This window comes from Falco peregrinus, chromosome 5, assembly GCF_023634155.1.
Source record: "Falco peregrinus isolate bFalPer1 chromosome 5, bFalPer1.pri, whole genome shotgun sequence".
NCBI lineage: Eukaryota > Metazoa > Chordata > Aves > Falconiformes > Falconidae > Falco > Falco peregrinus.
Genome location: NC_073725.1, coordinates 8,869,954 through 9,014,132, shown reverse-complemented (window position 1 = coordinate 9,014,132; position 144,179 = coordinate 8,869,954). Strand labels below are relative to the sequence as shown.

Here is a 144,179-nt window from a genome sequence, read left to right as displayed (position 1 = left end):
TGAGATGCAGATTAGTTGAGAACCTGATCTTCTGCATGATCCTATACGATCTACTTGCCAGACCTCAGCTAAAAAGGTAATGGGAGTCAATCCTACCCTACATTCTCCTAACCTGCCAGTCATACAGACACGCAACCCTGCTAAACTGAAATTAAAAAAAAAAGTCAATGATGACACCAGAATATTTTGAACAAAAGCTCAGACTTGCATTTGTTCTCTCTTTTTCCTGCATTTAAAATTTGTGTTTTGCTTCAAGTATGGGAAATGTAGTAAAAGCAGTTAAATACATGATGTTAGGCTTAATTTGTGAACTGTTTGAGAAAAATCAGAATCTGTCCCACCCATTAGTGAAACGAAAGTTGTACAGGCAGAATTCCAGCACTTTTGAATAATTGAATCTAGATTTGTTCATTACAGTAACCTTCAGGGAAGTATAATGCAGATCCAAAAGCTGTAATAGGGACAGAAATGTGAATCTGACAGATATTCTCGTAATTTTTCAATGCTAAGTTGCATATTGCTTACAGACATTAAGTATATGCTCCTTATATCTCCTTACGCAGAAAGTCATTAGCTTTACCTCACGTTACATGTAAACTGGAGAAAGTGACAAATACTTCAGTGGTTTTGCATATGTGAGGGCAACAGCTGGGCTGGAAGACTCCTCTGCCATCTGCAGGTACACAGTTCCGAAGGGGCAATGACTTGCCAACAAACTGACTCAGTTACCTATACCCACCAACTATCGGTCACACTTAGCTATTGTAGGACAGATTTCTCCTCTGCTGAGCCTACCTTCACCTTCTGCCCAGTCCTTTGGCCTGTTGCCTGTACTAACGATATTTATGTTGGGGTGGGGAAGGGGATTTCTGTTTTCCTGTATGCTTGCAACAAACATTTAAAATCCTCTTGTCAACTTCTAGTTCATCTTACTTACTATGTTTCTAAAAGTTTGGCACTAAATTGGATGGAAAAAATAGTTTCCAGGTACAAATATTTGGATCTCTTGCTGTATTACACCTTAACTGAATGACTGCATATCTTAAACCCCCTCTACCTTGACTCCTTTCCACATTTTTCTTCAGGATGAAATCAGCCCTCTGAAATTCCCTTTGATGTGGGAGATGGATGGTGGGGGAAGAGAAGAACCGATACCACATCTCTTGCTTTTCTAGTCCATCATTAGGATGGAAAGAGAGATTTGAGAAATGGCTATGCCTATGCCCTCTGTGGACAGCTAAAGCAGACCTGTGAAAACGACAAAATACCATCCTACACTTGTAAGCAAGCACTGTAACATTTAGGGGTAAACTTGGTCTTTTGGTAAATTCAGCAGACTATGCAATATTCCCCAACCAGAAAGCTGCCTGAGTTTCTGCACTTTGAAACTATTGCATAATAGAAATGACAGAGCGATCAAAATGCAAACATTTTTTTGCTGGGTATGGCTTTCTATTATTTATAGATTCATGTCCCTTTTGGGAAATGCCATCCTAAAATTAAACTTAATTTTAGTCTCCAAAATTAGGCGAGTCCTATGACTCAGTGGAGGAGAGAATGTTACACATGCACACTTCTAAATGGGGCGGGCAGTTTAGTCTATTAGAATTCATTAGAGACTGAGTCATGATCGTGAAACTGAATTTACTTAGGACAATAACCTTCAAGTGAAAATAAGTATGACAGCGAGCCAGTTCTCATTTCAACAAGAAGTCAGGCAGCCTCCAAGCTTTCTTAACTGCGGTAATCCCTTCAAGTTCCTGCCTGGCAGGATTTAGGCTGCCTCCTCCACTTTCATATATAAGAACTTTACCACATATGATACCTGCAAAAAAATGTCACATGAAATTGGTATTTGGCCGCCTGGAGTGTTTAGTCTGTATAACATCATTATCAAGACACTAAGAATTCATTTCCAATCTAGTTAAGGAGTAAAATTAGAAAGGAACTACATACAAAAATAACATGAATAAGTGGAAACAGCTGAAGTAATTCCCTCTGCACAGAGCAAATAAAGTCTAATAATAATTTATTAAAACAGAATGTTGAACGTCAGTTGAAGATCTAAGGCTAAAGTTAAATATTGGGAGTACTATTTCAAGAATAAGAAACCTTGAGTACATTGCTCTTGATCACAGATTATTGACTGTTGCTGAAATAAAAAACAGCTCTTAAAGAATCAAATCATCTGTCAACAGCTTCTCAGCTTGGCAGGAGACAGCAGCACCCCACTACGCGAGGACATGGTTGGAGTACTTCTCACGGGCCAAGCACAATAGAGTCTGACTCTTTCTCAGTTCTGACTTTGGAAAGTACAAGGGGGAAAGGATAACTTTAATGGCAGAGGATTTCCATCATTTGGGGTTCTGTTATGGGGTCACAGAAGTACCGATGCTGAAGACAGGTTAGCTCAGTTTCAAACTTTGATAGCGACTGTGGAATAGCAAGAACTGGCTTTTCATTCTTTCCTGGCTGACTGGCTGATCAGCGTGCAGTATTCATGTACACTCAGGTGGTTCCAAATTTAATTTTGTCCCTAACGTACATAATTAACAATTAATACTGATGCTTCACAATTCATTTAAGCATACAGCAGTCCTGTTTTTCACAGTGGCAGTTGTGTTCCAACTCAATTGGGACCCTCCCTAAATCTATCCTCTAATAGCTTGCTTAATTTTATTTTTGTATTCCACAGTCCTTGATAACAGCAAACTAATTTCTGCAACTCTGTTTGATGAAAATGTGCTGATGAAACTCATATTTCACTTCATTGACTGTAATGAGCTATTTCATCAAACTGTCCATGGGACACTATTATAGAGAAAATGATAAATTTACTAATTTATTCACTAGAAATTCCATTGGAAAATTTAAAAGGAAAAGAAAAGAGCCATGAAGTGAGTTACATTAGACTTCCACCAAATGATATGTCAGGGTCTACATGGAACAAAAGCACTGACTACTGCTACACTTAATGGAGTGTAAACATTAAGTATGTGTTGATTAATCACTAGGTTGGCTGAAACTCTGCAAAACGGAAACATGCACCATGATGCAGGTTTTCCCTTGTAAATATTTTCAAGCCTCACCTACTCATCCCATGTGGTGCTGCTATCATTAGAAATCAGAGCTTTATTTACACACCTCCTCCCTGTCTGAGACCTCTCACCCGTATTAGGCATGCAGATTTGCATAAATTCAGCAGCTGACAAACCAAGCTCTTGTGGCAAAGAGACGATTCTCCAAAGATCATTCTTCTGAAGATTATTTGTATTTACCTCCTTTAAAAAGGAGGTATCTGCAACTACACTGTTGTGTAGGATGAAACAGTATTTTGGGAGAACAGTAGGGAGTATGTAATTAGACCGTTCATCTCATGTTAATATTAGACCTGAAAATAGAGACTATCACACAGGCTGCCTGGCTTGTTTTAATTAGATGTCCTCCACCTGCTATTACAGTTATGATCCATGTATTTGATTGCTCTGCCACAGACCATCCTGAAATGCAGGCATCAGCCTGGAGAGCATAGCAAGGGGAAAACCACAAAATCAACTAGGGACAATTAGTGACATTCTTCCTTGCTTCCCATTTTGTACCTGTGCAGGGGCTTTCTTCACGTGTACTCAAACCTGTAGCACGCTCCACCTGCAATACAACTTCCTGCACTTATTTATTGTGGAAAGGGATTTTGTAGGAAGTTAAAAATTTTGAGGTTTTTTAATACACACAATTTTAATTAGCTTCAGAAAAGTCTAAAAGCAATAACAAATTTGGAAATAAAATAATATTTCATATAATGGAAGATTAATTTATTGAACCTTTCTGATCCATATAGTTTAGGGAAAGCCATTTTACACAGGGAAGCGTGGTGGAGGGGTTTTTTTGTTTGGTTTTTTAGATCTACTTAACTAAGATTGTCATTGTCAGAAACTGCTTTCTTTGCTAGTCTGGTCTGCTTGAAGGGGGTGATGTCTGGAAGACTAAAATCCAAACCAGATGACTGCATAAAGAGCCCAGATAACTATTTGCACTGCATACCTTGTATTTGCTTAAGGATGCACCGTTCACACATAAACAGAAAACTACCACAGGGAGACAGCAAGAGGGCTTGTCTTTCTCCTCAGAACTGAACATCTTAAGACACCCCACTCCTTGCTCAAAGCTGGCGACAACTTGCTGAAGGTAGTGACTGAGGAGCAATCACCTTGCTGCTGCACAAGGGATGTCTTCTTAGGGTATGTGACACAGAAAAACTGTTCAGGTCACAGTTTCAATCAAACCACTAAGCAATCCAATGATATAATAATGATGGAAGTAACTGGCAATCTGTAAACTATACACTCAGGGTCAGTATCAGGGATACAAGACGTAAATCACAATATTAAAGGTTTCCAAAACATTAATAAATACCTGTAAATTTCTAAGCACACAATAATTAATCCCAAGAGTTACCCCCCTCCCCACATTCAGAGTTACGCACACACACCACCCTCTCACAGGACTAGAGGGAAACGAGCCCTCACTACTCTCTTCTGGGAGCGCAAATTCCCCTACTCACAGCCACATCTTGCTGGAAATGTGGGTGCTCTTGCTTTGTGTGTACCCATGCTGCCCTCTACAATGCCCATGGGGCCGAGAAAGCACCCCAAAAGTTCACATACACAGGTCCTTACTTTTTGCACTGTCCTGTGAGTGCAGCGGCCAGAATGCTTTGATGGGGAGGATGCTCTGTTAGGTCTAGACAGGATCGTCATGCCAGCGGGGTTGACTTGTAGAAGTATCAAAATAAGTTTTGACTGCTGCTCTGTTCCCATTTCTCTCTCCCCTCCTGTCACAATTTTACATGCTGCTTTCATACTTCATGCTCACTCCTCCATTTATTTCAAAAGTTTCTTGGTTAGAGGGAGGGCCATGTGGGTACCCTAATGAGGTTATACCAACAGGTCCAAGTGGGGTGAGAGGAAGCATTTATCAGCTTGGAGCAATTTCCACCCTCATGCGCCTAAACGGCATTTAATCAGATAGAGCTCACAGTCTGTCACTGCAAAGTCTGAAGCCAGCTCACCAATGATGGTACCTGACCAAGAAGATGGTACCTTACCAAGAAATGCCTGCTGGGTTGCACGCTCCCTGCTTGGGCTGGGCCTCTAGGGAAGTACCGTTTAGTCTCCCACTCTGGCTCCAGCTTTAATTAGTCCTCAAATTGCCATAACATTTAGACACACGAATGATCAGCACCTTGTTGTGCTAAGGCAGCTAATCCTTCGGAATATAACCTCCACAGATCCTCTACAAGTACAAACTTTGCTTTAAAAGTAGGTAAACATTCAGGAATGGAAGCTGCTCTCTTTTCATGAGAGCAAGTATGCCACTCTCTTAATTAAGATACATAATTATATAAGTCCTGAGCCCATCAAGTGCCATCAGTCTTCCTAAGAGATTTCTGTGTAATAGGCCAATTAGCAGTCCCTAGACCCCTACCCTGGAATTTGAAAACAGTGAGATGATCCAAGTAAGACTGATTTTGATGCTATTAGTAAAACAGACCACACACGGATCTTCATGTACAATCATCAGTAACCACTATGCTGATGATACTTCTACAGTATCTGTCTGAGGAGGCAAGTTCAGTTTTAATAGGCTTTCCACAAAGCAAAATGAGATTAATTAAACTGTTCCTGGTAAATCTGCAGTCTCCAGAATGCCACTGTGTGGCTAACGGCTTTGTTCCAGTCCCATTTTAGTATTTTTTTCTTTTTTATGGATTGATGTAGCAACCATCTATAAACATGAATACAGTCCTGGCATAACTGGGGGCGGGGGGGGGGCGGGGTGCGCGGAACCAACCCAACAGTTTCCTCTGTCATATAAAGGAATGCCTTCAGCTTAGGCCAGATTTTCTGAAAGCAGTTTGCCTGCAGAGCATGGAGGCAACTAGAAGAAAAAAGTGGCCTCCGAAAGTCACTTTTTGTCTCCATACTGTAGCAGGGGAGCAGAAGACACAAACTAAGGGAGACATTAAAGACACTTTTCTCCTCTTCACCAAAGATGTGAGTCTGGAGGCTGTTACTATAAAATGCTACTGTAGTGGGTTTTTTTCCCTAGTGGAGCCACAGTCCTAATAACAGTAAACAGAGTAGGAACACAGCAGAAAGATCATCACTCCAGCTCTATACAATCAATATTAAATATTTTATCAAGTCTATTAAAATGGATAGTGGTGCAAGTCTTCGAGGGAAACAAGAGCAAAAGTAATTTAACAGAAAAGACTTGTAAAATAGTTTTCAGAACCCGACTCTGTAAGCAGTTGTAACCAAGCACCAGAGACAGCAGACTAGCCAAGTCTTTCCTCTTTCCCAGTCTCCTTACACATTCCAACTCACGTTCAGCCTTACAACAAGATCAGTACCACCTACCCATACCGATATGAAATCACCTACTTATCACAGACTATGCTCTGCCCACAGTCCCTCAAGCACTGACCATGGGCATTACCACGATGTCTCTAACTTGCGTCCCATTTCTTACAGCAGCAACGAGAGCGATCCCAGAATCGCTGGGCTCCATTGTGGAGCAATGGACTAATATAAGTAAAAACCGAGCAAAGAAAAGCTCACATTAAAAAATAAACTACCCAGATAGTCAATCAGCCATCTAAAACGTATATTTACCATATTTAAAAGAGCATAAGACACTTGAAATCAAAGGGCTACACAGAGGCATACAGAACTGCAGAATTCCTTACAAATCTCATGATTAAAACTACCTGCAGATTTGTAATTGCCAAGCAGTAGCCAGCGGAACTGAAACAGCCATGCCTTGTCTGAAGTCCCCTAATACCATACTGAATAAATACAGAGCGTACTGATGAAAGAAGTGACCAGCCAGAATAGAATGGTGTTTACGGATCACCAGAGTACAGTTTGAGCCCAGGGAAATTACGAGCATTCAATTTATATTGAAATACCTTGTTTCACATCAACTAGAACATAATTTACACAGCACAGATATTATTTCAAGTAACGAGTCATCACTAAACACATTCTTCCTATGAGGTGAGGAATTATACAGACACTAAGATTTGCCTATTTCTTGAAGCATGTGACTCAGCTGGAATTTCAAATTTAAGCTCCAGTGTCTAACATCATGTCAAAAAGCTCCGAGCCAGCAACCTTGAGAATAAAACAAACATGCTTATACACTGATTCAATTGCACTCTTGCTTTGAGCTGGCACAAAGCATTCATTGGGTAGTTAAGACAAAGTTTGCTAGCCTAACCAAGCAGGCTACTTCATTAGCTCAGAAGAAACTCTTGTTGACATGGCAGTCCATGTGGCAGTACATCTTATTTTGGTCCTGTTTGCATAGATAGCTTCAAAACACTCGTTACAGTGCTTACAAGCCAACTATAAACCACATGTTTGGTATCTGTTTGGAAAACACGAACAAATCAAGTTTTAAGAACGTTCCTAATAATGACAGGTTTTCTTTCAGAACAGAGAAGGAAATACTGTTTTGGACATCTGAGTCATATTAACCACTTCAACAACATCTAGAGCTCAGAAAGAATACAAATTGACAGCATCTAATAAAATGCACAATTTCTTTGGCAATTTCTGTCTTCCCAATATAACCTTAACAACGCGTGAGTTTCTATCTGGATTCAGGTGACACTTCACTGGTACAGAAGGCAATTTCTTGCACTCTACCATTATTTGGTGTTGGACACTTAACAGCCTGGCTAATCTAAAGTGCATTAATGAGGTACTAAAATGTTTTAAAGAATAAAGTAGGTGTTAAAATTTCTTTGATACACTGTATTCATTTAAAGCCAATTCATTTAAAACATACAGGTCTTCTTGATAGGCATATAAAAAGGTTTGTTATATAGAGATTTTTCTCATTATTCAGTTTCAAAGTTCATTTACCTTTAATTCATATATTAATTCAAGCAGGCTTCACTGTTCTCAGAAAAGGAAAAAAACACACCATTTCATATACTTTGGCACATTTATAGTGGATTAGGAGAGAAAAAGACAGGATATAGAAGAAAAATCTATAACCAAAACAAACAATATACTTTACCTACATTACTCATTTCCCATTTCTATCCTGTAACAACGATATAGCTAAGAGCAGAATCCAGAAGGTTGCAGAAGAGAGAGCTTCCACTTCATTCAGGGGCAAGGTGAACTCTCATAACTGGCCCTAACTATTCCAGAGATAATTGTTTCAGCAGGCAGTGAACAGTTTTCAATGAATCTGTTCACTAATTGAAATTCAAGGAGACTTTTTGCAGTGTAAACAAGCAAGAGTTTTGCTTTATTTCCAAGGAAAAGGTATGAAACTGAATTAACTGCTCTTAAAGAAGAAAGGACAGAACTAAGCAAGGCTCTGAATACTTATCAGGTAAAGAAAGGAAGAAGCAGCAGGGAACAGCAAGCAACAAAAATTGTCTGACTTACAACTAGTTGCCTTTGCCTCACCCAGAAAAAATACTATGAAAAGTTGGGGAAGTTTTCTGGACTGGATCCTTAAGTTTAGATGCTTAGAGTCGCAAGTAGCATCACACAATTTCTTTTTTTTTTTTTCAGACCTAATGGGCTCCACTTAAGTCACCTCCAGAGCTTTGCTTGCCCCACTGTTGTAAGCACTCTCTTCTAAAACCTGGCTGTAACAATAGTTAGAAGCCTTCTTTAGGTCTACTTATCCCTGTGGTCAGATTTTACTCATTTGCCTTTTACATCCAAGTTAGCACCTACCATTCTTTTTCCTTTTTTTTTTTTCTCCTCCGTGGTGTAGCTGGACTCAGAAGCTTAGTCTCCACCTCTTGTTTTACTGAACTAAAACACCAGGTTCTCAGAGAAACAGAATTCATTATCTTGGCAACAGCTGACCACAAACAATATAACAGCATCAAGGTGGTATTACAGCTGAGGCAATTAGCCCTGCTGAGAAACACTGCTCATTAGCCCAGGAATTCAGTTCACATACCTATGCTGCCTGAGACAGGCTCTGATCATTGGCAAAGTAGGCAGTTACTAAGAGCTGCAAAACAGGCCTCACCCTCTACCTGCATTGTTTATGCCGAGCATCTGGAATACCAAGCTGACTACTTTTTCTGAGGGAAATGTTGGGACACATAAACTATTGCTTGAGCCACCAACTTAAATTAGCATGGCTGTTCTTCTGCCTTTCCCTCCTCTAGCTGGCATTTCTGTAGCAAAAGCAAGTCAGCTTTATGCTCAGCCTTTCAGTGACAAAATAAACTCCATCTATGATGATGAGACAATTTAAGCTTAGCACTGATGCTGCCTTTGGGATTAGGATCACTCTGCACACTGCTGCAATAGACTATTTTGTTCTGGCTGTTTCTGAGATCTGCCACCATGTCCCTAGTTTCCTTTTGTATGACATACTTTCCATAGAGCATGCCAAGAATCTGATTTGACTAACTGATCCACCAGGAAAATCATCACATCCCTGCAAAACTGTATAAAGGACAGAATAGGAACAGACATGAAAGTCAGATAAACCAAGATGCTTTTTAGATTTTGAGGTACTGATGTATTGGACTGTGTAATGTTTCGAGGTAGAGTTGCATGACTGAATTCTGTTCAGAAATGAAACTCTACTTGCTTTACTTTTACTAGTTGTAATCTTCTGTTTGTAGCTTATGTGTTGGGACAAGAGGCAAAAAAGGACATGAGAACTGGTTAGATTTTCACCATTGTTACTTTTTTTGGCAGGCATTGTTGGAAGGTTTTTTTCCCGCATTATAACTGTTGCTTTGAGAAGAGATAGACAAATAATGATCCCCATAACCATGGCATAAATCTTTTTTGTTAGGCTATGTTTTGCCATTAGCATTTGGCCTTCTTAGGCAATTACAGTTCATCAAGCCCAAAAAGTATTTGTCAGTCTATTAAATTTCCACTGGAATCCTCCATTATTGCTCATTTGAGTGTGCAGCCCAAGCTTCTTTGGGATCCAGCTGCTAGTGACCACTGTCATTAAGGAGGAATTCCAACTGCTGCTCAGCCCTCCCCTTCATCAGTGACTCCTAACTTTCTCATGCAAAACCTATCAAGCCAAAAATGTCTGTGACTCCTCTCAGCCCAGCGCTGAATTATTTTGGAAAGCATGAGTAAAATCAGTTCAGTCACTTGAGTTAAGCCAGCATGAACAATAAACTGTGCTTTCACCATATGTTCTGATTGAAATTTTCAAGCATGGAAATCTTAAAAATGGCTAATTCTCCACACGTCAGTCCAGGTTGTTTTATAGATCCTCACAGAGGAAGGAAAAATTATTCACGGCTAATGAAAAATAGTTCAGTAATTGTAAACTTATGAGCATTTAAAGTCACAATTTGTTTAAGTTTTCCCTGAAATACAGGATGAGTTAATGCTGCTTGAGTTTAGAGCTAATCAATTACCAGTAATGCTCCTTTCTGAGCTCTGTTTTAGTGTACAATTCAAGTGTGGATGTATCACATTTTTTAAGTACTTTTTCCTACAAAAAATACAATAAATAGCACTGGTGCATTAATGGATCGAGATCTATGATTCTAAGACATACCCAGAAATACATTCTTCCTGCAGTATCAACTCTACCTTATTCAACACATTCAGTACTTACACACACTTCCCTGCACTGTGAGAATCTCAGCGTAGTATTTTTTCTATTATTTATACGGTTGTCTTGCATACAATATACAGAAAGAATACAATGGCTAAAACAACAAAATTATGTTACTGATCATGTACGAGGGATAGGGATAGCCCCCATCTTAATGGGGAGGGAAGAAGGAGGGTTGTGTAGTCAACAGGACTGTATTACCTCCAAGTCAGGGTACACCAAGCTTGTGAGTCACTGATTATGGAGAAAAGAGGAAGAAGCTTTGAGCCTTTGGATCCCTCCTCAGTAAACTAGCATTTGCTCATACAATGCAGGAGCCAAAAATTCCTTGGGACCACAGAATCAAGTGGAAGGAGACAAATCCAGCTTTAAGAGCTTTCATCTTCAAAGATAATTGAGGGCACGGGAAAGTAAGATGAAGTGGATCATTAAAAGTGTGACAGTGCCTGCCCTCTTGGATATATTTTATTTGAAGGCTGGGGAGGTAAAGTCAGGAGTTATGGCAGGTGTAGGGTCGAAACAGTCAAATAAGTATAAAAAACAAAGTAGGGTAAAAATAAAAGAGCTATGGTGTAAAGCACATGAGAAGATTAGAAGACCTACAATCCTTTAAGGAAATATCACTGCTTAAAATGCAAACCAGTGGACAGTATTGAGCTAAAAACCACTTTTCTCTCCCAGTTTCCTAACTGATGTCTCTGCTAAAAGCTTGATCCATCTAGAATTAAAAGGAGTAAAAATTTCATTAAAATGAAAAAAAAAAAAAAATCTCAGAATTCGGTATTTTCACCTGACCTATTTTTCACATCATTACTAGCAAGCTACAGCTTTATGTCAGAAAGGTAAGAGTCAATAGTGTTCTCATTAAGAGTAACTAGTGTTCTTATAATTGTTTGAAACACTTTATTTGCTATAGCAGCAAGGTCAAAGGCTTGCAGAAGTAAATTAATTGTAGCAGTGTTTGTCCCAGTTGAAAACACCTGAGGACTGGCGGTCAGTGTCACTAGCCTAATACGGCAACCAATGATATGAAAGGTAATGATCTTGCCAGAGAAATCACTTTTAAAGATGAAGACTTAAAAAAAACCAAACCGAAACCAAAAACCCCCACCACCCTAAAATAATATTTTAGCATAAGTAATAATATTTAAATAACTGTTACGTTACTGTGGAATTGGCATCTTGAGATCAGTACCTCCAAAGGTGCATTACCGTCTACATTTACTCCTTTATATTTCCTTTGTTTACTGGAGTTGCATGTATTCAAATGCATGAAATACCCGAGTGTTTCACAGCTCCATGTTTACATTTCATGCAATGCTCAGTGATCTTTGCACGTAGGCCTGTTCACAGGTCTACTGAATCTGACCACAGCACAGGCTTTCTCCCCCAAATAGTGTCCAAAAGCTTTTGCAATAGTTTGTGTGGTCGTTGATCTTGGTCATCAGTTGAGTCTGTACGCTACAGAGCTAACACCTTGTTGTTAAGTCATGAAATGTTTCTCAATGAGAAAATGCTTGCTGCCTTAGGCTATGTTTCAGACAATTTAAAGTCAGATCTAGTATTAGGTTTTTATGATGTTATGTTTTTACTCTTTTTCTGAAAGTTCTTAACACCAATAAAAGTAATTTTAACCATTTTGATATTTTTGCATAGGTTTGCAGTCAACATGTCAAGTAACTACTTCTTGTGAAAATCAATACCAAAACAATTTTTCATCTTGTTAATACTGTGAACAGATGCCAGTAATGGTGAATTCTTCTACCTCTAGCAGAGCAGACATTACTGGACAGAAGATCCATCTGCTACATAAGGAACTAGGGGTAGGACACCTGACATATATATTCCCCATGGGACTTGGTTTAGCAGGGATTCTCTGATTTGCACAGGATTTTGCACCAATGTGCAGCAGCTGTGTCTTTTCAAATTAAGTGTTTTTCTTATGGCCCTATTATTCTCTCAGTAATTATTTAGTGGCTAGGAAAGGCAGAAAAGAGCAGGACCCAATTCCCCTTTACCTTAGGGGATGAAAACTTAATTTGCCAGGAAAACCTAACCCTACAGGCCTAACTCTAACCTAAGAGTCTAACCCTAACTCTAAGAGGCCTAGCCCTAACCGTAACCCTAACCCTAATCACTTGGTTATAACTTAAACCCTTAAGAGTGTAGATGCTCTACACTCCTTTTGGTGTGGTTGTGCCACTGCACAGGCGAAGACAACAAGGATTCCACGAGAGGCAGTGTTTCAGCAAAACTCTGTTAAAGTTTCTGCCTTAGTTTGCCCAGTCAATTAGCCAGACTGGCAGTTCCCATACTGAGAATAAAGTTACTTTTTTAAATCACCTTTACTTCCCCACTGTGGCTTTTACAGGCTTGCAACCAGCAGGCTTCCAGAACGGGTAAAAGCTGGCTGCACACTGCTGCATTGGTGCATCACCCAGCAGCGTGTGGATCCCAGCACTGGAGTAAGGACATAGGCATCATGTGGCACCCATGCCTGGCAACCTGGTCTGTCAAACGTCATGGAATGTGACAGGACTCTTTTAACTGAAATGTAATTCATGAATCTAAATCAGGATTTTAATTAGTGGAGGTATAAATACTGGGGAAATATCTAGATCCTCACTCAACATGTGAGGGTATGGTATTCTAAATATCCTCACTGAAGTGTCTTTTCACAAGTGTAAAGATGAAAATAGAAGACAAACATAGGCCCCTGAAGATCTTCAGTTAATGTACATTTCCAATTATTATCCCTTCAGTTAATTCAATCCTTAAATCCTACGACTACAACTCAGTGCCGAATATATGAAGCAGTGCTGCCATCTTACAAATACATGCGCACATCCTGAGAACAGAACATATACTGTGCACCCAGATACCTTATATTTTGTGAATAACTTGTGTTTAACATTAAACTTCCTTGTGTTTCTGATGCAGTTGCCTACTTGCAAATGCAATGTCATGTATTTTTATCTTGTGCAAGACTATGCTTCCATGAGCAACTATAATCTAATTAAAGTCATTAATGTTTATGCCCAAGGGAAACATTCAGTTATTTGTAGGCATCTCAGTTTTTCCCGTCTTCCGATCCTTGTTGTAATTTATGCTTTATTGAGCACTTCTAAATATCCACAAGTTATTTCACTGTCACCCCAAAGCAGTGCCACCCTGTAGCTTAAGGCACTGTTTTCAGTGCTTCTATTTAGAGTTAAATTGAGTAAAAATGAGTAATATATCTAAGTTTCAGAACTGGAGCTACAGCTTTTGAAGCCAGATTTTACAAAGTTTTCCCTTACACAAAAGGATATTTAAGATTTTCATACTATAAATCATGCCTTAATCAGAGTTCAGAACTCCCTATGTCTTTCAAATGCAAGCAGCTATCTAGGTGTGCCTGAAAGAACACACCAGCGATTTCAAAACCTAGAGCACTACTATAAGGCTCTGTAAAAATTGTTTTGGAGCTACAAAGAGCACACAACGAAGTATCAGTGAGGCAAAGATTTTAAGATAGCGTTGGAAAATTTCCTGTTATTTATCAATTATATAGCAAATCTTTCCATCACTAAATTAATAATATTTCATAAAGCACTAAGGTTTTCTTTTCAAAGTTCTGCTAAGACTTGATTCATAGACATTAAAGCCAGTATAAAGGATCCCACTGATTTAAGCAAGCCCTGAAGCAAACTTCTGTCTCTCTTAGAGCCAGTACACCCAGGCCACGAGGCAAAAGGAAGAAAGGTGCCATATTACCGAAGGGTGTCTCTAATAGCTTCCCAGGTTAGGATCTTTCCTACTTGGAACTGAGAATGTTCGGGTGCAAGGTGAAACAGCCAGCGAAAGAGCACATGATTTCATTTCAAGCAATCTAACTCAATTACTGCAGAGGGTGTGGGAAGTGATCTGTGAGTATCATTGTTGTCAGCCTGAGGGAGGATCATTGCTGATGGCCTGTGACAAGCAAAACATTTTCCCAGCTGTGTCTATACTAGTCTATCACCAAAAATGTTCCCCATCCCTGCAGAGAACAAGGTATTTCGACTACAGCTATGAAAGAACTATTTTCTCATCCAATGTAATTCCAGATTTCAAACATTTATTACTCCATTTCACATGTTGGTGTGAAACCTTGAAGGTTTTCACAAAGAGAAAGCATGCTTTCCCTGGCACTCCCAGATCAGGTTCAACACATTGCACAACCTGACTAAGCCTTTTTCTAACCTATCATGAGCACCAGGCTGTCTTGGGGTGGGTTTTATTCTCTGTCGCTGGAGATGTTACATTTATACACTATCTATAAACCTCAAACACTTTACTGCAGCCAGGACCTGATCCCAGTAGAGTTTGTGAACTTGATTGTTGTGGTTTGGGACTACATCTATTTGTCCAACTTTATCTTTCTTCAGCATGGGGTCAAGATAGCTGTCCCAAACTAAGCTAAAGATACTTCAGTTTGACAAATACTCATTTTATGACAGAAGTAATTTCAGTAAAATATTTCCAACCAGTGGCAGTAACGCTTCTTTTGGAACAGGTTCTAAATAGCAATCATCATGGCCACCCTGACCTTATCTGAAACCCGCTCAGAACAGATTGAATTAACATGACTAGAAAGCTAGAATACAGGCTGACATGGCCTGTATGCTCCACAGACTTTTTTGTTTTGTTTTTTTTTAAGCTAAAGTGCTCTTTAGTAGCGGTCTGATGCTCATATAGTACAGTCCCATGATCAGGGCAGCACTTAGTTGTGCCATTAACATGAAATGAGTTGGACTTAAGCAGATACTGTTAAATACAAGTTGTCCTAAGTGTGGATTAAGAAACCATTGTTCCTTGCAAATTATTCTTAATATACATAGAATTAAGAAACATAAGCAGATGTTCTGTGGGGCTTTAGCCTCGATAGCATAAATATAACTTTATTTGCAATGTTTTTAGAGCTGGCTTAAGCATATATACAGAAATAGCCTTCTTTCTACATACTGTCCCATTCACCATCCTAGGAAAAAAAGAAAAGCTCAAGTATTATTTTTTTTTGTATTTTCAAACTAGGAACATGTCAAGCAATTTTGAATAGCTGAATTGCTTGTATTACTCAGCAGAAGTGCTCATTACAATTAAGCATGCAAACCCCATATATTTTAGGTTCTTTCAGCATACCTTGTTTAGTGTGCATGTCAGGACACCATAAGTTTAAACATTATGCTGAGAAGGTTTAATTATCTGCTGCTTCTATCACGTATCTTCAGCCCACACTTTACTGTCCAAGCTATTAACTGAAAATTTGGACTACAACTACAGATGAAAATGGATTTATTTGATTAATGTGTGTATACAAGTGTGGGTTCTCTTGTGAACTATTCAAGTGTTGATTTTAATTGAGCTACAGCTGGTGCTGACTGTTTTCAGAGAGTAGGGATTTACTGACTGATTGACTGTCTCTCTCTTTTAACTTGGATGAAGATGCGTTCAGTAAGAAGTGAAATTTCCTGATGATACAAAACCACAGGGAGAATAGTAAAAAAGAGAAGAGCAATAAACTGACTAGAAATAAGAGCATATAAAATCAAGCAGCTTATACAAAGGGAAGAAAACTGGGCATACCAGTTAGAAAATGCATTAAATCAGGGCTCTTATTTGTAAATCTCCAATTCAAGTGGGGGGGGGGGGGGGGGGGGCAGGGAACACACACACACACAAAAAACCCCAAAAACAAAACCAAACAACAAATAAGAGCTATTATTCCAATGACAATGAAAATCTCCTTTGGAGAGGCAGAATAAATTAAATTAATGAACTTTTAAAACCCTTCAGCTGGTAACTTCTCTCCCTTGTTGCCAGAGTTAGATACAGCTGTGCAAATGGTATCACACAGGGAAAGCAGAGAATTGTAGAAAGAAAGAAATTAAAAATTTGTCTTCCCTGCTTATGCAGGTCAAACATCCTGTGTGACCTGATGTAAGTACTGCTTATCCTAAGAAAAAGGGGTGAAACCAAATGCAAATTTCCAGGGTGCCAACAAAAGTATAAAAAAGCAATAAAGCTATCGAGTTAAAAACAACTGAAAAAAAAAACCTCCCAAACCCCCACAGCCTTCATTAGCTGGAAAAACACTGCAAAACTTAACCTTTTTGATCATTTTGGCTGGAAAATCATCCAGAAATGGGCCACCACAAGTGCTCTTTCCAGCTATACTGGGTATGCAAAACCAAAGCTCCGTGTTCATCCTGCCCCTATGCCATCTTCCAGCATTAACAGAGCCCATCCTGCCCTTCAAGAGGTGGAAAAGTCACTTCTGTATTTCAGGTATTTTCTTCTGTTTGACCTTTGTTCTTTTTCACCAGTAATTTCATTGCTGTCTGTCCATAAACTGTGTTCTGTTCTTTACATGCAGGTTTAATATACTCTTCTTTATATTTCTTTTTTTTTTTTTTCCTTTTGCAGGGGAATAATACTGTATTTTTTAATTTTACATAAGATGTAAGTCTTGTTGCTGCACACAGTTATAAATTAAGATGTTCTCGAAATATGGTTTGTTTTCATGATGTGTGTTTTCATTCATTGGAAAATAATGGGTTCTATGCAGAAATAATTGAGGACATGTATTTATTTAGAAGGTCTTGATAGTTCTGAATAATGTCCCTAATATGATTTTGTATGTAAAATCTAGGAAGCTGTAACATCAGAATTTCCTGTTCTTTTTCACGCTAGGATAGGAACAAATACAAGAAGACTCTGTGCTGGGTTTCCCAGTATCTCAAGGGCTTGAAAATCTCAACTGTCATCTGACTCAATGGGTCATGGAAGGAGATGCACTTCTAAATATAAATGAGAGAGCTGTGAATGAAGACATACAATGTGTGGGACTGTGATGCCATTATGTTGCTGTGAAGTTTGTCTTACTTGGTTTTTAAAGCACAGACCCCTCTACCTGGCTAATCTTAAGCTCCACTCCCCCAGTGTTGTGGCTTCTCTCCTGCTCTATAACCCTGGTTGCCAGATGTATCTGGCAACAGCTGGCTGATAGCGACAACCAGCTTCTTCTGGCACATGGGGTCACTAACAAGGAAAGAGCCATGTGCTCAATATGTTATGAAATAAAATATGAGGCTGGAGCAAAAATGACAGAGTCTATTCTCAGTAAATGAGATCTGACAAGTCTAAAGAATATATTGAAAGTGTAAGACTTTATTCATATGCTAGTCAGAACAACTCAGAAGTATCTATCCTTATCCATCTGTCTTGAAGGAATTCAATGCAAACACTAAATAATGAGAAGAAAAAAAGAAAAAACACAAACCCGCCAGAAAATACACACACTCCCAGTAGTAGCCTCTGATCACCAAGTATCACAATGGCAGACAGTGCTCTAAATTCCCCCAAGTTCTTTGTTACAGTGTGCACGGTAAATACAACATGGAATAAGAATGAGTAAGTGCTTCTACTGTTGACACATCTTTAAATAGTCCCCCATGCATATGGCTAGAAAAACTGTGAGTAAAAGTTGCTGTGAGTTCTCTATACTCACAGAGTATAGAGAAGGTATTTACAGTTTGGTACTCTCCCCTTTTTTCCCTCTAAGAATGATCTATTCTCTGCACCAGAAATAAATCAGGTGCCCTTCTGGATTTTATGAAGAATATTTAAGAGAGAGATAAAAAAATGGTATAAATTTAAAATATTAGCAGTAAAATAAAAGAGTAGTGTGTAAACTATTAATAAGCTTAGCATTGACATGTTGATGTGGCACTTAGGGACTTGGTTTAATGGCAGACTTGGTAGTATTTGGTTTATGATTGGACTTGACAATCTTAATGGTCTTTTCCAACCCAAATGATTCTATGATTAACAACCTGAGTTCCTTTAAATTGTACCAAGAGTGACAGCTATCACTTCAGCTTCGCAGGCTGACATGTACATTACCAAATATACCTATACTGTATTCCCATTTTATCCCAGCAAAAGCAGATAGGCTTTGCTTCAGCCAGCAAGTCCTTTACTTCTCCTGTGCTGAAGTAATTAAAAGCAAAGCTATAAACCTTCTAATTCCTCCAAGGACTTATTGAAATCCCACAATTATTTTTTTTTATTGTCGTTCTTCAACATACTATTTCTAAATCCTGACTTTGAGACCTTTTCCACAAGCCACTCCTACAGCATATTCCATTTGCAGAGTAATCTGGCTCCACCAAGTGACGACGGCTGTGATTGCTACTCTATACCTGGACGTAAGATAACACAAAGGGGTACTAAATATTAAACTAATTTGGTAACATTGGGATTTTGTTAGAGAGCTTTGAAATCCAGCAATTCATACATTTTAAATACACTTAATACATTTTGTTGTAGTGTAGACGGTAAGTGAAAACACTGAAGCATTTTAAGGAATTTATTTGACCCACTTCTGGCTGATGCTGAAATTTTGTCTAACAAAAGTACCCATACTATTAGTAATTCAACCAATAATACAGATTGGGATAATTGTAGTAGGGTAGAAAGGAGGCAGGAGAGCAAATTATCTCCCTCAAATTCATTGCACAGCTTCCAGATGCAAGTAAGTAACTAGAGAAAGTCTGCTGAACTATGAGGAATGTGTGTGAATGAATTTATTATGCAGTCTTATTAATATAAGGTCGGAAAGAACAAGCTTTGGAAAGCTCAGACTGAAGCGGATTAAAATCACAAGTGTAATGAAGGCTATTCTAAGATGTTTTCAGCAATACTGTTTTTGAATGACAGCATATTCTGAAAGTTTTTTAAAGCACTCCGGAGTGAGGAGGCTGAAGGCCTGGGAGATACCAGGCAAAGCCAGACAGTGAAACTGAGATTGCTTTGGATGCTTCCTGCATCAGCTTCATGAACCCACTCGAAGATCCTGGGCTTAGCTTTTGCAACCTCACAGGGGCATGAAAAAGTAGATCTGCTGAAACTTGAAACTACCATGAGGTAGTTGGTGTGTTTTAAATATCATTGTTAGCTGTAAATTTTACCATAAACAGTAGGATTTCCTTTATCATCATTATTACTTGCAGTTTTTTTATTTTTGCTGAGGAAGACTATGGAAAGGCTGAGCAAGCTGCTCAGAGTTCTACTTCAATTATTAGCAGAGAAACCAATAAGATGGGTCAGCAGCTATTGGAAAGTACCGTAAACCCATGCACACAGAGATCCACACGGGCAATTCACATGGGGAATACAGACTATCAGAAATTGTTAATGTCTTTGGCATTATAGCTCTCTGCCATTTTCCCTAGCAACAGAGGAGCATATGGGCTATACAATAACACAGACAGGTATTTGTTTTACTTGCATGTTCTCAGTTACATGTTCTGTTCCTTTGAAAAGACTGGATGAGGAGGAAGCCCGCTCAAGGCAATGGGAGTTAACTCAGTATGCTCAAGGGAGAGAAAGTCAGAGGGACCACAAGAAGGAATAAACAGGAGATTCACAACGAAGAACAACTTGGCTCCAGAAAGACTGGGAAGAACTTCCTGAACAGGACTACACAGAAACTGTGGGCACTCAGCAGATGAAATCCAGGGATCTGTCTGCAAAGTGATGGTGGGCAAGAAGAGAAGAGTGCATAAACCTTATTTCTGTTCTGTCACCTCAAGTTTGCCTTAAGTTTTCTTTATATGAGAAAGCAGAAATGCAACTTTTTATTTAAATTGTGAGTTCTTTTTAGTTTAGAAAGTTTTCAGTCTTTTGGGGGAGCTCATTATAAGATGAAAGCCTGAGGCATTTCCACCATCAAAGCTGTCCTCCACTCTGCATCTTGTCACAGGAGGGAACAGACAACCTTGCAGACCAATAGAAGCTGCTAGTGTCCTAGATCCTGGTGTTATTCCGAGGAAGGGCAGGGAGTTATGAATAAAATAACAGGGAAAATCACCTTTGGATCTGAACTGATTCCTTTTGAAGAACATCTTGAGGTGCCTCTTAAAGCCAGATTTTTTTGCTTAGACTCTGCCACCTTGTGCTAATCTGTCACTGTACATAAATAAATAATAAAAGGACTAACTCTTACTCTCCTTGCTGAAGATTTAAGGGGAAAAAACATCTTGGTATTTTCCCAAATTTAGACCAGGATTCTGTCCTTAGCATTCTGGGACTTTATTCCTTTGGAGTTACAGACTCTGTATGATTTAGGGACTTAAATGTCAGTTACTGGGAGATGCAGTTTTTGGAATCTTGAACAAGTAGTGTCAGTGTTACGGTATCTGTTATCAAATACTAGCAATACCAAATTCCACTGGCCCATAAGGCAGTGTATCCACCCCAAACTGCAAACTGACTGTTCAGCAAATAGCAGCTTAATCAGGGAGCAGAAAGGAAGGGAATGGGTAGGTAGAATACAATACAAATAAAAAGAAGAAAGTGTAGATCCTGGTAAAATCTGTGCTGAAGGCTGCACTGAAGGAAAAAAATACTCAGTCGAAATGTTTGGGCAGTAAGCTGGTAATTTTGCATTCAAGTTTTCAGGACAAAAAAAAAAACCAGCCAAAGTGGGTTTTTTATGAGGCTACAAAGAAGCTACAAGAAGCCAGTACTAAGGCAGAAACACCACCTTTAGCAAAAGGATTATTGCAAATGCAGACTTCCTCACAACCTCCTCACTACTAAGTACTTTCTGGTTGACTAAAAAGACCATAGACTAAGACCTGAGCCTCTTTACCATCAAATAATGCACAGCCTGATAAATTAAATAAAAATAACAGAATTAAAATGAGTTGGCAACTGGGTAGGATGTGGTTGTTCAGCCTACAGGCAACCAGGTAAAATATGATGTGCACTTTGAGCTTCTATTTTTACGCGTAGCAGTACCTTTCTCCTATTTCTAGGACTTCTGTTTCTGCATCTATTTTAGCAAAAAAAGACCCACGTTAACTATCATTTCTTAGCTGGCCTAAGTTGACAGAGAGAGAGAGAGTGTGTGTCTTTTTATTTCCTTTTCTGATTGGGGCAGCAGCCAGCATACCTGATGGAGGTGAGACAGTATCTGTAGGAATGAGACTACGAAAGCCAGAAATAGTAGTTTTATCTAAATGTACATAACAGGGACCTAGACAGACTCTCCTCTGACAGTCTGCATCTAGTCGTTCCAAAACAAAAATGGTAGGAGAGATGTGTAGGAAGGTGACTGAATATTGAGTGGGCTCAGTGCCTGCAATTTCATTTCCTTTACATCATAGGCACAGAAAGCTGTCACTTGAGCAACTCCGTTTAGATTTCTGCTTAGTTCTTGGTAAACAATTACTTCAATCTAATTTATCTCATTAAATTTCTATAAAACTGTGTTGTTCTACGGTATTTTTGAAATTTTTCTATTAGGTCTTCTCCCAACTTGTTTACATCAAAAATTGTTTGCTTAACTACAGTAAAAACTTTCTGGGAACATATTGATTAAATTAAAATTTGTGATGTAACAGCTTGATTACTTCTTCCGGTGATATTCAAGCATTTTGCAATGATTTTATCACAATAAATGCCATGCTCTAATGCTACTGATTCAAAAATTAATATTGAAGGAAATTTGGTCACAGTATCTCTTTTTTCAAATGTTCTTAAATTTTTAAATACTTGAATCACACGAGATTAACTAAAAGTCATGGAACATCCATTAAAACACAACCTCTTTCAACATACTGTTTCTGTGCTTCTTTCTTAATATAATCTCTAGTTCTTAACATACCTATTGTATCTGCATTAAAAAAAAAAAAAAAACAATATTGGTATCTTTTTATTCTGATTTCTCCAATAAAACCAAGGGAAAGTATTCTGAAAGGACAGAAAACCAGATGAAATTGTCGGAACAAAAAGCTTAACACTGGACAATATAATATAGCTGCAAAATAAGATAACAAAATGATAAAAGGTAGCAAGATACAGGGAAGCATAAGTAAAGTGTGAAGATAACAGAGCTCGAATTCTGCCACTGTTCAGCTCTTCTGTCAGTCAAATATCTTGTCATGTTTGAAGTTCACATCAGCAGCAGTTGAGTTGCCTTTCCGTATATCTTTACCACTGCCAAGACACAGCTTTCGCTTGTGACAGATTTGCTTCAACGGTTCAAATAAACATCAGAATGTTAGTGGCAGGCTAAGCTATAGAAACAAAACAACCCCAACACTTATAAGCCACTGTAATGACAAATGTTATAATGTCCTTTTGGCCATTCTTTTGGCCATCCGTTTATTACTTTTGTTGCCTCTAACTGCCAGTCTTTCAAGTCCCTCACTTCTTACAAAGAAAGAGCAGCCTTAGCGTGAGCTGAGCTGACGTTATCAACAGAAGCACCAAATGATGGTTGAGGTGTATTGTGTTGTTATAGCACTGACCACTCTGGTTTTTTGCCTCAGTTTTCTGTCTGGTATTACCCACAGCATTTCCCACAAAGTAATAAAATGACCCTGCTTATTTTAATGAGGAGCATTCCTAGAGCAGAACCAAACAGACTACTACTGGGTAATGATGTTTGCCGCTTTGTATATCCTTGGCCATAAATTATACCCTATCTTCTCTCCATTGTTCTCTGTGGTAGACTGAAGCCACTAAAAAGTGCTTGCGCAGGACCTGTTGTGAGAGAACAAAGCATCAATCTATATCTATGTCTTCTACCTAAGAACAATGATTAGCTCTTTGAAAGTCATTCATCCGTGACCCAAACCTCTGAGAGCTGACTGCAGCAATACAACCCCAGCAGGAAGGAAAATTGCTTTTCCACACTTGATTAAAACCCTCCTTAACAAAATATTCTGATCTTGGAGCAGAGCTGGTTGTCTAGATGTTTTTTACCTGCCCAATGCCAGCATGCGCTAGCCAATATGCACGCAGAATGCTGCTATTGATTTCTTCTGTCTTCTATCCTTCATCATATTTTACCAGCGGCTGTATCAGACAGTAAGGATTGTACAGTACATAATGCTACAAGGCCTCAAATAAGTACTTGTATTTAATGTGTACATACAGAGCAGTCATGTTTTAAAAAGTAAAAGAGATCAGTTCTGCTCCCAGGTTTGCCCATATAAACCAAGACCCTCTCCACTGACACCACAATACCTATAGAGAGAAGGTGTATAAGAGGAGGAAGCTGGTGGCACGCTTCTCATCAAGATCCAGAGTTTCTGCACATATCATCATATGGTTAATATTCTCCTCTCAGGTTATGACAGGTGTATTAGCATTTTTAAAAGTTACACTAAGATATGCCCTTGTACCCATGAATTAGTTCCTTTCCATTATGTCAGATAGTATCATTATCATCAACATCCACTATGCAGGTAAGAGAGCACATTTTTGCCTTTGCCTCTTTATGCTACTGTTCTACTAGCGTGTCTCTCAGCTATTTATTAATCAGGTAAAAATGTGTAGTAATTATTGGAAAGCCACATATTTATACAAACACTATAAGGAAAAAACCAGTTTTGACAGTAAATGTTTGATCCAACAGTTAAACAAACCTTAAAGCTTTTTTTTTAGTAAAATTTTAAAAAGTTTACTTGCTCAAACCTACCGGGAAACCCAGAACCAGTGAGAAGTCTCACTTCAGTAATGTGAGACAGAGGTTGGTATGAGATTTGGAGGTAGAAAATTTGAGAGGGAGGAGGTTGCTTTTGACTGCAAGCTCTGTAACTGCTGCATATTGGAGAAAGTCAGGGTTCTGGTCAACTGACAGATTGTATAATGAAATTAGAATGCATACTCAATGGATACATTGAGAAAATGTTAAACATTGATACACACTTTATTGACTCATGATTCCTCTTTTGCTCATTATGCTTACGTAGTTTCAAGACTTCAGGTTGGTACTTATTGTAATCATGCCGGGGATTAAGACACCCTTCTGGGATTTGTGAGATTCCCTGGCACTGAAAGATTCTGTGGCAACTCGGACATGTACATGTCATAGTACCGACAGTAAATCATGTCTGTAGTGAAAGGGACAGCTGTATCTGCTCCATACAGTAATCATTGCATACATTTTCCTCTCTGAAATCTCTCTTACGAACACATCAAGACACTTATTAATCTTTCACCTCCTCACTTACATTAAACTGATCAATAATTGAAAGTATTTTAGAATAAAAATGTACATCAAAAAGGCACTGATACAATAAATGTAGGTATGCTGATTTATATCTTATTAAATTTAGCTTAATGAAACACATGCTATCTCATGCTTTGGTTAACATGTTTGTTTTCCTCTTACGTGTGCTGTTTTAAGTAGAACAAAGTATCTTTGAGAAAGAAAAAAGTAAAAATTGTAATTAGAAAGTGGTTAAGGATAACTCAGAAAAGAGAATACACTACTAGTAACACATTCCAAAACAGAAGTGGCCAGAACTTACAGGTCTACTCTGATAAATTCTTCTGATATGTGAAAGAAATAGCACATATGCGCATGCATAAAAAATAATGACACTTAGATGACAACTACAATTCTTTTTAACCTTGCTGAAGGAGAAATATCAATTGTCTGGGTGTCAAAATCTTTTCAGCTTATTATTTCTACAGGTTTTTCAACTAAACTTGGTCAAGTTAGTACAAGATTTTTTTGCTCAGATAAGCCCGTCCAAGCTTCTTAAAAAAATGTTTCCTGCTTTTCTGTTTTCAGGGAAGCAGTGGCTGTATCAGCATCCCAGTCCCCACAGCTCTCACGTACCAAATATTCTTAAACTCCTGACATGACACTTCCAAGCTGATAATAGTTACACACGTCCTACTCAAAACTGATTAGAACTGAACGGCCTTCTGGTGGTCAAGGAGAAAAGCACTGCAAGGCAGCATGAGTGTGCAAGTCACAAGAAATGAGAACAAAGCTGACTCAGCAAGCCATAGGACCATAACTGCTCTTCCCCAAAGTTAATGGAAAGCATGACAGTCCTATGTGCCACTAACCACTCTCCCCCGCTAAAGGAAGGAAATACTGGTAGTGCATAAGAGCCACTTCTAAGGATGTCCTCTATCAGAGAACACTTTGCAGTATTAATTAATTTGGTATTACACTTAATAATATATTGTATATACCTCTCCTTTTGTCTTCACAAGTACTGCATTGCATACATTGTAGTTTCCACCTCTGTATCTTTTTTTTGATAGAGGTAGTGAAATAGGAGTCAAAACTACCACCCTACCCTAACCTAACTGAGCTACCCTGATGGCTAAAACTGGTTGATACGTACATCATCACTGTGGTTGCCTGATGAAGGGCTGGACATGGGGCAGCTGAAAAGATAGGTGGGATATTCAAGTTGGGTATCTGCAGGCAGGTTATTGTCATGTGAAAAAGGGGGGGGTGGTGGTGGTGGTGTGGTGTGGTGTGTGTGTGTAATCCTCTCAACCCCAGGTGTTTGATCTGCCTATTAGTGCCTCAGGAAAGCCGAGACCCTGGTGCCCAACCAGTTTGTCAGCGTCCCGTTACCGGGATCCTTTACTGAACAGTCCCACTGGATCAGAGGGCAATTTGACTGCCTTGTTCAGGGTCATTCAGACCCTCAGCGGGTCTTCCCACTTTGTTCAAATGTGTTATCCACTGCCAGCAACTGTTAGCGCCCGCAAAGGACTCAACACTAACAGTTTACAGAACAACACTCTTTATTATAAAATCATGATGAGTTAAGATTCGTGATTGCTAGTGATAGGGACTGTCTGCAAAAACAAGCTTGAAATGATACACTATCAAACTATATACAATCAAAACCTTAATTACTAATGACAGTTAGAATGAGTTAGTTATTTAGCACGCATAAGTCAAAATTTTTACCCAAAAGGCATCCCTATGGGGGAGAAGACAGGTTCAGCCCATTGACTGATCCCAGAAGTTACGATGGAATCTTCCCCTCTCTTCTCCCTTCATCTGTCCACTTTTTATACATCATAGTATATTGCATATTCATTCATCATACACAGGATTGGTTACAAGTTTCTTGCTTCTAATGCAAATTAGAAAAAATAGTATGCATCCTCAGATAGCACTACTGAAGTTCTCTGCTAACTACGCATGCTCCTCAAGCGGCGTTTTGCCCTCTTTCAGGGGAGCTATTGGAGTCAGAGGTCGTGACCTCCCCCTACCACTATTATCTTTGTCCTATTTTCAACTAATTTTCTGTTGATGTCAGTGGACTGCAACACCTTATCATCCTGTTTCCTCTCGGAGCCAGAACTTTACTCACTTGAAGGGTTCTTTCCGCGTTAACTTAGATAATGGTGTTCTTTTCACTGTCTGTTCTCATGCTCCCCAAGGCCGACTCCCTTAATTAGAAGTCCCTTCATTAATAACAACTTTAGAATAAGTCACATTGACCTAGCTTCGTGTAGACAACAATTCCCCCTGCCCTGGACTTATTTTGGTCCAGGACTAGTCCATTTCCATCACATTTAGGTGGAGCTTGAGTGACTCTAGTCACACATATTGTTGTTGCTAACTGGTCTTGTGTGCCCAGCGATGTGTAGTACTACCTTGGAGGCAGGCAACTTTGGGAGGTAGGTGTGCGTTAGTATTACAACAAGATTATTTCATCTGGGGAAAGTCATTTCACCACAATGGTTGGCTCAGCCACAGATATCTCATGGATTCTTCACGTGACAGCTGGTATGCAGCTTATCAGCTGTGTGGTACCATCAAGTTCCCATTCCTGCAGGGAGCACGACAGAGCATGGCCGCAGGGTCTCCACACCACTCCATCCTCCGTCACTCCTATCAACATGTGCTGAGTTGGCAGGATGTGTTGCTTAGGGAACTGTGGTGATGTAGATTCTGTGCATGCCAACCATCCTGAAGGCGATAGCTGTATTTTACCCTAAAAAGCTTTCCGTAATATTACACTTCTATTAGGACCCAATTTTTCTCTAATTCCTTCCCCGCCCCCCCAGCTGATTTTCCCACAATTATCCAGCTGCCTGCATCAAGAGCATGCCATCAGTCACCACACCATGGCTGCTCTTCTGTCCTCTACTGGTGATCACCAAAAATGAGTGAAAAAGGAGATACAGTGAGTCTAATCTGTCCTTATAAAGCCATACAAATTGATCCTCTTTGAAACCAATAAAAGTTTTAAAAATATTTTCCAACAAGAACTGAATTATCAATACCTCTCATAAGCATCCACTAAAAAAGTTAAAATACCATTTATTTGAATGTTTTGATATTGTTAGCCATAAAAGTAACAAATTAAAATTCCATAGGGTATTTCACATCTGATTGCTTGCTTAGTTGGGAAGAAGAGCTTTCTAACTTTAAGCCCTTTATATAGACCACTAACAGAATGTGCTGGACATCAGCATCTTACACCACACTCAGACTTGAACTCTGGCAAGAAGCATCTAGAATGTTCCCAGAATCACAGCTCTGGTTCCTATAATTTGCTGTAATTATACGAAGCAACTCTTTCTTTGTAATATGTCAGTAAACGTAAGATGAGAGAAAATCTTTTAATACTCCAAATCCAGTCACAGTAGCAGCTGTTTAGCCACCTGAGTACACCCGCTAGAAATGAACTAATAATGTAGACTACCTCTGGCATCAATCACAGCATCAGTCTTCATAGAGGAAAATGTGAAATTGCTTACAGCAAAGAGTCAGTCGAGCTAGAAAAATTCACTGCTAGGAACCCCACACTATAAATAAATAAAATAATACAGAGGGTGTAACCTGCAAATAACCTAATAGAAATACAACTGTCTTGAGATGACAATAACGCAGAAACAAGCACACTTTGGTAACAGTGAAAATGCGATTATCAGGATATAGAAATTCAGCATTAAAAAACAAGAGATAAACTGCAGAAAGATCCCCAAGTGTTTCTGAAAGAGGTGTAACAAAATTCACGGGTAACATTAAATACAATAGAAAGAAGATGAAGAGAGGATTTTTTTAATCTTGATATAGGTATACTCAGGGAAAAAAAATAAATAAGAGTAGCACTTAGAAAGCAATGAGGAAAAAATTATTTGTCAATCAAAGCACGGTTCATTTAATCACAATCGTGTATTTGTGTCAAACGAATGACAAATGGCTAAAAGACCTTACTAGCATTGCTGGAAACTACCAATTGCTACTTGGCCAAGTGCAAAACACCTGCTAACTTTAAGCCAGAAAAAGTTTGTAAAGAAAGGAATTACCGTCAGTTAGCATAGCTGGTGCTTAGCTGAAAAGAAGAAAAAAAAAATCCAAAAAACAAACGAACACCCCATCATCAAGGCCCCAGAAGTTGAATTCAATGAGCTAATTTCATTTAATGTTTAGAAAGAGTTGTTTGCAAGGGTCCAGATGAGGCTGTTAGCTGCTGTTGAGTGGAGAAGTGTGCCCAATTATTGCTTGTAAAACAGTGAGAGGCCAGTAGGAAGTGGATGCAAGGTTAATTGTACAGTATCAGAAAACTGGTATTTCTACTGGGTGTGTGATTTTTAATACCCAGTACTTCTTTCTTTTTCTTTTTTTTTTTTTTTCTTCCTTTTCCCCCAGGCCTGCAGGGTTTTTTGTTCTGTTTTGGGAGAGTTGTTTGGGAGCTAGAAGGATGGGTTGATAGGTGTTCGGTAGACTCAGCAAGCAGACAGAAAGAAGCCAAAAGATGTAAAGAGAAACTATAAATTGTGTTGCTCTGGTTTTGTGTGACAATACTGAGTAAGAGGGTCTAATGTGTTTAATTTGCTCAATAATTTTTCATGTCGAATCCTAAAGAAATTGTCATTCTTTTTGACATGACCTCATGTTTCAAAAGGGGATCCTCACACTGCTCATTTATCAGATAGAAGAACACCTTTTATTCTGCTGTTAAAATCACTTAACTGATTTTTTTCTTCTCCCATCATAAAGCAGTGTTTAATCAGTGTTCAGCACTCCATCTTCGATATGCATAAATATCAGCATTTATTAATCAGTTACAGTTGTTAAAAAAATTGTATCATTAAAGAAAGCACCCGTGGGATGGTAGGGAGGGAGGTGAACAGTGGCCTCAAGCCTGGCACTCCCTGGAGGAGGCTTCCCTCACGGCCTAGCTTCCCTCACAGCCGGGCTTCCCTCACGGCCATGCACGGCTTCCATCAAGGCCAGGCTTCCCTCACAGCCAGCCTTCCCTCACGGCCAGGCTTCCATCATGACCGGGCTTCCCTCACAGCCCGGCTTCCCTCATGGCCAGGCTTCCCTCACTGCCGGCCTTTCCTCATGGCCAGGCTTTCCTCATGGCCAAGCTTCCTTCACAGCCAGCCTTCCCTCATGGCCTGGCTTCCATCACAGCTGGGCTTCCCACACGGACAGGCTTCCCTCATGGCCATCCTTCCCTCACGGCCGGGCTTCCCTCACAGCCAGGCTTCCCTCATGCCCATCCTTCCCTCACGGCCATCCTTCCCTCACAGCCAGGCTTCCCTCACAGCCGGATTTCCCTCATGCCCATCCTTCCCTCATGACCGGGCTTCCCTCACAGCCGGGCATGGCTTCCCTCACAGCCAGCCTTCCCTCAAGGCCAGACATGGCTTCCCTCACAGCCAGGCTACCCTCACAGCCCGGCTTCCCTCATGGCCATCCTTCCCTCGCAGCTCAGCTTCCCTCACAGCCAGCCTTTCCTCACGGCCAGGTTTCCATCACAGCCAGGCTTCCCTCACAGCCGGGCTTCCCACATGGACAGGATTCCCTCATGGCCAGCCTTCTCTCACAGCCAGGCCTCCCTCATGGCCAAGCTTCCCTCGTAGCAGGGCTTCCCTCACACCAGGCTGCGGGCCTACCCTCAGCCACATTCATCCTATGCTTTGTGGCCTGGCTGTGCGTATACCTCACGGCTCGGCAGCTGCCACCATCTTATTGATAGGGTTTTGGAACAGTTTCTTTCATAAAATAGGCTTAACTCTGCAACTTTTTTAGTATTTTAATTTCAAGCTGCAATAGCAGGAGTTAGGAGCACTCCACCAGAAACACAGCCCAGAGTGGGAAAGGCTCATCTCACTACTGGTGCAATAAGCGATTACTATTAAGTATCTAAGTTAAGTGGGTTTTATCTCCTTTTTTTTTTTTTTTAAGTAAACAGCTGTCATTCTGCCTCTTATGTCTTTGCGCTACAGCAGTTGAGGCAGTGCAGGTGAACACAGGACCGGGGGCCTGGGCTGCCCTGGCAGGGACCATCGGGCGCCTCAGCCCTGAGCCCGATTTCAGCCAGAGGCCAGGTCTGGTGTGAGAGGGTAGCCCCAGGGCAGCCCACGGAACCCACGACACCCACCGCAACCGGCCCGAAGCGAGCGCGGCTCCGCGGCGGCCGCCCCTATTCATCCAGGGCGCAGGCGGGCGGGGCGGGGCGGGGCGGGGCGGGGCGGGGCGGGGCCTGCGGTGCCGCGCGAAAAGGCGAGACCAGGCGCGATGCCCGGATTAGCACGGCAGCCATGTGGTGACGTCACGGCCGGTCCAACCAATGGGAGGGCGAGGCGGTGGTTTTTGAACGTCAGGGGGCGGTGCCAACTGCCGGTTGTGTGTGCGGACGGCCTGCTGCGCTCGGCCCCCGGGGCGGCCGGCGGGTGCTGCCGCCGCCGTCGGACCCAGCCGCGCCGCGCCCTGCGGGGGCCGCCAGGTAAGAGCCGCTGCTGCTGGGCTAGCGGCTGCTGGGCTAGCGGTTGTTGGGGCTGCGTTGCCTCCGCCCGGGGCTCGGGTAGCCGCGGCTGCGCGTGTGAGGCGCCCGGCGGCGCACCCGCCTTTCTGAGGAGGTAGAGCTGGTGGGTCGGTGGGGGTGCCGTGAGGGCCTCCCCTCGGGGCTAGAGGAGCGGCAGGCCTGCTGCCGGCGCCTCGGGGACACTGCTCTCCCTCGCTGCCCGTTGTACCGGCCCATGCGAGTGTTTGGAGTCTTGGGCCCGATCTTCAAGGCGGGCACCGCTTTGCAGTTCAGGTAATCGGCGACGGTGACAGCAGCCACGTGACAAAAATTGTTTTGAAAATGGCCGTAGCTGTGTATTTGTGTTTTGCTTTTCATTTCTGTGAGTCTGTTTTATGTGTGTATATGCAGCTTAAAAATACCGTAAGCTTTACTCTTGCTTTTCTGTTCCTTCCCTTTTGGCGTTGTGGAGTGTTGAGCAACACCAGCTTACCGAGTTACTTGCCATTTATATTTCCAAAGGTAGGAGATGGCAGAATACTTGAAAAAAACCTTCGAAGACAGCCTGACTGAAATAAAAGAACGAATGAAAGAGAAAAGAAATCAGAAATGGATAAAGTTGGGTAAAACTAGCCAGATCTCCACCGTAAAGTGCAAAGTAACAAGTAAGATACTTAAAATATTTTAATAGCTTTCATAACTTTTTTCTTTAAATCAAGTTGAAATACTGTTCTGTTGCAGCCAACAGCTCCAAGCAAATGAAGAGCATCCAAGCAAACAACAGAGCTCTAGCGCAGGCTTTGCAAGAAGAAAAGCTCAAACTGAGGGATGCCCAGGCTACCATTTTTCATTTACAGAAAGACTATTGTGATCTGCAGTTCCAGATGCTTGATTTGCAAAGAAATCTTAGGCACAAGCAAGCACAAGGACTTGTTGAGGTATTGCTAATAGTTTTATGATTTAGTGATGGTGAACATCAGAATCTGTACCAATCCACTGATCTTTATGATCTTCAAAGCTTCATTAAAAATTAACTCAATATGTAAACCAAATTTTTTCATATTTACACCTTATTTGGTAATTAAGTAATATTTTTTTCTGGCTACTCTTTCTTCTTTAAAATCTATCTTTTGTGAATTTTTTAACTTTTTATCACAGATGAGGGTACCCATCACAGCTATCTTCCAGATGTAGTCATCTCAATACCAGTAAGGTATTGGTAGCTAAAACTAGAGTATGATAATGTGTTATTTTCCTTTTGTCCATTAGAATCGACTGTTGGCCTTGAATGAGGTAATTTCAAGTGTTTCTCCGGATTTACTGGGCTCAGTTGATCACCTTGGTCCAGCAAATAATTTGTGTTCTGTAAGTATAGTGAGTAGCCTTTTCCTCTGGAGGGGCAGGACTTCTGTTGATTCTTCCCCTTACTCCTTCTGCCACATATGTGAATAGTTTTTGAGATTTGAGCCTTAGTTTGGAGGTATAACTAGTCCCAAAGCTCCCAGTATGACATGAGGCCCACACTGTTAGGGTGTCCAACAGGTTGTTAGTAGGACTGAGGCTCTGCTATGAGGTGGTAGGTAGGGGTACCCTGATTTTCTATAGTTTTGTGTCTTGTGCCCTGTACCATCCTCACAGTTCCTTCTCAGTCCACTGTCTGTATGATTGGGCTGGTGATGAATGTGCAGGAGCTGAGTATGTGAGATCTCACAGCACTTTGTGTTAGCCAGCCAGAAAGAAAAAGAGTAAAGGGCCTCTTAGGCCCTTCTGTGGGTAACTTGTCTAAAATTTGTATATGGTGCAAGCTTGTTTCAGCTATTTAGTCACAGTAAGATTTATTTTGTTGACAGAATCAGAGTGTGCCTTCTTCAGTTCTTGAACATAGTTCCAGTGTTGCAGGACAAATACATTCAGTGTAAGTATCTTTTATTAATACCTAATTAGATTTGAAAATTCTGTTACAGTAAGCTTAATTTTCTGACTGGAAAAAGGGAAGAAATCTAGTGTAATAAAGTAGTTGATTGTTATAATTTGCTATTCAGTAAATCCTACCTTTGGTATTTTCTGTAGAGGACCTCTACAGTGTGCTGATGGAGATGATCAAGCACTTTCAAGTGGGATGGAGGCTGGTAGTGATAGAAATGAGCTGGCTCATTCCCTGTCAGAGATCTGTGAGGAATCTGATAATGCCACTTCCTTAATCACAATAGTTCCAGGCAAAGGTAACTAAACCAAAAAGTATCAGACATTGCTCTACTCTGAATGGGGCGGGGGGGGGGGGGGGGGCGGGGGGAAATGTGTGAGTGTAAGTTTAAAATATAATTAGTCCTTTTGAAGTAACTGTCAAGTGATCTTCCACTCACTGTCTTAAAGGTTAGATATTAATGTTGGGAAACTTTTTGAATGAAGATGCCTAGCAAAATGAGATAGGAATTTGAAAATGCTTTGTCTTCTATATACCTGCAATCTAGTTTCATTACCTAGCGAACAATGCAACAGAATAAAGTTAACTTTAGTCATCCATTATCATTTATGAAATCAATAATTGTTAACAAAGCAAAATGCTCAGAAAAATAAATGATCTGTTGATAACCTTTCCAAACAGAACAGTTTAGAGGAAGATACTAACGTATTGTATTGGGTCTAGCCATCCCTCATAGCAGCCCTCCTAGGGTTGGTAGCTAGAAAGGTGTTGATGACCCACCAGTGTTTTGAGCTGCTGTTGAGCAGTGCATGGACAGCATCAAGGCTTTCTCTCCAACCTCCCACCCAGCAGGCTCTGCAGGCAGGCAAGATCTTGGGAGGGGACATAACAAAGACAGCTGACCCAAATCGACCACTGGGATATTCCATACCATATGATGTCTGCTCAGATATAAAAGCTAAAAGAAAGGAGGAGGGCAAGGGGGTGTTCGTTATTTATACCACTTGTCTTCCGGAGCAACCACTTAGTGTACTGAAGCCCTGCTTCCCGGGAAGTGGCTGAATGTCACCTGCTGATGGGAAGTAGAGAATACTGTATTTTGGGGTTCTTTGCTTCTGTGTATGCAGCTTTTGCTCTTGGTTTCATTAAACTGCCTTTATCTTGCCCACGAGAGGTTTTTTTAATCTGATTTTATCCCCCACCCTGTTCTGCTGAGGAGGGGAGTAATAGAGTAGCTTGGTGGGCACCTGGCATCCAGCTAAAGTCAACCCACCAAAAGTATACTTACTGATTTCTGTCTGGAAGCTTTGTTAAACAGAGCTTACCTTGATTGCCAAATAGTGGCTTATACAAATCTGTGGAGAAAATTCTAATAGTCTTAATTTTTGACAGGCTCATAACTTGCACAAAACCATAATAGGTTGTTACTATTTAGCTTTAATACTATTTTCTCTTCAATTACAAGGACAAACATCTCACTTTCAACTGGACAACATAAGGTCAGAGCTGGAAAATGTTACTTCAAGTGCAGAGGGTAAATTCAGTGATGTGTTACCAAAAAGTGTGTCTACCAGACGTCGCTATTCAAAGATGAGAAATTATGATGAACTTTGCACCAGTGTCTTGGACTATTCAGAAGCACCTGGTTCAACAACAGGGCATTCTAAACAGGATGAAATTAGACTTGAAGGTCTAGAGAGGTGTAATGTAGAAAACACAAATTTGGATATTTCTCAGCTGAATGAAAACAATGTGGGCTCAGAGCTGGTGTTGAGGCGGACAAATTCTGAAACTGCACAGTTCAACTTTAACAATAATTCTGATCTTAAACATTCTCTGTGTAAAAGCAGAGAAGGCTCTCAAGTAAGGAAAAAGAAGCATCAGAAGGGAAAACCGGAATGGCCTATAAAGATTTCCAGACAAAGACCAAAAAAAGGACAGGATAAAGAGGCTTCCAAAGAAAAGCTGGATTTCTTGGGCGGCACCAGTGATGCTTATGACTTTAATTTTGAAGAGAGTGTCCATGTTACACCTTTTCGACAAAATAAGGTGAATGACACAGACACTGATGTGGATGACAAAGAAGACTTATCTGAAACTAATACCACTGAGTTGAGTGATGTTGAAGACGATTCAAATGATAGCCTTTATGAGCCTTACAAGAGTAAATCGAAAAAAAGGAAGAGTTCAGTGGACAAAGATACATCACCAGTCCATACTAGGCCAAGGTCTAAAAGACTTTTGGCACAGCATGAGCAGAAACTCCATAATGAAAAAGAGACTGAAAGCAATAAATTAAGTGACAAGTCTATGGGTAAGTGTAGAAAGTGTTCTGTAATTGCTATTGTTTCCTTGAGAGAAAACATTAAGGGAATTTTTTTTTCTTTAATAACTACAACAATGTTATACAAAAAATCTAGACTCATTCCTCTCTGCCTTTTTCCTAATGGAAACTGGAATTAAGATATGTTTTGTTTAAGAAATTGTTTGACAATTAATACTGTATTTTAGATATGTTCAATGGCTTATTAAAGCAAAGAACAAGATTATAAATGGAGAAGTGGAATAACAAATCACACTTTGCCTGACACTGCTTGGTGTTAATTTATTTTTCCAAACTAAACTCCTGAGTATTTGTTGATCCTCTTACTTATTAAGTGGAAGGTTGAAGAAAATGGTTATAGCTGAGAGTTACTTCACATCTAGTACATTCATTGACACTCTCTTTCAAGCTACTCTGCCTGAATTGTCTTAAGTGTATCTAATTTCTTCCCAGGGCAGCCTTCTGAGCCGTCTCGTGGTCATCTTTCTGATGTTACCAATACCACTTTGTTGCTCCCCAGCACTGGGAACACAACTACTCACCCAGAAGGTGAACAACCACGATCTCCAAAACGCAAGCGAAGCTGTACTCTTGCTGTGAACTATAAAGAACCAAGTATTGCAGCGTAGGTGTCTCACATTGTGGTTTGATATATCAAAGTTAATGACACTCCATCAAATGAAGGGTTTGAGAGGATTATTTAAATACCGGAAATAAGTTCTTAACAAAACATTCTAAGAGAGGTCTAACGTTAGTAATACAAAATAGTCCATGTGAAATTGAACTTCCTAGCTGAAAGTTAAAACTTCAAGTGACATGAGCAAAACTTAATTTTGTGGTTTTTGTCTTTTTTTTTTATAGGAAACTCAGGAGAGGAGATCCATTTACAGATATAAATTTCCTGAATTCTCCAATTTTCAAGCAGAAAAAAGATAATAAATGCCGTTCTCTTAAGAAAAAATGTCTGTTGAAATACAATGAGAAATTTGTTGGTTGTCATTGAGCTTTCCAGTCATGATAGCAAAACCATGCTTCCTTCAAGAAAAATCTTTAATCCAGCAAATCTTTGTTGTGTTATAATTGTATAATATATAATAATTTCTGTGTCTAATATTAAGTTTATCTCCTTTAAGGGATTTAGACTTTAATCCCATGGCTTGTTTTTAATGATACACAAGACATGAGACTACTTCTATAACTAAGGTGATTCCATTTGACCTCTTGAGAGGAAGCATCCCTCTATCGTAGGTCTGTGAGATTATCAGAAATATCTGATGGAAAAGAGGGTGAATGTAATTCTATGACTTACACACCCTGCGTGCAGTGACACCCTGCGTGCAGTGGTTGGCAAAGGTGAACATAAGGCACTTTAGACCAAATATTTCTGCGGGGTTTTTTTAATAACCAAGTTTGTACATATCTTGTTTATGTAATGGTTGTAGTTTCACATTGAAGCTCAAAATAAAACATCTTGGTGTTTAATAACAGCTTGGCTAGTGTTCTTTTTGTGTAGTTTTGGTATTTGCTTCAATGGTAGGCATGCTGCAAGCCAGCATACTCCTTCCCCATCTTACGCAGCATAAGCGTTGTTTAGAAGCTAGATTACCATTTGTAATTTGATTACACAGCTGGAGCTCTCAAAAGTACCAGTTTTGGGTTGGTTAGTACTGCTATGAATGCAAGTTAATCAACCACGCAGAAAGAAAGCAAGTTTATCTGTGAAAGTAGGTGAAGGGTGCTCTGCTTTTGGTGGAGTGTAAACTAAACTGCTATTATGGAACTTCATAATAATTTTGGCCCTGCTTTGCCAAGTACCTCTACCATCTGAACTGGTACTGTTGGCACCACAATAGGCAGTGGGCTGGAAGAACAGTTACAAACTGTCCAGCAGGAATTCAAGGTCATGGAGTATTCTAACTTTTCTTTGCTTGAGAAACATTTAAGAAGTATTATACATGAATACAAAGAGGAAAGCTACACTCAATTAGGAAAGTACAAAAATAGGTTCTTAATTTGTCAGGCAATCTTGCAAGTCTCACCTGTTCTGTATCACCAGGTGTATCTCTCTGTAATAAAAATGTATAGTGTTAATTACACTTTACTAGTAACTTCCTACATGACTCAACAGTAATAAAAGCTGCAGCTACTGAGCGTATGCAAGGATTTGCTCACAACACAGGCTTTGGATGTTGGAACTGACACTTAACCTTCCATTTGTATCCTAAAATTCTAGCTCTGGGCATTAACATCTTCACTCTGACACCCTTTCCTACTATAGGAACTTAAGAATGACTTGACTTCAGGTTTGCTGCTTTTTCAGCAAACAAAACTGTAACAGCTGTTTATCAGGGACAGAAGAACAATGGGACAGCAGAGTGGCCCAAGGCAGGCATGGTGGGTCTGGGGGTTTTTTGGACTGAGTAAGCTTGAAGAATTGCTGCAGTTCCATCACAGCTGCAGGAAGGAGTCTGAATCTAGCTCACCTAATCTGGTGTTCTTAGAAGTGTCCAGAAAAACAGCTAAGCCTCTTTTGACCAGTATTTGCTGCCCTCTGAACAGTGCACGTGACTATTGTGGCACAGGACTAAATCTTAGTGGGTGGAAGGGAAAAACAAAAAAATGTCTTCATACTCTAATTGTCTGTCAGGAGTGGACAGGTGCAGGGTTCATAGTATGCAAAGTACTGCATGAGTGACATGGTGAGAGTAGCTCAGCATGGACTGTAGCCTGCCCCTATGTGTATCGTGACTTGTGAATAAGGGAGTCAAGTCGACAAAAATGAGAAAACAGTATGAATGTGCTTTGCAGTATAAACCCAAAACTTTTGAACAGCTAAGGCAAAGAATTGTTTGAGATGCTGAGGAGACAGGAGTAACAGAACTGTAGCTCAGTACAGAGCTGGCAGTGCTACTTCAAACAGTCACAGCTTTCCATGCTGAAAGCTCAGCTCAGCTTAGCACACCATGCTCCTGGTGAACTTAAAGGTTTTTTGCGTGTTTTCTAGTGTACCTGGAAGATGCATTGACTGCACGCTTGTAGACTCGCTGTGCTCAGCTGTGAAATTGCTTCAGTGTGTAATTTGCAGTGCAAGAACTAATTAATGAAAAGAGACCAAAACAAGTAGGGTTTTGTACATATATAATTTAAAACTATTCTGTACCAGTACAATATATTAATTTTACAAATGTAAAGTTCATCAGCTGTTAAAGCATTTGCAAAACCACATATCCTACCGTACTTTATTGCACAGTATCTATGAAAATATTAATTCTTAAATTAGAAAACAAATGTTTCAATATAGAAGAGACAATCTGATTGAAAGACAATAAGAAAATCTACTCTGAAAATAACAAAATTTCACAGGATACCAAGCTTAACAGGTGCATCTGTAGGCCCAATCTACAAAACTGGACTATAGCATCCCATTATCCCATTATAGTACTGGCTATTAAAAAAAAAAATACTCACTGTACCTTTGTTATAGAACCAAATGCAGGTCAGACTAATCTCATACAAAACACTATGGTAAGTCTAGTGTTAACATTTTGAATACCTTGTGTACCACATTTACTACTTCCAGGGAGTTCCTGACATCTACTTGCTGAATTGAGTTGTGTTTTAACATTGCACAGGAATTTTGCAGGAATATATTCTTTGACACAGCACAGGACTGGGTTTTTTTCAGTCTTAGAGCTATTGAATTTTACCAGTGTTACATCTGTGAATATAAAACACCAAGAAAGAAAGTTAAATTTTTTTCACAAAAGCAATTATAATTTACAGTTACAAACTCTAGAAAATGTCAAGTGACAACTTTTTGGCCTGTACTGATCTCCATTAGGAAGTTGTGTACCTCTTAGATGTAGTGTAAGCAGCAAAATATATGTATTATATATATAAATGCTCAATTTGAAGATATACTAACGTGAGTTGTAAAATGTTAATATGTTCCTGGGTCTAAATAATCACAGTTAATAAGCACTTAGAATAAAGCTTGGTAGAAAATCCAGTTTACCACAGAGCCAAGTATATAAGCTAGAAGCTGTCATATGTTGACTTCTTTGTTGTATAATAGTTTTATCTCTGCTGAATAATCTAAAGAATTTATCAGTGAAGAGTAGTAAATAGGGTGGATCATGAAGTGCATCAAAACCTTAACTCTACTAAGCCAATTGAAATTGTCTAGTATATGCGAATCAAATTCTCTGAAGTTATTTTGGGTACTTATGTCCTGCATAAGCCAAGTCACTATGACATTACACATCTAGACAGGTATTTATTCTTTTTTTAAAATAGTGGTTATGAGATTACAATTTGTAGGTAAAGCATTTATCAAAACCCAAAATGAATAGAAAAACTTGCATCTATCAAAGATTACAGGCAGTCCTTTTTCAGAACTGGCTGCTCTTCTCTCACAGCTTCTCAACCAGCTGAGTGTTTCTTTTAAAAAATAATATCTTATAAAAAGATTCTACAAAGAAACAAGTGTTTCAGACCCCTCCCCCCACTTGTTGTTTTCCCTTACTATTTGCTTTTTTACTGGAAAAAAAAATAATAAAACTTTATCAAATAGGTACTGCATTAGGTAAGCTATAACATCTGTTGTTTGGGAATTTTCTTCGTATTCCCAAACATGTGCAATTTCCCACATGTTTTGTGGGGTTTCTGAGGCTGTAGCTGATAAACTTAGTATGAGCATACGGTATTGGGCACAGAAAAGAAATTTTCTGTAATTAAATACATTATAAAGCATTTTAATAAAATAATTTTTGTAACTTCAGTATAGTACATGTTTGCAAAACTAAAAGGGTTTTTAAAAGTGCTAAGTATTAAACACAAGTTTCTTGAAACCTTAAAGTCCCAAAACTCAGATATACAACGGCTTCCCCTGCCCATAAAGTAGGCACACTATTTGGTTGCAAAAAAGACAGTGTCACTTGTCAATTAATCCAGCTTCTTTAATTTTTGTGTAGAAGAATTTCTCCAGTATATTGGCACATTTGTAGTATTCACTCTCGGGGGGGTTGTACTCTCTGCAATTTGTAAAGACTCGCTGCAAGTCTGCCATGAATAATTTCTTAGACACGTAGTACCTATTCTTGAGTCGCTCACTCATTGTTTTGAGATCTGTATAGAAGAAAAATAGATTAACAGCGTTTGATTCAAATACTTTCTATATGCAATATCCCTTTAGACTGATTTGCCATTTAACACAAACTGGCAAAGCTAGGATTTGGAATTCCTAATTGCCTTCATCTAAGGCATGGTCCCTCTTCTAGCTCCAACAGCAGCTGAGCCCCTGGAACTAAGCAGTATTTCACTGTACGAATGATTTTGTGTAGAGTCTGGGTTTTTTTTCTTTAAAAGATTAAAGCATCATTGTTTTGTGTTCTCATATGTCTCTGAGCTTTCAGTGGGTATTAGATGTCCGTAACTAACTGCTCTGTGAGGCAAAGCTGTTGCCAACTCTTCTCGAGGAGGCCTTAGGAGTGTAACAGCAAAGAGTTCAAACATCACAAAACATGTATGTTAACCTAAAATCCTTGCTTCTGTGTGAACACAGCAGAGAAGAAATATCTGTCTGTACTACAAGCAGTACTTGCAGCTTTGAAAAAAGATTTAAGTTTGTTCCATGCTTTACATATATTTTAATTACATCTTCAGAGTTTATAGTTATGTATCCCTTTGTAAGAGTCATGTAAGAACAAATCTCTCCTTTGAATGCATCATACAAAACCTTTACTTACAGAACATTCTTTAAGAAATGTGTTCTTTTCTACTAAAACCAGTCATCCACAAAATACACAAACCATCTCAGTGCTCACACAATTGCTTTCCCAGTAATCCTTATCAGGCATTTAAAAATATTGTCTACATTAAAGCGTTCTAGGAGTAAGTACAGGAATAGAAGTAGTGGGAGCTGTGCTGCATGTCTTGGCTTTTCTCACCTCAGATGCTCTAACAACTGTTTTTCCAGCAATGCTTGAGCCAGGCTTCAGCAGCACCTTTGTGAAACTAACAGAAACAGCTGAAATGGAGCAGACTTACTGCCCAGAAGCATTGCAAGGAAAGCTGAGATCAAAGACCTCCAATGCAAAGGAATTAAACCTTGAAACTTAAGATGTAAAAATACAGATGTGGGTATTTTCGGTTTGGTTTGGTTTGAATGTTTTTGTTTGTTTGGGGTTTTTTTTGGGGTGGTGGTGGTTTGTTGTAAGGGAGATTTGACTTTGGTAAAGCAGAGGAAAACCCTGCCAAATTGACCTGAGGGAATTATTTAAGAAATTTTTGATAGATGCCCTCAAATACCTCATCCAATGATATATAACTTGCCATTCACTAGCGTTGCACAATATTTTGCAAAAGCAAAAAAAAAAAATATTTTGCAAAAAAAAAATATTTTGCAAAAGCAAAATTCAGCTCCCATTAAGTCTGAAACATAGGTACCTACATCTAAACTAGATATCCATAGTCTGATAGTACCGAACTGAGAAGGCTGTTCAGCTCACTCTAAATCAAACACTGCCTTGGTTGGTCAGTTAAATTATTCCTTTCTAACTACAGTGAAAGTTTGGCTCCATCTGTCACTCAGCCATACAGATTTTGTATTGCAGATGAAAAGGAAAAAAGTGCAAAACTATTTCTGGAAAATAAGTGGCTGAAAGAGCACTTAAAACAGGGGGGGAAAGTGTTTATAAATGAGAGCTGACCTTAGGAGATAGTAAAAAAACCCTACAGCTATATCTCTCAAATATTGTACAATTTAGTCTGTATGCAAACATAAAGACAAATGAGTATCTTGTATGTGATAGCATAAGAAAATACAATGCTGTTTCTTTTTAATTGAAATTATGTCTGAGCAATTTTTGTACAGTATCAGCATGCTGGCGGTGAGAGCAGAAAAACCCCAGAAGCTGATCATAAATCAAAACGTGATTAAGTTGTGCTGGGTTCCTTAGCTGAAAAAAACAAGCAAAACTAAACCAAAGTCTTCAGCTTAACCCTAAAATGAGAGCTGCTTCCCCTCACTCCAACGTAATACATCTGAACAAGGAAGGGATAGACAACATTCCTACTTCAGGTTTGCCAGCCCCGGCAGTAAGTTCTTTGCAACCACTCTTCAGATTAAACAACCACCTAGACCTAGCCTCTGCTCAGAAAAGCAGACAGAAAACTGTCATGGGACGGTGTCAAGATTCTTTTTCTTTATTGCTAGAAAATACATTTGTGTCAGGGATACAGGAAGCCAGCTGCTGTTTTATAAAGTGCACATGTATTTGCCATTTGGAAATCGTAAGTTGAATATTGAAAAATCATTATACCAAACTGGTATACACAGCCTAGGACCCTATGTGAAGCAACATGAACAAACACTTTAATTCTCTGAGAAATTTCTCTGAGAAGTATTAATAGTAGCCTGCAATGAACTTGTATTTCATTCTCTAATAACGTTAAAAGCTACATGGAGGTGAACATTGCATAAACAATGCAGGAGTAGCAGGATTCTGTTTTAAATATGCTGCAATACAAATCAACACAAGCATCTGCTTAGAACAGCACTGAATCACCATTGATATTCTATGACCCAGCAGTCAAAAGCAAAGAAAAATGTTATTAGCAGTTGTGTACTTCCCTTTGCAAGTAATCCTGCATAAACAATAGCTGCATGATTTAAAAATTTTAAAAAATAAGTAAATAAACCACCTTGGACAACTCTGGCAGATCTAAAACACAAACGCAAAAGTTATCTTACAATCAGTTGCATGAAGCATTTTCCTAAATTTAAACTGGAACAAACTGTTAAGACTTCACTAGGAAACCCTGGTACGTTTGGTAAAGGTTTTCTCTGTGTGATTTGGAAAGGGTAAATCTGTATTTCAAAGCAACTGAAATGCTCAGGTGTTCCTGAAAGTTTGCCCTGAGATTTTTCTGACATACCGGTAGGATCTGCAATGACCAGTTATCACACACAAGAAACATATTCATACAACTCACATAAACCAGCTCAGTCCTGAAAGTTTCTACCTGACTGCACTGTTTTAAGAGCTTGCTAGGGCTCTCTAGGGCATACTAAGATTTCACATGTATACATTACAGATGCTTCACAAATGTCACAAAGCAGTCATAAATTTCAAACGACAGCATCGTACATTTTGGTACTTCAGAGCTGCAAGCTGTTCAGCTGCAAGTAATATGTATCTTTTAACATAAAACAATCGGATTACAATTTATCTGCTATGTCTCCAGCTATAAAGATTTTTAAACTCTATACTTAAAAAATGTTAATGGCATTACCCATGGGAAACCTTATAACTTCATAATATCCAGGAGCTTCTGTTCTCTTCACAGGTTCCATGAAGGGCCAAGCGCTTTGATGGCTCTTTGGTAAAGAAAAAAGTAAGGTATCTAATATGGAAACTCTATATTGGAAATCATTTAAAAATCGTTACAGAAGGTAAACTAGAACTAGCACTCACCTTCACTTGCTGCAGGATGGTTTTTAATGTGCTGTAAAGTTGATCTGGATCCTTGGGCTCCTTACTTGAAAGAAAGTATGAATACATGAAGATTAGCTTGAATCCCTTATCTTCATTCCTATGATGAGCATCCTAACCTAAAAAGAACTCCAAAGTTTCAAGCATTTTATGGAAGAAATAAAATGGGAAAACAGACACCCCGCAAAGGAAAAAAAAAATCCAACCAAACCCACTTAAGTACTCATCCCTTGCAGATTATTTATCTATTTGCCAATGGATTTAAAGAAATATCAAATGACGTTGTTTAAAGACTTTTCTCAAAGGAATCTCCAAACCGCTTCAACGTTTTACTTTGTGCAGCACTTACCCTCTTTCTTTTCCACTCGGTTTCCAGCCAGTCTCTCCTGTACACCAACAACATGAGAGGAAAGATTACATGGGAACTACAGTAGGTCAAAACATTGAGTTATCGCAGCTCTAAAAAGATAAGCCATTTCAGCACTGCTGCAGTAAAATGGATTTGTTTTAATACAAGTTACTCCTAAGGAAAATCTAGCCTACAGCCCCATTCAATTTCCTAAGACCTCTTCTTCCAGACTGCTGAAAAGATTCTAAAATACTCCTACATTAAACACTTCAGTAATTCAGCGCATATGTTACCACAACCTCTGTAAAGAACAACGATGTCAAAGTTATCCAGTTTGATTCCCTAGAGTCAGAGAATAAAGTGCGGAAAAGCACAGCTGAAAAAAATCCCCCAAAAGACGATACTTAAATATTCTAATTCTGGTTTGTCCTGTAAGTCCGTGTGTAGCATAGAACTCATGCTAGTAGAGAGTGCAGTGCATACCAGTGGAGTCAGAGGGAAACTGCTGACTACACTGTGACACAAATCACAGGGGGATCACATAATAAAATTACACACATGTACATAAAAGAGGATCAGCCTGGGATGCCTTGGGGAAGTCTTGAAGACAGCAGTTGTAAGGGAAACATAACAATCTTAATAGAAATCAAATCAGCAGACCAAAACGATTCCATTTTAATCAAAAAGAAATACGTGGCTACATTAGTATTTCTAGTCTTGGACCCTTCTTGGGCTGTTCTGCTTCTGTTATACATTAAAAGAGGTTGATACATACTAATTCCAGGAATGCTTTCTATAGGAATCTGCCGTACTCCGTCTTTGAAGCAAGAAAGGCCAGGATAAACTTTCCGTATCTGAGCTTGTTTCCTTTCTATGAGCTTTTTAATGATCTGTAATAAAGCAGCAGAGTAAACAAAAAATAACTGATTTGCTCAAAAGTAACTCAAAGGATTAATGCAGAACTGTGATGAACAGAAACGCTCTTGCTTCCTAACCCGATGGTCCTTCTAGACCCACCGAAGCTGGTAACAGAGGTGGGCTACCTGGACGAAGACTGGTTCTGCAGATGAGGCTACCAAGTCTCTCAGCTGCCTATTTAGGCACAAATCTGGAAGAAACTGAGTCATTGCTTGCCGTATTGATCACAAGCTGCACAGCTCCTGGGAAGGTGGCAGCAGAGGTAGGGAAGGAGATTTCCTGGAAGCAGGTTTGGGAACTGGCTCCGATTCTAACAGTTGGTGCTTCTGAACTGCTTCATCCTAGCTGGTCAGAAATTTCAAGGCACATACTGAATGCACCTATTTCAATGTACATACGTGTCCGTATTCCAAAATTTTAGAAATACCTGTTCACTTCGAAGTCTCCATACAACTATAGGAGTTTCTTAGATATCAGTCAGAGGTACTTTTACTGAAGATTTTCTCTTGAGGAAGTCAGAATGATGCCGCTCTTTGGAACCAAAATTCTGTTCTGCTTGTAAATGCCAGGAAAGGCTTTTCCAGTTCTGGGGTACACTCTGTTCTGCTTTGCAATCTCATTACCTCAATTCTAAGTAATTTGCTTTGGTGCTCTTGGTACACGCTTAGACACTTCCCTAAGCTTTGTGTGTCCTGAATATGTCACTTTCAAAATGGCTTGCTTCATAAGTGGGAGTAAAGAAACGCACAGCCATTCAGAACACCATAGTTTGAGAGACTGTTTTCTTTGGAAATAATGAAGATGGATGTATTTTTAATTTTTGAGGAGCTTCACTCCCCCACACATTGTCTTTTCTCTCGAAGAATAGGAAAAGAAAAAAAATCAGACTTCCAATAGAGGTTACAAATGTTAAGAGAAATGTAGTATACCACAGCACCATGGCCAGATTCCAGCATAACGTCAAAATACTTTCAAACTAATTACTAAATCCACTTTAAACCCCTTCTTACAATTTAGGAACTAGTGGCTGGCTCTTCCTTCTTCAGATGAGCTGTTCATTCAGTAACACTGATTACTAACGAGTCAGCAGGTCACAAAGCTTTGCCTAAAGGGATTTTTCTTATTTTTTAGAACGACTGTAAATAAGCTACACACCAGGTAGTGCAAACTCACAAATGGTGGTTCTGTGACCAGCACCCAAGGGTCGGGTGACATGGTCTTAGCAGCCATAGGCATATGCTCCGACTCTTTAAATAAAAGCTGAGATCCCATTAAAAGCTTCACTTCTAAAGGGAGAAGACTATAAAATTCTGATGTCTAGTACTGGCCCATACCAGCAGCAAACCAAATCAGTACCTAATCTATAGCATCAATGTTCAAAATTCCACTTACGTCCAGGTATCATCTTCATTGCTTTTGATTTGAGCTGACAAGCAAACATTCTTCATAAAGCTGCAGACTGTGAGGGCCATTTCTAAATTTCCTTGGAACAGGGAGAACAAAAACCCCGATCCATGTTTTGAGTGTCAAACAGGCAATCCTAAGATGCACTTCCAAAGGTGTATATATTTATTCTTTAAGAAAATACAACAGCAACAAGCTCTCTTTCTAATAATGGTAGACGTGAGATGGCTGGAGGACCAATGCACTTGAGTGTTTCCAAGCGCTTTGAAACAATATGGACATCCCACCAAATCAGAGAGTGAAGAATGCAAAATAACGTAAACAAAAATTGTAAACTAAATGTATAGCACTCAGATATTGTCTTTCTTTCTGCAGTCACGGGCCACATAGTTATATTGGAATGAAAATAATTGTTCCATAAAGGAGCATTTTAACACAATAAAAAGTCATGAGATTTGACCAACCTTGAAAGAACCAATTATCCTTGTAACTTGTATGTCTTTAAAAACACACAAAGGTATTTAAACACAACTTGAAATGTCTTAATTCTTTGACTAATGAACTATGCTATCATATGGAATATAATTTATGTATTTCTATCATAAATTTACCTTTAATTTATTATGGACTAAACAAAGAACATCCCACTTGAACTCTGCTATTATATGGAATATAGTTTATATATTTCTATTATAAATTTATATTTAATTTATTATGGACTAAAGAAAGAACATCCCACTTAAGCTCTAAAAAGGCACAGCCTGGAATTTAAGACAGCCCACCCTTGACTGGTATATTAAAACAGTGGCAGAAAAAGTAATCCTCTTTCTTTCAAGTAGAATACAGGGCACGCAGTACAAACACTCCATTCAAAAGTCACTCTAAAGTACACTACTGTCATAGAGGGGGGGAAAAAAATGACAAAGCTGCAGAACAAATCAATCTCACAAGATTTTGCTTAGTATCATCTATGACAAAATTTAGCTATGAAATACTCCTCAAAATACCAGTACTTTTCAACACTTCTGTTATCATAAAGTTAGTAAGGTAGAAATTAATGTTTCAGCTGCAAAATTATAGCACTGGGACCTCAATGAAAGAATTATTCTACCTAATAGAAGTACATATTCCAATATTTTAAGCACCAAAGCAAAGACCAAAGCTAGCCTGGCACTGACTGAATTTTGTCTAAACATCTGAATACATCATAATAATCAGTGTTTCATTTCAGCCTTTACCTCTTTTTGCTTTTTAATGATGACAGAAAATTCCGTGTAGGGGATCCTTGGATTTAATTCACATCCCATTAATGTGGCACCCTCATAATCCTTGATGTAGCCAACATACTTTGCTTTTGGTACTTTAATATCTTTGGAGAAACCCTGAAGAAGAAAAAAACTCAAGTTGTCATGATGCCATTTTCCTTTTACATTTGTTTTAACTGAGAGGCTATGATGATTTAGAACTAAATTCATTATAATGTTAAAATACAGACAATACAACAGGACGAGTTACAGACCATGGTTAATAGTGTTGCAAACACCTTCTCATGGGAGTCACTTGATACAAGAATAGTTAATTGCTTATATGCATAGGAAAGCAAGGGAGATAGGGAGATTAAGAGATGGTCAAAAAAGATTTTCACTGTGTATAAATTTCCTGGATTTTTCAAAATATTTGCTATTTTAATATTAAAGGATGCTAGTCTTGTAGTCATCAGTCAACCAAAATTGCTCTGAAGTCAATGAAATACAGTAATTTTATAACAAGAAAACATAATATTTTTTTCCAAAGTTATACCACAGTCTTCATACAGTTCAAAAGTTAACTGAAAAACAAACCCACAAAAGAATTAGCCAAGACAATAAAAAGCAGCATAGGACTCTCCCTTTTGGCTGCATGTTATTCTTCTGTTACAGAGGTTACAGCCTCAGTAAAATGCAGAAACCAAACCAGGACTTCTGCCTCAATTTACCATCAGTGGCTTCAGACTTACACGGAGACTGGGCACCTTCAAACTGGGGAAGGGACATTTCAGACACAAAAAGGGTCTGTCTGCACAGCCGCATCACAAGCCCCGCTTTTATTCATTTTGAATGTGTGAAGAGCAAATTGTATCAGTTTTATATACAAAGTCACAGAACAGCTGCAGTTGGGAATAGACTTAAGGAGGTCACCTAGCCCACTCCCTGCTCAGAGCAGGTCTCATCAGGTCTGGTTGCTCAAGGCCATGTCCAGTCTTGAAGACTGCCAAGGACAGATTCCACAACCTCTCTGGGCAACATTTTCCAGTATTTCACCACCCTTAGGACAGGAAGAAAAAAAAAAAAAACCAACTTCTATCTAGTTGCAATTTCTCACGATCCAATTTCTGTCGCCTGTAGTCCTATTGCTGTACATGTCTGAGAATAGTCTGACTCCATCTTCACTCTGCCATCTGACCAGATAGTTGATACCTGTTTAATCTACCAAATCTATTTTGACAGATTAGACATCACAATCCTTCCTGAACTTGAACCTCACGCTTCAAATCAGGAGGAGCTGTGAGCACAGGTCAGGTAATTTCGAGTCTGCCACAGGTATGTCTGGGCTTTTCTTACACCTCTTACAGAATCAGTGAATGCAGCGAATGAATGAAGCAGCAGCCAACCCATATTCGACTGGTTTTTACATTTGCTAGGCCGCACACCTATATTCAGGTGATTCCATCGAAGTAAAATGCATTATAAGCTAATACCATTACACAAGATGAACACAGAGCACATTTGTAGATAAAAAATACACACATAAAATTGCACTATGCATTTTATCCAACTACTTTGTCAGATCTAGCTTTTTAGTTCATCACTGCTAGGTGTTAACTTCTTGCATCAAGGAACTTCTTACATTGACTTACTTGTTTTTTGAAGTAGCCGATAGCGTATTCATCTGCGTACGTGAGAAAGTTGAGAATGTTGTGTTTGATGTGGTACTCCTTCAGATGGTTCATTAGGTGAGTCCCATAACCCTGTGTGAAACATACGAGGAGAAAGCCGTTGCAAAGCCTTTGGGGACTGCACACATTAGAAACTGTGGACTAAGGGTTATTACAGACTGTTTTTCAAAATGCAGCCTTTCCTCTAGATCCTGTTTTAAAGATTTTCTCCTAACTATACTTGGTGAAGCAGCCTCAAGATAAAACCATTTTCAGCCTTGTAAGGCTATCTTTGTGGCCCAACAGGGAACACAAAATACCACATTTTCTTGTGTCTGATTCACTTTTAATCTAAAGGAGACCAAAACCTAGACTCTGTAGGGGTAAAAGCATGGCTCTACAGAGGTACATTGTCCTGGAAGCTGTAATTGAAGGTGCAGACGTTATTTTTTTCCTTTTAAGTTAGATATCAACTATTAATGGTCACATATTTCACCAATAGCAAAACTACGTATATTTTAATAATAGAGCACCCTTTCTTAGCCGTATCACTTGGAAACTTCAAAAAAGGAGGAACACCATTCTGAGATGCGTCCCCTGTTTCACTGTGTTCTGTGCACCTGTAGCAGAAACAGCCTTTGCCTCAAAGATTTTTTCATCTGAATTTATCACAGGGCCTAAGAGGGTATAGTGAAACAGTTATTACCATAATAAGCAGCAGAAAATTATTGAGTCCACAATCAAATAAATAGCTATGCCTTCTGACTGCCCACAGGAATAATTTTCATTTTCATTCAACCCCAAAGTAAACAAAAAGTTCCATTTATTCACAAGTAAGCTATAGTCTTCCTCTTCTGCCGTGAGATGAAAAAATGTGAAACAGACAGGAAAGCCCATAATAATGTGTTGCTTCTGCATACATTCCAATTCTAACATCATGGAGACTAACTGGACACTTACAGAAATACATACGGAATCGTTCTGGGTACTTTGTTCTTGAAAACTGGGGAAATTTTCACTTATGTACATAAGCCAGAAAAATAAATCAGAAAATACATACTTTTGATTCAAGTCACAATTTAATAGCCCCAAACATGGAAATAGCCAGATAAAAGCAAGTTAGGTAAGTGCTGAAGCTTAATACAAAAAATGTAGAAGTGACACGTTTTCTTTAAAGTCCTGCTAATCTAGGTATAACATTTGTGCCCTTCCTTTCCAGCTAGTGTTTGGCGCATCTGGCATTCGGACCTCATATTTGAAATTGAGACCCCTCATATGTGTAAAAATAAGTACTTCTGAATTTGAGGAGGCTCTTAAAGCTGTATGTTCACTTGTTCAAGTGGCACACATCAGGCACAGCATCAAATACACAGAAGTGGTTTGACAACTGGCAACATGTTAAGTGGTATAGCATTTCTTCACACTCAGAAGCGCTCAAGATAATGAAGAGACTTTCTAATTGCAAATCTGAGTTCTCAAATTCTTTGAAGAGGACAAAAACTCTGAGCTGAAATTTTTAATGAAAAATATTTTCCTTAAAAGAAGACTAGCAGTACACTAACTAGCCAAGCTCCTCACTTCCCTTCTCATCAGCAGGGAGAAAGGGACAGCATTTGAAAGACTGCCTTTATTTACACCTGAAACACTGCAACTCATCCCAGTAATTCTCAAGAACCTAATCTCTGACAAAAAGCGTCAGCTTTGTGTCTGAAAGAAATTCCAGCAATTATGATGGCAATTACTTCAATCATTTTTTGCTAACCTATTATTTTTATAATCTTCACAGGATTCATTCATTCTCACAAACACTTGCCAAAAGTCTAACAATCCTAAAAGGAAACTAAGCCATGTACAGTAAAATCTAAAAGAATTTTGTAACATGGGATCAAACTATCTCAAAACCAAGCCAACTTTTAGATATCACATATAAAGGAAAGCAGTACCCATATTTCTTAATCCAGCCACAATCTCAATTAAAATAGGAATTTATTTTTCCCAAGAGTAGGCAGTTCATCCATGTGTGAACATTTCTTTTTTTCTCAGTTACCTGCTGGTAGGGGTCACCTTACTCAGACAGGAACATGGGAAGGTAAATTTTCAGACAGAGTCAACTGATTCAGCAAGGCACCCAGAGGGTAGCAGAATAAATTGTGCATTATGTGTGCATATGCAGCCTCGAAGGCTCTCTGATTGGTCAGATTTATTTGCTCTGTTATATTCTGAAAGGTTATTCCTGGAGAATCACAACACACCTTTGGCAGCCTAACTTTGGCAGTGTAGTGCAGTAGGTTGTTTTAGTGGAATTAAAACACCCCTTTTATCAACTAGTCAAGCTTAGAATAGATATAACTTAAGCATATTCCATTATTTTTTGCATTTGCTAAAATGCCTTAGATACTTTTATGACAGACCACTGCTAAGTGTAAGGCAACGTTCCTCTAACACCAGCGCTGAATAAAATCAAATATATTCCAAGTACAAACAGCTGTCACAGGCTTTCAATCCTGCTCTGTTATCCTTCCACACCCAGAGGTCTTCCCTTCAACACAAGGCACACAATTTCTGCATGCTCAACTGCTACGAACTCTGAATTAACCCACCCCTCGGCTCTTGCAGTTTCAACTGAAAAACATGAAGCTACAGCACCATCTATAGGCAAAATCCCCAAAGTCACAGTTAGATCTACCAATAGTCCCAGGGAAAGCAGAAGGGATCTCCTGTATTCGTAGTGATCTATATTTTTTCAACGCAGCTGCTAATTCTCAACACTCGGAGAACATTTTGTGAAATTAACTCAAAAATAGAGTGTATAGAATAGACCATGCGCTTATTTTGAGATGCAAAACTATATCTAATTTATAGATAGATATTTGATTGTAGTCATGTAACCATGACGAAGTGATTGAACACAAATTACAGTCACACACAAGCAATACTTGTTTCAAGTCAACCACGAGGTGTTACACTACACAGAGAGGCAACTGCTGGAGACAGAGGAGTGAACAGTCCAAGAATGGGAGACTACTGGCCCCTGTTGTTGTATTGAGAAAGATTTTATTTCTTTAACTAACTACAAGTAATCCTACTATTACGCTGACAATTCTAAATCTGCACATTTGTTTAGGTTTTGTGTATTATATTCTGAATCACTGTATCTTTCAAACTCTATTTTTGTTTGGCAACTCCGCAATATATTCAATGTGGCTAACAAAATTAGGAGCATGTGCAGCAGAAAATGGGACTCAAGTACATTTAATAAACTCTAGTTGAGCATTATTTTTACCTTGACTTGCTCATTGGAAGTCACAGCACAGAAAACAATCTCCGTAAATCCTTGGGAGGGGAACATGCGGAAGCAGATACCACCAATAACACGACCATCTTTTATTAATGCAAGGGTCTTGTGTTTCCTGAGTAGACAAAAACAACAGTCACTTTAATTCAAGCACATAGTACATCAAATGCCGTTACCTACCTTTTTTCAGAAACTTGACTCGCTTTTTTCCACAATGCTAATGCAATTGTATATGCTTATATCTATAGAAGAGTTGCTATTCTAACACCATGCTTTGAATTTACCGTAAAATTAATCACTCACGCAGCGAGGTCCTGGCCTCACCAAGTACTCCTAGATACTAGGGTAATGCCCAATAAATAAAGAGTTGTATTGCTTTCATTGAGTCTATTGCTGACAGTTATGCCATTGCACAGTTCTCAGGATGATTTTACCCTGACTACATTATAGAGATTAATGGAGTTACAGGACAGTAAGTCCTCTCTAACGGATTCCTGTTTCCTTGCATGCACTCTCTACAGCTAAGCTACCAGTTTCAAATGCAGCTGATGATGCAAGAAATGATATTTGTTATTTCTAATGACCCTCTCTTAGAGGAATCAAGACCAGAATAAGTATCTATTTCTGTTGCTCTTACACTGACTGCCAGGAAACCGTAACAAGGTGCAATCTGAACTCCTGTGTCAAGGACTAAAATTTTAGTGTAAACCTCAAGGTCTGGAAAGATTGACACTGCACCCATTTTCTAGATTATTCAATACATGGTATCGTATAAATACAGTAAATTTACAGAAGACATCATTTTTGGGGGAAAGGTTAGTGCGAAAAGTAAGCCCTCGCCATAAACAGTGGTCTGAAGAGTAGTTATGTTTTATGTGCTACCATTGAAGGAGATTTTATACATTTTATATATTCTTCTTTTTCTTGTACTTATTTTAGTGCTTTTTGTTTGTGGAACGACAGCACAAATGCAGTAGTTTGAGCTTTTAATTTTGTTTACTCATGTCTGAATTGTTTAAGTAACAAGATTCAGTAAGGATGGCCGTTTCGGAAATAAGAACATTAAAGGCGATAGTAAGTAAGGTAATAACTGAAAAAAAAGAGATTTGGGAAGAGAACTGTCAGACTCCAGTATCTCACATTTGATGCAGGTTTGGGGGTACCCACTGTTTAGCACGGGTCTCCAGTGTGTGTGTCCCTGGAGACTCACAGCAGACGCTGGGGTACCCTGAGCTGCCCAGGCGATGTGCTTCGCTCCCTTCGGGTCAATGTTTGCCTCAGGCACACAGAGGAGGGCATTTCCTAGCTGTTGCAATAGCCGTACCTCCTCCTCAAGCACAGACTGTTCTCCAGACACATATCTATGCTGAAGAGCACTTAACTACCAGCAGTTCCTCTCAACCTGCTAGAAGAGTCTTTCCCAGTAGGAAGTATGGGGGAAAGCCATGACTCAGCACCACTGCTTCAGAAATTTGCTTTGCTATCTGGTTATGAGGGAAGGTGGCTTTCTCAGCCAGTAGCCTCTGCTTGAGACCATAATGCTGCTCCGGCTCCTAAACTCAGACAGGATCCCGGCGCTGGCTCTCTCTCCCAGCTGAGCACCTCTTACCCCCACACAGGAGAGGTAGAAGAGAGTGGGCTGGTGCTGGCCCTCACCAGACAAGTGCTGTTCCTCCCTGAACAACCCAGGGGAAGGCCCCAGGATCAGTCTCTTGGGCCCACAGACCGAGCCCCCGTCCAACAGCCCCCAGCACTGGGCTGCTTGTGCTTCAGGGCTGGCACAGCCCCAGCAGCAGCAGTGTTTGCTGGCACCGAGAGAATATGGCTGAGGGAGTGCCAGTGAGCCTAAACGCAGAGGGAATGGTTCCAGAAATGTTTTCCTAACCGCTGCAGCTATAATATAACACTGGGCACAAAGACAGGCACTGATATCGCTGGTGGTGGAGACAGGTTCTTCCACAAACCAGGCTGCACAGTTGGCTGCGATCAGCTCAGTCTGAGCTCCTCAAGGTCTCTGTTGGCACAAAGCAACGAGCCTGCCCCCTCCACTGCGAAATGCTGCAGTCAGTGCAGTAAAACCCTAGCCCAGGGGTCCTCACATTTTTTAACCAGGGGGCCGGCGCGCGGATGCAGTGGCAGGCAGTCATCTGCGGCTGCTTGGTTTCCCCCTCAACCCCCGGCGGGGGCGGGCGGGGGGGTTCTGTAAATACCGGGGGCCGGATTGAGGACCCTGGGGGGCCGTATCCAGCCCGCGGGCTGTAGTTTGAGGACCCCTGCCCTAGGTTGTTATCGGGGACAGATTGTTCAGAGGCAGAAATTTTGGGAGAACACACCGTTGAAAGGAAGCAGACCCTGTGAGAAACGCAATGCTGGAAAAGTGGACACCGCTGAGGAGAACCTCCCTTCATGCTTGAGCAGCTGAGGCACAATTCAGTCAGGACACTGGGCTAGGTGGAGGACCACATGCAAACTGTGGATGCTGCTACAACCAGTGTGTCTCTTTTCAAGTGCCTGCAGTGTAAAGCTGCACCCAAAGCAAGCCAAGAAGCTTGCACTGATCAAGAGAAAAGCAACGTGCTTGGGTGGATGAGGAGTGATTTCTCCCATGCTGACTTAAACATTGCTGTTTATACAAACATAGAATTGTTTAGGTTGAAAAGACCTTTAAGACCATGAAGTCCAACCACTAACCTAGCATTGCCAAGTCTGCCATGAAACCACATCCTGAAGTGCCACATCTACATGCCTTTCAAATACCTCCAGGGATGGAGACTCAACCACTTCCCTGGGCAGCCTGTTCCAATCCTTGGCAACCCTTTTGGTGAAGAAATTTTTCCTAATATCCAAGCTAAGCCTCACCCTGGCACAACTTGAGGCCATCTCCTCTTGTCCTATCTCTTGTTACTCAGGAGAAGAAAGTGACCCCCACCTGCCTACAACCTCCTTTCAGGTAGTTGTAGAGAGCAATAAGGTCCCCCCTGAGCCTCCTTTTCTTCAGGCTAAACAACCCCAGTTCCCTCAGCTGCTCTTCATAAGACTTGTTCTCTGGACCCTTCACCAGCTCCACTGCCCTTCTCTGGATGCGCTCCAGCACCTCAAAGTCTTGTAGGGAAAGGTCCAAAGCTGAACACTGTTCTTCATAAATCACACAAGTTCTTCTCATCAAAAAACTTCAGTCTGCTGCCATTTGGTGCAAGATCTCCACAGATGATGGAGCAGCCTGCAACTTAGTATGGGCCTGGAAACCACTAATAAGCGTTAGAACTGAAAGTCAGAAAGTAATTATGACATTAAAAAGTACAAGATAGGTAGAAGCCTTCCCCACAGGCCCACGTCCCTGTATCGGGTTTGTGTGGCAAGGTTTTGGTAGCAGGGGGGCTACAGGAGTGGCTTCTGTGAGAAGATGCCAGAAGCTTCCCCTATGTCCAACAAAGCCAAGGCCACCCAGCTCCAAGACGGACCCACTGCTGGCCAAGGCTGAGCCCATCAGTGATGGTGGTAGCACCTCAAGAAGGGGTCTGGGGGAGAAGGGGGGGACTGCAGACTGGAGCAGGGCAGGGTGTGGGGACCCTTCCCCTGAGGGGGAAGGAGCGGCAGGGACAGCGTGTGATGGACTGACCCCAGCCCCCTGCATTGCTCAGGGGTAGGAGGGAGAGAAACTGGGGAGTGAAGTTGAGTCCAGGAAGACAGCAGGAGTAGGGGAAAGGTGTTTTACGATTTATTTTTTATTTTCTCATTGTCCTACTCTGGTTTGATTGGTAATAAAATCATTTCCCCAAGTCAAGTCAGTTTGGCCCATGACGGTACTCGGTGAGCGATCTCTCCCTGCCCTTATATCTTGACCCATGAGCCTTTCGCTGTATTTTCTCTCTTCCGTCCAGCTGAGGGGGGGGAATCGTAGAGTGGCTTTGGTGGGCACTTGGTGTCCAGCCAGGGTCAACCCACCACAGTCCCACAACAAGAAGTCACTTGTCATTAATACAGCCACCGAGATAGTATTTGGGTAGAATCCAATTAGATTACCCAGGAGTGAGTGGGAGCCTGAAAAGATGGGAAAAGGTTAGCACAGGCAGAGCCGTCCTCCACGCCACCTCTGCTGGTCCCTTCCTACATTGCTCTGGCAACCAGCACCACCCTCTTCGTCTCACCCCCTAAACCCCTCTCCAGCAGTACTCACGGATCAAAGACCAAGCGTGTGATGTACTCCTTCGGCATTCGAGGCAGCTGATGGGAGAACACATTCTGCAAACCAACCAGCCACATCATGATCTTCTTGTTGGGCTTCTGGTTCAGCGAGTTGCCAACTACGTGGAACTCGATCACCCCCCTGCGCTCCTCCAGCCTCGCCGCCTCGTCCCGGGCCGAGTGCGCCGAGAGGAAGTTGGTCTGCACCACACAAAAGAGGAACAAAGTCACGTTTTCGAGATTTCACATCCTCTGATGGAACAGCCTTAAACACACATCCCTCTTTTTTCCAAGCCATCTTTTTTACAAAAATAGAGCTACCAATGATTAACTTTTTTAGCAGAAGTGACACCATCAAATAAGCTGGATGGAAGTCTATACTATAGCATACAAAGGCTTATTCAAACTTCTTTTCAGAAAGATTCGGTAACAACAGCGATGGCTATGACTCAAGAAGTTTCAAACTCTCGAGGGACACACTCATCCAGTTGAAGCCTATGCCCCTAAGTCTTCATATTTTCTTTAGTCCTGCCAGCTTGGACAAAAGCAGTGGATTCGCCTACACATACTGCAAATCACGTATTTTAATGGTGGTACAGGCAAAGCTGTATTTTTTTTCATTTTAGTAGTGTTTTCCACTATCTATGCCACTATTATAAAGGCCTAAAAAGAACATTTTAATGCCTACTGATTTTGCTGTTATGTATCTAGGAATGCATCCATATATTTGAAAGGAGATTAATTTTTTCAATACAGACGATTTATTTAACTTTTTTTTCCAGATCACTTTACAATGCCAAAACATCTCTGCATGCACATACTGTTTACTTTTTAGAGCAAAGTTTGGCTGCTGTGTTTCTAGTCACTGCCAGCCCCAACAGCCAGACTGGCACAGCATTTGTAATACGCAGAGCCATCAGTCACAGTATATAGTCTGAGTAAGAAATGTAGGTGGGGTTCCAAATCTTCAGCAGTCTCTAGCTAAACCTTGGCAAACAAGAGCTGCTGGCAAAACACAGCCTGGCGAAGGAAACAGAAGGACGAAAAGCCAGCCAAAAAAGAAAAAGAAAAAAAACCCCGAAACTGTGCAATTCTGTACATGGCATAATTCTGCAATTCTGTTTGTTTTTCTCTTCCAGCAGAAAAAAAGAGCAACTGTGGAAGATGGAGCAAATAACTGTTTAGATCAGCCCTTCTGCACTAACAGAGGTTTTAACTTTGGATCTTTCATTCTGCTGCAATACTTGAACCCCATTTACCTTAAGAACTACATCTATGATTAATAATAAAAAGCATACTCTGGAACTGTTGTGTAACAGAAGTACCTTGCAAAATAACCTGGAATCCACTTTTTTTACTATCACTAGTTTCCAATTCTCTTTGCAAACAGTACACAATGCATAAAAAAAAAAAAATCAGAACTATTCACGTTAATGATGCATTTCATCAGCATTTTTTTCTCACCTAATCATACTCTTCAAACGTCTCTATTTTTCTTATTGACAGCATAGCAAGTTTTGTGGACTCGTAGCTTACAATACTCTGTCCATGTGGAATATTTACTAAAATCACACCATTTACAAACAGACCATTGCAACACCAGGTTTATATATTTCTTACCTCTGGCCCAAGCATTGCTGCAGGATCTGTAATTGTTGACATTACTTCATTGATTAACTCAATAGGAATATCTCCTACAATCCTTGGTCTTTTGGAATCCTCCAGAGAATAGGGTTCATTATTTTTTCTCTTTTCCCCTATAAAACAAAACCAGGACAAATTAGAAACAATGAAATTGTTACAGACTTACATTATGAAGTCTAGGACTTATGCTATATTCTCTAGTTTGTATGTCAAGTTTTGGGTGTTTTTTTTTAATTCCCTATAGAAAAGGAGAAAGAGAAGTATTGTTCAGATTTCATTTATTTATCACTGCTGTAATTCTGTCTTTGCCCTGGGATATTAGCATGAAGCAGGATTAATATACTTCTCTTTCTCCTATGCGTTTGCAAATTCACAGTGAAACTATTCGCTTTTCCTTTTTGATTCAACATTTTCTGCAGTGAACCTCCGTGCTGCTTTCTTGGAAGGTCAGTGCTCAATACAAAAATTATAGTGAATACTTCTAGGTAACATGAAATCCCATTTCGGATTCACTGGAATTAAGTATCCATTATAGAATTATTTCACCCTTTTTGTAAGCTAAGCAGCACATACAGTCAGATGTCATACATATTTGACTTAGAAAAATCCATTGTATTGGGTTTGCGTGGCAAGGTTTTGGTAGAAGGGGGGCTACAGGGGTAGCTTCTGTGAGAAGACGCCCGAAGCTTCCCCTGTGTCCAGCGGAGCCAGTGCCAGCTGGCTCCAAGATGGACCTGCCACTGGCCAAGGCTGAGCCCAACAGTGATGGTGGTAGCACCTCTGGGATAGCACATTAAGAAGGTAAAAAAAAAAAAATCAAAACAAAACAAAAAAACAAAAACCCTGCGCAAGCAGAAGGGAGGAGTGAGAATATGTACAACAACCCTGCAGACACCCAGGTCAGTACAGAAGGAGGACAGGAGGTGCTCCAGGCACTAGAGCAGAGATCCCCCTGCAGCCCCTGGTGAAGACCACGGTGAGGCAGGCTGTCCCCCTGCAGCCCATGGAGCTCCATGGTGGAGCAGGTACCCACCTGCAGCCCGTGGAGGAGCCCACACTGGAGCAGGTGGGTGCCCGAAGGAATATGGTGACCCATATGAAGCCCATGATAGAGCAGGTTTTCTGGTAGGACTTGTGGACCTTTGGGGGACCCACACTGGAGTAGTCTGTTCCTGAAGGACTGCACCCTGTGGAAGGGACCCGTGCTGGAACAGTTCATGAAGAACTGCAGCCCATGGGAAGGACTCACGTTGGAGTCCTTCCCCTTTCTGTAAATCCAGGTACGCAAAACCCTTTCCAAATGCTCGCTAAGCCCTTCACAGATAAAAAAGTACATTGAATTTCCATGCATGATATTACTCACGCATTTAGTCATTCCATTCTTAATCAGTTTATTATTGTTTCTTCTAACTGCCTGAAATAGGAGACTTACAATTTCATTAATTCTCTTAGAACCCCTTTAAAAACTGGTTCTGCATCTGTGGTGCTTCAATTCTGTAGTGCCAAGGGCAATCCCAATGATGACTCAGCTGCACAAAATGATTAGTTCATCAATTCCATATTTCTTTTCAAACTCTCACAAAAGATAATTTATTTAGTGACTACTTACTACTCATTTTGTTGATCTGTAATTAAAAAAAAGTATCTTCGACTCATTCCCACTTTGAAGACCATTTCCCAACCTGTCCCTCAAAGAAAGCTGAAGTTTACGAGCTGCCTTAAGTTCCTCTGTAGTGAACACTGAGGCTAAGAATTCATTTAGCTTTTTCTTCTTTCTTGAGGACTCACTTTACATAAGCTCACGATCATGTGTCTGACCTACAAATTTTCTTGACAGGCTCATTAATCCTGAGGTGTTTGGGAAAGGAATTATTTTTGAGAATTTATGCATTTGACAACTACTTTTCCCCAAAAACTTTTTTTTTTTTTAACCTGACCTTATTCAGGTTTTAAATTTAAACCTGGTTGGTGTGTTTGTGCTTTTCTTTATTGCTCAACTGTATGCAAGTTCAGCACCTTAAAAGATTTTTTTAAAAAATATGCAATGGCCTCTTGTACTCTGTCTTCATTTAAATGAAACATTTTTTCATGGCTCATAATATATGTGCTCCAAGTAAAGTATTTTGCAACACCCTCTGACACCAGCAGACCTTTCCCCTTTTTAACTTCATTCAAACATTTTTTTTTCCAAATACAGTTGCCATTTATGCTAGTTAAACATCACCATAGTAGGGAAAAAAGTATAAGCATGCATGTCATTTAGCAAAAACACATCAAGTTCACTACTGCAGAGTGAAGGCAATGATCATCGTACACCACAACTACTGATAACATTAACAGAAGCTGAAAAGCAAGCCTCCCTCTCTGTTACCTAGGTTTGGGTCAAGGGCAGAAGAAATTTTGCAAGCAGGACTCATACTCCCACTGTTGGGTTGCTCCAGAGACGAAGGACTTGCACTGTATGAAACAGATCTTGCCACAGGAGGAGGACTGATAACTGCAAAGGCATAAAAGAGAAACAAAAATATCAGGACACAGAACCCTGAAGGACTGTCACAATGATGGACCCAACATCACACCCACCACCTGACAAGTACCAGCTAATGGGCAACAGAGCAGTGCCACCAGTTCACAAGCAGAGGCATGAAAGCTTTATCTCAACATATTTTTCTAAACTTCTACCTAACGAGGCACTGTATTACTGCTGGATGACAGAGGCTGCAAATAGCAGGCTTTATTATTCTGCAGTGCTGAGCACAAGCTAAGAAAACCAACTTCCTTCACATACCTGCCAAGCCTGCTGGTGTTTAGCTTCATGAAAAGGCTTTTTTTGGGGTCTATTGAAAAGCAAAATCTCATCACTCAGCTTCAGCCATCCACTTTAACAGTGTTCAAAGGCTGGTTGGACAAATCAAATGCAATAAAGGGAGAAGCTGTTGCACCAGCCAAGAGCATGAAACTATTATTCTAAAAGGCCACAGACTAACATCTCCCTCTTGAATATTAAAAAAAACCCACCAACATTCATCCCAAATCATCCAGGTTTCATTTGTGTGAAGACTTTTGGCAGGTGAGCAGGGAGTTGAGGTGAAAGCTTGTAGTCTGGACACCTGCAGTCTTTCTCTTTACATGCCTTTATCCCGGTGTAATCACCAGCAACAGCTCTTTTGTACCACATTCATACCAAGAACCCAGTGCTGAAGAGGTAGACATTAAAATGAAGTACTGCAGAAATGTACATGATAGAATGAACACTGAGAGCAACACAACTTTAGAGCTGCAACGAACTTGTGCCAAAGGTATAACTCACCAGCTCACGGTGCAGACCAGGAACGCCTCACAAAAAAAGTATGTATCTGTCACAGTGGAATTTCTCTGCTACTCTAGGAAAATCATTACCAGATAAAGGGCTGACATGATGGTTTTGTCAACTGATAATCACAATTGTTTCAAATAAGGATTTGTTAAAAAATACTGAATTAAATAGCTGAAAATTGAAGTCAACCCCTGAGAAACAGTTTTGAACAGGAAGGAGGAGGAGAAGGGGAAAGTGGAAGAAAATCATCAGTGTCTCCGTGCAATTTTAGGGATGACTTAGATCAGTACCCTAACTGAGGAGAAGTGAATAAAGCTGCAGAAAGCTGATGAAGCACATGAATAAGAAATAAAGCAAGGAAAAGCTAAAAAAAGCCAACAAAATCAAAGGCATGTGTAAAGGCAATGGAACATCCGATGTAGAAGGTTCTTGCTTTCCTATGCTAGGCCCCTACATCCCTGCTGCTAAGGAGATGGAGGACAGGCATGGGTTTACATGTGAGGGGACCACTGTCCAGCAGGTGACCCACTGCAGCCATTTACCCACTGACCATTCTCTCTGCCCACAATGGGTGCACTCAAGTGGCTTGAGTACTCAGACGATTTGCCTCAGCCTGCTCCATTGGTACCTCCAATTAGACGGATTTCATCACCAAAATGGGATCTTTATATGAGGAAGCAACAGAGAGTCAGACACCTGACACCCTACTCGAGGCAGACTGATTTCAGTACAGGCTGCTATGTATAAAGCCGCATTTCTATGTCTCATTCCTTAGAATTCATGACTCGCACAGGTTCATCTCTAAGTTCAGGTGCTCTCTAACCCATCACTAAATGCAAATTACCTGTCTGGATTCCCAGCTGGCCAGTTCGGGAACTAGACAACATGAAATCCTGATCCCAAATGGGAGAATTCTGGCTGTACACTTCTTCTTCCAGCATCGACAGAAACCTAGGCACAAAACCAGGTGAAATTTTAACTTAATAGGATCGCTCAAAACAGGTTATTTTTCAGATTAAGCATTTGCAACTTGTTTTAATTTGAAAATATTTACTGATTCAGTAGGAAAATGCTGTTGGCAATTTCCTTTAAAAAAAAACAAAACACAGTAGAGTGGGTTTACCTATGAAATTTTATCTCTGATTATAAGCAGTATCTTATTTGAAAATGCAGAAACAGTTACAAACTACTTTTACAGAACAAACCTCTGCACTAGTAAGAAAGCTGAGTTGACAGATGCCAAGGTACTCATGTTATACAATGACAAATGAAAAAATATGTCTATTTTGATCAACCAGTGTTTTGCAGATGCACTTGCTTTCTGCCTCTTACAGATTTACAAAATCCCAGTGTTAATTATTAACAACACACTTAGGAAGATATTTTCATTCCTTGAAGTGTCCTACTGTAACACTGAACTGCATGTTTGTGCTTGCCTAACAACATTTTTAATCTTACTTTGGTACACTCACAGAAACAGCATGATTTTAAACCTCTCTTGCTAGTATCAGATATGAAAGAAATTCCACAAATCAGACTATCCAGCACGCTTGCCTTCACAGGGGTAATACATCAATTCCCTCTTAGAAGCAAGATAGCTGCTTATCCGATGTTGCACAAAAGCTGTTTTCAGACCAGAAGTTGACACAGCACATTTTTACCCTCTGGAGTCATCTGTATGTATAGAAACCAGCCAGCTGAAACCAACAGGACTGTTGAGTAAGACTTTCTTGCACAGGATAAGGATTTTCAGGATTAAGTCCTACTCTTGTATTTTATATATAGGGCATTTATAGCTAAGCACAGCACTGTGTAGTGTTTGCTGCTATCTACACAGCTGATAACAGCTATAACATTTGTGACAGCTACTTGCCCACCTGTGATGGAGCAGAAGCACAAATTAAACTTCAGCCAAGGCTACTTGGCTACATCTACAGGCAGCACAGAGGCTCTGTGTTCAGACCCCGTGCAACTGTTTGCTAGGTACCTACAGACATAACCTGTGGGTGCTGCCTTTGCCCAGGAAGGAGCAGCTGGAGCAGCCGGGAGCCCTGCACTGATGCCAGGCACCGTCCGTGCTCTGAGCCGCAGCTCCTCTGCAGCGTTCACCCTGTGTAACACCAGCAGAGAGACAAATGCTTCAGACAAGCACAGCCCATAAAAGATTTAAAGGTTTTTCATATTTCCCACAGATCATCAGCAAACAGTGCTTGTCTGTCTTTTTTTTTTCCCCAGCAGAATATTAAAAGGAACTTCAGCGAATAATAATGCTTTTCAAATTACTTATTGAGGCTGTAAAAAGCAGGGGAATCAGGGGGGCATATGCACACCTCCTTCCCCCCCACACCTGCTCCTCGTATCAACGCGGTGTTAAATCCTTTTTTTATACCTCTTTCAAGGCCAGATCATGATCCTATTCCCAGATATACACAAACATTCCTGTACCCATAACAGTCTACCCCAGAGAGAGTTTAAATTCTTCAGAGTGGTAAAAGGCACTATTAATAATAGTAGGAGGGACAAATCCTGGCTCTACCCAACTTTGGAAAGCTCTTGTTTTTCATTCCCCTGAGCACTAACCCAACCCTAGCCCCAGGCAGTGGCTTGCATACCAAAAGTGCCACCAGCTCTCTTGTAGGTTCTGTGTTGTTTGAAGGGACAGACTTTTAAAATACGGGTTAGAGAGCCAAGCCACCCTGACAAAATAAAAGATATTTTTGAAGTGATACACTATTTTAATGGGAAGCAAGTAAGATGAATAAAGCTTTTTATAAAGCAAAGCCCTAGGACAATGCAAAGCAAGTGGTTGTGTACATACAATACATTAGTTCAAGCTATGCCAGAAAAGAAAGCTGTAGTATCTACTTGTTGCTGAATAAAAGGAGAAATTCTTTTAAGCTACAGGTAATTTTTCCATTTCCATGCCAAAGTGGCATACTACTAGTTAACCCTGAATGCAGGCACGTTGTGACCCCTTACTTGGGAAAATGGGTGAGGATTAGTGTTCGTTTCTCCTGAGGAAGCTTGTCTTTTTCTTGCCTGGCCTGCTCCAGCAGTTGCCGTCTCATTACAGTAAAAACAGAGCGAAGCAATGTCCTACCGAAAACCTGTGTGGTTTCATACCGAGGTAGACTGTCACAGAACTGAGGGACATTGCAATAACAAAGCCATCTGTAAAGGGAAAAAAAGCCAGATAATTATCACCATCTAACATTTGAATTAATGCAATAAACCCACTACCCACATCATTTATAACACGGCTGAGCCTATATGACCATATAAATCAGTTCCACATCAAGTCTGGACAGAGTTAAGCAGCATTTATATTGCTCAGTTTTTTAAAGAAATGACAGCCAAGTACTTTTAAGTCTCCATATATTCTTTTTCTCTGCAGTCTAGTTTCCACAAAGCACTCTTGTTCCAGACAATAATCATTGATCACATAAAATTAATGTTGATGTCAGGGATTCTCACCACAGCTCATTCATTCAGCCACCCAGGTCTCCTGTGTGCGGCTCCAAAGACCCTTTCTAGCCTGGGCCATTTTCCCCTCTTTAAACTTCTACATTTCCCCACATAGACACAAAAGGGGTAACACATGTAACTAGCTCCATCCCAATCTGACTGGGCTCCCATCCTGGTCTCCCACCAGCTGGCTTCTTCCCATTACACCCTGACTTGATACTCTTTCATTTAGCAGTAACTCCCTCCATAAAGAATTCCACATTAAAGTGTGCATGTGATAATGCAGCATGTTGTGTTCCTCTCCTTGGAAAAGGGATCATGGTACTGAAGAGGTAAATCAGACATACACTGACCGTGTAGGTCACAACACCTGTTAAATTTACAAACATGATTTGGGTATCTGTGTGTAAGTGAACAATCAATGGTATGTGCAGATTTAGCAGAATCAGACAACAACCGTTTATGTTATGAAAGCTCCAACAACGAAAATATTGTGCACTGGATGCAAACAGACTGTGCTGGATCCTGCATAGATTTTCTCATCCAGATCCAAAGTACAGCCTGTCTCAAAATGCTCTCCCAAACTCTTGTGTCTCAATCCTTGCAAACGCAAGAGATGCAAAAGAGTTGTGAGATACAGTTGCTCGCAGAGCCCTACTCCCCATTCTTGGCTGATAAGGCACACCTTTCAAAATACAAGGATGCCTGCGAAACTGATACAGTTTCACTCCAATCATCTGGTTTTCAAATTGAATTGGTGACTGCAAGAAGCCAGGAGGTGCACAGCAGCTTCCTCAGCATCCCAAGCAGTGCCTTGAACACCACCAGGGAGGGGTGAAGCTCACAATGACAGATGAGATTGGATGGCGAGAGGCAGCGCTCTGGGTCAGAGGGAACCTTAGGGACTGCGGCCAGGAAGGTTTGAGAAACCACAAGTGACAAAATGATTAACAACAAAAGTCACCAACCAGAGCCGATGCTAGCTATTGATTCCTAATAAAAGCTGACTCCAACCAACCCTGGCCGACATCTGTATCACTAACAAATGGAGGTCAAAGACCCACCAAACATGGTCTTAGGAACCCCAAGGATTATCAATAACTGTCCTTTACAACAGGTAGAGTTATCTGAGGTGACAGGTCATCTGAGAGCATCCCAGTCGGACACAGACACAGCGCAGTCTGCAGTCATCAGCCACAGTCTCAGCTCACACCAGGGTTTGCTGTTCTCCTTCATGGAACTGAGATTTGCTAGAGAAAAGGCCACCAGGAAAGTGAGCAGAAGGCGATGCTCATCCTCAGCCAGGAAAAGTGTCCCTGGCAGGTCCTGGGAACAGGCTGCTGACAAGGGACCTTAGCTAACTGCTGCCTGTGCTCACAGACGGCATGTTAACTGTTGCCTGCACTGGCAGGAACCTTAACTGCTGTCGTCGTGCTAACTGAAAAAGGCGCTGCACTATTGTTACGAGAAAAGCAAAATCAAAAAAGACACAGCTTTTTGTCCTAGCTCTTCTTCCCCCAGTCACTGATTTATTCCTTTGAATTGTGACAACATATTAAAACGTCACAACAAGAACTATCATTTTAAGGAACCTAATAATATCTATTCCCCATTTAGCTTTTTAGCACTTACAAAATTATTTTGATTTTTCAAATCTTCCATGATTTGGTTTCAAACTGTGATGCTTTACAATGCTTATTTTCATTCTTTTTTTTTTTTAAGTTGAATAACAAATTACCTAAATTTTTAGTACATGAAATAAGGATCTTAGATGATGCTCAAATCTTAAGACTGAGAGCAACTTTGCAAACACAGGACTCGCAAAAGCATTGTTAGATACAGATATTTTCCTGTTCTTCACTGATAAAGCACACCTCTCAAGACACAAGGACGCATGTGAAACTCTTGACATAGCATCACTAAAATCCTCAGGTCCTCACATAAACTCCACGACTGCAAAAATTCCCATGGTGGTGCACCTCTGGTGTACAGTTCCTGCTGTATTCCTGAAGAGTGTACATGCCATATTGGCAAGCAAGACTTGTAACAAGCAAAAGCAGCATTACCTGGTATAATTCACTTTATACCCCGCAATATCATCATTAGGTGATCTTAGTCTTCGCTGAGAAGGTGTCTCCAGGTGCCAGTAGTTAATGCGGTTCAGAAACATTTTTGCCAGTTCCACTATCGTTTGCCTTTCCTTTGAGGGTAAGTGGCTAAATTTGTACTGCACGAAATTATTCACACCCTTAAAACAGAAGAAAATTATGTTTAATTATTTAGCCATAATTTTTGTAGGAGCGTCCTCAAACATTCCTCACTTTACATTTATTAACCCTGAACTTGCATTACACAGGAAAGAAAACAAATACCGGAGACCATAAACTCCTGCCTCAGCTACTCATGTAGTGCCACAAGCTGCATCCCCTGTACACAGCAGCAGGTACATCCAGATGTTTTTATTCTATTCACTTCCATCAGCTGACTTCAAGGGAGAGAAGGAAAATTCTCTTTCCTTGCTTCTCAAAGTAAAACATTTTGTCAGGGAACAGAGGAAGATCCAGTAAGTTTTCTTCTATATGCTCACATATGCACAATTTTGCTGGTAACCATGCTGCATGATTTATTTCCTCTGTAAATCAAGTATCACCTATAAACCTCTGCAGCTACTTTGCAACAGTAGAGCCGGGCTTGTGGACTTCTAGTTAAGTTTGCATTGACACATCATATTATTTCTTCAAGAAGTGCCAGTATTTCACAAGTATATCCCCTCATTGCACTTCATACACTGTCCACTTCAAAAAAAAAAACACAATCAATGATAGTTAAAATGTGTGACTAAAAGTGCTGCAACATATATATGTATTATAAATCAATTATAATAGGGCTGATCAGCAAATAATTTTGTGTGATTGAGCTGTTGAACAGCTAAAACCAGAATTTTAAATATTGATTTATTTTAAGGGAAAATTATTTCAAAATAAACTGTATAAAGAATTACCCTTTCATCTCTATGCTTCCCTTTCTTAACGAAATTGAACTGTATGAAGAACATGACAAAAGAGTATACTGCACAAAACCTTTTTATAAAGTATATTTTAAGGACTAGGAGTGTGTGGAGATTACAAACACTTATTCTTTGTTTATATTCAAACCAAAGGAGAACTTAAGGTGAAGACTTCCCAGAAACTCAGCAATAAAGTGTTTTGATTTTCCTAAATTACCAGTGAGAGTCACAAGGAAATAATTACTACACATGACAGTCTTCACATTTAAAATACTCTTTGTAACAATAGAGCACCCATTCATCTACCGATGGCAAAACACTGAGCTCCTGTTTCAGTGAGGTATGTGAGCCCCTGCAGTGTCTCACTGGAGCTAATGGGTCCGCTTGCGTGCCAAAAGTGCATTCTCAGGAGCTTACTTAACCAAAATCTGAATTTGTCATATGTTCTTTATCCACTGAGTTAGAAAAGCCTCTGTTATTCTTTGGGTTTGGCTTTTGTTTTTGTTGTGTAACCTTTGAAAGAGAAGCCTATGATCTCACTGAATTGGATTGTAACATTTTCATTGATTTACAGAAGACAAGTGTCATTTTGATACCGGATTTCAAAACTTCAACAGCATTTTTTCATCACTTGAAACAAAGAAATATTAGAACTGCCACACATAAAACTAGTATTTTAAGTTCATTTCCTAAAACCACAAAAAAGTTGGTTTCATTAAAGCATAAGATGAATGATGAGGAAAGTCAAATAATGTAACTATTGTACCAACACTAAAGGAGAAGCAGCAGCAGCAGCAGCCTCCTCCCGTCCTCTGCTTTGTCCCAAGTAACACATAGAAACGATCTGCAAACTGCCTCAAGTGCCACGTTTTCAAAACCAGCATCTATCTACATTTACAACAACAAAAACCCAAACCACCAAAACCCAGAACAAACAAACAAAATCCAAAGAACCCCACCAAATCAAAAAAAAAACCAGCACAGGAACCAAACCCACATTTTGACTGTTTACCTGTTCAATGCTAGGTTTCTCAAATGGGGGACTTTCCAAAGATCCTTCTACTACAGGTTTTCCCATCTGTAAAATGCACTTCCTCAAAAGCTGTTGAGAATATACAATTTTTTTCAAAATTAGCGTATTTGCATACATAGAGTCAATGGAAGTCACAGGTGCGCAACACACTGCAGTGCTGAAAAATCTCCTGGCTATATACCTGCTTGCTTCATCATCTAAATTTATAGCTACTAAACTTCACTGTGAATTCATCTTCTTTGAAATGCATGTAAGAGGCTTCTCTGAACGAATGTAGGCAGCAAAGTTAGCATTTATGTCAACTGCGTTTCCCTGACGTGCAAGTGAAGAGGGGAAGCCCTGCAGGCTGTGCAGTTTATAGATGGGACTCACGGTCAGCTCCTCAATCATCTGGATGACTTTTGGAGTAAGATGTGGTACATCGCAAGTCCCAGAAATTCCAGCCCACAGTTAGTCACTAGAGCATCACACTCAAGAAAAAGTCTCACCAAATAAAGTCAATACATGCGTGAAAGGCACTGAAATTGGCTATGTGAGAGAGAGTGAAGATACTACACAAGCTCAGCTTACTTTGAACAGGTAGAAATAAACTTGCTTGGTGTCTGCATCTTCCTCTTTGTGGACACAGGTGAACAGATACTCCACATCCAATACAATCCCAAGGAGCCTATTCATTTCTTCTTCAGACACGTTCTCCAGGTGAGAAACATGAGCAGCTAAATGAAATAGAAATCCAAACCTGTACAAAGCCTACTGAGAGAACCAATACCACAAATATTCCCCAGGATAACTCAAACTGAGCCATAATGGTAAAGGCACTGATCCTGTTACAACACATCTTATCAGAGGTAACTGAAATATGTGTCACATCGGAGCAATTTGTAAAGGTCGCCCAGTGCTGGTAATTCCCACCGCAGAGGAACAACAGCTGGTTGGAATCACGGCATCTGTTAACACTTAAAACAGACCACACGAGTCCTGTTTGTATTAATACATGTTGCAATATATAAATAACTACACACATTTTTGTCCCAAGAGGTATGCTTTTGAGACAAGGTTTCTTCACTAAAGAAAATAAATCTGTAATACCTATAAATTAGCTAATCCATGTGTTGATGCAAGTAGCTTCTTATCCTGTGAAGAGTTAAGTAATTTTTTAAAAAAATCAGCTCCACTAATAGGTTTTTTGTTTTAAACTGGATGTTACTGGCTAAGTTTCTTACTTCCATATTATGTAAGGTCAAGCTACGCTTTGCGCATGTTGTATTAACAAAGCTTTTGCAGATTGTACATGCTCATTTGTTCAGAAGTTTACAGAAAAGCATCTTTCATCATATCATAATTTCCAAGTGACAAACTCCCTTTTATCATCTCCGAAGGTAAATACAGTTCCACATCTGTAATTTTAAAAAACCTGAGGTTTGCCGGCATGAAGCAGGACATTCCTTTCAAGCTGGTTTGAATAAGTGGCCCGAGGAAGAGAGAATGCAATTTAAAACACAAAGTCAATTCCCAGAAAGAAGATACTTGCATTACAAAAAGCAATGATCTTCACTGACTCCAGACCATTGCATACGGTATGCATATCCTTTCCTCCGAAAGGACAAGAAAATATCCTTTAAAAGAAAAGGAGAATGATATAAGAGGTTGGGCCTATTTGTTTTTCTAAGCTTTAATTATTTTTACCAATATTTACTTCTTAGATTAATAATTATGTTATCTTAGATATGCGAGTGCGATTAGGACTGTTAAGAAATTTTCAACATCAGTCTGATTCCTTACTGGGGGAAGAAGTGAGGAGAAATAACACTTGACTTGAAAATTATCATATTTATTGGCCACTCAGCAAAGATGGTTTGTTTTGTTTTGTGAAGTTGTCTGACACCTGCTAAAACATTTAAATTCAATAAATTCATGCAGCTTCAAGTAAAAAGGGTGCCACAGCTCAGAACATTAAAAAAGGTAACAGCAATCATTTCCACTTAAATGAACATTTATAATACACTATCTTAAGTTCCAAACATATGCTCATAAATGAAAGGGGGATGCCCACCATGAGCTTTCTTTAAGGACAAATATTCAGCATTCTGGCCAGAATAAAACAATTTAATTTCTGTCCTTGAGCTAGATACGAAGGTTTAATATTCCCAGCTGTCTGTTCTGATCTTGTAAAATAAACGCCCTCCTAGATGAGCACTGCACTAGAAACTGATAACTTACTAAAGAAACCTTGGACTCAACTAACAAATCAATAAAACATCAGCATAAGAAGCCATTTCCACACAGTTTCCAGAACAATACTGCAAGTTACCTTGACTACTTAGTGGCCCTACTTAAACATTTTATTAAACTAGAGAATTATTACCCACACAGTCAGTCTAAAAGTAACATAAATGTATTACCAGCATGTATTTGCCACTGGTTACCATTTACTGTAGTTACAAATATACATCAGCCCAACAAAATATCTTTCTTCAGATGTTCACAGCCCATTCCCTAATTCTTGTGGCCATTAGTAAACCTTGTATTAGCATCAAAGCTTTAGTACACTGACAACAAATACTGCCTTACTCTTTGACTAGAGTTACACAGTCCCATTCATCTGCATTGCCTCACTGGTACACCCTCCTTCAGCTGCTGTTATGCTTGCAAAAAAAAATATTTAAAAAATAAATTAAGAAAAGCAAATTAAACCCCCACAACTATAGGCTGCTACAGCATGCAGAAAATGAAAGTAAGCAGAAAGAGCAAGGCCAACGCAATGGTATGATGACCTGAAAGAAAGCAAATTAACTACTTTAGTTGTGCAACTTCAATAAGCCAGTACTTGACTGCATGAATTAAAAGCAGTGAGAAAATAGACTGTGGACACATTTCTCAGTCTATCTCAAAATCAGCATGTACACAGAAACACTGATAACGTATACAGGACAGGCAAACCAAGAAATACCCAAACACGCTACATGAAGGTGCATAGCAGGAACTGAAGACAGTGTTGGGGAAAAAAAGGCAGACTTAGTGTGTATATAGTGTACTAACACATCAATTAACTAGTTTTAAAAGTGACTCAAGACTGAAAATCTTTACCAACATGAAAATGCACCCTGTAACACAGGAGAAACCAATAAAATATAAAACAGAAAAGAGCCTCTGACTAGATAACATCTGGTATTGAGGCTGGTGGAGAATGAATTCTCCCAGCACACAATTCAGTCTCCACTTCACAGTGTCACGGTAGTGACCCAATACATTGCCCAAATAAAAGAAACATTCATTAAAAACCCAGCACTGAGCCAAGCTTTGGGCCTGAGCCACAAACAGAATATAAGCTGTAGGTAAGCAGACAGAAATAACCCCAATATGGTAATACGCACCACCAGAAAGATTGATGTACCAAAAACTGCACTGGCTTGAAAATCGAACCATACCCCCAAAAAGAGATGTCTCCTAGACTAACGTCTAGGATTACCTTTGAAGAAAATAATAAATAAATTTAGAAAAGGCAACAAACCCCAATATCCTACGTTTTACATCACATGTGGCTGTAACCAGTACAGGAATTTCTATGTATCGCTCTTTCAATAGCTCTTTGAGGAAGAAAAAATGCAGCACAGATAATCTGAAGCCTACATACCTTGTGGTTGGTCTGGTTTTAAAGGCATTCAGCAGGAACACGCTAATTTAGAGGAGATGAATAGTAAAATTATCTTGGAAAACACTGCTGACAGACATATTTTGCCAGTAGTATAAGGAAGCACACAACAACTCACTTCAGTTATTTCAAATAAAACGTCATCCTCATTAGCTGCAGTCAGAAGAATAAGAAACCTTACCTTTTCTAGAAACAGCAATAAATAAAAATAAAGTTTGTTCCAAAAGGTACATTTCACTGGTACTGGTTTTACAGTACTGGTTTTCCCTGTCTCCCTAGCTAATGAGCTATTTAAGAATTTTTAATAGACTAGAAACAGCCTCAGCCTTTAGAAGAGCTCAGGTTTTGTACAAAATACATAGCATCCACAAATTCTGCTGAAGAACTGAGAATTGACTTAAAAATAAATAAATAAATAAACAAATAAATAAATAAAAACTTTCTTCAAAGGCCAGGAATGAAAGGGGCGGGTAACACAAGCTACCCTAACTGCATAACCAAAAGCAGCACAGAGAAGATGCATGATGAAAAGTGGAAACTAAGTTGGCTAAAGCGACCAAACTTCCTGTGATACTATGCATTTGTTAATCTTCTCTTGCAAGCAAACTCAAGAGATCTGGGATATCAAGAAATGAAAGAAATCTGCTGAGAAGCCCAGATATAGATCAAATGTAACGACAGCATAACAAGAAAAAAGAGCAGAAACAGAAAGAAATCCCAATGGAAAAAAAAAGTTTTCCACACAAAGTACAATATTATTTTTTAAAAGTAAAAAATAAATGACCCATTGTGAAGATTTTAGATTTCCTCTCTCTTATGTCACTGTCCTAAGTTTTAGCCATCCACAAAAATTAAATAGCAACTGCCTCTTATGTATTATTTCTGAACCTTATTTTAGCTCAATTTTTATGCAATATTCACTAATATATACAGAAAGAGCCATCAGCTTTAATTTTGGATAAGCCCAAATTCTTAAAAAAAAAAAAAAATGGATTCACCACTCTTTTTCAAGCTATGAGGGTAACAAGCCATTATTTAATATTAGTCTGAAAAAAAGACAAGCCAAACCAAAATGCCACAACAGTATTTGACAGTGGATTTTGAGCAGTTGCTTCCAAGCTACACAACCCGCCTGCACAGTTACTTAAGACAACGCTAAGATGTAGAAGCCCAGTATTATTTTCTGTGACGTGGAAGAGGCGCAGTTCTTTTTGTAGGTAAGAGTACCTGCTTTGGCAATGTTCAAGAATATTTCATAGTTTATTCTATAGTAAGAAAATGCAATACAGCCTACAGGAGATAATTATTCCCGTTGTAACTAAGGCAGCTTACAGGTAAAACAATGTGAGGTTAATGCATGTTACGCAAAGTATTAAAATAGTTCTGGGTAGCTTAAAAGTGCTTTTGCATTTTAACAGCTTAGAGTGTCTGGGTTGTTAGAAGTACCTTAGTTCAATTTCTTCAAAACTCATTTTTAGGATATTTCTGACAGATTTTAACCAATGTTATTGACATTTATGGCCAATCGTAACCCCCTTTTCTAGGTCTTGGCATGGCATCCTGGCTTGGGTCTCGCAAGAGCGGGGATGGCTGGGTACGGGCACGTGGAGCGGAGGGAAAGGCAGGATCTTACCCAGTGTGTGGCTGCAGCTGCGGCAAGGCTCGGCAAGGCTGACCGCTGCCTGCTGCAGCTCTGCCCGCGGCGGCGTGGGAGGCGGGTTGGGGTTCTTCCAGCCATTGCATTTACAGGACTCCTCAGCCTGAAATCAAAGCAATGGGATATCGATCAACACCGTAAAACGTAGGAATGTGATGAAACTGCATTATTTCAAAAGCAATATAAAGTAGCATTATTAATGAGTTGGGGGTTTTTTGGTTCGTTTGGCTGTTTGAGGCAGGGAGGTGGGGGGGGGTGTCAGGATGTTTTGTTGTTGTGGCTTTGGGGTTTTTTACTTTTTTTATCTACCACTTTATTTTCTAGAAATAACCAGATGTAAAACAGTACCCCAGAGCGATTAACACAGCTCTGGTAAGCAGACCGCGATTGGAAAAATACATACACAAACTCTGCCTAATTCCTTTACAGAAAGCCCCGCTCCAGTGAAAGAAGTATTCAAACATTTACTGGTAATATCAGCATGTACAGATCTTGCCACCGAGATCGTTTTAATGATTTAAACGCAAACAGGTTATCTATCAGGCAGCACGTTTATCACTGCCTTTTCAGCTATACCAGCAACAAGAAATCAGGCAACTAAAACCAAGCCCGTGACAATCCAAGCAGGGTTCACTAAATACTGAAATGAGGGAACAATGACCGCACTCCTGGAGAACGCTGCCTACAGCAAGGCTCGGCCACAAAACCGACGGATGCCCAAGACAGGGACACCACCAATGCAACCTGCTGCTTACCCTAGAAAGCTTATTTACACTCACTCAGAGTGCAGCTGAAACGAGTGACCGTGGAGGGAGAGGTTGTCACCTTGGTAAATGTGCCTCAACCATTCAGAAGTTCAAAGTACCCATTCTAGTTACCTAAAGAGCAGTGGTATAGGAGGGGATTTTCCTCTGCATATCCAAAAGATCTTAGTTATTTTGATGGTAAAGTACTTCTAACATCATTTGTACTCCTATTTGAAGATCTAATTGGAAGGAAAGCATGCTATTCTGCTGTTCAGAGATATCTGTGCACTGCGCCATTATAAGATACTCATGAATTTGCACTGCCAAGACCTCGGTGAGGAAAGTATGCCAACTGCTGCATAATATTTATGACTGAAACAACCTTAGTAGGAAAAACTGTGATGTCAATATATCCAGCACTAATGTGTCATTTTTCAGAACTGATTCTGAACACGTTTAATGCAATCTATTTCAGGAACCTATTTCATTTTCCTTTTATGTTTCCAAATCCCACCTTAACCTAAGATAGAAGCACCCAGGAGAAGCAGAAAGGACTGCAACTTGACAGCTCTTAAGACTGACAGCTTTGTAGATTGATGGTAAATTGTTCTTCCGAACTAATTTCAATATTCAGCAACCTGAGCATCCAGAAAACTGCTGCTTGCAGTTTGCTGAGCACCACATGATGGTTTTACCATCTCCAATGTTTAAGTAGCTATCCAGCTGGGCTCCTGGCCCCAGGTACCATGGCCTCTGCCTGTGCCCAGGGTGGTCTGGCAGGTACCAAGGGCTGTGAGTGGAATTTTCAGCAGCCAGAGCCACCAGGACGACTCAGAAATCCACCTGCAAGTGCCCAGCAAAACCACTTACACGTATTTCCCCTGGAAAGGGGACAATGTGCATCACCTGAACCCCCTGGCTCTCCAAACCCACTGTGTGGGTGCAGACTGCCTGCTACCCCACCTATTTATAATGTGGCATCACAGAGGTTTCAGTATGAAATGGGGGGAGATTAAAACAATATTTTTTAAAAGTCTCATAAAATGCAATCTGGATGGACTTTGGTAAATGTTATGTTATTTTTCTATTACGTTTTCTATGAGTAATATGATTGGTAGAGAAGTGAAGAAGGCCCAAAGTTATTTTAGAGCAGAAATCACCTCTCACAGTTTCACAAGCATTGAGCCAGTTTTACTTTTGTTTGTTATCCAGACCTACAAGACCTCTTCAAGTTTAATGGCTAGACGGAGAGATCAATGACTGAGTGATACCTGCAAAGCAAGGATTGCCCTGGTGCCAGGACTTTGGACATCTGTGAGATGATGTGAAACCCCACTTGCAATTAGCGTCTTGAGTTAGACAAAACCAATGCCAGATAAGCTATCCACATTTGCTTTGTGGGAGAGGCAACATTGCCACGAAAATTTCTGCAGTTAAGGCAAGGATAGAGAAACTACCACAGGAAAAGCTGCCAGAAAATGAGATTATTGCCAAAGAACATTCAAGAGACAATCATAAAGAAGTTCTAAAAAAACCAAAACATATTGATTGAATATTATTTTAGGGAAGTAAGATTTGATCCTTCTCGTGCAGCTGTCCAGACAAATGCTCAGCAGTGTAAATCACTGACATAATATCATGCTTATTATTAACTGCCTTAAATCATACTGCATTGAAACATGTCCAAAAAAATCCCCCTCAAACTAGGCACATTCTGAGGTATTTTTTTTTCCTACAAGTGGAAGCAGTATTTCACAGAAGCTCACCACACAGTGTTTACTATCAAGCCTAAAAACTATAAACAGTGAGTAACTACACAAACTTTAGTGTCACACAATAATTAACAGCCAAGATGCAAACAAACAGATGTACGAATCGTGATAACAGCTCAGTTAAACTGCCAAAAATAAATATCAACCCACCCACAGACAAATGAAAACAGCATGTTCAACGGCAGATTTCTTCTGCCCTCGGTAGTATTTCCTCACCACATCTTTTTGAAGCAGCTGTTATTTTGTAGTGTTCAAATTATTCCAGAGACCTGTCTCAAACAGCTACTAGGGTGGGGGTTTTTTGTTAATCTAAGAAACACCAGAATCAGCATAAATGTTCTGTTAACCAAGGGGAAACACAACCCAAAAAGGTCCTCTTTAAAACCAAGCTTTCATTGTAAATGTTGACAGTGCAAGTATTTTGCAGTGAATACGCAATGTGCATTCCTCAGTGGCTTAAACTGCTGAGTTGTTTTAAGTCTTCTACAGCGTTTTGTTCATTCAATCCTTTCTCTGACTATCTTCAGCTTTTTTCTTTTTCTCTTTTTTTAAATGTCACTCATCTGCTTTTCATTAGAAAATAACGTATGACTTCACCTCTGCAAAAATTTAATTTAAGATCAAAACAGTTTCGAGGGGAGGAAGGAAAAGAACCATTTGAACTAGTACATCCAGTCCTTGGAGCCCCGTTTTCTGGGACATCTGCAGAGTTTTGATAAAGCCACTGGAGAAAGATGGAGACTTCTGCCTTACTGAAGCCGGCAAAGAAATGATTGTCATCTTTGCAGGCCTGGGGATGCACCTACCTTCATTGGCGCTTTTTAATAAAATCGGATGAGTGCAATATAATAAAACACAACAATTGCACACCGTTGTCTGCCCCCTATCCCCACCCAAAAAAAAAAAAAAAAAACCACCAAAAACACACCACCAAAACAAAACAAAAGAGTGGGGAAATTATGTACATCCTGCACTGTACAATATAATTTCAATCATTTCTTTGATCCTTTCCATGTTAGGTGGAGTGTTACACTGTGGGAAATCAAACTGTCTGGTAGCTCTGGGCAGTGAAAACTGCAACTCTGGACAAACTAAAGTTACCGTTTCCTTTAAAATACTGAATATATGGATAGCAGGTCAAAAATGGAACTGAAAAAACATACAGCACATTTTAACACATGTTGTTAGTTTTTTTATTTAAAAAGGAAGCACCTCAAAGTTAAAATGTTGCACATCTCTGCCCTTGTTAAGTGGGTTTCAGATGTCTAAATAAATAACATGTCTAAATAAATAAATAAGCAAGAAAAAATGTTACAGTAACTTACGAACCAAAACATTCCTCTCCCTTTCGGATACTGAAAGGAGCCTAGGTGTGCTGGGCTTTCTTTCCAACTCAAAATCGTACAGGTTGCCCTGTTTGGTAACTGAGATGCAAAGCAGACTCAACAGATTATATATACACAACATTACAGATCCTTCTATTTCCAGCAAGTATAATTACTCTAGAAAAAATATTCTTCCTCCCAACATAAAAGCTGTGTAAAATACCCTATAATTTTTTTCCTGCAAGCAATAATCTCAAACTGAGGCTTTTAACAAAGAAAATCACACAAACTATAACAAATACATTGATTAATTTAAAATACGTATTTTTCCTACTCATATGTCCAGTACCCAGCAACCAGACAGCTAGACACTGCTTGGAGAGCCACTCACACGTACCAGGAAATTAGCTGAGCCATTTACCTTTAACAATAAAAATAATCCATTCAAGTGTTCAGCTCTAAGCATATGTTCTTCATTTACTGATCAATCCAAGTATTTTATACTCTGTATTTTCCTGTTTCACTTACAGAAGAGATGTAGGCTACCACAGAAAGCTTTTACTAATAACAGGGGCCTGATTCCCACCTTGTAAAGTTAATGGTAGCTCCCCCATTTAATTTAAAGGAAGATGCTTTAATTGGGCCTGTAAGACACTGTAAAACACATTCACCCCACTATGAAAATGATCATAAGAAAGACATTTGATGTCTTGGATGTCTCCTGTACACTTCTGTAGGAAACAACATCAATACGTTCCCAGCTGAGCTTGAAGGAGCTGCGCTCGCACTACACAGAGCCCAGCAGTAACACGGCCACGTCTGCCTCGCGTCAGGGGAAAAAAAAGTATTTCATTACAGAAACGGTGGTACATATTTACCCTATGAGCTCTTTTTTATATCTAGGAGCAGGAAAACTCCACAGAGGTCACTCTAGGATGAGAGGTGGGAAGAAGTGCCACTACCATGGGTCAGCAGCTGGTCTAGAGCCTGGGACCCCGATTTTACTTCAACCCGTGCCGCTCGCTCACCTGCCGCAGGGCCTCGGCCAACTCCTCACCATAAGCCTGCTCACTCTCTGTCCATTTTGTTTATCTAAAGCACAAAGTCTTTCTTCAAGGAGGTATCATGCCCTGCTACTTGCCAAAATGCCTCAGGTTACGTGGTTCTAATTATACTTATAAGCATCCGGGCATTACTCTAAGATACCTATCATGAGAAACAACCAATTTTACAGAAAACTTAGTGTACTAAAATAGTACATATTTCAAGTTGTTTATAAGGAAAACTCCCAGTGAGACTAGAAAGAGAGTTGTATTTTTGCACACTGTAAACCAACAGGGGAAAAAAAAGCCAAGGAGACTTCCTCCTACATCTTCATTAAATGTATTTATGTGTCTAAGTCACACAGTGCTGCTTTTATATAAAATGCTGCAAGCTCTCATGCCTAATGCTCAGTTTCACACTAGACAAAACCAAAACGATATATGCAGCCATTCATATCTGCACAGATATAGAAAGTCCCAAATACAAAATCCCTCACAGCATACAGCACTACTGCGCACTTCCAAAAGTCATGAAAACTGTGCCAACTCCTAATACATATCTTAGGATTCAGAACACACTTTCTTACACACACACACACAAACCTGGGCATTTAAGAAGGTTGGGATTTTTTACACAGAAGATGCTGTTCTTTCCCTTCCACCCCAACCTTTTCTCACAGGGGAAAAGGCCAAGCAGAGCAGCTCAACAGCTACAACTCTCCCGTCCCAATTATTTATCAGGAAAAAGAAACAAACCCCACACTTCCCTAGCCTGGCCAGCAGCTCCCTAAACTTCGCTCTCATTCTGTTCAGAATATGTGCACACTGAAGATGTCTTTGCCAGCAGTCTCTGTCAGAGTTTCCCGTGAAGAACAGGGATTGCTGAAGAAGGACCATGAGGTCCCTCCTGGGGACTGAGCACCCTACCCCAGAACAGCCCCTTCCACCCTTTTCTGCTCACCATTTCTGCCATCACCAGTGAGACTCACCCTCTGCACGGCCACTAACCTCTCCAGATTCTTGTATTGCTGCTCTTCATCCCTAGCAAAAACACACTCCCTGCCTCTGCTACTCCCAGCACCTCTGAGGTTAAGTTCCTAACAAATCCCGCGCGCTGAATTTTGCGATTAATTTTACATGGGAGAAGGTAACCGACACTTAAGGATGCCATGACTTATTTTCTGCACTAACTTGTACAGGCCTATGTAGATTTACACAAGATTCACATATGGCCACTACTTGAATTAACACAGATGTCCCCTTCAGAGATGGCGTGAGTTTTCACCTTCTTTCACTCTTCTGCACTCATACACAGAAATGCAAAATAAATGGAAGAGAAATTGCAACCCAAAGTAAGAAAAAATTGGAGGCTACATTCTGCACTGCTACGGTTTCTGGTAAACCACTAAAGTTACAAGCCAAGCGGTGTCGTTTTGGAGCACCTGCCAGTTGTTCAGGAAGAAAAATAATACCTTCTTCCACCCTGTTCCATCCTTCCCCTTTTATCCCACAGGAGAAGCGACTTGCTTAGTTTACAAGGAGCTTCCCGTCTGCCTACTGGCTTCTGTTTCGAGACCTGTAGGAAAGCTGCCTGCCACTGAATTACTGAAGAGAAGTGAAATACCAAAGGAAGGGTTTGCATTTTAACCTGAACACAGAGCAGTGTTTAGTGCTGTGGCTGTGCCTAGATCCTGGCGGGAAAAAGAGGCCCCCCCAGCGACGGGTCCCACTCCTTCCATCGCGGGAGCGCCAATGGGGCATGCACCCGGGGCTCCTCACACAGGAGGGACAGCAAGGACAGCCCAGCAGGGCACCGGCAGTGCAAGCTGGCGCCTCATTGTACCCCAGCACTGCAGCCCCCCTCCTCTCCCAAACGGCACCCACCTCCGATCCAGCAAAGCACCTGTGGCAGCGCACAGGTGGGGCTGGCGAGTCCCTGAGAAAGCAACGGGTTTAGGAGGAGGTGAGGCTGCCTGCGCATCTTCACAGCACAGCTACTACCTGTGCAGGGCGAAGCACCTCAGGAGAAGGCTTCTGCCCTCACAAAAGATCACATGGACATACATCAGGGGGATTAAAAAAAAACCCACAAAAAAAACCCACCACACACCACAGGGAAGGAAAAAAAAAAAAAAGCAACTCACACACACGCTCCTAACAGCCTGTGAAAGCCTTACCCATCCCACAACCACTTCATGTATCAGCAGGTCCTGGTAACATTAAAATATGGGGGTGCAAAGGAGATTTAGCACCGGGGGAGCTTCAAACCACGCCACCCAGCCTGCCAGCAGGGCCGCACGTTTCAAGCACGCTAGCTGCTCTTTCAACTTACTGACACTGGTGTAACCTTGCAGTGTACCACGTACGCACCAAAGCCGAAGTGGAGGTGCCTGCATATTTGGAAACAGCTAAGAAACTGAAAAACGTGTGTCTTCCCTCACACGCCAGCATTGCCCCGTGGCTTCAGCGTACAGTTAAAGCTCCTCACACTACCAGAGAGTACTGCGGGGCCATACTGTGATGCTTCCTCACATAGTTTGGCCTTTCCCTTAGCATTTGCCCTTTTGAGGCTCCAGAGTAAGGGAACAGGGAAAATAAGATGCACATTTCTGACAGACTGCTATTTTCAAGGCTGAAAGCGTTACTGGAGGATTTAGCATCAGCACGGCCAGCGTGAACACGGCAGCCCCGCCGTGCACCCAGGGTGGCCCCGCTGCGCCGCAACGCACAGACGGTGCCAGCTGTCACGGGCCCGAGGCACCGCGTTCGTCTGCGGCGAACAGGCGAGTCCGGCCGCTCCCACCAAGAAGAAAACGGCGGGCGGCGGGGCCGTGCTTGCGGAGCGAAGCGCAGGGCGGCTCTCCCGGGCGGAGGGGCGAGCGCCGAAGAGGAGACCCCCGAGGTGCAGGCGCGCCGGTCCGGCCCGGCGCTACGTGACCGCTGGGGACGCAACTTTCGCGAGCCCGGAGGCCGCGCCCCTCCGCCGCCCAGCTGAAGGGGGGCAGCGGTACCAGCTGGGGGCAGCGGCTTTTGCGGCGTCAACAGCTCGGCGCTGCGAGTCCGCCCGGCAGCGCCGGACCCCGAGCGGGGAGCGCTGCCCCGGGCCGTGCTGCGGCCCTCCGGCTGTCCCCGCTCCCTGCCGGCGTGTTTACGCGGTGGGCAGCTGCGGCAGCGCCGCTAACCCAGCGCTCACGGCCGGCACCGGGAGCCGCCCCGCCCGCCGCCGCCGCCTTCCCGCGGAAGGACGAACGGACGGACGGACAGACGGACGCCGGGGACCGGCACCTCCGCTGCCGCCCGGCGCGGGCAGGAGGCGGGCACTGCCCCCGCGGTCCCGTCCCTGGCGCGCTTGGCGTTTATTTGTGCGACCGACGACCGGAAAGCCGCGGGGGGAGCAGGATGCACCGGCACCGCCGGAGCCGCCACTTCCGCGGGGAGCGCCGGGCTGCAGCCGGGTCACCTCCCCCGCTCGGCGCGGCCCTTCCCCGCCGCCTCCCTCCCTCCCGTCAATCCCCACCCTCCGTGGGCGGGTGGGCGCCCGCGGCCGGGCGGCCAGGTACCTTGCAAGCGGAGTAGACGCCCAGCTTCTCCAGCTTCTTGGCCCGCGGCGCGGCGCGCAGTTGCGCCTTCTTCCCGGCGGTGCGCGCCGAGCCGGGCCCCCCGGGGCTCTCGGCGGCGCTGCGGGCCGGCCCCCCGGCGGCCACCCCCCCGGCGGCCGGGGAGCCCTGCTGCGGCCCGCCGCCGCCCGCCGCCCCGGCCCCGCCGCCGCCAGGCTCCGCCATGCCCGCGGCGCGGCGGCAGCCGCCCGTCCGGCCGGCCGGCGCGGTGCGGTGCGCCCGGCCCTAGACCCTCCCCTTCGCCGCGCCGCCGCCGGCTGCTCCCCGGGGGGGCGGGAGGAGGGACCCGCCGCTCCGCGGGCGGCTCCTGCCCCGCCGGGAGGGGAGCGGCACCCGCCTCCCGCCGCTGCCGTACCGCGGGGGGCGCGCCCGCGTCCCTGCGCGGGGGTGCGCGGGGGCGGGCGGCGCTCTGCGCCCCCGCGGAAGGGGCGGCGGCGGCATCGGCTGCGTGCGGGAGGCGCCGCGGAGCCACCCCGGCCCTCCGGGAGGCGGCGGGGGACGTCGCCCGAGGAAGCGGCGACGTCGCCGGCTGCGCTCACGGCGCGGGGCCCGGGCCGGCGGCGGCAGCGCGGAGCGGCCACGCTCCCTCACCGCGCAGAGCGCCGCTACTTTGTGTGTGGCCGAACCACCGCGCTCCCACACTGCGCGCTCTGCGGCCGCGGTTGGAGGGTTCGTCTCTTCCCCGAGATGGTTTCTCATTCAATATATAAACACCAGCCAGTTTTAAATACAGGGGAATTCGAAAACTCCGCTCAGCTCCTCGTGTCGTGGTCTTGGGGTTGCTGCCGCTTTTTTTTGTTGTTGTTGTTTTGGGTTTTTTTTTCCCCTCGTCCGGGAACAAGCGTCGACATCAGGTCAACTTAAGTCTTAAAGAGATTACCTTTTAATTGAATGCTAAATTCAATCCCGCCACAGAAACTGCTCTCTGTGCACAGAAGCAAGCGCTTCGCTTTTCAGGCGGTTATGCTCCGTTGCACGTATGTAAACCCGTGGTTGAGCAGCGAGAAACCACAAATGGCAATTCTGCAGCGGGGCACCGCGGTTGGAAGGGTTGGGACGGAGCCTGGGCGTTTGGGTGGGACCTGCGGCTCTTTGATGTGCAAACCTGAAGCAGCAACATTGGCTTGGAAGGGAACCCCAGCGCAGAAAGGGCTCTTGCAGGCGCAGGGCCTTGCCACCTTGCATGGGGCAAGCGAGGGGGACTCCAGACTCTTGCAAAGTTAGGAGGAGGGGTGGGGGTGGGGGTGCGTGGACGGGGACAGTCTCACTGTGGTGCCCCCTCTTCCCTCACCTTCTCAGCTGCTGGCGGTATTTTCAGGCATATGGTTATACGACGCGTTGGTGTATTCATTGAATGATAGGAAAAAAGAACGGAATAGAACGCGGGAGTATTTTCATGGAAAAGGGGGTGGCGGTTTGTCGGGTTTTAAAATCGACGGGGGGGTCATGGGCGGGGGGAGGGGTGTCCCGGCCTCCGCCGCCGGCTCGGCGGGGCTGTGGTCGCCCGGCCCCGGGAGCGGGCTCAGGGCTTCCCCGCGGCGGTGACAGCGACCCGTAAGATGGCTGCTGCCGTCCCCGCTGCTTTAAGACGGACTGTTAAGGTGGAGGAGCCGCTGCCCTCGGCGGCGGCTGCCCCAAGCTTCGCAGCAAATCAAAGCGGAGGGGGAAAAAAAACCAACCCATTTTTCTCTTTAAATTGAACAATGATTTTTTTTTTTTTTAGAGTATTTTTGAAGTGTCTGAATCGTGTTTTAAAACAACAAATAGCCGCTGTCTGATAAGAGCCACACAAGAAGCTTTTCGCATGCATTTTTTTATGCCCGTTAAGTTTCTACTTTGCTCTGGGACTTGAAAACGAAACTGGTATTGCTTACTTTCACTTTCAGCTTTCCCACTGCTCTTCCTCGGTAGCAAATGTTACAAGCAAAGAGCGCGTCTGGAACGACATACTGGCTCCTATGGACTACTTAACGTCCATGGCTGAACGCAGACTCCTAGTTTTTTCTGGGAGTGGATGTAGCCTTCACATCCCCCAATACATTTTTTCTTTCTTTTCTTCTTCTTTTTTTTTTTTTTTTTTTTTTTTTTTTTTTCCAAATCACCAACTTCTTGAAACGGGAAGCTAATGATATTTAACCCAGAATTAAGTCTGCACGCCTGCATATAAATGAATTACGAGTTTCAGTTCTGAAAATACGTTTACTGTTTTCACACAGGTGAGTAACTCCACCGACGTTTATTGAGGCCACTCAGTGTGCGCTGATGTCTGAAGCTGCACCGGTGGGTGTTCACAGCATCCCAGCCCAGGCAAACCACCTTACTCTTTCACCTTATTCTTCAAGGTCCTTAAAAACCAGGAAAGTTTTTACTTCCTTTACAGTAAAAATAAAAGATGAAAGTTGTTACGAAGCAGATACTGACTTTGGTTAAATGCCCAAATATTTGTTTACATGTCATGGTGTGCTTTTGAGGGTCTAATGGGAAAAACAGGGCTGTAATACATTCAGTAAGGCACTGGTTAGGGTCAAAGCAAAACCCACTGTTACTGCAGTTCCTTCTTGAATCCCTAAGAGCATGGCTGTCTTACAATACTGTATCTCTTGTTTTTCTTTTTCACCTTGCTGCTCACTAGATAACCAGAACAGTAAGCCTACCAACCTGTGGCTACGGATACAGTTACTATAGTAACATTTATAAACACTAATTTCACGACACATGCAGAACTGCTGCCAGCTAGGAGCAGCTTAGAAAGAAATCACTTTTTAGCTGCAAACAGGTAAGTCTTCTTTTTTCCCCTCAACTTTAAGCTTGATTTAAATAATTGCTCTCATTCTAACTCTGTGCAAATACATTGTTTAAAAAAACCAAACTTGACTTTGTCTTAAATTGCTGCAGTGACGGGTAAAATACTACGTTCACAATTTTGACAAGAATAAGGAATGAAAAGATCATTTTCTGGCTGGAAACATGGGACTATGATGGGTTGTGTTGACTTGTAGTGGTTCCAGTAAGGGTAATTGGGCCATGACAGGTTACACTACGGTAGGAAAAACCAAAAAATTTATGCTTTGTCATATGAGTGTATGCATATCATTCTCAATTTTGTATATCCAAGATGGCTTTTTCTGTTGACTGCATTTACAAGCAAGCACACGTTAATTTTCCAATTGTAATGCATGCATAACTCTGAGCACAAGAGAATCACTCTGGTGCTTATTTTTCATCATTAAACATGTACTATGAAAATATGAATTTAGGTTCAATGTCAAAACATTGAAAAACCCTGGCCACGTTTCTCAGTTTCTGTCCCTCGGGACATGTCAGTGGGTTTGCACAAGTCTAACTGACTCTGAACCCCGTGTTTAGGACGCACTGGTGGGAGCAGAGCGAGCCGAGCTGCCTGCCTGCTCCGCTCACAAGCTCAGGTGAGTAGCCGGGTGACTTCAGGAAGTTTAATCAGCTGCATCAAATTAAGCAAGCCAGGAGCTGGATGAGACACGAGTGCCAGCTCGTGTGATTCTCAGGCCTCAGGCAGCCCTGAGGAGGTGCCTGCTCGGAGCCAGCGCTCCCAGGAGATGTGCATCTCACTTTGTTGCTCTTGCCCTAATTCGCTGTGTACACCCGGCAGGCTCAAATGCAAGATCGTGTGCCTTATTCCAGCCAAGGAGGCGGTTGCGTGCCGAGTCAGAAAGAAGGAAGTTAAAATGCAGTTCAGGGTGTGCCTGACGCCTGGTTAATACCTAGCTGCCATTTAGGGCTTTTGGGCCCTATCTCGGTCACCTGGTCATTAAAGAATGACTCAACTAATAGCAGCCTAATGCCAAAAGCTGCCTCTCTGAGAGGGACCTCCAGCCCACAGCCAAGCCTGGGAGCCCACCCGTACCCCTCATCTCTGTCTCCCAGCCTGCTGGGAGCGAGTGTGCCCAACCCAACCCAGCCCTCTCCCTCTCCTTTTGCTTAAGATGGGACTTTCTTCCTGCTCTCCCACCTGTTTTTATTCTTGCCATTCAATGCAAATGTGAAAAGCGGAGCTCTTGCCCCTCCAGGGAGTTTCTCCAAGTATAAAATCCTATTGTGTCCTTTCATTAGTACATTCCTTGTGGGTGAAGTGGCCTCCCTCTTGGCCACCACGCATTCAGGACTGCTATCAATATTTTATGAATCACTGGAAATATTAACAGTACAAAAGTTTTGTTCGTTATGCTGTCTCGAGCATCTTGTTGGTTTCCCATGGTGCTTACATGTGACTTTAATAATGCAGATGGCAGACCTTCCCACCAGGCCTTTGTCTGTTAGAGGGAACCTCACACACCAATTACCCAGTTTTTAAAGGGGAAAAAAATGCGAAAAAAAAGGAAAGGAGAAAATGTCACCGCAACACTCACGGCTGTTTCAGTAACATGAACTTCTTGTTGGTGATGGAGCCCTTAGCAGTTTTCATTCACTCCTTACCCAGAGGATGCCCTTTTTGACTGCAGCTGGAGTTTTGATTTAACACAAACCAAGTGAGAACATTGAAGGCTGGGCTCATGCAGCACAGGACACGTGCTGCTTTCGCCGGTGCAGCATCAGAAGCTGCTTGTTAAAGTTATTTAGTCATCTGCAGTCACTACATAGGCTCACACTGCATTTCTCCACGGCAGTGAGAGCTCTGGGTTGCTTTATGCAAACATGGGATGTACTATCTGTTTTTCCCTTACCTTTTATTTCTTCTGCCTCCCTACAATTTTTTTTTGTTTATTCCTTTCTCTCACATCTTGCTCTCTTCTTGCTGCTACTTAATACATGGCAGAGATTCCCTCCCCCAATTCTTTGGGATCCCATGCAGCACACTTTGCCCATGCTTTGACAGTTCTGCTAACACCCCATCCCCATGCAGGGCAGGTCACTTGGTGCTGGCAGCCTTGCAGACCCCTGGGCGCCTGGCACAGGCTCGGCTGGCAGGGGGTGGGACAGAAGGGACCTCCTTTCTGCTACCTGCACCCCAGCAGCTGCTGACCAGCACCCTTGATATGACACTGATTTAGAGAATAAAACTCCGCATAGAAAACCCCTTTTATTTCTGAAGATGAGTTTACACTGGCCTAAGCACATCTGACTACGTGAGCCCACTACTGGGCCTTCCCCATATCCGTGTGGGAGAGCACCTCGAAATCTTGAGAACCAGGGACACAACCGCAGGCATCACAGCTAACCACTTGGCTATGCTGCAGAAACAAAATAGGTTAAAAACCTCCATTTAGACCAACTATACTTGTGGTGTGTTCAGCTGAAAAAAGCAGAGGAACTCCAGTACAGCAGCAACCCAAGATGTGGGTTTGTGTGGTAGGGGGCAGGGTGCCACTGGAAGGAGAGTGCAGGAGGCACAGTTATGGTATCTTCATGGATCTTCCACAGTTCTCTCTGTGGATCCCCAAAACCTCGCATACCACCCCTCCCACGCCAAGGCCAGCGAGCTTGCCGTCCCCACTCGATGCTCTGCACCTCTGCTCCACGCAGGCTCTCAGTGGGTTACGAACTGCCACCACTGCCCTACCATCTACCAGGAACAGATCCAAAATAGCTGGAGTGTAGAAAGAGCTGGGTTTGCCATTGTTTTGCCATTTCCCAATTTGATGCTTCCTTCCAGCTGAGAAGCTGGACCTCTGTCCAAGTGGACAGTGTCACAAATTGTAACTGTCACCTAAGACCTAATGGTGGGGACTGTTTCCCCTTCATAGGGTGACACAAAACCGGTGGGCCTGGAATCCCAATATTCCAGTTTTGTACAACAATTAAGATAAATAAGGAGACATTATCTTAATTTATTCCATAATTATTTTAATTATTAATCACTTCCTTCTTTCTTGCCTATTATCAGGCCTAGAGGTGGGAGTGTTCCCAAGTCCTGAAGGCAGGCTCTGCCCCCCGCATGCTCCTGTGACTCACCAGGTTCATCTTTGTCTCTTCCCACACCTTTCATAGCAGACTTCCTTCAAGCTGCATGATTGCTTCTGGGGATACAGTAAGTAGGCTACTGTGCACACCTAAGTTGACTCACTTGGGAGACAATGTCTTGTTCCTTCTGCATCATTCCCTCTGCAGATGCTTTTGGAAAATGAGAAGGCCAGCTCTGCTAAAACTGGGGGAAGGTGTAGGGCATGGCTGCTGGGTTAGCAAATGAGTTTGTCTTTTCAGGTGAAGAGCTTTTCAGAGGTCTTAGATGAGTTTTAAAAATGCTACATAGGGGTTTCCACAGAGGATATTAGCTCTTTGCTTCTTTGGCCAAAGGTGACCATGAAAAACTGGGACCTACTAAGGCAGCTCCTGCCCAGCGGGGGTGCTGGCTCTGGCCATGCTGCTGGGCATACGCTGCACAGCACCATCAAGCACCATGGCAAATGCTACGGCCCCGCTGGCCACACGTGGTGGGTCCTTGGCAGGGGCTGGTGGTATCAGGCACACCAGCTCAGGGAAAGACAGTCTTGGCTATGCCAAGAGAGTCCCCACCATGGTTTCTGTAAGCAGGTTCAATGCACTCATAAAAAATTTTCCAGGGGAGATGCTGCTGCCAAACTCTGCCACGCTCAGAGGGGAGAGAAATTGGGCAGGAGGGAAGGAGCAGAACTGAATGTGTGAAGGCAATGAAGCCATATTGTGGTACTGTGGCATCACAGGCACGTGGCAAAGGGCATACGGAGAGGGAAGCGCTGGCTGAGGCATGAGCAGAGGGAAGGTTGGGCAAGGAGTAAAGCACGGAAGAAGGAAAAGCCAGGCAAGGAAGCTGGTGCTCATTCAGCAAGAATGCGTGGCAGTGAGGCCTGTTTATACATATTGGCTGATAATACTGTGATGAGAAGCTCAGGGAGGCCGTGACCTCCATTTTATATCACACAGCCCCCTTCTCTGCTGCCTCCCGTCACCCGCAGGCAGGCATCTTCCCAGTGCTGGTTTCAGCATCAACAATAGTCACTGTTTTCTATGACCAAGTATGTGACAAATTATAATAATGAAGAAACAAGCGTCATGGAGGAAGGAGTTCAGGACTAGATTGTGTAAGTTAAGTGCTGACTGTGACAAAGGAAGAAGCACGCTCTGGGTGGAGACAGGAACGACGTGTGTCAGAGGGGAGATGTCTGCATATGGGACTCTTCTGTTTGGATACAAACCAGGTCCTGGATCCTCAAGGCTCAGGTAGTGACACCTTCACCAATTATAAAATGAGATTGTAGTGCCAAACTGCAGAAACGAAAAGTAACCTCTCCTTGCTATACGAAACAGCAAGCAACTCCCAAGTGTCACAGCTAGAGAGGGTTTCCAGAAACAAGAGGTTTACTGGGATGATGGTTTCCTCTGCCATACGAGCCCCTGGCCTGCAGTCCTGTGCTCTGCCTCAGTCCTGCCCCTCTTAGGGACAGGGCAGCGTATGGCAGAGGTGGGGCAGCCTCCCCTTCCTAGTAGCGGGACTAAGCACTGACCAGGAGGCTCTTTGTTGTGACACAAACAGTAAATACGTACCTTTTTGTCAAGGGCAAAAATCAATCTTAAACTATGGTTCGCTCCCCATTCTTCTACATCTTCTAATTTTTTTTTTTTTTTCCTGCTTCTATTTTCAGCTCAGAACATACAGCAGTGTTGGGTTTTGGCTCCCTAAATAGGCACAGGGAGACTGCAGTGAGCTGGAGAGCTGAATTGGATCTTTCACTCTCTGAGGCCGAGAGCTCTTTAGCTTTGTCTATTCTGCTGTCGGTATCTCGCTGTTACCCTTAAACTTGACAGCAAAAAAACCTTATGAGCCTGTATCTGCTCCTGATGAGGGAAATGCAAGGAGAAAAGGAAATCCAGGTCAATCTTTTTACCGTAAGAGATCAACAAAGGGAACGTTTCATTTTTTATTTAGTTTTTACACTGTTTTCAGTTATTAACGTAAGCAATGTATGCATACTATAAAAAAATTAACATCAGGGCTGCCCTTTTAATAATTACAAGCAAAATGAGTGTAACTGAAAAGTTGTAGCCTATCTTCTTGTTCTATATGAATTATCACAGAATCACAGAATGGTTTGGGTTGGAAGGGGCCTTAAAGATCATCTGGTTCCAACCCCCCTGCCATGGGTAGACACCTTCCACCAGACCAGGTTGCTCAAAGCCCCATCCAGCCTGGCCTGGAACACTCCCAGGGATGGGGCATCCACAGCTTCTCTGGGCAGCCTGTTCCAGTGCCTCACCACCCTCACAATAAAGAATTTCTTCCTTGTGTCTAAATCTACCCACCCTCTTTTAATTTAAAGCCACTACCCCTTGTCCTATCAGTACAGACCTACTACAAAGTCTGTCCCCATTTTTCCTATAAGCCCCCTTTAAGCACTGAAGCTGCCTTAAGGTCTCCCCAGAGCCTTCTCTTCTCCAGGCTGAACAATGCCAATCCTTTCAGCCTGTCTTCATAGGACATTACATAGGTTACCTGGTTATTTACACATTGTAATTAAGTGGGACTGTTTTGATGCTCTGAAATTGTTATTTGTTAGCACTTACACCCACTTACAAAGGTATAAACATCTATAAAATATGTGTTAAGAATTAAATTTACTGAGGTCAAACTAACGTTTTGTTGAAAGTTTTCAATTTCCTGTCTCTAATCCAAAGGGGGTTTATATACACTAAATGCAAAATGGGTTTGTATTTAAAAGGCTGACAAAAACCAGCTTACCAGATTTTCTGTATATATTAGTCCTAACATTTCTCAGGCTTAGTGCATAATCACAATGACAGCAGCGAAAAAGGCTTGTGCTATCTCCCAGTCTCAAATTCAAACTACGCCAAATAAAGGGAAAGGGATCTCTACACAAGCACTACCTTTTGCTGCTATTTTAATCACGTACCACCTTATCTGCCCTGCTAAGTGGTGCGGCATTTCTCAAGGAGGCTGATGCTCACCTCTTGTGGAGCGAGAAACCTTCCCATGAATGGTCCTGCAGCAGACGAAGCGCTGTAGCCAGCTGCAAGCTCACGGTACGCTACAGCGTCATAAGGGGGTTTTTAAGTGGCTCTGCTAATACTATAGTCTGTATCGCCCTCTTCAGAAGGTATTTTCTTTTTAAATGTTGTAACTGACTTACCTCAGCTGATCAGACGCACTTGGTTCTTTAAAACGTATTAGGATTAATTGGGCGTGGAGGAGGTTGCAGCTTTGCCTTTAACGGAATTTTGTCAAGTGTCATCAAAGCAAAAATGCCCATGGGTTGAAACACAAATCATGGAAAAGCTTATAATCCACCAGTAATAAGCGTTAAGTAGTGAAGGAGAAGAAAATGTACTTCCCAGCTGAAATCCTGGAAGGGACAACAGTTGCAAAAGTTACTTTAAGGTGTGGCTGTATCAAGTTTAAAGACAGTGCCCCAGAAAATGGATGAGGTTGAAGCAGGATGAAATTACCGAAGCCTGCTCTTGCAGTGTGGCTGTGGGATATTTCCGCTGCTAAACCACTGCCGTCTGCCCAGGTGGTGGATTAACAGCAGTTAACAAAGATTAACTGGAAGTCAGAAATCTCAGGAGAGAGAATACATTAAAAACATGTGAGATATGAATTTTTGTCTGGTATTTCTCACCCATACACACACAAATACTAAACACTAAACTAAACATAATGAACTGAAGCGTAACACTATGTTTTCATACTTAGTAGACTGATTATGTATAGGCCGGCAAGCTGAGCCTCTCACAGCAGGCAGGATTTGGTGTTACTATGGTGTCTGTACATTTATGTCACATGCTGATCTAGGGGGACAGGCTGTTACACAAGCAGCTGTAAGGTTTAGCTGTACATCACATTACAGGCCACAGCGGCCGTTCAAACAACTCATTTCATCTGCTGCCTAAGCAATATTCGTATTTACAAGGTTTCTTACCCGTTTCAAATGACAGGTAGAATCATCAGTGCTGCCTACAAATAGGGTTGCCTCATGTTTTCAGTAACTTAAAACTGCAGACACTAACTGTTCATACTGAAATTTTCCAAGCCTGAAGCAGATTAATTTGAAAAAAGTCCAAGTAATATGGTCTAGCTGTTTCTGAGAATACGATTTCATGAATATGTTATTTTGCATGTATTAAACCAAAATTCTAGTAACTATTTTATAGAGAATGTCCAAGATTGTCAGATTCTAAACTAGGGCTTGGAAATTTGGCTGAGACTGCATCAAGCGGTGCCTCTTTTGTCATTCTTGTAACTTTACCTAAATCAGACCAAGTTACAGTATTTCAAAAGCAGCATCAGTTTGCTGGTGCCCAGTGGAGACGTGCCGGTAGGTGAATTCAGGCAGCCCCCTCTGCACTGGCTGGTCTCTATCAGCAAGTGTCTCACAAGGACTTACTCCACAGCTGACTCTTGGGTTTGTAGCACCAGCGCCAGACCTAAGAATAGTTAACCAGCATCAAGGAAGGAGACTGAGCTGGTAAGGGAGACTGGAGCAAGGAGCTGAGGTGGGAAAAGAGGTGCATGGAGACAGGAGAGCAGGCAGAGAGGCTCGTGCGGGCTATAGATGATGTCCTTGCAGTACCTGGTCTTGATTCCATGTTTTCAGCCTCGCTGCTCTTCTGCAAGCTCTGTTGCAAAGTGCGTCCCTCCTTCCATCCTGATGGCTGGAGAAGAACCGAGGCTGCGTGCTGTTGCTCACAGGTCTGGCAGCTCAAGGACTAGGGGTGTTTCCCACACACCTAAAAGCTCAAATACTGCTTGGCCCATTTGACAACATTTTGTTCTTCATTATGCTTTCTTGACTTAGAAACTGACACGTTCAAAATTGATCCTACATTAAAGGAACACGAACATTGCAAGATCTAGCTCTTGCAAGCAAGAACAACAGAATATTGTCCACATACATGTAATTAATCTTCTGTGCGCCTAAATGCAATGGTATAAAATAATTTTTTTCCAGTTGACTCAAAGTCCTCAGAACTAAAACTGATTGCAATGACAGTGAGATTTGATTATAAACATGTACACCAATGCTTCTGGCCCTATTTCATATTTCCCATGCAAGATCGGTATATTTTTTAATCTTAAATAAGCCTTTCCCCCTCCCCACGCCAAGTAGGAATTACACTCTACTACCATGTCTGGAAAGTGATGAATAGATACAGAAAAGCTGATGAGAAATTTTCGTATTTACAGTTTAACAGTGTCAAGGCACAGGGCTACGCACTGAATCACAAGGAGGAAACAACTGACTACAGCCTCGCTAGGTACAAGAATGATCTAAATTGTGTCATGAACTCTTATTTCCAAACTTTTCCCTTCTTGAATTTGCTGTTATTGCTGATTTTTAACAGTTATTAGTTACAATTTTTACATAATCTCACATAGGTTACCCAGTTTCTTGGCCATGTATGCATTAATACACCAGTGATGCAATTCAGTTTCTAAGAGAGTGAGAACAAGGGTTATGTAGTGTTACCTAATAGTAAAAGATGAAAATATGAAAACTCCTTAACATATTGAACTCCTTTATAGAATAACATGGGAGGAAAAATCTCAGGACAACGCAAAAACACCTGATTGTAAACTTTCCAGAGATGAGGAAGATCACCTGGAGAAAGTCACAATTGCACCCGAGAACAATGATTCCAAGCATATTTCGCTTTTTTTGCTCTGCATGTCAACAAACAATATATCCATACCACTTACTTTATCACAAAAAACCCCAAACCACAAAGCCCCTGGCTTTGCTGGGCTTCGATAGCCCACAAAGACTGACAATGAAGCACTTTTGGCTCAGAGACAGAAACTAATTTCAAAGTTGACCAAGACTCCTGAATATTCCGAGACACACAGGTAGATTATTCAAATGAATTCCTTATGGATAATCGCACTCCTACATCATATCATCATTTTGCTAATACTAACAGTCCTAGTATGTACAAGTAAATAATTCTTTAATAAAAGCATTACCAATTTCCAAGATAAAAATTCCACGTGGCAAGGAGACATGGAAGACATTTATTGTGCATGACAACTACGGAAATAGGTCAGATCTGTGCTTTCTGCGGTTAGTTGATGGCTCTCATGGTGTGACAACTGCAGGAACAGTTGCAGTAGAGCTTCTCCTTCTATTTCTTGGCCAGCTACTCAAATGGATTCCTCCTACAAAAACAGTAAGGATGAACAGGAAATTCTAGATTCTTTTGCCACAGTAATCTAGGCAGATTACAGCAAAAAAGAGAAGATTTTCTCAGATAAACCAGGCAATGATGAGACTAACAAGACTGATACTTACGAATGGATTCACAAAGCATATTCCAAGCCCTTCCGGAGAAAGAATAGACTTTTATGACTGGAAAGCAATAAAGTTTCTGAAGTTCACTGGAGTGATTGTTCAGCAGTTACCTGTTTGGTGGAAAGAATCCCCAGCAAAATGACAGATGGCACTGAGGAAGAAGAGAGAAAACATTCTGAAAACACCACACACAGTCCATCAGCCTGGACAGGCAAAAGTGCTGCTGGTTTACTGCACATTGCTAATATAGGTATGTACGTTCCACACCAGGATTTTCTTTTATTTTTTTCCCTCTAGCCAATGAAGAGAAAGAATAAGCTAATCTAGAGATTTGTTGGCAGTAGGCGTCTGGAGATAATAAGAAGCAATTGCTTTAACTTGACAATATGAAGGAGACATGATAAATTCCCTTGCAACCGATACTGGTATCAGACAATAGCATTACATTTACTAGATAAGTAGCCTCAGTACGGTATTTGAATTAAAGCAGTAAAGTCAATATACCAATGTGAAAGACACAGTTAGGAACCATTCCATAATACACAAGTGACCTCTGTAAGAGTAGTAAGCCCCCACCCCCCTTTTTTTCTTTTTTAAATCAAGAGGTTTAAGGTGTCATCATTTTAGGGCAGGCAATTGCAAATCTTCTGATTTTAGATCTGGTAAATCCCTTGTGTCAATGAAACGCACACCTAAGAGATTTTTATTCATTTGTTTCATTGGGACTAAGTGCCACCACATTTTGCTACCAGCAAACTGAAAACGTGATCGATGAAGATCATCTAAATTATTTATCTCCGAAATCAGAATTGGTTGCTGTTTACTGTTGTTCCGGAAGATCAATTCAGACCCGTTTACTTATGAAGTAGATCCCAGCATACCCAACACTACAATACTTCTCTATCACTTTCCCTAGCATTAGTAAGGAGTTTGCTAACACTGCAGCTTTCCATCAACGTGGGCACTCCGCCCTCCTCAGATGAGTGTATTCAAAAAACCTGTAAGACTCCTTCATTCATATTTCTTCATATGAAATTTGACTGAAATTAATCAAGAGGGTCAAACATCAGTAGGGGAAGGAAAAACCATTTGAGAGGCTTCATTTTTGTCAGGAGGCAAGAAAAAAACCTACCATATTCCACATTTGAAAAACCTGATCAGATTAAAAACAATAATGTACTAACAGTGAATAAGTAACTGTGGTCTGTCCACTATGCCCCCTCCTCTCCTCTGTTTTCTCAATGCTTGTTGCTATAGCCATACTTTCTCTAACAAGCATTTTTGCAGTTAACTTTACTGTTACAGGTATCAAAACTGGTAGTTTAGTGCTAGCTCGGATGTCCTTTCAGGAGATGCAGTCCACCTTTAATGGAACACAGTATTAACTCACATAAAGGTTGTAATATTTTCAGACGTATTTGTTTTCACCTTATTGGGGAAGAAACCCATTTTTATGACAATGAGCTTGAGGTAAGATGAAACTAAGAAAATTTGGTAGAGAATTCACCCAACCTAAGTTTTCTGGTTCTAGTTACCTGCCTCCATCCTTTCCTCCCAGATGAGATTTTATGCTGTCTGCAATTAAAGGTACTGTAAACTCAAGCTCTGCTAATGAGTTAAGGCCTGAAGCTGATCAGAGATACTGTAAGCCTTTTATGATTAAAGTCCACATTTTTGAACCGCTGCTAAATACATTTATTTAATCTAATACACTTAATTTTCCACCAAATGTATCACAAAAAAAATATTTGCACAACATCAAGCTTCATTTTCCCCCCAGGAATGTGTTCTCATAGAAGCAGACACGTTCCTTCAGCACCAGGTAAGCAACTGAAGAGGATGGTCAGGTAAGCGGAGCAGGAGATGGTGGCGCTGGCCAGCTCTGTCTTCTTCATTTAGTCCCACATTGATAGGTCAGCTAGTTTTTGTTGATTGTTTTGCCCTGTCCCTGGTTTGCAGACAACAGACTTGCATCCAGAAGTGACTGGATTTTACTATTTCTTGCAGTCAAATTGTTCCACATGAATTATATTATGCCCTTTGTTAGGTTTACAGCTGGTGGTCTTACTCCGATGGTTCAAAGGAAATTTTAGACAATCTTCTAGCTCTCCACGGAAATCAGAGGAAGGAGGAGGGAGCAAGCACAAGGAAGCATTCACACAGCATAACTTAAGGCATCTACATTCCATAATCAATTTTTAAAAAAGTGTGTCCTTGTTTGATATTCTGAATCACATTCTAGAGAGATCTGCCTTCACACAGACTACACTTCGCTGTCTCCTACGCCAGACAATGCCAATACTTCCCAAGAAATACAACTACCGTATAAGCAGTGCCTACTCATAAACACTTTTCAGAGATCTGTGCCCTAGTCTAGCCAGATGATATTGAAAATACTATAAATGAACATACTGCAGCCAGCTTACTGTCTGGAAAGCTACCATCCCGCCTAAGTTCCTTCTGTAAGAATGCCAACACATGGGAGCAGACCAATAACCTCCTCTAACACAAAAAAACTGGTCTTCTCCCAGCATAGCCACAGAGGATCTCAAACAACCCATCCCTGTTTCAGAGCTGCTTTCCTTTAGGCTCTGCATTAAAGTCTGACAAAACTAGTCACCTGCAGGGTTGCAATTTCTAACACTTTTCATTCTCACCCTGCAGATTTCAGATGTGTTGAGGGAAAGGTAAAGTACCTATTCCTACCAAAGGAAAGAAGTTAGTCCTTGACTTCTCATGAGGACTGTGAGAACTCTTGCTCCCTTGGGTCCCTTAACAGCGGAAGAGATTTAAGGCATCATGTTAGTAAACTGTAAATCCTACACGATGTTCAAATTACTTTCAGGTACTAGAAATTTGATACTGCTAAAAACAGTCTGAACCTAAAACTTCTTTATGAGTTCATTCAGCCATAGTATTTTGAAAGCACACCTTTTTTCCCTAGGAGAATGTATCTCGGGAAAACTACACACTCTTGCTTAAAAACCAGTCAAGGTGCAACGTTTCTATCAGACTGCACCTTAAGCTGAATGAAATGTCACTTAAGACTCCTCATAAGAGTCTAGTTGCAGTCAGAATAATATAGTTCTGAAAGTCTTCTGAATAATGGGAGGGAAAAAAAAACACAGAAAACTTTGCTGTAAAATAGAACCAGATTCACTGATGCACATATTATTGCCTGTGACAGTAGACAATTGAGCTATGACCCCAGTTTTTGCCCCAGTCCTTAGCAAGAGGCCATTAATGCAACAGCAGTATCTTAAAAAAAATCAGTATGCTGTAATTCAAAATATTACCTTCTTCTAATTTTAGTAATGCACATGCAGTCTTAAGTAAAAACAGAAACAGTCATGGCTTCTCAAAAGAGCACAGCACTTCTAATGTAAGCAAGAGAAAAATCAGACTTCAGAATGCTGGAGACATCAGCACTAATAAACCAGACTGGTTAGTAGAGGGGCACCCTGAGAACTGCAAGGGATCTTGGACATCGGAGATCCACTGCTGAAAAGATCCGTTACACCTGTACCTCATACTGTACCTGTTCCCATCAATGACACTTGCCAGTTTCTTTTTTAGCTTCTCATGGGCTTTGGGAGGTTTTGGATTACAATGAAGTACTTGCATTAACTCTAACAACAATCACTCGTTATTTTAGAATGTATGAATGTGCCCAACAAAACAGGACTTCTCCGTCTAAGTGTCAGTATTTGACGCCCCTCACTGAAGACAACTTAAATGACCCAAAGGCTATTAATGATCGGCAAGATAGAATAGAGACACTGTATTCCAGTAAAGACATTTTTCTGGCTGACTCGAAAGGCAACCTGAAACAAAATAAGCCAAAATGTTCTAGGAGGAACTATTTGCAAAGTGAAGATGGAGTTCCTAAGGAAACCGATGGCCACAAAAATCAAGCTGATCCAGAACTGTCTCTTTTCAGTAACAATGAAGCAAACAGAGAGAGAAACACAGTCCAATTCTAGCAGACAAGGTGGCTCTGAAGAAGTGAAACAGCTTGAGGACAGAAAAGTATCTATGCAACAATTTTCAGCCATGGTCACAGACTGCAGAGCAAGAAGAAAGAGACACTGACACTTTCTGTGTGAGAGGTCCAAGTCGCACCCATAAACAGCTGTAAGAGAATGTACTGGCAATAGGGTCTGAACACATGAGACAGCCCCAAAGGATCCCGGAGCACGCCTTTCCGATTAGGACTCAGGTCAGTAACTGGCAGAAAAAATGGACTCCAAGATATTTTGTGACAAACCTGCAAGTTACACTGGTCAAGAACTGCTAAAGATTGGATCCCCAGTGAATTCTAAACCACCACTACAGGTCAAGGAGGACACAAAAATGTACCCGGCCAACTGCGAATCACGAACTGCAGGAGAGGCAGGGTCACTCTGGGGCCCTCTACAACAACAGCGCAAGCTACATTAGTGAACACCTGGAAAAGACTGCATTACCTGCAGGTTCAAGAGACAATATTACTATTTGGTTATACTCCTGAACAGATGCAGTAAGAAACCCTATTACCTCAACATTTAAAAGTTTATCATAGGATAACCGGAGTGACATAGCATATATAGTACAAGCTTATTTTTAGCTGTATCATGAATTTACTTGTAATCACCTTAAATGCTGACCCATACAGTAAATCAGACATCTTGTCTGGGACTCTGCAAATGCAATAAAACCTTTTGGAACTCTCAATAAGAAACAGTAATCAAAAAATCTTCTTTTTCTTTTTTTTAAACCACTTTATTCAAACCTGAGCACCTCAATATAAAACTAAACACTGGTGAACTGTCATTTCCCTTGCTAAACCCAGATTACTGCAAATTTAAAATCTGCACAAGTTTCTGCTATCAGTTCAACATTTAAATAGACTAATTCATCTCTTCTGACACACCTGGTAGATTTCATATAATGAAAATAACTAAAAGAATTAGTGCAATATACTGGACAGATCAAAGTAAAACGTACTTTGGAAAACAAAGTTGCAAAGTTCATTACTGACAGACAGCAGTACTTATGTTACAGATACAGGAGCATCATTTATTACTGTTCTAACCATTAAGGAAGAACTTAGAACCCCCTTTGATTAGAGAGGAAAAAAGTTAGCTTTAAGTAACTGTACATTCTGTATACCTTTAAGCAACTCTTAAATATTACAGAAAGTATTAAACAAATGTAGACTACAATGCAGAGTACCTATTTACAGTACATTAATATCCAAATTTAAAATCAAGTTGGATGTACATAATCGTTAGTGCACTATTTTTTTCCTTAGGGGAAAAACAAACTGTAATGGCCAGCAATGATCAAAAACAAGAAGTCACAGACATTGAGTTTGATGTAGTTTTACTTGAAGAGCTCTTACAGTTTGTAGAGAAAAAACCAAAACCATCCTAAGTCATAAAGTTAAGTTTACTGGTCTGTACCCTCTGACCAGATTAGAAATAAAAGTTAAATTTGATTTATCACTAATTCCCTTAGATAACTAACTTGGTTGATATAATTTACATACAGTGTACCAACTAAAACTCCACTTTTCTGCAAGCACAAGGTTTTAAAATTGTTAATGCAAGTATTGTTTTTAATCAAATTATTAAACTATGGAATGTATAACTAAACAGTGGATACCTGCAGAAACAACTGGTTGCGTCAATACTGTGAATAAGTTTAAGTATTTTTTAGATCCTGTTTCTAGAAAGGTTTTAAAGCACAATTGAGGATTATGAGAAGTCCCAATTCTATTTATTGTAACAGTGATCAGTATTGAGGCTACAGGAACTGGCCAATTAGGTCCACGGAAAGCAGTTCTTCTACACCCCTAGTAGTAAGTGATTTTTAGAACCTTTCAACTGAAGGAAGTTTATTCCGCTTCCATTTCTCCTCTACTGCTGAAACATTACAGCCAGCGGCAGATACATGCATGTTAAAATTTTAGGTCAAGAGAAAACTCGGTATCATGAAATTGATAATTATCGTAAAGTCTCTTCGCTGTTTGGAAGCTGTACTGGGCCAGGTTAAGCACTCCGATTCCATGGTTATTAACAGTTAGGAAGCAGAAGAATATTCAGAACAGTTTAAAGCAACTGATGTTTTAGTTACTACAGCATTGACTCTTGGGTGGTTGTGTGGGTTCAGTAAGGTCTACTCCTCTTCCTCTGGCAGAGTTGGCTCCTGCATTCTGCGGTTCATTCTTGGGCAATTTTTTTGCTATAAAATCAACAAAAAGAGTTAAAACTGAGATTGTATTGTGATTAAATCACCTGAGTGCAAAACCAGTCAACACTATTACTCCATAAGCTTATCAATATAAACACTATAAAATCCGATTTGATTCAGTGCGCTGGTAATAAAAGAAGTTAAGACACTTCATGATTAACTACCTTATTTATGATTTTCAAGACTGAAATGCATTAGTAATTTCAACAGTAAAATATATCTGCAAAGGTGTGCTATGCTGGTAAATGTTGGCTCTTGTAGAAATCCACTTACACAGAACAGGCTTTTTTGTGCTAAAAATATGCAGAAAAAAAATTAAAAGGCACAAAACACAGACATAAATGGGTCAAACTACTCCTGGCTATCTAGCCAGAATAAGCATTTGCATACAACATGTAAAATGACCCTCAGCACTAGATCCAGACTCTCATCTCTCTTTTTTTAAGCTGTCTCTTCTCTCCAGCTCTTTTAAGTCAACTGACTACGATAATTTCTTTGTTGTCCTTATAGCTCCAGGGTACATTTCTTTGGTCTTGACATGAAAAATAAGGGTGACAAATGTTACCCTTCTGAGCAGTAGCTCATCCTGTTAATTTTCTGAAGGAGAGAAAGCAGAGTTCTGGGGCTCTCTTGCCCATGCTACCAGGACCCAACAACCCTCCCTGTTCTACAGTTTGGCTGCATGCTTTGACTGCAAAGTAATTACTTTGCCCAGGTTTTTAAAGAACTTTTCCTAAAAGGAATGAAATGCAAGTGTAACAGCCAGAAAAACGGCAGAGTACACATTAACAAGATGTTCTGTGGTGCTAAATAATCTCATCTAAGATCCCTTTCCACAAAAGGCTAGACCAGGTGATCTTTTGAGGTCCCTTCCAGCTTGGGCTGTTCTACAATTCTGTGTCAGAAGCCAGGAGTTCACATGGTACTAAACTGCTGAGACAGTACAAAGGGACAAACCACCAGTAAAAAAAAATGCCTTCCGAGCATTGTTGTTCTGGTTTCTACATCCATTCTAGAACTGTAAATTAACATGTCTGTTTTCTTTAACTGGAATTTCTGAATTAGTTCTAAAGCATTCTGCAAGCAGCTGTAGCCGCATCCCTCAAATCTGTCCACGTTTTTGTGTTTCATTTTCTTTAATTTCTGAAGATCATATTTACATATGGTCCCGAGAATTGCATCCAAGTTGTGCAAAAAGCCATTCGAAGTTTCATGCAATATTTATATCCCTGCCAAGATTTCCTTTCAGGGTCCATTGCTGTACAGATTTTGTTCTGTTCTGATGCACTGACAAAGCTGAATTTCACCCATCAATGTGAAAGAATACTCACATGGACAACCAACCTTGCAGACAAAATACCCAAGTACTAATCGTGCATTGTTTTCTCAAATTTACTTTTGTATATTTCATTATCATACAGAGAGGTAAGAATTATTGTGGATATAACAGATTTTAAAAAATTATCAGATTTTGGGGATTTTTTTTTAAACAAACTGCAAACTGCACCTTTAAGCAAATTCATTTTAAAATTTCACCAGAACAGTGTAACTGAGCATTTCTGTATCATTAAACACAGGCCTATCTTGAGCATTTATGAGAAAAATACGCTTTCCACTCATACAGTTATGTGTTCCCCCACCCCCAAGTATTTATAGTTAATATGAAGCAAGTACTTTAGTTATAAAGTGTTGCTATAGTGATCATTTCATTTTCATCTGATAGAAGTTTGAACCACACCACAAATTACCTTCTGCTTTACTGACTTGGAAAGCAGAAGAGCTCTTTAGAAACATTTAATTTCAATAGCAATCCTGTTTTTCACAAAAAGCAGTGGGATAGAGAGGTCACTGTAGTGCAAAATACAAAACATATTTAATAAGGTTAATTGACACTACACATTACTATTCCCCAGTAGCAGAGCCACTACTGTGATTAAGGTTACTATTAAATAAGTTAGCCACCAGCCTAAAAACTCATGCTTTCTTCTTCCTCCACTTACAAAATTTTATTACCAATTACATACAATTTTGTGTCTATCAATGCAATTTCTTAGTCATTTATACTTACCACTACATGTTAGTATCGTTACAGAAATCCCTAAGATTACGTTAGGGCTAAAAATATATTAGTAAATATACTTTTTACAATCAGTGCCCTTTACTTGTACTCGGACACTGAATTTAAGCACACATCACCATCTTTGGCACAACTTTTGGATATCTGATAGCTGCATTTAGAATTCAAATAAAATTTTAAACACAGAAATGTATTTAGCAAGTGTTTTGTTTACCCTAAATTGAATATTTGACTTTTTTTAAGCAAGTTATCATTCTCTCATTCTGAAGTGTTTCCAGCTTCAATTACCGCTGTCTCATAAAAAGTACATTATTCCAGGTTCTGCACTTATCCAAGGCAGCGTAGAATCTGCTGCAAACAACATACCAAAGGGCACACATTCATACACTTTCACTTACATTCTTACACTAAGTTGATAAACAAAAGCCAAGTAAATCTTGCAACTAAGAAAAGCTGTGTAAAACTCTTAAATTACCTATACCAGGGGAAAGGTGGGTGGCTTTTTTTTATATAACAACTAAAGCTTAATTTTGCTTGAGCTTGATGCAGTACAATATTTCAGCATGGAATCAAGACAGGTACACAAAACTTGCTGATAGAATTCAAAAGTAACCTCTAGCTTAGCTATTTTAAATCCAAATGTTTTGGTGCTTGACAGAAACTTGAAGCACAGTTGCACAGGTGTTATCTGACCTCTGAACATCAAAACCAGTATGAAAACACTTAAGGAAGCTTCAGTGCCAGAATCAATTTTTGTGAAATCCAAAGATCTTTGGTTAGAAAGATTGTGATGGTATGAACCTCACAAAAAGGATTCCCTTAAATTTTCAGTTTGTTTGTAGACTCACCAATTGCCATGAATATTTCATTTACGTTCATAGATGTTTTGGCAGATGTCTCCATGAACAATAAGCTGTTATCATCTGCATAAGCCTGTGCTTCCTGAAAGTTAAAGTAAGAATCATTACTTCATTAAAAATAAATAAATATCACACAATCATTACACATAATTTTATTGCTACTAAGGGACAATTTTTATACCATTTGGAAAGAAATAATGTTTGTTGAAACACGTGTGACAATGTGTTAATCAGCTATGAAGTTACAGTTCTATCAAGCAGATAAACATCTAGAAAAGCAAACTTAAAAATCCCTACTCATCTTAAAAAGATCCAGATGGAAAAATCTCAGACAAGACTAAATAATAAATAAAAATACTTATTAAAAAGACAACCCTGATCCAGAACACTAGCTGTAACAGCAAAACCTAATAAGCTCCAGAAAGTGCCAAAGCCGATTATTACCCTGGAAAGAAGGCAGTTTGTGAACAATCCTGAAACTTTCAACCATCAAGGCAGATGGATCAGAAAAGTTTCATTATCCTGACAAATTCACAATTATAAAGTAAACGTGCAGTATTAAATATCTCACCACATTATCTCCCTTTTCAGTCTGAATTTTGATCTGAAATACACTGTTTATAAAAAGTTCCCTATTTTTGCCATTTCTCCTTAGCCAATTCAGCTGGGAATCCCCAGCTTCTTAGAATTACGTAACTGTCTTTGCATTCAATAGGAAATCTGCAAAAAGCCAAACTACAGAATACCTATGATGAAAAAAATAATGTACAGTACTCTATATTCATTAGGTTAATATCTGCTAAGCTATGTGTAACTATATCTGAAATCACACGCTAGCAAATACTCAGAAATCTAAAACGTGCTTTGCAATGAGGAAGGATTGTCAAGTCTGCAAGGAACCCATAAATCCACATTAACAAAGACCCAAACATCTCAAAAACAGTAAGATTGTGATTGCACAAAAAATAGTAGTTTGGTAATAATCTCATTAAGTTTTTCACTGCACACACGTATGAAATTTTTGTTAAATATCACAATTTTTCACAAAACACATATCTTTATATTACAATTAACATGGAAGTATATGGAAGTAGAACATTAGAAAACAGTTGTTGAATTCTTGCAGACAAATACCTAAACCACTGCTAACCTTCATAGTTCAGCTCCTATAGTTACAAAAGGATTCATTACTATACACAGCAGTATCTTACACAGTGACATCAAACACAGATTAAAACAGTAAAAGAATTAATGACTAATAGATGTTATCTCAATTAAAATTCAATCAATCATGAATGGACCAGAACCACTAAGTTTTATTTGCTTTGGAAGCTCTTTTCCGATGACTTGGTTAAACTTCCTAGAAGATAAAATATAGCAGTGAGAGCACAGATACATCCGCTAAATCAGAAAGAATGCCATGAAACGCACAATTAAAACTTGAACACTGCTTCAACAGTATAGCCTAACCAAGTTAAGCCCATCAATCAGCTTTGTATCATACCATAATCAAAACCTCCTGCTGACAAGTCAGAGAGAATGGTTTGCACAGTTACTGCTACCTCACCCATTGAAACTAGTTACTGGTAATTTGGGGCAGAAGACAGGAAGAAGTTACATCAAAAGAACAGAAATTCAATTAGCCGTAAAGATATGCAAATGAATTAGTTATTACTCAAAGTCTAACTTAATTATTCAAAAAAGGCTATTGCTACATATCACTTGTACAAAGATTTTTTTCAGTAACATGTATAATTCAGTATCAATTGGCATATATATTTAACTGCATGACCTCTATAACAACTAGAGAAGCTATGCATATAAGTTCCTCCTAGGTTTATTTACTTTCTATTCCAACAAAAATGCTATTTCTATACACAGAAGTTATGTACATACCTGAAAATCCACAGCTCTCTTGTTAGCTAGATCAGCTTTGTTTCCTGCTAAAGCTATTACAATGTTAGGACTTGCTTGTCGCTGAAGTTCTTTGACCCAGTTTTTCGCTCTGGCAAAGGACTCCTGTTAATGATTGCAAAATGATGCAACTGAGTTTTATTATCCTTTTGTACTCACCTATTATCCTAATCTCTGTTACCTACACTTCAAGCAAAAAGCCAATGCAATGCTGTCGTCTTTGTCCAAAGGCACACTTTTAACTTGCCAACTGAGCTTTTAAAATTAAACATTCCTACCTTAGTTCTCAAATGTGCTTAGTTGGGATAATGCTGAAAAAGTAAGTAAAGATAGGAAGATCTTTATGTAGACAGAGTAAGGAAAGAGAAATGGTAAAGAGAGAAAACGGGAATTTTATAGGAGAAATCAAGTTATGAACAGCTATACTGAGACTGTCTCAAAACACTTCCTAATTACTGAGCACTGTGTATTATGGTACAGGGTTTCTCAGTTTTTTGAGGGTTCAGATTTTTAAGTCTTACTTCACCAAACACAAGTGAAGTTTATCTGAGCTAAGTTCAAATAAAAAGAAAAAAAAATAACCTTAGGTTTTGGTCTCAATAGCTTGTGCTACTTTTCTAATCCCTACCCTTTTAACTTGCAATAATACGATATTAAAATAATCACAGAATGGGTTGGGTTGGAAGGGACCTCAAAGATCATCTAGCTCCCACCCCCCTGCCATAGGCAGGGATGCCTCCCACTACACCAGGTTGCTCAAAGCCCCACCCAGCGGGCCTTGAACACTTAAGAGATGGGGCATCCACAGCTTCTCTGGGCAACCTGTTCCAGTGTCTCACCACCCTCACAATAAATAATTTCTTCTTTATATCTAATCCAAATCTACCCTCATTCAGTTTAAAGCCATCCCCCATTGTCCTATCACTACATGCCTTTATAAAAAGTCCCTCTCCAGCTTTCTTGCATGCCCTGTTTAGGTACTGGCAGCTGCTATAAGGTCTCCCTGGAGCCTTCTCTTCTCCAGGCTGAACAACCCCAACTCTCTCAGTCTGTCTCCATAGGTGACGTGCTCCAGCCCTCCCTCTGAGCATCTTTGTGGCCCTTATCTGGACTTGCTCCAACAGGTCCATGTCCTTCTAATGTTGGGGGCCCCTGAGCTGAACACTACCAAAAATAAACTATCACCAGGAATGTGGTGAGAGTAACAGCTCAATTCTGGTGAACTGATTTAGAGGTATGTTTGAAACACTTCTACAATGCAATTTGCTTGGTTGCTTGCTTTCTCTCTTTTTTTAAATACAATAAACCCCCCTAGAAATGGTCTTTTAGCAAAAAAGGTGTACAGACACAATTTAACATTACATAGTCCAATTGAAATGAGCAACCTGAGTGAAATATGTCCCTGTCCATGGCAAAGGCATTGGATTAGATGACATTTAAAAGGTCCCTTCCAACCCAAATGATTCCAAAATGAAGAACTGATTCATTCAAGTCAGTCAGAAAGATTAAGGAGAGATTGATTCAAGACTGCTATCTTCCAAATCCCCCTTGTGCCTCCCTAATACAGTACTTACCTCATTTGTAATGTCGTATACCACTATAGCTGCTTGTGCTCCTCTGTAGTACATGGGTGCTAAACTGTGGTACCGCTCTTGCCCAGCTGTATCCCAAATTTCAAATTTTACTGTTGTATCGTCAAGACACACAGTCTGGGTTAGAAAAGCAGCTACAAAAAAGACAGAGGAGCTGAAACCAGAAGTCTGCTTATATCTCTATGTTCATATAAATTATATTCACGGAGATGCAAGTATGATTTCCTCAAAAAACTCAAGGCTATTAAAATACAGCAGGTTTGAAGCAATCATTAGCTGATAGACTGTAACTCTGATCAACACAGAACAATTACTTAAACAACCAGTCTTCCGTCAAATTGAAGACATAAGAAAAAATTGGGAAGAATTCTCATTTTTCTTTTTGTAATAGTGAATCTGAGCAACCACAAGCCTTCTCTAGTCTTTTAAGTACATTTCACTCTGCTTCACCAGATTATACAGAGTACCTGTAACAGCATCCCATCCAACAGTTCAGTTATTTAAATTCTACACATTTACATTACTTGAGTAGTATCTAAAAGCCTTGATTTTCAGCTCCTGAAAAGTCCACCTTAGCTAACAGGTATGGAAGAAAGAATCACTTCTCAAAAGTTCTTGTTCTTAAAGCAGCCATATTGTCAATTCTGCAAGTGATCTCAAGAATTAATATCAGCATAATTTTGATAGCCTGCAGTTTCAGGGAAACTTGCATCCATTGGCACTATAGCTGAATGCATTACCATAAATAATGGTCTTCTAATTACAGAAAACAGTAACTTATTCCAAGTCTTCAAACAGTTAGTCCCAGCAAAGATTTTCCATTCAGATCAAGATACACAATAGAAACATGGAGGTGAGTACCCACAGAATATAGAAAATTATAAAAATCAAGCTAAAATCTCAAGAATTTATTGGGGAAAAAAATTCTGGAAAGCAGGATTTCCTTCTACTGAGTTCTCTTAGCCCTTTGAGTTTTAACTCAGCTTGTTCTACCTTAGTTTTTGAAGTTTACAAATAAAGCATGCAACTATTACAGTGGTCTGACAGGCTGTCTTGATTACCTGCTTTACTGTCACATTGTTTGCCCAGTTATAGTACATACACAGCAGAAAATGCAACAATTTCAAGAAATTACATGAAAGACTGAGCAATCCAGCATAAATGTTTGTAGTTCTTCTTCCAGTCCTGACAGCCATTTAGTGAAAGACTGGAATGGTCTGCCCTTGCTCTTTTCACAAAGAAACAACCAGAAAAATTTAAGACCTTCTGCTTGCTGAAACATTAAGGGAAGCCCCCTACTTGGCTGAACTGCGAGGAGGCTCTCATCCCTAAGCATACTGACAGACTGTGGCCAATTTAAATCTAATGTCTGAAGAGGCACTGACCCATAACCCTTGCATACCTGGGATGTTACCTTGTCCCACATACTCCAAGACATCACAGCCTATGAATCATTCCAAAACTGCTGCAACTTTCAAGTCATTACAGTAAACCAAAAGCAAGTCAATCTTGCTTTGTAATCAAATCCCCCAGCTGCATTACATTGTAACTAACATACAGAAGCCGACTAGTTAAGTGGTCAGGTGTTCCTGCTTCAGGGGTATTAGCATCCGTCACTGATGAGCAGGGATGTTGGAGAAGGTAAAGGCTTTGATGTTCCAATGTTAAATCACCGTGAATCTCTAAATGGTAAATATCCAAGCACTGGTAAAACAGGCTCCTCTTGGTAGCTCCCTAAGCAGCCCAGAACTAAAATAAAGAGGAAATAAACATGCATCCTGCATCAGACTAAAGGGCATCCTCCTCAGAACAAACTCAACATTGTATTTCTCCAAAGCAACAGTAAGGTGTTAAACAAGCAGAATCTGAAGTTCTTACAGACATTATTCTCTTCAACAGGAGAATGTACCTACACACCATAAATGAAGGGGTGTACTTGGGATGAGAATTTAAAAAAGGGGTTTATTCTATGACATCCTTTTGTTTTTGTTGAAAGGAACATTTCAACCCCCATAAAATGCCAGTTAATTTCTGAAAACAAGGTACCTTTCTTCTATCTGGCAAGGCCATAGCAAATTAAAAATCAGCTATGTTAATTATCTGAAAGCCTATCACCCATGACAGCCATAATTTTTTGTCTTAAGCAACTAACAAGTATTGCTACACTATCTGAAGTGGCAAAAACACACCACTACTATCCAGTATGTCTGTCTAACTGCACTCTTTCAGATGTTTTTATTTAGATTCACAATGCACATAAGCCTCTCTTTGTTAAAAGGCCCTTATGTATACAAAGAAAATTACGCCTTAGGCAACTACAAGCTACAGAGTCAGACAGTTTTCTCTACAGAACACTTTTTCTGAATCCCAACATTGCTGCATTTAATATCTCTCAGCTGCATTACATGGCATTTCCTTGTTTCTATTTCATATGGAAGAGGCACAACTTAATACAGAGATTACACTAACTGTATGTCTGAAATTGAACGTAAGGTCTTATTTAATCTTTGTATAGATTTTAAATAGTGTAACAGGGTTTGGGTTATCCCTAGTTCTACCCAGACACTAAACCAAGAAGAAACAAAAAGGAGGTTAGAAGAACTGGACATCACTGAAATTGAACAATGAATTTAACTTGATTTTTTTAAAAATTAAAATTCACGTTGATATTGGGAAGTTAATTCACTATAGATCTTTGAGAATGCTCTCCATATTACCACATAGCTGTGTAAGATTAATACAGGAACCTTCCACACTGACACCCACCCTAAAGCCATTATACAACACACAAAGCCAAAAGTGTGCGTTAGTAAGACTGCTAAATGAGAGAAAAAAGTGGCTGCCCATTTATGCTGACAGATACACAAAACAAATACATGTAACAGCTGGAAATAGGGTAAAAAACATGATGCAATGAAATTCAGCTAGTATTTATTTTTGTGATCTTTGTAGATTTTTTTACATTTCCACAACTGTTCATGTGTAAAGACACATACGGACCACTGATATGGCTTCATATAAATATTACAATGAAACAGACTGATTCATGCAAGCAGCAACAACTAGACAATATTTATCAATCCATAAAATCCGTATTTTGCTTAAGTCTGTATGATTAAAGTTAAAATTTATCCAAGGAGGAATAGAGCTCAAAGCACAAACTTAATGTAACCGAAGAAATCTACTGGAGGGTTTGGGGGTGGGGCGTAAAATCTGTTCACAGTTAAACAGACTTTTTTTTTTTTCTAGTAGCCAGCACCTGTTTTGTTCAGTCACAAAATGTAAAACCAGCACATTAAATTCTGTGGTTACTAACAGAGAAAGGTATATTCAGCAATGTAGCACGTTCTCCTGAATCAAAAGTAAAGCCGGGATGCATACATGACAATACAACCTTTTTGGAAGATGCAGCATTTCCCCCCCCCATAGAAACCAAGTTCTTAATTCTTGCTAAGCAGTTAGTTCATGCATTAGGCATACAACACAATTAAAATAGCCACACATCCACCCACAAACAAAACGTAACATCAAGCCCAGTTTTCAGAACTATGCAGCTCAAGCACGCATTTGCTTTCTCCACCTTGTGCCAACTACAACTTTAATCTTAGCAAGTTACAGTTCTCAATTAGAGACATAGGACTCAGTTTTGATTCTTGCTGTCAATGACCCATTCTAGAAGTGCCATTACATTCCAGGTTGTCAAGGACAAGGACAATATAAACTCAATGTGAAAAAAATTAACAGGATAGTTTTCTCACCTCCAATCGTACTTTCTTGAAACTCATGAAATTGTCCTTTTACAAAACGAAGCACCAAACTTGATTTGCCAACTGCAGACTCTCCTAATAGTACTAGCTTGAACTGGCAAATTTTATTTCCAGCATTTGGCCCATTGGGTCTTGTTGCTCCTCGATTAGCCATGCCCAAATTAGAAAGAAGTCCTTTGTTTCAAGCTCTTGAAAGCAAGTTCCAGGGTTCAGATTTCAGTGGTGCTTCTGCCAGTAACAACCTGTTTATGAAAAGACAGTGGGTGATATTAGAATTACAAACCAAGTAAGAAAAAAATCTAATTCATTAATGCTTACAAGTAACTTGTCCTAACATTTACCAAAGTCAATAGTCCAGAGCACAGTTACCATCGCTATTAAGATGTCAACTATAGAGAACATCTGTGACAAATGAACCAGTTATCTTCTTCAATACTTAGTCTTCCAATTAAAGCTTCAAATTAGGACATTAAAATCCAATTATGTTTCTTCTTGTAAACCTTCAGTCTCTTACTTCTTAACACATCAAGATGAAAGTATAACAATAGATTCAGACTTTCACATTATTGATAAAATATCAAATGACAAGAAATACTAATTCCTTCCATAATTTTGCTATTGCTGAGCAATATTCTGAAGTCAGCACCGCTATGGGATGCTAAAAAATTGAGCAAATTGGGAAAACTCAATCGCCAGTTATTTGCAAGTATTCTTCTCAATTCACTTCTAACACGTCTATCAAATGCAATTTCCTTAAATAAAAATACAATGATCTTGATATACAAATCAATACCTTCTCTAGTTAAGAATTGTACTTTGAAAAGCAAAAAACCAAAGCCTTCTATATGTAGAAAAATGGATTGACTTGACCAGCTAGAATTCCAGATCACTTTGTGGAAGCCACCACAGAACTATATGACGATTAATTGTTGTTTCCAGTACCAACATGTCCTAGCAGATCAATATTCGCAAGAGATCTTTGTTAAGAACAAGTATGAACACAGTGTATTCCCTTGTCTACCTACTCTTCTTTTAAACTCCTTAAAAAACCCAAAAGAAGTCACATTTATTCATATGGACAGAGAAGCCTTTAGACTCTGCCGGTATCACTTCAGAGCCTAAGATTTATGCTTTTTACACACTTAACAGATTCAATCTTTTTGCAGGTAGGCATTGCTGTACAAATGACTGGCATAATCACCTTCAGTATTCTCTTTCCTCCCAGTTGCCAAAACAAAATTCTAAGTGAGCCCACAGGAAACATACCTAAATGTTGTTCACTCAGCTCTCAGTGATAGAAACATCTGCTTCTAAATTTCTGCTAAATAAAAAACCCTAAAACACCGAACAAAAAATCACCCTATAGATTTATCCTACTCCAGTTGATTATTTACTTGAATTGTACACATTTTGTGGTAATACACCTTTTCTAGCATCTAGGATGCAAGCAAGTTAAAGTACATTAAAATGGATTTAATACTTATCTTGCAAAAAGGTAAGTAAACCCAGTATTTTCAAGTGACTTCTTGTTCTCTCTTCAGTATAGTAAAGCAACTACATTTTTAACCAAGTGGCTGTCTTTAACCATCTCCTCATTTCAAACCACTAAGCACATGTGTCAGGCACTTGAGCATTCCAGTTTATGGCACACCTAGCTCAGACACTAAGCCTTCTTTCTCCTTCCTCACTCTCTTTGGTAAACACAACACGAGTCCTCAAGAATCTTCTTTTCTGGAGAGTGCTTCCAGCATTCCAGCAGAACTCCATTCTCCACTGGGATATGCCCTTACAAATTCATTTCCATGCAATAAGCAATGAATAACATATTAGCATATTTATTCACTAACATAACAGTTGAAAAATGGTATTTTATGTCTCACTATAAACAGAACTTGAATACAGGTCTTAGGAAAAAAAATTTTTCAACATCTTAAAGACACTCCTATTTACTCATATTGCTCCTTTTCCCATACCTCAAAATAAGTTAGCTACTTCTAGGTAGGATATTCCAGTCCTGTAGTCATCCCTGTCTGTCCTGAGTTTATGTCCTGATTGGTATTATGATAACCTTAAATCAACAAATTATTTTTTTTATTTTATTTGCACAGCATCATCTAATAAATATCAGGCTTTAGATGTATGTTCTTACAAACATGTGAAGGTGTACCACAGTTAAAGATTGTTTCTATGAAGCAAAAAAGCCCCTGCATATCCCATATTATTAAGTACCATAATAATGTATAATAATACATACCAAAATTCTTACTCAATAAATTAATTTTTGTTTAGTATTTTAGAATACAAGAATGGAGCCAGTTATTTTTAAAAGTACCAGACCTTTCATGCTTACAGTACGAACAATTTATACACAGCTGGTATGTTGGTTCCCAGGCAAGACTCTTCCCCACCTCCACCCTACCCCCCATGCTGCTCAAATATACTCTGCAAGTTGTGGAGCAATTTGGATAAAGATGGATCCGTGACAACAGTTAATCCCTCCCTAGCTATATTACAAGACAGAAAGCAGCAAGGCATAGCCAAAATATAGGTAGCTCAGAATACTACTGGCCATCTGTTTTTCCTTTGGAGAAGTAATGAAGATAATTAAGTTATTTCTGTTTTGAAAATGAAATACATCTGTGTTTGCTGTGGCATTCTAGTGGTTTGGATAACCATGAAATAATTACACCCCTTTAATCTTAATTCATCCCATGCTTTTCTAGACTCTGCAGCATTAATAGAGACATAAAGACTACATCCAATAACCATGTGAGTTAGTACTCTTTGGAGCAAGTGACTTCTACATGACAGAGCAAGGAAATCAATCCACTACACCAGTTATTCACTATGACCACTTTTTACTCGCTGTTTCCCATATTGAGAGCAAAAGGAGGTCTGACTGAAAAACAGGCAAGACTGATTTAACTCGCCTAGTATCTATTGGTTTCAACTGGTTATTTACAGCTTCTAGTTATGCAGATTTTTATCACTTAGAAAACTGTAATTACTACCCCTTAAAAAACTCCTTCAGAACCCAAAGCTGAAACAGGTTGTCAAGAAAAATACCTAATTCAATTTTTATAGATGTCCAAGCTACAGAAGCTGTAGTTGTTAGAGAGCTTCAAAGTTTACATTCTTCCTTCCTCATCAGAAATCATTCCAGACGCTCATATACCACGTAAAAAAACCAACCGGCTGTCAAGCTGATCAAGATCACACTACCTGAGAGGAAGACCATGAAGTCCCAGAAACATAATGCAAACATCATTCATTCAATAGTCACATTGATATAGCTAATAATGATAAAACCTACTACAGTCATACCACCCACTTTTTAACAGCTCAGGATTACAAAAAAATAAACCCCACGAGACTGAAAACCTGATAGAGCACATCCAGATGATTTTGTTACATTAAAAAAAGTCACTAGCACCTTCTGTAAGTATATAGAAATCATCATCTTTTAAAGTTTCAGATGATACTGAAAATCTTCAGTAAGTTCACAACATGGCAACACACAAACATGAAAACCAAAAAAATTATTTCCTTAATCTGAAGAAAAGCAGCACTGCAGTTTGACATAGCCATTACAGAAGGGTTTTGATCTGTTCTTTTTGCATTTGTGTGATGAACATAGTGCCTCACAAGGATTTAGCAGTAGATTTCAATGCTACAGACCCCATGCATGCTCCAAGCCTCAGGTCACATTCATTCTCCAGTTCCTTAAGTCATCTGTAAAATACTAGCCTTGGGAACCGTAACAACACCATGCAAGAGAGGAATACTACATTCAGCACCCGGCGCACACTCCAAATTCAAGTCTTTTTTTGAGAAGTCACTCCCAAGATAACTCTGAACACTTATTTCAATGGCTTTCCAGCAATATCTATCTTTTACCCTTAGCTTTGGTGAAAATTTCCAGGAAAAGACCTACCAACATTTCACCCCCATTTTTGTATACTAAGTAAACTTTGAACCACGTGAAGAAAAAGAAACCTTGATGAGACATTTCCATTCATCTACACAAAAGCAAGTACACAACTGTTTGATTTGAACCAAGATCTTTAACACGTATGGATGTAAGGAAATTATATAAAAGTGTGCTAAGGAAAATACTATGAAATCTCTTAGATGGATGGCTTCATATGGATAGAAACGAGGGAGATTTTCTTTTATGGAGTTTAAGGTGAGAACTCAGTACTTTATTAAAAGACAAGGCTCATTTTACAGTGTTGGGTACTGCCAATACATAGGTCCTTCTGGCAAGTAGCAACTTTCACTCTTCTCATGGATATCCCCCAAAGGCACAGCAGCTCCATGCTGAAATGCCAAAACAAAGTTTGGAGCATATTATTAGCAAAGTACTCCAGTTAATTTACCAAATGCTGGGTGTTCTCATCACTCTAAATGAGAAATTTACATACTGCTAGATAGTCTTTTTGTTAGTGAGTTTTATTTACGAAAGACTCATAAGTATTTTAATAGATAACCACACAAATTTTATTGTGCCTGAGTGTGTACAAAAAACTAACAGCCCCAGCCAATACCTACAAATAATTTAATGGCATAATTCAGTCATTTCAGTGTTCAGATGAGTGCCTATTTTAAACTACAAGAAAGCTATTACAGAAGTATCAAAATAACACCAGTGACAAAAGCCAGCCTACTGAAGAGATTAAGAGAGTTAACACTGTTCCTACAGTGAATGTGATTAAGTGCATTATCAAATGCAAAGAACACAACAACATTCATGTTAATTTTAAAACCAGACCATTCCACCATTTTTATATTTCAGAGCAAGTGACAAGAGTTTCTTACTGTGAACACACATACAACTGTAGTAATTTCTAATAAACTCTTTCATGCTTCTTGAACAGAGACAGATCACACAATGCTGATGTTGCAACCATTATCTACTTTAAATTTGTTTATACTGGACTATCTTCAAGGTTTTAAAAAGCAGCATCTCAAAAGCCTTGCTCATTAGGCACTCCTACTAACAAAGTTTTCTCTTATTCCCATCCATGTTTGGCAGAATTAGCATGACATTTTGCAGTGTTCAAGACAGTGATACATGTAACTATCAAAATGCTTGTCACATATAAGCCAGTTTATATTGAAACATGAGACAGTAAGTTAACACGTGAATCAATAGTCACTGCAAAAAAACACTGCCTTCCAATTAAACATAATAACCACTCATGAGCTCATACGAACAATGTATAGTACCATTTGCTTTCAGATAAACTGGTTTATCATACAGGAAATGTAAGTAACGATGACTGTACTATCATTGTCTCCAGCCACCTCACTTCAACCAACATCTACCTTTTTCCTGACATTTCCTATTACAGAATAACAATACACACATGCAATCTAGCCTGCCTTCAACTCTGAAAATTCTCTACCAGATTGGAAAAAACAAAGATGCCACGCTTTTTACTTGTTCTGAACATTACGTGGAAGAAGCTGATTAATTTCAGCTGCTTAGTTAACTGTTCAGCCACTCTCTTCCACCTCCAGGCTCTGAAAGAGGTATAAAGTAAGACAAAAAAAACCCATTCCAAATGCCGAGAGACTAGCCTTCCATAGCCCTGTTTTTTGGAACGTTTTGATTGCTGTTAAAAGAATTCAGCTCTCCTCTAAGGCGTACGAGGGCACAGGTTTGCTCCTCCACCATAGCTTTACGCCTAGTTCCCACGAGGTCTCACGTAGAGCCTACCCAATATACTAGACCGGTCGCGACCCCCCAGACGGCGACGTGCGGTCCGAGTACTCGACTTCCCACCGCACTCCCCGTCCCTCCTCCAGCCGCAAGTGAAAGGGAAGGCGAGGGACCCACCGCCCAGCCCCCCCTGCGTCCCCCACACGCCGCTCGCAAGGAGCCACCCTGCCCTTGCGGCCGGACCCAGCAGCGGGAGCTCGCGGCAGAAGGGCCCGCACGCAGCGCAGGATCCCAGCGCTCCCCTCAGCGCCGCGGTGCCTCCAGCCTCCGCCGCCACCTCCCCTCCCCCGCGGCTCCCTTCCAGGCACAGGAATAAGGGGAAGTGGGAGAATCGGGGGCGCCATTTTGAGACGGGAAAGGAGAGACCAGCCCCCCCTCCCCGCACGCAGGGCTGCCCACCTCGGCAGCCCACATCACGGCCCTGCCTTCCCGCTCGGGGAGGCGGCCGCCAGCAGGAGCCCGAACAACAGACGCCCGCCCGCCCGCTCGGCGCAGGGGCCCCCCCGCCCCGTGAGCGCGGCCCCCCGCCCCGCCAGCCCCGCCGCCTCACCTGGCCGGGCCGCGGCGGCCGCGCGCGGGGGAGGGGGAGCAGGGGCAGCCGGGCGGCGGCGCAGCGACGTCTGTCTGTCTGTCCGGCCGGCCGGGCGGGCGGCGGTGCTGGTGGGCGAGCCGGGGCAGGGTGGGCGGGTGGAGGAGGGGGAAAAGGGGAGGCGGCTCCGCGGCGGGGCGCGGGCGAGGGGTGGGGGCGAGGGGCGGGGGCGCAGCCGTGCCTCACCCAGCCCGCCGCCGACTTCCGCCGCCGCCTCTGCCCCGACCAAAACACACCACACACACACACACGTACTTCCGCCGCCGCCACGTCACGGCCCGCACGCGGCATGCGCTTCCGGTTCGCTGGCGCGTCACGTGACTCTCTTTCTTTCCCACCTTTTCCCTTCCTCCTTTTGTTTCCTCTTCCCCTCCTCCCTCTGCCCGGCCGTCACCATGGCAACGCGGAGGGCCGGAACCCCTTTCGTAGCCGCCGCCGCTTCCCCCCCACCCCCCCCCCCCACCCGGTCGCCACGTGCGCGGAGGCCTATGGGAGAGGCGCGAGGCGGGCTGCCCCCCTCACCCCCGGGCCCCGCGGCGCCACCGCCGCCACCTGAGGGAGCCCAGGGGCGACGCGGGGCCTGCGGGTGCGGCGTTCCCTTCCCCGCCCGGCCTCGCTGCCTGTGTCTTGCAGCCGGGTAAATCCCGAGGAGCGGCTCGGCGCTGCAGAGGTGGCCTTCAGCAAGGCCGGGGCCCTTTGGCCGTAGGGTGTTCCGTGCCTCCGCCTCAGCGCCGAGGACATGAGTCTCTGGGAGAGACCAAGCACTGCGGGTGCGGTGCAGCCTGAGGAGGCCACTGAGGTGCCAGAGACAGGAGCTGTGTATGACACAGAAGAGTCGTGGTTTAATGCTTTAAAAGAACCACTTTCCAAAGCTATTAGTCAAATGAGTTGAAAGAAGGAACTACACAGGAAAATCTGAATTAAGATTGGGAGTTTACCTAACTTCAGATTGAACAACCACTGATAAAGCTGTAGAGATGGGTTCCTTATTGGGAGAGTGCTAAAACTTAAAAGAGGACGGGTTGATAACAGAACAAGTCTTGATTGCTTTGTACATGGATATAAACAGTCTGACTTAATACATGCAAATATAAATAACCCACCTTGCTCTAAAGACTGGTGGGTGTACATCATTGGTTTTTGGCATTACTGGTGTATTTTGTGGAGCCTTTGTAATCCTTTGTATCTTTATGTCAATAACTGAGGGAGGATGCTGACAAAACTGAGGATAATTCAGGGATGGCCTTTAGGAATGGTTAACAGTCTGGAAATCTTGCCTCACAGTGGAAGACGTGAAGACCTGCTGACCTTGTAAGAGAGAAGGATAAGGATTGCATGGTAGCAAGGTCTAATAGTTGGTATTTGAAGGAATGAAAAACGGAACTTGTAAGGCATTTAGTAAGTTTATCAATAATGGTGTTTAATGATTGGTACAATTTAATGAAAATTGTTTAGATACTCTGTCACTGGAAATACTGAATCAAGATTTGATGCTGCTGTACTTTTAAAATATGCTTTAGTTTTTTTAGTAAAAACCACTTGTATTTAATTGATGCAAAAGTTAAGTTAGGGAAAGCCTATGGCCAGTGTTACACCAGAGGTGAGGCTCCCTTATGGCATTCATTCATAAAATATGCGACTTCAGTGTTAGTTGTCCAGTCAGTCCTCTTGCCAATGCAGGCTTATCTTCACTTGTTGTTGCTACTTTAGAGACATGCTGAGAACAGAAAGAAAGGTTACATCAGTTGTGTTGCAGCCTTTTTAAAAAAAATCATCTCCAGTCTTTGGTGTCGCTTCAGAAATATCTCCCTACTTGTAAAATATTATAGCCAATGGCCTTGTAGAATGAGAGGGGAATCGACAAATCTCATATCTGTCTGCTGTTGTGTCTTCTGGGGTTTTTTTTTGGTCTTTTTTTTTTTCTCTCCTTCCCTAGTATGGACATATCAATACTTTAAAAGGTACTGAAGTGGATGGAATAAAATCAGTCTGTTCTTTTCTCTTTATCATCTTCAGTTCTTTTCCATGTACCATTGTTAGCAGATTGGTCTCTAATAATTTCCCCATTCTGCTTTTACTCAGTCAAAGTTAATCACTTACATATTTGCCTTACAAAAAGCATTTCTGTAACAAAAAAGTGAAAAAGACTTTGAGTTCACCAGTGATGCAGAATGCCAGACTAGCTCCAGAGAAACACGTTTGAAAGTATGCAAGTTTTCCGAGCTCTGAGTTTGCTGAAGCTTACAGTGAAGACCAACTTTTAGAATATTTGTAAGAATGACCTTTAAATGAGGTAATCCTGCCCTAATGCACTGCTTATTTGCCATAACCCTCTGACTGGTTTCAGTGTGTTCAGCTGGACTGCAGGATTTGCTGAGCAACACACCAGAATCCTGATAAACAGGTGGTTTTTAATATATATTATGAACATACATCCAAGCACCAGCCAGCATCCAAACAACCTGGCAGCTGCTTGCTCACGCACTCACCTCTCTGCAGCAGGGCAGAGAATAGAATCGGAAGAACAAAAGCAAGACTACTTGTGGGTCAAGAGAAAGGCAAAGGATAGGTAAAGGGGAGAGGGAGAAGGCAGTATGAAGGAAAACACCTATCGCCTCCCACAAAGAGACCAATGTCCAACCAGTCTCTGAGCAGTAGTTGTCTTGGAAGCCAGCTCCTTCTTCCTCTACCTCCAATTTTTATTGCCGAGCATGATGCTATGTGATATGGAATATACCTTTGATTAATTCATGTCAGTTGTCCCAGCTGCATTCCCCTCCCAAGTTTCTTGCCCACCCTCAGTATACCCCCCTGGGCAGGGACAACGACAAAGTGGAGAAAGAGAAAGCCTTGACCCTGTGCAAGTACTCTTCAGATGTAGCTGAAGTACTGCTGTGTTATCAATACTGTTTTAGTCTCAAATCCAAAACACAGCACCATACAGGCTGCTAAGAAGAAAATTAACTCTGTCCCAGCCAGACCCAGTACATACATGAACAGTTTTGGATGAAAAAAATTAAAATATTACACTGAGTATTTAGAATGATTTGAATTTAAATTCAGTTTAGAGATTAAATGCTCACGTCATACATGGCATTTCATGTTTCACTTAATCTACTCGAATGAAGAGCACTAATGGAAGATACGATCCTAGTCTATTTCTGTTTCCAGCTGCCAGCTCAGACCTCTTGAGTAAGTTGTGATACCCTACAGCTGCAGAGTAAGTTGGATCAACCACTGATGTAATGCAAAAAATTATTCACCAGAAGACAGTTTTGTAGTGGCTCAGCTCACTGAACCAACTCATCTGTAGCTGCAGGCTGAGTAGATGTGGTGCAGATTGGGAGTAGAGGAGTATGAGTTCAGAGAAGAAGAGCCAAGAACCACCTGTTTGGCAGTAAGCTTTGGTTAGGTGTAATGTGAAACCACACACTCAGTTTACACAGGAAGAATGAGAGAAAATACCAAATGTAATGCAGTGATGTTCAGAAAAGAAGAACCGTTACATTCCGCATGTAGGGATCAGATATTCTAGCCTTCTCATATAAGTAAATAAACAAAATACTTTCTCAAATTGGAATAATTTTTCAGATTAGCAAATATACCTGAAATTGAAGGCTGCATGGAATTTTTGATGCGCGAATTCATGTCGTATAGTTGCACTAATGAAAAGGGGGCAAAAGTGATACAGAATGATTAATTTCACATGAGAGATTACAGAATTTTTCTTTTCAGAATCTTTTGAGCAGACTTAAGATACATTGCAGTAGGCCATTATACTGAAACTGCTAGCATGAATGCAAAGCTCACATGCTTTTTGTCTGTTAAGTATATAGGCACTCAATAGTTTTGGCAATGGGGTGAATGCACTCCGAGACTCAGAGCCTACAACAGCAGGTCTAGGGTGCTGGTGTGCTGCTAAAAAGCGTGTCATATGCATGAGGTTATCGCTAACTCCCTCCCTGACCCCTACACAGAGCTGTAGGGTGTCTCTTTCGCTTTGTGAAACTTGTAAATTGTTCATAGCTGGTTGATGCTGGCTTACGGGGTCAGCAAACAGCAAAGAGTCACAGTGATTGTGTGAAACAGACGCAGTGCTCAAGTGACTGAGTCCCAGTTACTGTATTTTGGGATCGACAGGTCTCTGTGAATGTTAGTGGTGAAGATGTTTCTTCTGTTGTAGTCTGGACAAACAGCTGTTTAAGAAATGCTCTGAAATCAGAGCTGGATAGCCTTACCAGTGAACATGGTTTTGTATTTTATGCCATCTTGGGTGATATGTCAGATAGCAAAAGTGAAACTGTGTTGGATGATCTTAACAAAAATGTTAGTCAGCCATGATTTCACCAGACTGATTTCTATCTATTTCAGCATTTCTCTGCAGAATTTAATCATATGCTCCGTTCAGCCTTTTTGTGTTTAAATCTGACTCTAGATGTGTAATACTGAATGGAAATTTGCTTTAGAGGATGTGCAGAGTCTCTTTGTTTCAAGTTGCCAATGTTTTTTTTCCATGTGTCCATCTGCTGTAATATCTTTTTTTCTGTCTTCTATCTCTGCTTGTCTACATTGTTTCTGTACATCCATTGGTTTGGTTGTATCTTAACGTATAGAATGTATGCAGCACATAGCAGTAATTTTGTATCTGTAAATGAGTTGAATTAAAAACCATGAAAGTAACCAGCCAATAACAACGGAGATTTTCACAGTTTGCAGCATTTTACATGGAGTTCTCTGGCCTTCCGAGGCTGAGTTCGTCACAAACTTAGTGCTTTGACGGCCATCTCTGCTAGCACTGTAGTCAGAATGAGAACTGTGTTGCAGAACATGGGATCTTTGTGCTTCATAAAGGAAGCAAAGTGCAGGCATCTAGGCAGCTTCCTTTCCTCATCTTTCTTCCTGAACAAGACAGAAAAAGGCAATATATTGTGGGAATTGGATGCCAGTAAATACAGGTAACTTTTAAATAACAAGTACTGTTGTAGCAGGCAATATTTTGTTCAATTTTTTTCCAAAACCGCCTTCTCTAGAGATCTGATTTTTTCAACACAGGAGGTGACAAACTCATGCTGAAGTCAAGAAAGTTTCAGTCTTTTTTCTAAAATGGAGTTAATTTTTTTTTTGTTTGGTAATTCATCAGCTTATCTTTAACATTTACAGATCCTTCCTACCCTACAAATACTCTTCCTGCACACCAACTAGCTTTCAATCTAAGAAGGAATGAATATGACACTGATTCCTAAAATGAGCAGAACTGTAGTGAGAAGGGGCAGCTCTTTCGTTGGATACATCTGCGTGGAACTGTGAGTTCACATTTTATCTGCCCTGTGGACTTAAGAAAACACCTAGAAAACAGAGGTAAGAAACTTCTAGCTTTTACTACCCTTTCTTATTTTGTGTGTCCACCTGTAATGTGCTGAGAATGCTCTTAGCTTGGCTTTTACCAGGCTTAATCCTAACTACTTGTAATACAATGTATATGAAGGGAAAATCTTTCCAAATTCATCCACTACTAGTTTAGTTTCATTTCTGTGACTTCAAGATTCTCATTTTGAAGATTTATTTTTTTTCCTGATAGGGGGTGAAAATACGGATGCAGTTTTTCAGCTTAGTAATACACGGTATTTTTCGTCTAGGAGGTGAAAGAGATGTATTCTTCCATATCTTTTTACTAGCCGGTTTTCTACAGTATCTACCCTGCTATAGTAATTTGTAACAGAAGCAGCTCCTGCAGGTAAAAACGTTTTTCTGTTTTGTGGCACCTGGATGCATCTCTTGCAGAGAGTAGCCAGTGAGGCACCTCTCTCTTCCACAAAGAAGCTAGCAACTAAGAGCATTTTTAAGAGCAGATTTTTGGTCTGAAAGGGTTTAGGATCTGCTTCCAAGATCTTGACTTCTAAGGGATATCTAAGAGAAGCATATATATTGGTAGTAGGTTTCAAATTAATTTATGGAGACCTGCACTTCTGCTGAAAAAAAAACAGAGGGGCAAAACAGAGTAGGCTGAGGACTTCTGCTCTACTTGTTTCTGCAATCGACATTCTTTTTACATGGCCAGGTCCTGTTTTTCTACCTTTGACACAACCTGCACTGTGTCTAAGTGTATTCTTTCAATTAGCAAGCGTGGCCACCTACTGGGGAAAAAAGCAACGTAAAAATAAATCGGAAATAACAGAATGTACAAAAATGGTAATACCTTGAGCACAGGTGGATAGCCAGCTAGAAGTACAACGAACACAAGAATAAAAATTCAAGTCCCATTTTCCCATGCCCTGCTATTACCATATAATTTTTGTGATACTTTACTTGACTATTCCTCTCTATAAATAGTTCCCTCTTCTTCTGAGAGCTTTATCCTTACCCAGTTACAATCAGATCAAATTAATCCCTTATTTCTAACACCTGCAGTTTTAGCCTTTACTAGATAGAAATTGCACCTGACATGGACAGATCATGAGGCAAGATGTAATTGATCATTTTATTTCATTTATTGAACTATCAACAATTATTGCTTTATTTAGCAGGAGTGCTCTGGACTTTAAGTAAAAACAAATATGACTGAAATATGAAATAAACTGAACACATTAAGAATTTGCAAGAGCTTTAGTTTCCAAGTGGTTGTGGATGTTCTGTATGAACTATGTGGAACAAGCCACATCTGACAACAGAAAAACACACCTACTTTTGAAAAGGGCACGGGAAAGGCCACAGCTAGGTAACAGCTGATGATAACATATGTTACCTGGAGAAGATTAAGTATGTTCACGCCTGCTAGAAGCTATCTGATCATAGTACTGACATGTGCTGTTGAAGCTCCCGACGCTGGAGCAGGTAGGTAGTCAGGTACCCTGACTGCCCAGTGGCCTGGTCATCGGTGAGCAATCGCTGCCCAAGACTCATCTTCCATTTGTAGTAAAGGGTCCTGAAAATTCAGTTTTAATTTAGCTTCCTTAATTTTAATTCCTTATCAAACAAAACTTAGGGCTGAGAATAAAATGGCAACAGCTGGTAGTGTTTGTTAATTAATTGCGGTTAAGGTCTGTATGTTTATCTAAAATTGGCTTTGCCATCATAGGACTGTAGAGAATGGAGCGGGATGTGATTAAATGTAGGTGTTTTGCTGGGAAGGAGAGAGTTTACTAAATGTCACCTGAGAGTAAAAGTCTTTGTAAGAGCAGAGGGGCTTCTAAACAGCAATGAAACTTGCTCAGTCTTACACATGCTGCTTTTCTGAAGTAAGCCACATCTGTTTCTAAAAGGCGAATACAGTGGTTTAGATACACGATGTGTTAAGACAGAGCATTCACGTGGTGCCTGGGCAGTGCTGCCAGGCCCCTCTCACCCACCTCTGTGCCATGGTATCGATGGGAATTGCGGTTTGCTCTGGAGGAGCAGTCTCAGTATAAAATATTACATTAATGTTTTTATACACGTGACAACATTTGCGAAAGGGGCTGTACTTTTTAATAGAATAATTAATAAAGATTGAACGTTTCATTGGACTTCTCACTTTGTAAGACTTCCTTTCAACCCAGAGAAGACTCAGCCCGCCTGTCTGAAAGCTGGTGAATTTCCAAGGGCTGTAATAACGGGTCTGAGGAAGGTGCTACCTCCGCATTTGGGCCTGAATGATTTCCTTGGGTCACAGCGGTTACAAAACAGCCCTGAGTGGGTTTTGTTTCCTGGCTTTCTCCAGGGGGTGCGCGGGAGGCGGCCGGAGCGGTGTGGCGGGGGCGGGGCCGGCCGGAGCGGTGTGAGGGGGCGGGGCCGGCCGGAGCGGTGTGGCGGGGGCGGGGCCGGCCGGAGCGGTGTGAGGGGGCGGGGCCGGCCGGAGCGGTGTGGCGGGGGCGGGGCCGGCCGGAGCGGTGTGGCGGGGGCGGGGCCGGCCGGAGCGGTGTGGCGGGGGGCGGGGCCGGCCGGAGAGGTGTGAGGGGGCGGGGCCGGCCGGAGCGGTGTGGCGGGGGCGGGGCCGGCGAGCGCTGGGAGCGCGGCGGGCGGCAACCCCAGACGGCCGCTCCCGCTGATGTCTCCGAGGGAACGGGCCGCGCCGCCCGCCGCCGTTGTCAGGCGAGCGCGATAAACGGCCGCTGCGGCCCCGGTGTCGCCATGGCGGGGCCGCTGCGGGCCGTCTACGAGGGGAAGTTCACCGACAGGTTTCCCGAGCTGCCCGCTGTGAGTGCCTTGGCCGAAGGGGTCGCACCGCAGCGCCGAGCCGCCCGCCCGCTCTCCGAGCCTTCCCGGGCCGGGGTCTCGCTGCGGGCTGAGGGAAGAGGCTAGAGGAGGGGCAGCGTGCGGGGCAGGCAGGCGCATCTTGCTGCGGGCCCCCCTCTCTCCCCTCCAGAATGCGTGTGGGTCCTTTTTTCCCTCTTACCAAAACGGGGACAAGTAGACAACAACTCGTGCAAGGCGTCAGAGCCCAATTTGACTGGCTGTGCTTATTAGTCCCGTGGGTTTGGTTATGCCTTGCTTCTTGATTGTATCGTTTAGGCTGGAAAGTTACTTCCCACTGGCGGAACGGCTGCGAGTTGCTTCACTGAGGTTTTACCCAGGGTGAGTTGGTTTTTCAGGTGCTCCTTGTGAAACTTGTGCCATGATTTCCCATCAGGGACTGTGCTTTGAGACAGGCCCTAAAAAAACCTGCCACCCCCCAACCCCCCAAAACAAATCAGTGAAACCTTGGTCATTTTTTCTACATGCCGCTTTTTTAGAAATTACTTTTTTATTTTATGTTAGTTTTTTAGTTTTTTGTCACATGGGATCATATAGAATAGCTGGTAGGGTTGTAAAACACTTCTGGTAGTTCTTTTTCATTCTGCATGTTTTACAAAATTCACCATGCCTGCTTAGATGGGACTAAATAGAGTTGTTTTTCTCTGGTAATACACTTAGTGATTATTATTAGGAATTATTACTTCTGATGGAGGCCCTTCTTCTTTGCAAGGATGCTTCTCAGAATTGTGCTTTCCGCTGGCCCTTCCACATACCCCTAAAGGGTCAGAGGTTACTAAGACACAGATGGATCCCTTAAATAGCACTAGCTCTTCCTTTAAATGGATAATTAAAAAAATAACAAGTTGGTTAAAATAATTTCTGAAATTCTTCCATTGATGGTGGAATTGTTGAGAATCCAGTTAAAGGTTTCTAAAGTTGGTAATTGTAACATCTACTTTTCATGGAGTATATAGGAAGAACCATTTATCCACCTTAGAGATGGAACCAGGTAGTTGGAACTTAGCAACTGTCATTACTTCTGTTCCTGGTTTGATAAAATTTAGGCTGGTCTATGTTGACCTTATGCTCAGAATATCAGCATCTGCAGAAGCGTATGCACGTGTTAAATCCCTAAGATATCTTCATTTTTTGTTTTTCTCTCTGTGGAATCACACTGAAATGGCTGCAGTATGTTTTCTTCTAATTAATATTTTGTGGATATCTGGTGTAAAATTGTTTTTGCTTTGCCTTAATGCACAGCCCATTACTCCAACTACTGTGAGAAAGTTTCGAAATACGACAAATCCGGCTCCTGGCATTGAAAGAATATTCTACGGCAGAGCAGATGATCCTGACATTGCAGCTCACTTGACACATGGCATTGCGTCATGTTCTTCACTCAGTGTAAGAGTATGACTGGTTTATTTTTGTTTAAGAATGGACCGCTTAAGAATGTCCTTAATAAGAGCAACTGCTTTCTTTGCAGTCAGGGTTAAAGGTACATAGCTGAGTGACACTATTTTTTGCATTTCACCACTGTTGTGGATTATCTGAGTTCTGAGGTCAATTCATAGGATTTAATTAGCATGATTGAAATAGGAAAACATTTGAAGTTCAGTGACTTTTATCTCTCATCAGTGACTTAATTCAGTAGTCATTGGAGAAGTTATTAATTTCATTTCAACGTTTATGTTACATTCCAAAGATGTTATAATAATTTTGACACTTAAATTTGGTCATAGTATAAATTAGGCTGGATTTTCTAATATACGTTAAGAAAAGAAAATCTGCAGTCTTGAAGTTTTATAAATTAGTTTATTTTTGCGACTTGGTAGATGAAATTATGTGAGTGTAATAATATAAGATTTCATTAGAACACTTATGATCAAACTTTTGTTCATGTGTGTGTGAGGGAGTAGCCGTAGTGAAGTGTGAATGGTTAAATTTTGGTTTTCTTGCCTCTTGTGTTGTGTGTGATGTCTTTAGGCAGCTTCATTGATAAATCCACTTCCTAAAACTAATTTTCAACAAAAAATACAAGACAAAAAAGAAGCAATCTACTTCAGTAATCGTGAAGCATCCTTGGGCAGATCACATGATCAATCTTCTATGTTACCTGAGGGCTTGGATATAATTAATACTACATTTGGAAAAAAAGTCATTCAAGGTAGGAAAAACTAGTGTTAAAACATGTTTCTTCTGAATACAAGATAATCTGCAATTTAGTGTCTAGCATATTGTATGCTCCCAAAAATCTCCGCTTAATAGAAAAGATATTATTACAGCAGTTATTGAAAGGCATAAAAATTACAGATTTTTTTCAGTTACAATGAAGAAACAAGGAACTGAGAACTTTCGTAACTAGCAGAGCTTTTGGCTCTGTTCCAGGAGAACTGTTTAGGTAGCTGACAACTTAACCTTCTTTTTCCCAACTATTCTAATAGGTCTAATAAAAGATACTACCTTGACCTGTAAATCTTTCCTCCATAGATGGGAGCAAATCACTTACATGTTGACCATGTAACTCTTGCAACAGTTATGTTCATCCCAATTTTTGTGATTTATTTTTTTTCCTCCTAGTCTCATGTCATTATGCTGTAAGATTCCTATAGATTGATTAGAAATGTGCTGAGAAGTATCATTCTTCCACAGCATTAGCATCTTATCTAAGAAAATACCGTTTAAGAACCAACCAAACACCCATCCCTCTTACCTCCCCCAACCATGTATTTATTCCTTGCTTTCCAGATGTGTCAGCTGGAGAACTTATAAATCCACCAAAAACTTTTGAGGAAGTGGATAAAGAAGCCAGAGAAGGACATGACCTGTACATTGTGTCACACAATGATTATTATGTGGGTAAGTTCAAAGGCTGATGAGAAACTGCATAAAAAGTTCTAATATAAATGAAGGTAATGGTTCCTCTTTGTGTCTTCAAGATGTAATTGTATGCTATTTTTTTGAGATATAAACTATTAATTTTTACTACTGTATTAATATAAATTGTTTTTAAAAGTAATAATGTGAAAAAAACTCCTTCTGTGCAACTGAGAGAGCATGACCTGTTTCTAGAATTGTAGATCACTTCGTGGTGATCTTACACTGTAAGAACGTAATGAGGGAGCTGGAAGCCTCATTTCTTTTGGGTGCTAATTGAAAAGCAAAGTATTTCCAGGAAATTAGAAACTCATAGATGCCCTGGTTGCTAGCAGAGTTTGGCATTGTCTGTGCCACTGAGAGCAATCTCAGGCTTAAAACCACAGACTGTGTGCCTAATCCATTCCAGTACTTTTACCTCTGGTTCCTCTTTTTTATCAGGATCCAGACAGATTTTCAGGGCAGTTAAAGACTTTCTGATGGGGAGCTTGGCATCAGGCTCTGGTTGCAAGGAATTTCAGGCTGCTGACTCTGAAATGCAGGTTCCTCAGCCTACAGCATCCTGCTTGTGAGTCTGTCCCACAGCCTGTTGCCCTGTCCTTCCAGCGGGCTGTGCCTCTACTGTTTCAGCCTCTGGGGGCTGTACTTAGGTGAAGTGGCCTGCTCAGAGATGGTTACCCTTTATCTCATAGGTCTGCCCATGAGCAGAGTAACAAATAGCGCTCAGAAACACAGTACATGTGTTTGCAGCTGCTTCTGTTTTTCCCAGTTCCATCATTTCCACTTAGGTTGCTGCCCTGTAAAATTATTATTATAAAAAATTTACCCACTGTACTAGTACTAAGAGTGTTGTAACTGTAGGCCAAATATTTAAGAAACTGCAATACAGGTATTTCAGTTGTAATAATGTAAATTTTATATGGGGGCAGTCACATAGAAGTTAATTTATAGTGCTGTGTTCGTTCACTGAGAAATTCTACTGCAAGTATTACTGGTATAAATTGGCCAAACCTGTAATTTTTGTCTCCCTTCTTCCCCACCTTTCTTAGATATTTCAGTGGCATTATTCGTTATCCATTTCTGTCTCCTTTGTAACTTCCGTGCACAAGATCATGGAGCGACCAAGCAAAACCAGGCAGACAGTACAAAAAAAAAGTAAACTATGTGCCCCAGTTTTGAACAAGAACATAAAAATTCCATGCTGCCATGTAGCCATAGGAAGCCCTTATTAGAAAGCATGCAGTAAATAATATTTTTTTGAAAGCTCTAATTGCCATTCTTTTCAAAAGGTGATTGAAAAGAGCTTTTCAGTTTTCAATTGAAAAGAGCAGTTCAAGAAGGAATGACTTTTTTCCTGTGGCAAGGAACATGTGCTTGCAGCTCACTTACAAGAATATCACATAATACTCTATGTATGTGGAACTTCATTTTATAGGCAAGTTCAGGAACAAGTAGGGTAATACCTTGTTTATGGTGAAGTCAGTTGCAAAATTTCCGCTGAAGTCAACATAGCAAGAATATATCTGAAAGTACAGCACCTCAAAAACATTTTTTCCTTTTGGCATTTTTTTTTAACCAATAGTAAATTAAATGATGCTCAGGTATGGGCTTTATAAAGTGATTTGTTTGTGTGACCCTCACTACTTAAGCTACCTAGAATTTTTTCATTAATTCTGTTGGGCTTGTCTTTAATCAGACATAAAAGGACATCCAGCTGTTTTACGACTGAAGCAGGTTTTTGCTTTTTATTTTGCCTTTCATCTTCAGTTTTGACAATGAGATTATTCCTAACTACTTAATAAACACAGGGAATGCAAATTAGTTCTATTTAGTTGAACAAATTGTTCGCTTTTGCTTTTTCATTTCATTGTTTTTTCTTAAGAATGAAGATACTTAGTATATTTTTTTTCCTGAGGTGTTTTATACAGTTTAAATGCTTACTTTTTCCACAGGAGAACCAATAAATAGGAAATATGACTCACCAAACTTCAGCAAGTCTTTTGTTTATGGAATAGAAACCCCCCACTTCAAAGATGGGCGAAGTGTTTCAAAATCATTAAAATGGCTCAATGATCTACAATCGTAAGTTGCAATGAGTTAACTAGTTAATTAGTGGAGTTCTCGGGAAGAGTGAGTCTTCAAATATGAATATAGTTTTACATCTCACAATTTTATCCCTAGCTATATTGAACTGAACAGAAAATAGAAGGAGTAATTTTTAGAATAGTTTATTCAAATCAGTTCTACCAAAGTATGACAGCACTTGGCATGTCTTTAGCATTACATAAAGACACATTTGATTTTAAATAGCAAGCAAGATTTTTCAATTACTGTATTTGTGTTTGTCTCACAGAGGAGTTGATGTTTCCTTCCAATATATAATATTTTTTAATATTATTGAAAAATTGTTGAATATTGTTAATCAGATACTTGTGAGAGTTATTTTCATAATTTGTAGGAAGACAGAAGCAAAAATTGTATCAAAACAAAGTGATGGTTTCAAGGGAAAATTTCAGCCTCAGCTTGGAAAAGGCCTTGATCCGTAAGTACCAAAGGTACCTTTCAAGAACAAAGTTCACTCATGTTTGCCAAACCTCCAGTATCTTTGTCTGCCTTGAGTAAAAATTATAACTGTGTGCTCAGTGCTTCCACTTCAGCATTCAAGTTACAGAAAGGGACTTTCTACTTGCCCTAATTAGGCTGATAAGTATGCAAGTTACTAATAAGGGCTCTATTGTGTCTATGTGGTGAAGTTAAGTCAGTGGTCTGTATCTGAATAGACCAGATTTGCACCAAGCAAATTACAAGCACACTTCATTATTTTTTTTCCTGTCATTTGCAGTTATTTCGTAACTGAAATGTCTCACCTGTTGTTTGGGGATTTGACCATTTTGCTTACTCTGACACTGGTTTTGGTCATCTTTATTACATCACCAGTATTCTCAATTTACTACTTCCTTGGAAAAGGACATGGAACTAAATTGTGTTAATTGTCTAGCAGCATGTATCAGTCTCAATTGAATCATTACAATGCTTTATATACCTCAGGTGATCTGGAACAGCTTTTTAATTTTACCAAACTGCTTATGAAGGGCTACAGTAGTCCTAAGTACGCTGTGGTCAGGATCCAGCTGTGCTACAGATACTGGGTTCCTGAATGTGTACAAAGGCTGCCTTTGCAGATGCTCTAGATTCCTTCAAAAGGGTATCTGAAGACTCACAAACAACATTACTGACTTTGGTAGCAAAATTTAATTTTAAGCTCAAGATCACAGGCTTAAGTGACTGGAGAACTATGCCCATAGTACCTGTAAGGAGTGAACACAAATGTGAACCAGTTTCTCTTCTCCCCTTTTCTGTGTCCTAGCTTACTGTGAAGTAGCCCTGGAGCGTGAGCAACGTGAAGCAGTATGATCAGTCAGGGAATATGGGTTGCAGTGCAAGCTCAAACCCAGCACTAACATTACAAGACAGATAGAAGCTAACCAAATTACATTTAGTGAATTTTATACCATCCACGTCCTATGTGTAATATGGCGAGGATAAAAAACCCCTACACGTGATAGTTTTTAGACGACGGTGCTTCCATCTCTGGGGGTGTGTGTTTTGTTTATTTGTTTTGTATTTTAGAGCAAAGTACTGATTCTCATTTCAATTTTGATGGATATTTCTGATTCATGAAAGGGTTTTAATTGTTAAACATAGAGATAAAATAAACATTGCATCTTTTTCAGATGAAGAAACAAACAGTTCTTTAATGTCACCAAAGGCATCTTAATTTTCTGGCAAATAAAACTGAGCCAAGTTTCCTAGATGGACATTGGCTCGGCTGCTGGTTTTGATAAACACAAAATCGCATGTGAAAAAGCAGAGATGTGATTCACTTTTTCCACTTCAGCCCAGAGTAGTTTATTTGGAGATGTTATTTGAGTTGGAGATCGATTTGTCCTAAACACTCCTATTGTTTGACTAGTATGTTTTAAGGACTTTTCTCACTTATTTCTGTCATTGTCTTAGAAAAAAAAAATATAGCATAGAATGTTTTTCCATTTGGCTGTGTTATATTACAAACAGCAAATATTCTAAACAGGTATATAAAGGGATGCTTTTCTGGAATGGCAACTTTGAAGCAAAGTACTGATAAACGTTTCAGGTGAACTATGTGTGTCACCCCTAATTATATAACAGTTGATAACTTTTTTTTTTAATAATAGCACAGGGTTTATTTTGACTATTAATAAACTATTTGCCAGTTAACAAAGAAATGTGCTTATTGACAGTATAGCAGAAACTATGAAAGTTCCCCCAGGCCGTACATTTGGAATGTTACTTCGTCCAGATGAATATGGTAAGTTCAGGGGCAGAATAAAATCTTATTTTGTTGATGAAAGTAGAAGTAGTTACTGTTGGCTGTGTAGTGTGTCATTTTCCTAAAATCTTAGAGGCAGAGTACAAAAATTTAACAATGACAGTAACTTTTTGAAGGAAAATTTGAGAAGAATTGAAGTTGCTCGTGAGAAAAAAAAAAGTCAGAAATAAAGAAACGAGGTTTTGGATGATCATGTTGGGGTTGGGTTTTTTTGTTGTTTGTTTTTTAAAGCTTCTGTATCTGAATGTAAACAAAATCAAGGACAGCAGAAAAGTCATACTGACATCTAAGTGACAAAGTTAAAATGGCTGTTCAAATCCATTATGCCTCGTTTTTTCCAGTGCTTCTATAAAAAGAATAAACATAAGCAATAAATATGAATAATAAGGTTTGGAAGGTAGCAGGGAGACAGAAAACAGAACAAAAAAAGTTACTGGTTTTCATTACGAAAAAGTTTTGAAAGCTAGTCAACTCAAATAGTCAATGTTGGGATTAATGGTGTTTTAACCTTATGTTAATAACTAAGGAATACAGCAAATAGTTAGGCTGTAAAAAAATGTAAGTGGCTCAAAGCTGCTTAACTAGTCAAAACTAGAGAAAGCTTGTTCAAATTCTGCATGAGCTTTTATATATGCTTTATTCTGTAGTGTAATAAAGTTAAATATCTAAAATGGGTAAATATGCCTTACCTTTAAGGAACAGCAGAAGGAACTGAATAAAAAATTTCATTATTAACAAGTAGAAAATAATGCATGTACATTGCTGTTAGAAGGGGATTAGGTGAGCTACCTCTGTTTGTTATTGAACTCTGAATGGACTTCTTGCATTTAGAACGTGACCTTGGTGTCTTGGGGACTTGGATGAGAACTGTAGCTCAGTGTTTAAAAATACTAGTGAAGTTAGGATATGTAGAAAATGGGAAGAATAACACAAAAATAGTACATTATCTTCCTAGAAATCAATGGTATAAAATTATCTGAAATATTACATTGACTTTCCCATTGGTTCCTGTAAGTATTGTGAAATGTGACAGACTGGAAGTGATAGATTAATAATACATGTTCTTTTGTTCTCAACTATCTAGACATCAATTTACTGCATTTGGAAGCTTCTGGAAGCAGTAGATGGATTTGTGAAGCTATAATATGATGATTCAAAATTATTGATATCAATTGATATTAATTATAATTATTTTTATATTAATTGCATATGAGTAGAGAAACTATTGTGTGGACCATTTGATCGGTCAATGAAATGGCCATATGAGATGTTCAGGAGTGCTGAAAATCAGCATCTCAAAACTGAAATTCTCCTTTTCCTTAAGACTGTAAGCCATTTTTTTTAAAATGTCCATTTTCTCTATATGGGCAACTAATTGAGGAAGTGTTTATTTTTAGGAGTTGGTGATCTTCTTCACTACTGGGTTCCACATGAGTTCCTCTGTGGTAAAGACCAAGAGAAAGCTGTCTTGACTGCAGTTCGGCAAAGTTTGAAGAAAGACAACTATGAGAATTTTGACATGTTACTGGAAGCATTCAGGCATTATGATAAGGTTAGTGCTTTGAAAAAAGTGTAAATTTAAAGCAATGTGTGACATTAGCACTCCTGTGCTGTGGAGGTACAAACATGAAGAAACATGAGTGTAGCAATATAAATATAGATAAAGTCTATAAATTGATAGTTACCATGTGTTTAGTCTACTGTGATAGGTTGTGGAATGAAGCACAACAGTATTTGGAACCATTCACAACAGTATTTGGAACATCCAAGTTAACAGTGAGCAAGAAATGCATGATCAGGAATAATCTTAGCATTTTTTGTGCTTCAAAATTTGGTATTTCTTCTCAAAAGAAAAACAGTTCAAAGGATTATGTTTATATTTTCTTCCAAGCTGTACTTTCTGACTAAGCCACCAAGCATCAGAATTTCGGATCTTTTATTTTTTTCTCTCTGAAAAAAAAATTGTAATTGAAATTTCATATATAACATTAATTGTAATGTATACAGAATGATTGATGCCTTACTTTCAAAAGAAATCTTGGCTTTGCCTCAACGTTTATGATTAGATTGTTATCTTGTCACAATACCCTGTCACACTCTTTTACTCTCAAATCACTGTATTATTTAAGGTGAAAATTATTTTTTGATGCTTTTATATTCAGATTTTTAATTTCTAAATTACTCGGGGTTTCTTCGTACTCAGTAACGTAACTTGTCTGAAATGGTATGCCTGGCCCTATATATATGTATATATTTATATATACATGCGTGTGGGTGTATACATGTATAAAACCCCATATATTTCTGTATTCCTTTTGATGATGCCTTTTTATGATGGCTATTATAACAGCTGTTTTGTTTTATTTGTAATAGAACGCTGATGGAATGATAGACAAGGGTGACCTACGGAAGTCCTTTTTTCAGCTTAATCTTAATCTAGATGATGAGCTCCTGGATTCCTTATTTGACTATTGTGATTTGGATAAAGATGGTCTGATTAATTATCTGGAGTTTGCAAACTTTCTGAACTGGAAAGACAAAATGGCTATTAAAGAGTTTGAAGAAAAAATAATTACAAAAGGTAGATGATGATACTGGGAAATTGCAGAGATTATCTTGTTCTTGCAGCAGCTATTGAAAGGACATTGCTGTTGTAGACTAGGTGCTCCTTTAGAAGGGTGGGATTTAGCAAGTGCATTGCCTACCACCAGCAGAGCCTCAGGTACCAATGTATTTCAGAACCCTGGAGTTCAGTGTGGCATGTTGAGAACAGCCCATAAATCAGGATAAAGTAAAAAAATCTCTTAGGATCATTATCAGAAATGCAGATTGGTTTTCTTACCTACTTTATATTTTTTTCAAGGATTCAAGCAACGGTTTTTACTCTTGGTCTATAACATGCTGATAATAAATTCTGGCTGACCATTAACTTTTGTTTATAGGGAAAAAATTAGATGCTCCTGTTCTGCCTCAAGACACAAAGATAAATGATGAGCCACTGCTGAAACAGGAAGATCTTTTGTTAAAAGAACCAGGAAGCTCAGAAAAGACACCAAAAAAGCTTAAAAGATCAACAGATCATGTATTTGCAAACTATCAAGCAACTTCTTCGCAGTATAATGCTGTAGTAGGTGGTCTCCCAACAACCTGTAAGTACAGTGGACTGTACTCACTTCTGAGCATTATTTAAAACAAAATCAGGAACAAGTTTAAAACTTATTTGCTACAGGTTCTACTAATGTACAATAGTGAATTAATGTATCTAAACTAAGTTTATTTAGGATTGTGACTTGGAAGTTGGCATGGCTTGGATGTTTGACATGGTTAATACATTCAAAATGTGAAAGTTAATGTAGGTCTTTGGGAAATTATGCTAGTATATTTGGGAGAACAGTATCTTCTTGGAATCACCTAAAAATGTTTTCAGCTGGAAGTACTGGATAAGTCCTAGACTATTACTGCAAGATTACCTGTAGTCATGCTTCACGATGTAGCTGAAGCTAGGAATTCTAAAAATACAAAAAACGAGATGAGGAAGAAAATTATATAATTTGTTATTGAACCTAAGTGAGATGAAGTATCAAATTTGTTCTTATTTCATACAAAATTTTTTATCCTCCCTGGCACTGTCTTTGCATAAAGGCGTTATCATGCTACCTTTGATTTCCACAGGCTATCCAGTGTGTGGTGTTCCAACTGTTCGTTCAGATATTCCTGCTCCTCAAATTCGCCGCATCAGTGACAGAACTAATTATGGTGATCAGGGCAATGCTTATGCATTATTGTTCCCTTCTGTCTTCAATCAAAAGGGAGTGTATGAAAGCGATCTTTTAAAAACAAGACCAAAAGCAGAGGTATAGTGCATTTCTTCAGAATACTCTTCCAAGATAAATGTACCTCTAGCCATGCGGGAGTGAAAACTCATATTATCAAATAGGTTGTAAAATTAATTGTTTCAGCATTACAGTCTTTGCATCCATTCAACTATCTGAAAAATATGTGCTCTTCACATTCAAAGTTATTCATAAAGGTGGTAGATATTAATTTTATTGAGCTCCAACTTCAATAAGTAATGTAAGAAAGTACGTCAGGTTGTTGCTACTCACATGCTCAAATGCTGTGTCAAACAAGGTTTAGTAATTAATCTAGAGCTTCAGAGTCTATGATTTATAATTTCTGCAATGTGAGAAGAGCAAAGCAGCTGTGAGATTTTCATCCTTGCACATATTTGCATTTCTGTGCAAGGTCTAAAGCAACATGATTTAATGGTAAATCTAGCCTTACTTTGATTATGTGGTTGGATGGATGATCTCCAGAGATCTCTTCCAACCAAAGTTATTCTGTGAGAGTATGTCTTTAAAAGCTCCACAAGAAGATTTTTACAGGTGTGTAAAATAGTTTCTATCACAGAGGGATGTTCAGTAGAAAATTATACCCAATGTGTCCCTCTTCAAACAAACTTGCAGGTTTTGCTAACGGCAAATTTAGCAAACTGCTTGAATATACCTTTTAAGTGCTCTGCTGAACCACCAACGTAGGCTGAGATCTACAAAGGACTTACGCAGTGATCGAGGATATAGGGAGTCGCACACCAGTACTGTGCCATCTCATATTTCTGAAGAGAACGATAGTGTGTGAGACTGCAGGGACATACTTGAGGACTAAGATTTTTCTATCTGGTATTTCTGGGGGCTGCTACCAGTCTGTTACCTCACAGGCCAGAGCTTCTCCCACATAAATACTTCACTGCTGCTTCACTATTGTTTACTTTTTTGCTTCTACATTTGTATGCATTTTCTAGTGAAAAAATATTAAGAGATAACTTCATTACCTGAAATACAGTTTATGAGACAATTGTAACAAAATGTAAAATTCCAATCTAAAAAGAAAAAAGACTTGACAACCTCTCCTTCTCTACTAGTCATTATATTAACTATTCAGTCGCATTTGAATGTGGATCTGGAACTTGAGTATGTGTCTTACAGAAAAGAATGTTGCTAGTTAATGGCTAGGGATGTAAAAGTGTGGTGTCATGTTCTATACATACCCATAAAACAGCTTGTCAGAATGTTGTGTACATGGGCACTTACCATTTTATAATCTGGCTCTGAAGCAGGAAATCCATGCGTGCAGAATATAGCTAACAGCAAATAGAATTCATGCTTCGTTGAGAAGCCCATTATACCTGTCAAGCACTAGATAGAAATCTCTGAAGTTACAATGTGGCCTGAGATGTCATACTCCATTGTAGACTACACAGACTATACGGAGTTCAGTACCTAACCACCTCTGAGTGTGTTAAATCACCCTATACTCAGGAAATGGACTATTTCAGTATTTTAGTGATGGTCTTTGATTTATTTTGCTATGGAGCATTAATCTTTTCAAACATGTAATAGCTAATGAAATTATTATATGAAAGCCCAGAGTCATTTAATGCTACCAGGTTTTTAGAGGCTTGTAGAAATGAATGTGAATTCTGACTATAAAGCAGTTTCATGAGGTGAGTTTTCATGTTACAAAAGAACAAAACAGTTCCAGGACCTGCTGGTTTCTTCACTGGAATTTGTCCCAGTCTATTGAAGAGAATAGAAGTTATGTAACTGAGTAATAGCGTGTAATTTATATTCAACATGATCATGTTAATAATCGGTAAGGGTCAGTTTAACCCTGTCTGCACGCTTGATAGTCTGTGGTTTAGTCAGTGATTATTTTATGACTGTTGATGAGCCAGGACAGAGTTGTATTTTGATATGGTGAAGCCACATTATGAGAGCGTGTAGTCCTTTATTGTCCCTGCAGTGGTATCCTGTAGTGGAGTATTGCTTTTAGTTCTAACTTTTAAATTTCACTAGCTTATTGAAGACATTAGACCAAATCTGGTTTGTTTTCTTCATGAGTAATATTATTAATTTAACTGAAACAACACCTGTGCTTAAAGAAACAAAATTTAATCCGTGATTTCGTCATGTGATTTCAGCTGGCATAAACTGTCATAATTTATTGGTACATGTAATAATTTTTATATATAATATATATATAATTTGCTGTACTGTGGTTTCGGCCTATATCAATACAAAAGACAGTTTTCGAGAAAGATGACAAGGTTGATTTGATAATGTTACGCATTTTACTTCATCAAAGCATGCATAAAATCTCCAGAGCATAAATATAACACACATGCACACACACATGATACAATTGAAGAAGCCAAATGTTTGCTAATGTTAACAGTAGTACAAGTCATGTCAATATTCTTCTAAAGCCCCATTCGTTGGAGTCAACAGATCAGTGTAATGAGGCATGGAGCAGGAAGCATCCAAGTGAGAAAATACAGAAAAACCCAACTTCTGTTGTATTACTTTGGTGTAAAACTATAGCAAGACCCGAAGTATATGTGAACCATTTTGTTTTAGTCACTTCACCCACTTAGCTATACTAATTGAAGATCTTGCCTATGGTATTGTTGCTGTGAAATGCAGGCGATGGTATAATCTCATTTGTGTTGGTAACTGCAAACAGTAAAAATACAATGGATAAACACAACTTGACTTACAGCTTTTAAAAAATGTTTACTTTTCCCTGACTCTTCTGTGTTTTAATGCTGAAGTTGCATCACCATTACTTTAAAAACTAAAGGCAATTTTGTACACTGCAGCTTTCACCCCAATAAGATTCAGATTTACTTAAATAGGATCTTCTTTGGTTAAGGATGCAGGATGCGGTATGTAGTTTTTATTTAAAACTGGGAACATATTCGTTGGTAAAGAGAGATTGATAGTGTATGTAAAAGCTGGAGTCTATATAGTTTAAAGAAAAAGCTGACCGGAATTACATGAATTGTATTATTTTGTAGATTGCACAAATTCTCCACAATATTGGTGTGAACATTTCAGATGAAAGGTTTGAAGAGCTATGGAAGCAAGCCTGTATGAAACACCAGAAAGAAGAGGTTTGTGTAGAAAGCATCATGAATGTACTGGATGAGATACATGGATCACACACAAAAAATACTTGCTAATTTTAGGGTTTGGGAATTGCATTTATTTAAAGTGATGTCAGTCATAATTCTGATGCTGAATACAATGAATATTTTCAACAACGTGTATTTACAGAAATGGAGTCCACTGTTTTTTCTTTCTTAGTAGTGGGTTCACCACATATATATGAATCTTGCTGCTATCATTGCAGTTAGTAGGAACGGATATCAATAGGAATAAAAGAGGATACGAAATGTTTGTAAACAGAACGCAAACGTTTATATTGTATTTTTTTTTAGCTTTCTTACAGTGTTTCTAAGACTAATAATGCTTTGGACATATTTTGCATTTTTAGGGTTTTTTTTCTTTTATAAATGGAAGGACACTTTTGAAAATACTTAAGATAAATGCTTTAGATATGCAGGACCTCTTAAAGATTATGATCATAGAATGGCACCTTGCCTTGCTTATAATATTGTGTGATTTCTTGTCAACAAAATGGTAGCTAACAGAGATCAGGTTGCGGTAAGTTTTTAAAAGTTTATGTGAGAAAGTAGTTTACAGTAAGATACTAAGGAAGCTACGTAGTCATGGGATCTAAAGTGTTGTCATAAAATAGATTCTTTGAGAACCAATGGATTAAGAAGTGCAAAAATAAATACCCAATTGTGTGGCAGAAGGCTCATATTCTTTATGCAAGCTTATGGCTATTTGGTAGTAGTATTCAACTTCACCCAAAAAAAGAACGCATATTTAGAAGTGTATGTGCACATTACATAAAAAACACAGGCTAGGTAGTCAGAAAAGTTTAGGAGGGCTTTCAAAGAGCTAACTGTTCACCTGTGGTCAATGCAGTTTCTTGGGAAGAGGGATCTTGAGGATCATTATGGAAATCTCAGTGAATATATATGAAGTATAAACAATGGAAAGCAAGTAATACTAAAATTGGCAACTGTGAATCGGAATGTTCACTCCACCTACAGTACTGAGCTTGGTATAAAACAAATGGAAATTGTTTGCTATTGATAGTGAGAATGATTACTTTTAAAGTTTTCCACAGTAATTGAACAATGAAATCTTAATATTCAGGATTTCAGGAAGGATTTAACTTTGACACCTGTTGGTGCTTTAAATACCTTAGTAAGATTTGAAGGATGTTGCCAGTCAAAAGTTGTACTGAATTCTACAATCTAAGTAAAGATGCAATATATTTTAAATACTAGGAACGCATGTGTAATATCAGCTTAAAAGTTTCATTGTAATGCTTTACTCACCTCATTGTTAAGATTCTTTTGCCAGTGTTCTAGGAACTTGTAATTTACTAGCTTGTTACATGAGATCCACAAATCAGTTTATGTTCTTTACTTGCAGTGTGGGCTTTCCTTTGCCCCAGCGTGTGGAAGGGCCCTAGCAGTACGGACATTGTTTGCCAAAATGGCAATATCCAGATGAGCTAGTCTCTTACTGTTTGGTGTGTTCAGGTCCAGTTCCTCCAGTGGTTATTGATAAAAATTCTTCTTTATCAATACACACTGTATTAATGGTACAATATTATTGTAGCTTTAATAGTAGCTGTCTTACATGAAGTAGAAAGAATTTGCTTTCTGGTATCTCCAAGGGAGCAGGTGGTGGAAAAGCTGCTTGGTTAAGGCAGCTTCTTTCCTGCTGTGAATGAAAATTGTTCTGCGCAGTTGTTGCCTTCCCTTCCCTTCCTTCTGGAACTCTGGGCATGCACTGGGAAGCATGCAGGAAGTAGACTGCGACTGTTGTGGTTTAAACCCCGGCTGGTAACCAAGCACCACGCAGCCACTCACTCACTCCCCCCTCACCCAGAGGGATGGGGACGAGAATCAGAAAGGAATGTAAAACTCAAGGGTTGAGATAAGAACAATTTAATAGGTAAAGCAAAAGCCGCACACACAAGCAAAGCAAACAAGGAATTCATTCACCGCTTCCCATGGGCAGGCAGGTGTTTGGCCATCCCTAGGAAGGCCGGGCTCCAGCACACCTAATGGTTACAAACACCATAATGCCAAATGTCCCCCTTCCTCCTTCTTCCACCAGCTTATGTACTCAGCATGACATCGTATGGTATGGAATACCTCTTTGACTAGCTTGGGTCAGCTGTCCTGGCTGTGTCCCCTCCCAATTTCCCATTCCCCTCCAGCCCTCTCTCTGGCAGAGCTGGAGAAACTGACAAGTCCTTGACTTGGTGTAAACATCACCTAGCAACAACTGAACCCATCAGTGTGCTGTCAGCGCTGCTATCACACCAAATCCAAAACACAGCACTGCACCAGCTACTACGAACATTAACTCAATCCCAGCTGAAACCAGGACACTGTTCGAACTGAAATCATGACAGGAAGATGAATGTGCTGCTAATTCCAATTGAATTTATGTCAGGATTTCACTGCCTTCAGTGAAATTCTCTAAAGCTCCTCTTCTGTTTATATAAGGTGTGAAGGAAGTATCCTTTACCTTTGTTGTGGTACGCTTCCAAATGCATCAGACAGAATTGCTTTCTTTTTTTTTTTTTTTTTTTTTTAAAAGTGTTCTTCAACAGAAAATTTTAGATGAAAGATTTAAGCTCATTCAGGGAAAAACAAAAAAAAATAAAATTCCAGATCTGTGTGTGTGCACATATGTGTATATATGAGATCTGTTGTGTTTGTTTAGCAGCTGGAAATTCCTTCCTACTATAAAGATACTTTCATTCCTCTGCTTTCAGTAGAATCTTTTCCTTTGACGGTGAAATGAAATTAACGGTGTTCTTGGGTAGTTGGCTAAGTAAGTCCAGCATAAAGAAGACTGATAAATTGTGGTTTAGTTTTTTGCCAGTATGTTTCTAACCGCAGACTAATGGTTTCCTTTTGAGCTTGGGGTTTGAAATGAGCTAGAAGTGGTGTGCCCCTTAAGGTACCTCTTCTGAAACTTTAAAGGTGTAATCACTGAACAGAGCTGTAAACTCTATTTGTAGGTACCTTTTTTTCATCACAATGTACATAGGAGGCCCCTGAAAGATTTAATCACTCTGACATAGACAGTTACTTCAGTGGAGTTTCACAGTCTTTTTGTTCCCTTTTCTTAAATGCTTTATGCACTCAGAGCCTTGGTGTGGATTTCTGTATTTCATTTCTGTTTGACTTCCCAACATGTTTTGAATTCAATGACGTCTTTAAAGGCTTTACAGTTGCCAGTTGCATTCTGTGATTTTTATGGTTACCTTAATATATTCCAATTGACAGAAAATAAAAAGTTTGCTTTCTTCTATATTGTAGCATAATTGCCTTTATCTAGGTGTGGAGTTGATTTAACCAGGAAAGCACGCTACCTTTCATTAATCTGTGGGCTGTATCCAAGGCAAAGTTTTACAGAAAGGGTTAGCAAAACAACGTTCACTATGACTCAAAAGCTATGTGTTCCAAG

The 144,179-nt window shown here is 40.5% G+C and overlaps 5 protein-coding genes across 10 annotated transcripts; 3 read left to right on the top strand and 2 right to left on the bottom strand.

Annotated features, from left to right (window-relative positions):
• Positions 1-31,083: 31,083 nt before the first annotated feature.
• On the top strand, positions 31,084-36,951 carry SGO1 (shugoshin 1). 2 transcript variants are annotated; one of them, XM_055806596.1, is made up of 9 exons: positions 31,084-31,199; positions 31,740-31,882; positions 31,959-32,155; positions 32,487-32,582; positions 33,068-33,132; positions 33,288-33,439; positions 34,607-35,455; positions 35,918-36,089; positions 36,326-36,951. In XM_055806596.1, the coding sequence occupies exons 2-9, from the start codon at positions 31,747-31,749 to the stop codon at positions 36,465-36,467; spliced, it is 1,809 nt and encodes a 602-aa protein (XP_055662571.1). In that variant the 5' UTR covers positions 31,084-31,199; positions 31,740-31,746; the 3' UTR covers positions 36,468-36,951. The 2 variants fall into 2 exon arrangements, with proteins under 2 accessions (XP_055662571.1, XP_055662570.1); XM_055806595.1 differs by lacking the exon at positions 31,084-31,199 and adding an exon at positions 31,296-31,511.
• Positions 36,952-38,585: 1,634 nt separating this feature from the next.
• KAT2B (lysine acetyltransferase 2B) lies at positions 38,586-83,879 on the bottom strand. 4 transcript variants are annotated; one of them, XM_055806592.1, is made up of 18 exons: positions 83,245-83,877; positions 74,775-74,901; positions 70,060-70,205; positions 69,469-69,558; positions 67,516-67,697; positions 64,964-65,155; positions 62,829-62,935; positions 61,040-61,165; positions 58,645-58,781; positions 57,017-57,225; positions 52,828-52,954; positions 49,527-49,637; positions 47,869-48,012; positions 45,084-45,198; positions 44,309-44,345; positions 43,942-44,005; positions 43,760-43,844; positions 38,586-40,591 (listed from the first exon to the last, which is right to left on the bottom strand). In XM_055806592.1, exons 1-18 carry the CDS (start codon positions 83,464-83,466, stop codon positions 40,398-40,400), a joined length of 2,415 nt encoding a protein of 804 aa, XP_055662567.1. In that variant the 5' UTR covers positions 83,467-83,877; the 3' UTR covers positions 38,586-40,397. The 4 variants fall into 4 exon arrangements, 3 of the variants coding, with proteins under 3 accessions (XP_055662567.1, XP_055662568.1, XP_055662569.1); XR_008747550.1 differs by having other exon boundaries at positions 40,540-40,591; positions 43,942-44,001; positions 83,245-83,878; XM_055806593.1 differs by lacking the exon at positions 43,760-43,844 and having other exon boundaries at positions 83,245-83,878.
• Positions 83,880-92,427: 8,548 nt separating this feature from the next.
• On the top strand, positions 92,428-100,103 carry PP2D1 (protein phosphatase 2C like domain containing 1). The gene is given in 18 exon segments (XM_027782767.2): positions 92,428-94,524; positions 94,853-94,922; positions 94,924-95,023; positions 95,026-95,112; positions 95,115-95,201; positions 95,204-95,233; positions 95,236-95,275; positions 95,277-95,404; positions 95,407-95,809; positions 98,868-99,015; positions 99,017-99,042; positions 99,044-99,123; positions 99,126-99,522; positions 99,524-99,586; positions 99,588-99,733; positions 99,736-99,943; positions 99,945-100,045; positions 100,048-100,103. Coding segments are annotated over 18 exon segments (2,286 nt in total). The 5' UTR covers positions 92,428-94,408.
• A 799-nt stretch (positions 100,104-100,902) lies between these two features.
• On the bottom strand, positions 100,903-118,565 carry RAB5A (RAB5A, member RAS oncogene family). 2 transcript variants are annotated; one of them, XM_055806600.1, is made up of 6 exons: positions 118,500-118,565; positions 111,991-112,241; positions 108,215-108,366; positions 106,623-106,745; positions 104,715-104,808; positions 100,903-101,780 (listed from the first exon to the last, which is right to left on the bottom strand). In XM_055806600.1, the coding sequence occupies exons 2-6, from the start codon at positions 112,151-112,153 to the stop codon at positions 101,665-101,667; spliced, it is 648 nt and encodes a 215-aa protein (XP_055662575.1). In that variant the 5' UTR covers positions 112,154-112,241; positions 118,500-118,565; the 3' UTR covers positions 100,903-101,664. The 2 variants fall into 2 exon arrangements, with proteins under 2 accessions (XP_055662575.1, XP_055662574.1); XM_055806599.1 differs by lacking the exon at positions 118,500-118,565 and adding an exon at positions 118,275-118,476.
• Positions 118,566-126,309: 7,744 nt separating this feature from the next.
• Positions 126,310-142,383, top strand: EFHB (EF-hand domain family member B). The gene is made up of 13 exons (XM_013296972.3): positions 126,310-126,485; positions 126,801-126,863; positions 127,785-127,928; positions 128,511-128,691; positions 129,273-129,383; positions 131,354-131,483; positions 131,860-131,943; positions 133,682-133,749; positions 135,168-135,322; positions 136,144-136,351; positions 136,713-136,919; positions 137,443-137,624; positions 140,627-142,383. Exons 1-13 carry the CDS (start codon positions 126,420-126,422, stop codon positions 140,789-140,791), a joined length of 1,764 nt encoding a protein of 587 aa, XP_013152426.2. The 5' UTR covers positions 126,310-126,419; the 3' UTR covers positions 140,792-142,383.
• Positions 142,384-144,179: the final 1,796 nt, after the last annotated feature.

Bases quoted from the DNA above. Each gene is read 5' to 3' on its own strand.
- EFHB (XM_013296972.3), top strand. From the start codon at position 126,420: ATGGCGGGGCCGCTGCGGGCCGTCTACGAGGGGAAGTTCACCGACAGG. The intron at 135,323-136,143 runs GTTAGTGCTTTG...TATTTGTAATAG, and splicing joins CATTCAGGCATTATGATAAG to AACGCTGATGGAATGATAGA. The intron at 137,625-140,626 runs GTATAGTGCATT...ATTATTTTGTAG, and splicing joins AAACAAGACCAAAAGCAGAG to ATTGCACAAATTCTCCACAA.
- RAB5A (XM_055806600.1), bottom strand. From the start codon at position 112,153: ATGGCTAATCGAGGAGCAACAAGACCCAATGGGCCAAATGCTGGAAAT. The intron at 106,746-108,214 runs GTAAGTACTGTA...AATCATTAACAG, and splicing joins TATACGACATTACAAATGAG to GAGTCCTTTGCCAGAGCGAA. The intron at 104,809-106,622 runs GTATGTACATAA...TTTAACTTTCAG, and splicing joins AGAGAGCTGTGGATTTTCAG to GAAGCACAGGCTTATGCAGA.
- KAT2B (XM_055806592.1), bottom strand. From the start codon at position 83,466: ATGGCGGAGCCTGGCGGCGGCGGGGCCGGGGCGGCGGGCGGCGGCGGG. The intron at 52,955-57,016 runs GTGAGTACTGCT...TTGTCTACTCAG, and splicing joins ACACGCTTGGTCTTTGATCC to GAAACACAAGACCCTTGCAT. The intron at 40,592-43,759 runs GTAATGCCATTA...TCTTCTATACAG, and splicing joins AGTTATAAGGTTTCCCATGG to ATCTCAAAACAATGAGTGAG.
- SGO1 (XM_055806596.1), top strand. From the start codon at position 31,747: ATGGCAGAATACTTGAAAAAAACCTTCGAAGACAGCCTGACTGAAATA. The intron at 32,156-32,486 runs GTATTGCTAATA...TTTGTCCATTAG, and splicing joins AAGCACAAGGACTTGTTGAG to AATCGACTGTTGGCCTTGAA. The intron at 36,090-36,325 runs GTAGGTGTCTCA...TTTTTTTTATAG, and splicing joins AAAGAACCAAGTATTGCAGC to GAAACTCAGGAGAGGAGATC.